Below are 130,594 nucleotides of genomic sequence, written 5' to 3'. Positions count from 1 at the left end.
TGTAAAACTGTACCTGCAGTATGTGTTTGTGACTTTTAAATAATATTTCAAAGACACTAAATTAGTTTAAAAAAAAAAGTAAACCAAGAGATTTCATGCATGGCAATGAATGTTCCTTGCAAAGAATTTCCTAGATCCTTTACTGTTCTGCTATAAGAAAAATCTGAGAATTGGGTGATATCTCAAACAGCTGAGCTGAAATTTACAGTGAAGTTCCTACCGCAAAGCACTCTCTTCTTGATGCAAATAGTACTGATTTTTTTTTTTTTGAAATAATGATAACCATATTTAACCAATATGTAGAAGTCAAAAGTTTTGTCAGTCATAAAATACCAAATACTAAACAACGGGGAAGAAATTCTTAGGGAAAAAAAAAAAATATCACATTTATGCTCTTCATATATAAATGGATCTTGATTTCAAAAAGTGTCCAGCATTTATTTCAGGATGCTCACTGTCCATATGAGCAGAGTCTTCTATCTGCATTCATGGGAAAACTGAAGCTACACCTTCTTTTAGGAGAGGAGCTGATAATACAGAACAAGCTAGTAGAATGAAAGGTTCAAGTGGAGTGCAAAAACAACCTGGGCTCTCCTCAGTTTTGACAAGATGAAGTGCAGGAACGAACAATCTTCTGGCCCAGTTTGATGCAGCCTGGGGGAAGGGGAATTCGGTTTGCCCTGACACATTGAAAGAACTGCAAACAAGTGCATACATGTTAAAACACTTGGAAAATGGTTTAATGATGTTTACAACAGAAATGAACTGTACAATTACAGTAAGTTTAATATATATAAAAAATTACAGCAGACAAATGCATCTACACAAAATCTACCTTTCCATTCTGATTTACTGTAATCTACACAATCTCTCAATGCCTACAGCTATCTGTAGGCAACCACTGGGAAAATAATAATAATTAATAATAATAATAAAGGACATCTTTAAAGAGACAGCATTTTGCCTTCCTCCTCACCCCTAGTGTGATCAGCGAGGTTTTGAAATGTGTGGGACTCTCACATTTCAGTCTCCAGAAAAGCCTGGGTTGCGTTTGGGTGCGGGTACTCCCATGTAGCCCTCGATTTCAAGTGTTCTGCTGACCTGAAGCGTACAAATGCAGTACAGGAGGAAGGGCAAGAGCAAAAACCTCCCAGCCAGTGTAAGCAGGCAGTTGCACAGAGTAGTGACACCGTTAAGACTGAAAATTTCTCCTCTTTAGAAATGAAGCAAAAAGGGACTGCCCAGACGCTACAGACATCGTTCTCTCTGAAAACTATTGCCAGATTTAGAAGAAAGGGCTTGTTTTTCAGCTCCCAATTCTTCATCCAAAGGGTTAGCTTTCAAACTAATGTGTTCAGTATTTTTTCGAAAGACAATTTAAGCTACTTCGTCTTTGGCCCATCCCTCAAAAACACTGGAAACCCCTTGATGCTGAGAAAGAACCTCAGCCCAATGGGGAAAAAAAAAGAACATGCTGTCTCTTTAAAAAGAAAGAATCCCAGTTGGGAGCGGCCATCAGTGAAAATGCGATCCAAATTGGCGGTCTGGTGGAAATTCCTCATGGAATATTATGTACAGTTTAAAAACCCTTAGTTTGTTGTGTCGTTTTTTTTTTTTCCTTTTTTCTTTTTCTTTTTTCTTTTTTTTTTTTATTTATGAACACCTAGGCAGTGAAAACTGTTATGTTAATACATACATAGACACACTCAAAACATACAAAAATACTATTATTTCAAACTACTAAGAATAGGACAAGTTCAGTTTTCTCCATGCTATGACTTTAAGAGCATTACACTGAAACAAACAAGAATTTAAACGACAATTTTTTAATATCCCAGAAATATACCAAAATATACATCTAAGCTTTGGAATTACTGAGGTTAGACTAATGCAAGTGCTGGGTAATCGTACTTAATACACAAGTCTAAGGTTCTGCAGGAAAGAAATTATCTTTGGTATCTGCATCAGGCTAATAATATTAACATTTGGATTTTGCTTTGGGATAGAGCTTGTATGACCCTAGAACCAAACACCCCCCAATCAACTGAGATTAAAAAGATCCATGTAAAAAGTTCCTCCATTTGCAACCCCCCCCCAAAAGTTAAAAAGTCACAGGCATCTACCTAGCATAAAAGGTTGAGAAATACAATGCATAGTTGCACAGTGGTGCTGCAAAAATAAAAGAAATCTAGAAAAAAGGAACTAGAGGAGAAATGAAAAGCTGCTTTTTCTTCTTTCAGGGATTCCTCACAACAGGACAGCCTCTTCCAAGCAGTGACGGGGGGAGGGGGGAAGCTCAGAAGTGCACCTCAGCGTGTATTAATCAACATCACCCAGCCCCCAGAGGGTTAAAGCACCCAGCAGAGCAGCCAATCCTGCACCCAAGTCTTCAGCTCCTCAACCCACCTGCGAAGCCCCGGCCGCCCCCTCCCAGCGCCCGCCTCCCGGATTCTGCCCCAGGGTGGCGAGTTTCTTCCAGGGGCATCGTCCCCTTGCCTGGGGCAGCCCAGGCCCCAGCCCCTCCAGGCTGGAGGGCAGAGCCCTCGGCCCCGGGGCAGGCCGGCCTCACAGATGGGCTTGGTGCTGAAGACGCCCTTTGTCTTTGGTTTGTTTGTTTGTTTTGAGTTTATACAATCATTAGGAAATCTTTGGTTTTGGCTGGAAATTTTAAAAGAACAAAACAAAACAAAGAAACCGCCCCCTCCCGACTTATAGCAGCCACCGTGACCTGACAAAGCTTCTCTTTCCCAGGGGGGTAGGGGAACTACATTCAAATAAAGATGGACCAGGTTAAGGATGCAGCTGCTGGCCAGGCTGGGGAGTGGGGAAGGAATACAGGATTGTCAAATAATAAAGAAGAAAATCAAATATTTGGAGATCTATTTTTTTTTTGGTCATGTTAAAAAGCGAGTAGCATGTACACGGCACTGGGACGAGAGTGCCTCTGGGCCCTGGAGTTCAGCACAGCCCCGGGGACGCTGCCCTGGGGTGGGGAAAGGCAGCGCAGGGCGACCCTTTTCCGTGGGGAGTGGAAGGGAGGGGGTGGATATTCACAGACTAATCAAGAGGACCCCTTGTAACCAAAGGAAATAAGATAAGATTGCAATTTGCCCTCACTTTGCAGTAGCTTTAAGCAGCGACATTCAGAGGCGTTGGGGGGTCACTCCCCAGGTTGCAGGTCACGGGGTGCTATAGGCCAGAGTTCAGTGTTAATCAAAGGAGGGAGGGCAGGACTTGGCAACTCTGTAGGGTTTGGAGAAAGTTAAAGCAAGTTACTCAGTTACGAGTTAGAAATGAGGTATACGACAGCTCCTGTACCTGTGGCGGATAAACACCCCACACCTACTCACACCTAGCCTTAGATACTACCACAGAGGAAGGAAATGGAACAACAGCACTGGCAGGGACGAAGAAGCTACTGCCCGGGTCCTTCCAACCGATCGCTGGCACACAAGGTGCCCCATGGGGACCAGCGCTGCCCCAGACCTCTTCAAACTGCCCGCGGGGGGCTCTGCAGCTGCCCCATCCCTTCTCGGTCTTGCAGGGAGGCCCAGTCCAGCTCCCCAGAACTCGTGGGGAGCAGCACTGATCTCCACATCTTTCTCATCATGTTTTCCCCTCGGACTCGCTCGGGTGCAGGGAGCACCAGGGTCACAGAGGCCGATAGAGTGAATGGGGCAAGAACTAAAGGGTTTGTCTCAACTGCCTTGTTCTCAGGACACTGTCACAGGTGCTCTTGTTCCTAAATTGTTTCTCAAGGGGGTTGTGCGATCTCCGTGATTCGCCCCTCGGCATGCCATTTCCAATATCTTAGGATTCTTTCTTAAGAATTTCAGATTTCTATAGCACCGCAACATGCCGGCTTCATCCGCACACATCACTATGACATTCAGGGAATAGGGCTTAAGTAGCTGCTGCTGCTACAAAATTCAGCAAAGGCAGTATGAATCCTGAAGTGGGGTCTACAACAGATAAGAGAATTTTGGGAGGAAAGGGGAAGCTAACTTGATAAATTAAGTATCTTATGGTTTATGTAAAGCTCTGCAGGAGCATATTCACCAGCAGACCGACACAGTTTTAAGACAGATCAGCATTTTGGTCTGAGCTACTTGACAATGTCCTGTTTGGTAGAGAGATGAAATAAGGCAGAGGGGGTATGTTCCAGTTCTGGGGCTGAGCCTCAGCAGCACTAAGGAACGCCAAAGGGTATCATCTTCCCTCGCCTCCCACAAGCTGTTTCATTTCCTTCCTCAGATTCGTTTTCCTTAAAGTACACCTTGTTTTCCACTTCTTTTGTTCCAAGTGCTCTTTTCTTTGAGAAGTCATTTCTTCAATATCCCTATTACCTATCTATAAATCTAACTAGCTCTTTGAAAAGTCACACAATATTAATACCACTTTTACATAATGTCAGAACAACAATTCTATTAGTAAAGCTTTCAGTGAAGTTCTGCAACCCGATTCGTGTCCGGAGGAAGAGTAGCTGGACAACCCACCTCTCCCCCTTCCTCCCTCCCTTTCTTCACAAGAGCTCACCAAGTTTACCGATAAAACAACTCAGCCCAATAGCACGATACATAAACATGTACAAGGCTAATTTGGGGAGCAAAGAAGGGAGGCTTCAAGGTCCCCCCCTAAAGAGAAGGACCATAAGCAAAAGCTGTTGAACAGACTCTGACCTTGGACTACACTGCTTCCACATTCGAAGGAAAGAAACAGTTTTTCCCTGACTGTATCCCAACATCAGCCTCAGACCTGCAGCACTGGGCAAGCCCCACACGTCGTTTGTCTTCACAGAGCCAAGGTAACTCTATGCAGAAAAGGTGGGAGTACCCACGAGAGGCGAGGTCCTTACGGAAGGGACACTGACCCAAAGCTCAACAAAACCCCACGCAGCTCTTCTCTTACCCACTCTGAGAACAGCAGAGCTGACAACTTATCAGTGCCTTTGGTTCCCTACAAGGCCACTGGGAATTCTCCCACCCCAGTGGAGTCGAGCTCCTTTAGAAAGCCCCCTCTCCCAACCACCATGCACAGCCAGGCGCACGTGTGTACGCTCACACACCCTTGCACACGCACCCACACACGCCCCTGCCCTCCTCCATCGGCCTTGACGGGAAATGAGAAGGGAGCCTCGGGGTCCAGACGGAGGGGGCTGCAACACTCTCCCAAGGCAACAACCACTCGCTCTTCTGCTACTCCTCCTACTGCGACACCGAGACATATGCCAGGAGGACAACCCGCTCCCTCACCAACAACCCCTCAAAGCTCCTCTCCCACGACTGTCTCACAGTACGTCGACCCTTTCAGGCAGACCAGCCAGGTGTTAGGAGTAGGTTAGCTTTCACTTCTCAGTTTGGTTTTTTTCTTTCATAGTTTTTGGTCTAGACAGGATTAGCATTGCTATTAGAAAAGGAAGTGTTTAAAAAGTTTTCCACCTATCATCAAGCACTACAAGCCCTACATTCAGTAACAAGACAAGGGGGATAAAAGGAACCTGTTTCACTTTTGCTCTCCCAGATAGATTAAGATGCGACAACCATTCTTCTCCCTCCCTGAAGTCAAACACAACGGACTCAGTTCAGCTCGGGTGCAACTCAACTAACTGACATGGATTTACACCACCCAGGCTGATGCCAACCCAGTACAGCCACCTTCTTTCCCTTGAGCCTCCCGGGTACGCGTTGCCTCATCGTTAGATCCCAGCGAAGGGCAAGGAAAGGCCAAGAGGGAGGGGAGTGTGCGCACACTCAAAAGGACCCTGAACAGCAACCCCGATCAGTAACCTGCATGCCACCACGTGCTGTGCTGCAGATTAGACCACAGATAAACCAACCAAACAACAATCCCAAACCCAGGAGCGACAAAATGTTTCCTTTGGCAAGACAGATACAAGGAAAAAAATTCATGAGCAAACATTTTCCTTCTAACACAGTCAGCCCCCTTTTCTGCCCCCAACATCCACCCACCCCCACCCAACCCTATAAAGTTGTAACCTATAAACAAGATCTCAAATACATACAGCATAATCATGTTTATCAATCATAATAAACATCAGTTCAACTAAACTCTACAGCTAGAATTATCTCCACTATTTATAAAGTTTGCTTTTCTCTTCTGATTTTTTCAGTTTAAAACCAGTTCTGCGACAATGCTAAGCTATGCTGAGGTATTTTATGAAGGTGCCAGAAGCCAGCTGCTACCCACAAGTATTGTTCTCAGAGCCATATGGTGCTACCTTTTGCTGAGGGAAACGGGAAGGAACGAGGAGGGAGAGGGGAGGAGGAAGGGGGCCCAGATTATTCCAGTTACGGACAGTTCTTAGCAGGCTATCGCAGATGGAGCTGAACGCAGCCCCAAGACAAAGCCTGGCAGTTGCTTCAGTTTTGGGAATTTGGTCAGAAAAGTAGTACCTGATACATTCTACATGCTGACCTTATCTGTCTGCTCAACTAAAGGTGTCTCTTCTCCTACAGGTAAACTATTTGTAATTCCAGTGCAATCTTCCTAACACCCTTCTATAACAGGGTCCCATGGGGGTAAAGGCTCAGAGCATGTGTCCACTACGAGTGTCCTGGGAGAAGTGGCAGTCAGATCCAATGAAGACAGATAAGCCAAAAAAATATCAAGCTCTTTTTCATGCATTCCTCTGTGTGCTTGTCTGTGAAGATATGCAAGTACAGGAATCGCTTCTTTTCATCCTTCCAAAAGCACTGAAACCACCTGTGCTGACATACAGGGAACCAGGTACCATTCAGACCACAGAGCCAAAGATGTGAGCATTTTAAAAAATTGCAAACCATGACTCAGTAAATCTATGACAAAGCTGCCTCTGTCAAAAATTGTATTTTAGTATAAAGTCTCCCTGCTGGAAAGAAGAGAAAAACAAGCAGCAACCAACGGCAGTGAGATTTAATGACTGAAAAGGGTAGAACCTCTGCAAGGTATGCATCTCGAATTCTATATTGCTATAGAATTTTGAAAAGGAGAGAGAAGTAAGAGGTATGCAAAAATATCAAGGAATTTGAGTTGGCTATGTGAGGACTGACAACCATAAACCCAGTGGGGGGCAGGGGTCTGGCTTACTCCTTTGGTAAGTCTCCATCCTAGGCAACAGTGTAGGTGTATGTCCTACAGGTACACACAGGCCCTGTGGATACACATCACTGAACCATTTCAGGCAGAACAGGAATAGGGAACAGTGATTCTAAATAAAGATATCCTGGCAATAAATAGATCCACATTTTAAACTTATGGTTTAAAACTAGCTATAACTGAAAGTTTGGATCAGATGCATTAATTTTGTCTGTCCCAAAACACTCTAATGACCATGAGAAGCTACCTGTCTAAGATGATTTTGTAAAGCGAGTTTTTATCCAAGAAAATATCAATTGATATTTAAGGTAAATTAGATGTTGTTTTAGTTTAGCATCTGTGTGGTTCCAGCTCTAACAGGTGTTCTGCTCCCATTTGTAACAAAGAAAAAGCAAATTTCTGTTCTCAAGTGTTGCTCTGCAGGAATGTGCACAGAGGGAAGGAATTAACACTTCTACCTCCTTCAGTAACTCAAGTGCAGAAACGTGTGCTAAGCCAAAGCACACTGCAAGACTTACAGAGGGGACATTTAAACACTAGAGTGAACCAAAACATTAGGTAATAGTTCCAATAAAGGTGTGGGTTTTTTTTGTTTTGGTTTGGTTTTTGGTTTTGTTTTGGTTTTTAAAGCAGCCATTTTCTGTTAAACAATCACTGGCATGGATGTACATGGAGAATTTTCTCTAACATGTTTTGGTAACAGCTATTCTCTCAACTACTCCCTGAGCAAAACTGGTTATTAAAAGAAAAAAAAAAAACCAACCTAAAATATTTTGGCAAGATACCAAAAGATCAGAAGTATAAAAATTCTGTCTTCATTTAAATGATGACTGTAAAGTATGTAAAATTAAAATAAGGGCTAAAAGTAGAGGCAGTGGATTGCTCTTGCTCAAATGAAAAGATACCATACTATGACAGAACATATTTATCTTGTGTGTTAAGATCAGCAGATAGCTTATTTGCTCAGTGTTAGCATCCTCCTGATTAACCTAAAGGGTACAAAAATCACAAGCCCTAACTCCAAATACATCAGGAACAATACTATTGCCACTGAAAGTCTCTTTGTCAGCCTGTTCATTTAAAGGTAAGATTCAAACTTGAAGCTTCCATGTCCTAAAAAGTCTCTAATTCAAGCCACCAGAAAATGTGTCTTCCTTTTCATGTTCTGGCATTTTAGTTTTGTCTGAAAAGACAACCTCACTAGCACTCAAAAAAGAATTACTGAGCAAGAGAAATAACACATGTCCACATGAAGACCCATCCAGCTTTCAAGCATGTTCTATGGAGAAATTTTTTTACACTGAGAGTGCTGAAACACTGGCAGAGGTTGCCCAGAGAGGTGTTAGATGCCCCATCCGTGAAGACATTCAAGGCCAAGCTGGACAGGGCTCTGAGCAACCTGATCTAGTTGAAGATGCCCCTGCTCATTGCAGGGGGTTGGACCAGATGACCTCCAAGGGCTCCTTCCATCTCAAAGCATTCTAAGATTCTATGTTCTCCTTGCTGGTTCAGCCAAGCACAAATTTCCCATTCACCGTAAAGTGGCTTTTTCAAATCAATTTAACTTGTGTTTCAACAACTATTTATTGAAGCAGAGGATCTTCAGAAGTAGCAGAGCAATGATGTGTCATCACAAGTCACTCAAAGAATAAAGAAAAAAAAAAAAAAGAACTGAAGTCATGTGAGACTTATAGGCTAAAAAAAAAAAAAAAAAAAAAAAAAAAAGAGAGAGAAACTCTTAAAAATCATCTTAACAATCAGGTACTTGTGCATGTAACAAGCATGGTATCTTCCCAGCAATCTTCTGAGTGCATGCACATAGACATCATCTCAGAGTAACATGATAAAAATGTACTTAGACTAACACATGCTGCACAGTAACTCAGAAACAAAATAAATCCTCTTAAGGAGATTTAAATAGACTGATGTGTCTCTTGTAAGCAGCTGTATCTATTTGCACTTTCTGTGAGCTGTTCATGAATCATTCTACAGTGCCTGTGGAGAGTATGTTCTGAGGAGATCAACTATGCTAAAGCCAAACTGGAATACATTCTTTTAACATCAGAAAAAATTTCATCACCAGCCTGCAACATCTCAACTTGAAACCATTTCCTAAATTGTTCTTGACCTTCAGTGCATATCTGTATTTGCATCTCCGTAAATCTCTTGCTTTTTGAGTTCACTGTCTTTGGCTGCAATGAGAGCTTTTCACCTTCTCTTTTCCTACATATGTCCTTTGGCATGCTTGCAACTATGAAAAGCAACCTACCCATCTTTAAATACAGAGACATGGAGCTCTGAAAAAGAGATGCTATTATCCTTTTCTAACGTGCTATGAAATTCCTGGCTCACTAATCAATATAGGAGCAAATTTGCCAGCACACAGCTAAAAGGATGTCTAGAAATGAGCATTTGCACAGAAAATCTTCCCTTAAAAAGTACAGTAAGGATTAAAGACTGTGAGCACGGAACAGAAAATCATCTCTCTACAACATATGAACCCACTGATACTGGAATCAGAATGTAAATTTGCGTCACTGGAGGAAAAAGGCAAACTTGTTTGCTAAATAAATGCCCTGGGTCTGTCAGCAAGTTTGCGATGATGCATTTCTCCATTCTCCATTTCCAATACCCATCAAGTCAGACCATGGTATTTACTAGGTCTGTATACAATTGTTATTGTCTCTTTTCAGATACATCAATTTCTGCTGCAAGCATGATTATGATTTAAAAAATGAACTTGTGCTAAATTCTAGTGCATGATCTCATATCCCTTTCATGCTCTGAAGGAGCGTATGTGCTCTAACTAGGCAGATGCACAATCACTGCCCACCTGATTTCTGTCTTTCACCTAAACATTAAGCCAGCATCCACGAGACAAACACTGCCAGGGATGAAAAGCAGGCTCCAGGAGTGACAGTCAGTCACTGGGATGTTTTAAGACAATAAATCAGAGCACGCTGGTAGAGGACACCATGGTGGGATACATGCTGTTCAGGTATTATGTCAGCTCCAGCAAGGAAAACCAAGCCCTTTCTGGATATATGGCTACTCTGAGCTTCCAGTTTCTCTCAGAAAAAGACTTGCTAAGAAATTCCCTGGAATCTGGGCCCCAGAGAGGGTGACGGGATACAGAGGAGGAGGGTAAAAGGGTATAAGGTGCTCACACCAAAGCCATGTGACCAATGCAAAGGTAGTCAGGAAAAAAAGCAGATTTTTTTTTATAATAAATAAACCATCCAAGCTGCATTAGTGTTCCAGATATGTACTCAACAAGACCCTCTCCCAACCACAAACCAGCAAGAGTGGGACATGACAACTCATCCAGACAGCTAATGGCACAGTCTCTTTTAACTGTGGAGAGAGGATTTTCTGCTGATTTAAGGCCCACCTTTCTTTGTGTTTCCTAGATATATGCAAGGACCATGTCCCCTGACCCCGCCACAAAACCTTTAGGGAATAGAGGATACAACGGAGAAAAGACTGGTTGTATCCTCACTTCAACAAAAAAAGCTTCCTGATAAATCGTATTTTTGCACAGGCATAAAATTAAGCAGGAACTTAGTTAGGAATGAACACTATAGCTGCATCCATCCTCTTACTTCACTGAACACAAGCCGCAGGGACTCGCATTCCTTTGGTAGAAACTGTGATCTGTGCTATGGCCTCCAGACCAGCATAGTGGGTACCTGCATCTCCTCTTCCCTACTCCCCTGAAACTCACCCAGCTATACCTTTTACTGCTCTGAAGCTATTACTGTGGGCCATTTCCACTTCTGCAGTATTATTCATAGCCCTAAAAGTGTCCTGCACAGCCTGAAGTCACACAGACACATCAAAAATACTTAGATTTACCCATACCGGTGGGATGAGGGTGGGACCTGTTGGATTAACAACCCCCGACATTGCCATTCTATTTACACATAAAATAAAAGAAAACAAATTAAAATCAAGTTAAGAGTCTGCCCCAAGGATAACACAAATTACCAACCAAAAAAAAAAAAAAAAAGATTAAAAACAAGCAGCAACTTTTATATAAAATTAATAAAAACAAAAGACAAATGAAAAAGAAATTGTCAGTAGCATCTATCGCCTCTCTGCATCTGAACTGCACTTATACAAACTAGTCCATTAGTACAGCAGCTTGCTAGAAATTGACTTTGGTTCAAGCTTAGTTTTAAAAAAATAAAACATAAAAAAATCAAAAACACATCAGAAACGGTGGACGGACATTTGTTAGTTTCCCTGCTTGCAGTTCACTAGTTTCGAAGTTTTAGGGATAATTGGTTTAAATATTCAGTAAAACAGGAAGGTGGAGAGTTAGAGATGAACAGAGTAAAACCATGACGGTAGGGGGAGAGATAAGGGGTTCTGCCACTTGAGTGCAAACACAAATCCCACATGCTCGGGTCACAAACCAAAGCACATGTAGGGTTTAAAGTTGCTGCCTTCTGGATCTTGGATGAGAAGCTCCAGGATCCCCCTGAATCATCAACAAAATGAACATAGCTTCATCAGCTCATCATTTTGGGACACTCCAGTGACAAAAGAAAAGGGGGTGGGGGAAAGGGACTCTTCTAATACCCTCACTAGCTAAAAGTAATTTAGTTTTATACACATGGCAGAAACCTTTAAATCCATCAAGAATGGAAAGTTCAAAGTGAACTGCATTGCAGTGATCCAGTCTTCTCTTCTTAAAAATCTTTTTTTTTTGGTTCAGATACTACACTGTATATTTAAGAATATACAGATCTAACTTCTGTACAGTTCGTTATTCTTCCTCATCCATGTAAATATCCTTTGCCACATGGATCAGAGTCAACCTTGAAAAGATGGTTACAGTGGCAGGCAAGCCCTGGCGCTCTCGTCAGAGATGCTTATTGCCGTTTTTAGATATCTAGCAGCATCACAGCTCAGAGACTACACGAGATCACCCAGCTATGTGCAAAACCCCAGAGTCAGCTCTATTGCATTGGCATAAATGATGGTAACTTCTGCTCTCCTAACTGTGGGCTTCTGTGTTTTGCCACCAGAAGCACTTTTTTACTAGAAAGTTTTTCTAAATACAATGTTGGAAGCATTAAAATTAATGGAAAAGTAATATTGCTATGAATAGGGATAATCTGGCCTTTTGAAACCCTGTACCAATTCGCCTGGTGGGAATACAGGTCTGTAAATGCTGCTTTACATACTGCCAATTAGCTTGCATAACTTTGACATTTTAAAAATATTTGTGTATGGTCTTAGCAAAATCCATTTAACAGAACAGAAGAACCATCGGTATGTCACACAATCGGGACTCAGGAGGTCAAATCCCACTCTCTGAAGTAAAAAGGAACCACGCACATGAAGCTAAGAGCAGAATTTGGCCATTTTGTCTAAACGACTGAGAGAAGGATAACTGCAGTTCGGAACGAATTCCTACCTCTGCTTAAAGAGCATAGACCAGCCTGAAAGTTTGCACACGATCTCTACTGCTACACTGAGCTTCCTGCACAAATGATGAACATAAATTCTTCTGACCCCTGCAAGTAACCATTAGACAAATTCAAGGGTGAGGAAACTGTTCAGAACGTTCCCAGAAGATTAGGACAGAAAGTCTATTTGTGCTCCATTCTTCCTCTCCACCCTCCCGCCCTCCCCCCGTGGTGTGGAAGCTCGCTGAAAATACTCCAGGAGCAAAAGACAAACGCGTCCAAACTATATATATAAAAATAATAATAATAATAATCATAATAATAATAATAGAGATACACCAGTAATACAGGCCTGCCTAAATTGTACCAGTTAAGAAAGGAACCCCCAACATGATTGATACGATTATAAACACCTTGTATGACATAATGGCCTGTACAACAGACCTATAAAATGATAATTAAAAAAGAAAGATATTTCGATATTTTGACCAAAAAGAAAGAAGAAATCCCCTTCCTATGTTTGAACTGATAACCCACCTTAACTTGTCATTGTGACTGCTGGAAATGATAAGTAGTCCTTTCACTTTTTTTTGAGTTTTTTTGTTTGTTTTGGTTTTTTTTTTTTTTTTTTTTTTTTTTACATTTTTGGTTAGAAAGTTCTCCGATCCATGAAGCGATCCTGAAAAGACAGTGTTTATTATAAAATTAGGCAAATGTCTGTCCCAGCTTTAAATCCTTCCTGTTTCGCTTTTGTTTTTTTCTATTTTTCCTTCTCTCCCTTGTCCCCAGCAACACGGTGAGAGGATGCCCATCACATTTTCAGTTTATAAACCCCGCTGGCAGCCAATCCCACCGCACAGTGAAACAGGCTGCTGGCAGCACAGCTCGGCCCGGCTCACTGTGCCTTGGAGGCAGTAGTGGTGGTGGACGTGGCCCCGCTCGCAGAGGCCACCGTGAGGAGAGAGTTCTGGATGGACTCGGCTGAGGTGGAGGTGGCGTGAAGGCTGGCGACTGGTCCAGAGGCCCCTGCGGAGGCTGCAGCTGCAGAGACCAAGCTAACCGGGTTGCTGGTGAGCAGAGAAAGGTTCTGAGGGTTCAGGAACAGAGGGGCAGTTACGATGTTAGGAGTACCTCCAGCATTGGCAAACACCAAGTTTCCAGTTGCATCCAGTGATGTTATTGGAAGAGAGCCACCAGATGCAAGAGCTAAAAAAAGGGAAAATTGAGCAGGGAGGAGAGAACATTAGCAATAATCAATAATGCAAAATGTGCCTAAAAGTAACCCGTCTCTGCGCTTCTCTTTCTCTGATATGCGTGCTCCCTACACCACTAACGACAGTCATCTCTTAAGTTGTTTTAAAAAAACCACATCTCTTTATGAAGAGTGGACAAGACCTTGCAGATACTAAAATGCCTCTGCTGTCTGCTCCTAAACTAATTCCACCATGTCTTTTCAGATCTTTAACTGGTCTATGCCTCCTGCCACAGAAAATCTGTACTGGAGAGGGTTGAGACAAGTGTTCACATGAAATGACAGCTATCACAAGAGAAGAAGCTCATTTAACCTTGAATATAACACTTTAAATGATGACATATTACCACTGCTACAACTTACTGTCACCGGTCTAGAGGGTTCAGTCTGCCTTAGATTTTGATCTCCTAAATTTATTTGTGACACTTGATGAAATGGTTCTTTCCTGTCCCCTGGAAACAAGATTTGTTAAGCTAGTTTAGCGTGTACTTGAATACATAGGTTAGCTAGCTCTTTAGGCACTTGCATTATTTTATTTTTACAGATGACAAACTATGAACAGAGAACAACTCTTGCTAAAGTCAGTGGAAACTTGCGGTTGCATGGCACTTCCAAAATAAATCTTTACTCCTCTGAATAAGGATTTATGGATTTGAAGTTCTACATAAGGACTTTAGGAGGTAGACTGTTGTGTAGTTTTTTAAAAATACACACGAATACAAGAATTCACGATCAAGTCTTGTTTTGGAACTATCCTCCTACAGACCTCGAAATAGCACAACTCTGCTCAAGCTTATGCTAGAAGAGCTATGAAAATCAAATCTCTAATCTGCTGGAAATATATACCAAGAGGGCAGGATAACAAAATAAATTCCAGATCACATTTGAGATCTTAGATGCCTCCTGTAAATCTCTATCAGATCACAGTTTTAATCTCCTTTCTGCAGCTGTACCTGCTTTAAACTCTGTGATACATTAAACGTATTTTTGCATTAAATTTTGTAAAACCTTTACTCTCATAACACTTATGGCCAGTGTTGAAGAGTCAGTGTGCTTTTTTGGTACACAAAATCAAAGCATGTAAGCTCAAGTTGTATGACAGAAACACATTAAAAGGAACACTACTGACCTTGAATAGTTGCCAGTGTACTGTTGCTCATCAGGGCTGGGCTGAGAGCACCACCTAATGTCCCTGGATTGAGACTGAGTAAGGCACCTCTGCAGGAAGCAAGATTGTGGAAGAAGGAAAAAAGGGAAGGAGCATTACTTTTAAGAAAAGGTTGCCACTGTTCAGAAGTATACCATTATATTAAAAAAAGAAAAAAAAAAGGGGGGGGGGGGAAGACCACTGATTAAGGGTTAATTTCAGTTTATTTCCATTTTTCCTTCATGATGCTCTGAGTAGACATTACCATTCAGCTGTGTGGTTAGTAACATTCCTGAAGTACAGGCACTGTAACTACATAACTTGTATTGACTGTTGCTGTAAAATATTCTTGTAATGTATTTTGGGGAAATCATCGTTCATTAGAGATACCATTATATCCCCAATTCAGATAAGAAAGATATAAATGAAGAGGAACTGAAGCAACAAAGAATCATCTCTCAGAGCAACATTTTCAAAACTAAAATTTCAACAATACATCATCATCCATCTTTTACAGTTTCTTGCTCATGATGGAGAAATGAATACAGAGATGTGAAGTGTGTCTAGGCTAGCTCTCAATTTTACAATTACTAGAACAGATTCTATGATTCATGGGTAAGTTGCAGATCTTAAGTCAAGCTCGGCAGTGGGATGGATGACATGAAATCACAACATTGTTTCAACTGTTTTTTCATCTGTTAAATGAAAAAATTTCTGTACATTGATGGAAATGGCCAATCACCATCTATAAGTAAACCTTCAAGATCTAACATGACACAAGAACCACAAAGTGAGCTATCAGAAAACAGTTATACATAAAAGCCCACACAATTTATCCCAAGAATTCTCCTTCCCTCTTCTGTCACCTCACCTAAAAGGGTGTGTAAAATCCATCCTTACCCAGCTGCAAACTGCGAGGATGCCATCAAGCCTGGGTTTAGTCCTGCTGCAGCAGCCATGGCAGCAAGACTTGCATTTGCAGGCAGTTGTGCAGCTCCTTGTAATGCGGCTGCTGCTGCCGTTTGCAACCCTGATGCCGTTACCATCACCTGGCTGGTCCCAATTGGGGAGGACAAGGGAGCAGAGGTTGTCTGTGTTGTGCTGGTCTCACTGGCACTGGATGCCTCTGAAGCTGAGGCAGAAGGGGAAGGACTCAGGGAGGGTGATGTCACTGCTGAAGAAGCTGGAGGTGCTGTTGAAATCACTGTTGCCGTGTTGTTAGAGGTGGTTTCTGTTGTGCCTAGAAGATTGATTCAGGTTAGATCAGTACAAAACACAGATATGAATGAACAGAAACCATGACCCACCTGAACTGAACTGCATATCCAACTGAAAGAAAGACAAATACACATTTCTGTAGGACCAAGAAGCACTAAGTGTCCAAATAAGAAGTACAGACTACAGTGAAATGATAATTCCCAACAAGAGGCTGAGGAGCTCTAGAAGCTAGCAATGGAATATAGGATATTTCATTTCAGCATCACTTGTGATTTTATCCCCAGAAAAGTCAACTGAATGGTCAAAAAGCCTGAAGTTTCATATCAGAGTAACGAGGAACAATGACAAGAACTCCCCAGGATATCAGTGTGACCAATATTGAATGACTGAGTTTAAAAGGGGAAAAACGGTAGAAGTTAATGTGGGGGCAAGGGAAATCTGCCCTTACCTGTGACTGGCAGACTAGTTACAGCAGGACTGGTCAGAGGGAGCACAGGATTGACAGTCAGGGTTGTAGCTGCACTGCTAGTCACAAGGCTTGGTGTGGTTGCCACCTGGAGGTCAAAAGAGAATGCAGCTGTTCAACTGTTAGGACACAAGGAGTTCTTAATAGCTACTAGACTTGGATTTCTTTCTTCCCATCCTCAGCTGAGGAAGTTACCAGGAAAAACACTGCATGTAAACTAACTGTGGTGCAATTCCACTACTTTAGCATTCAGTACACCAACAAAAGTACCTTCTCTAGTTACCCGCAATATCTTTATTCTTAATCATTCAGTATTTGAAGGGAGATATATCCATTACATCTATGCTGTCTCAGGACTACAAGTTAGCCCTCCCTCTCTGTCTCCCCCCAAAGACAGCATCTTGTTTTAACAGTCACTCTTACAGAAGGAGTTACAAAATATATTATTTCTGCATAGGTGTTTTTCTTGTTTAAAAATCTCTTCAGCTCCAAATCTTTTTCTCTGATAAAATTAGCCCCAGCATTACTAGAGGTATTTAGGGTAACGTGTTTACATGGATAAACAGAATAGAATTTCACTTCTACTCATCCAACCTACAAGCTCTACTTTGATAAATTTCCTTGTGCCAGAGGAAGAATCTCTGTATTTTAAAACATTCAAATGACATTAGCTAGTTTTACTTGTCAACAGTTTATTACAAGAAAGCTACAATAAACTGAAGACATTACAGATAAAAAACACCAAAGATTTAAGGCTGGAGGAGCTAGTTTATGAAGAAAAATGAAATATAAGGAGAGAAAGGACTTTCTATGGACAAAAAATGGTGTCCAACGGTAACATTTGGAGGCTGTTATACATCAATGAGAGAAAGGAATTCTTTAGAATTGCCCAAGAGAACACAGCCAAGGATATAGGCTAAAACCTTCTTCCTTTTCCCTCTCTTACCTTAAGTTTATTATCAGAGAAATCTCTCTCATGCTGCATATCCTATTACAGGAAGTCAAAAGCTTCATGTATTTTAAAAAAGACCAGGGCAACTGGGACAGATCTAAAAGCTTTCTGCCCATCTCAAATAGTGTATGAAATACAGAAGAGCTAGATAGCACACTTCCCACTAATGCAGCACAGACATTGTATCTGTCACCTGCCCACCGAATGAGTAAGGCCAAGGTCACAATCTATATTTTGGGGCAGTGAATGGCCTAGAATTAATATGGCTAACGCTGTGGTTACAAGGACTGACTTCAGCCCATGCAAAAGTAGGCTGCCATTGAAAGGAGCATCCCCCTCCCATCCTGCTTCAGAGCCCTAGCACTTGTACAGCCAGGCTACAAGTGAGATTGGTCATGTAGCCCTACTGAAAATTCATAATTGTTCTTCACATGGTTAATTTCAGCCAAACTAGTAAACGAAGCCAAATCATCCTATAGACACAATCTTCAGAGCTGACACAAGGAATCCAAAAAGCACAAAGCCAGTGAAGGCTGGGGGTAGCAGGACTGTAACATCTATTTGAGTGGTAGCACAGTCTTGAAAGAAGCTTACAATGATTGGAAATGCTTAGTGAAACATCACTGAAAAAATGGAGACTGTGGTTAGAACCTCAATTTTTAAAATACAACGGTAGTTTTTAATAAAAGGGAAACTTATGTAGGAAAGCTTTCTTCAGCTGCAGTCTGAGTAAACTTGCACAGTTACTAGAACACACTATCATAAATCTCGCTATGTTCTGCTTTGGCAGCAAGGTGTGCAACTTTGCTTCCCAGTTTGGGGGAGAGGAGGGAAGACTAAAAACATTTAACACATCCCTTCCCTTGAAACAAAAGGTTGCATGCACACATCCTGAGACAAGGATGACGGGAAAGAATGACATGTCATCAAAATTAATGATTTAATGAAGTACTGGAAGATATTAGCTACTACAGTGATGAGAGTGGAATCAGTACTACAAAATGACAGCTACAGGCTACATAAATTCCACCACATTCCTATTAGCATAGCTACTATGAAATCTAATAGCTACTGTTTCTATTTATGTAAACAGACCTCCATGGACATTGGTAGCAAAGGAGCTGAAGGAACCTTGATGCATGTGTTTTGTTACTCTTACTTTCATGAAGTTTTTGTTTACCTGAGGCAAATACAAGTGTGGGAAATTATTACATGAGTATTAGCTAAATTGTTCCGCTGTTCCATGTCTTTTCTAAATATAAATCATTCCTGAGTAAAAGTGACAATAACAGTATAACTGGATTTGTGTGACTTAAGTCTCCAAATGATACTGCTGCTCATTTACTTACTAGAACAATGTAAGAGGGAAGGGGTAGAGATGTTAAGCATTTTTGTATTTTACAAAGGAAGTTTTGGCAAGATAAAGTCCAGATACAAACTGGAGTTACTATCTGGAATATTTTCAAAGCAATAACCCCAACTGCAAATTTGCTAGTTAGAATATTTACTCATGAACTGACTAAATAAAACACCCAAACTGAAGGCTCAACTACTGCCTGGCTTGTAAGTATTATCTCACTTATATAGTATGCAAGTAGGATATTGATATTTAAAATGCCAGTAGAATATAACTTCGTGAGAACAAGTCTGCTGGGCAAAGGTGGTGCAGCATATACAACTTCTACAGTGAGCACAGTAGAACTGTCTCTTCCAACGATCTTTGTCAACACAGTTTCTTGATTCTTACCAGTGAGGTTGGGCAAGGGAAAATTGCTTTGATGGGCGAGCTGCTGGTTCCACCACTGCTGGGTGGGTTGATCCTTTTCTCCTTCTGGCGCCGGTTACAGAACCAAACGCGGATCACCTCCTTCTCCATGTTCAGCTGGTCAGCTATCATGGTGATCTCATCCGAGGTAGGCTTTTGGTTCTGAGAAAAGGAAACAGTACTTGAAAAAGCTGTGAAATTACCTTCTGAAGTTTTACATTATAGCTGCTTCTTCACTAGGCAGAAATCTGAATGGGACATTTATATCCAGAATCTGGTCAGTGGTACAATAGAGACAGACTATAACAGGTACGTCTGCCCTCCGTTTTCCTGGTTTTGGGAACATTTTTACAAATAATAAGCTGTGTTCCTCAGAGATAGGTGACAAAGACTAAGCTCACATGCTTCAAGACAAGGGATCTGACTGTGAGTTAATGCTTCAAGAAATTTTAGACCTCCATAGGAAATTTTTCTTTCACCATCTCTCAAAAAGGTATAGGAGAGATTAACTATAGCAGTAGTGAAATGAACTCCAAGTTGTCTAGAGCCATAGTGAAAGACAGATTGAATAGGCTACTTATAGCAGCTATCTGCTCATACAGCTGCTCAAAGTGCCTAACAAGAGTAACATAACGCCAGCTACGAACTTCACATCATGTATGTTTAGACTATCACCTCATTTATCCATTCTCAGAAAGTGTAATCTCTTTCTTCTTTTTGATGTACAGCATATCAAGCTCAGATGTATGGCTCAGTGTCATTGAATGTAAAATCACAAACTCAGCAAACTGCAAAAACCAATGAGGTTTTTTGAGGGGTTTTGTGGTTTTTTGTTTGTTTGGTTTTGGTTTTGTGTTTTATTTTTTCCTTTAAGTGGTGTTGATGCGCACTTACTCGCACAGCCTTTGCATTCACCTTGTTTAGTACAAGCACTTTCCCAAATAGGACAGTAATGGGTTCACTCCAACAGATACAATTGTTACGCAAAGTTTCTTCATTTCTTTATAGGCTGAGCAGAGCAATAGGATCACTGACCTCCAGGAAACTCTTCTCTAAGGCCACACGTATGTTGGTCTCTATGCTGGTGCGTTTCTTCCTCCTACGGTTCAAGCCTTCAATCCCCAGCCCTGGAGAATTCAGGGCACTTGGGCTGGAGAGAGTTGAATCAGATGAGAGGTTTTCTGAAAAAATAAAGTAATGCAAATCAGGAGATTTTATTTGAATGCAGTGCAGTCTAATGAGAGTATTTTTCACCTGTGCATGGTATATGAAAACTCACTCTGTATCTATTCCAGATATGTAGAGATGGCTGAAGATCACATGTATTAATCATTGTACTTTTAAGTTAAAATGTACAGTTGAAACTTAAAAGCTACAAATAAGCCCAGGGGGCGCTCTGTGCTCCTGTATGCTACCACAGTATCCCTTTCAAAGTACCTACAAAGTTGCTGTCTCCCTGATCTCACTCCACCCCACACTCATTCATTGCAAGTCACAGTTACAAAGAAAAAATCTGAGCAGCCCAAAATTTCTTACCCACTCTGCAATACACTAGAGGAAAGGAAGTTTACAGCCTGCTTCAGAGCATTCAACCTCTTCTCTCTGGACATCATAGCAGATACTCAGTGCTATGCAGTTCTACAGAGCTAGCAGCTACCCCTTACGGCTGAAGATACCTCACTGAACTGGGATTTGTGGGTGATAAGCATGTGTCAAAGTTCACAATGCCTAAGACCATTCTTAGGCTCAAATGGGAAAGTACCTTCAGCTAATAATTTTCTAGGTTTTTATTTGTTTAGGGTTTTTTTCAGTAATGGTTCAGTCATGTTCTTAAATTCCTCTCCATCCCGAAAACCCCACAGAACAAGTCGAGTTCTGTAACAATAAATTCTTCAATACTCCAATGTGATGTAATGGAAGGGATCATCAGTATGCTTCTCCTGCCTGTTTCACCTAAAAGTATCTGAATGGCCTTTAAAATCATCTGAATCTTTCCTCCAAAGATTTTCATGAAACTGAATCAGAGCCAAAGACAATGGTTTCCCACAGGCTGTGAAGGACCCTGGCACTGTTTACAGCCCTTAACTTTACAGATCCAAGTATTTCTTCAGGCTAGCAAGAAAAGCAAACTACGCCATTCCTTGCAGCACTGGACTCATCCAGTGTTGCTGAAAGATTTGGGGACCACTGGTCTGTGGACTAGAACACTCACTGTGAAGATCTTTATGTTTTCTATCACAGATAGAGATTACCTAAAGATAACCCCTGTCAGCACAACAGAATGACACTTCCTTGTTTCAACACAGGACAAATTTTCAACACTGCATCCCATTACTTTCAAAATTTCAGAGAATACTGTAGGTGTCAGCGAAAAGCTCTCTTCATTTTGCTAAAAATAGGAACACCCTGTCCCTGCCATCTGTTTAACAGATCCATCAGGTTTTATACTGTGTAGAGTTGTATACTTGGAAGAAAAAACTGTCTGACAGCACTCTTGAGCACTTTCTATCCTAACACCTAGCACCACTATCCAAACTCCTTTTGCTGTTGGGGAAAAAAACAAACACTCAAATCAACCAAAAAAACAACACTACCAATGTTGGCATTATGAATAACTTATCTCCTGGAAAAAATTCTGGAAGGAAAAACCAAAATCTAAACCAGAACAAACTCTTCCTATGGGGAGAAAGAGAGTGTTGAAAAGGACTATTGGAGACAGATGAAAAGAATGCACACAGAGGTGTGGGAGGAGATGAATGCAATAAGCTCTGCCTACTAAAACAAACAACCATGCAAGCCTGTCTCTACTATACATCTGAAAAAGAAAGCTAGAAGAGGATTAGAAGTTATATGCATTAACATACGTGAAGGAGGAAAAACATGACACATCTTGTACCTCACCCCATGCAATTATCCAGCTAGTTGCAGAACACAAGTCTAAAGGTTTGTATTAGAACAATTTCGGATGTGTATGGGCACGCGAAAAGGGAAGTATGGACACTTATTTTATTATTATGGACACCCTTTATTATTCCATGGACAGTAACAAAGATTGGTGGCTTCATAAAACCATAAGGGCACAAACGAAGCAGTTTTTCAGAGTTCTGCAGAATCCTACTGATTTTGGTAGGCTGGTGAAGAAATACACAGACTCGTTCACCTGCATCATTGAGCCACTTTTCCAGAAGTGGCTTTAACTTGCACATGTTCTTAAAGCTGAGGTTCAAGGCTTCAAAGCGAGAGATGGTAGTTTGGCTGAAGTCATTTCCATAGAGTTTGCCCATAGCGAGCCCAACATCACCCTGGACAAAGAAAGAGAAAAAAGGGATTCACTAACACAGGCACTTCCAACGCAAGGAATCCTGTCACATTCTTGTGTTCTCCTAGTGACTTCACTGCTGTGTGGGATTTCAGTTAAACTTGCTTGATGCTATCAAAATTCATGCTAAAGCAAATAATCATAAAGAAATGTCAAATCTCAGTTAGTTTAACCATGTCACTCTTTACAGAAAATCCCTGATGCTTTGTCGTCTTAGCATTATAATTGAGCAGAACATTCCACTTAACATTAACTTGCAATTTTTTTCTTAGTTCTTTAAAATAAGTAAAGGCCAACCTCTCTTTAGGAGCAGATTTGAGTATCTGCATATTTCACACCGAAGAAGAAAAGTTCAAATAAACAGAAATGCAGTGAATTCTTGTTCTCCAGTTAGCAGAAAAACACTTCTGAAAATAAGTCTACAAACATGTATCACATTTAAACAGATGCAAAAACATTCGAACTTTTAGTATCTTCTCAGGTTCAAACCAAACTTCTCCCCACAGATACACATTTCAAATGGGGAAAGAAGTTGAACTATTTCAAATAATGATTAACTGTAGTCTTTCACTACCATTACTTATCTGCCAAAAAGCTATCCAGGAGATTTACAGAGAGATGATCATCTCTTCACATCTGTCACTGCTTTTCAAAACTCAGTTTTAGCTAGCTACCAGACATTCTGCTTATCCTAATATTTATATATATATATATATATATCTACACACATACATCTCTATCTAGTTTACACTTGGAAAGCCTGTCTTAAAAAATAAAAAAATCAATCCATTCTTGATTGTGGCCATTAAAAACACCATAATGTTTTCTTGTTTTGTTTTAAAGCTGGAAGGTGCTGCTCTTTGAAAAACTGTAACTATTTTTAAGTCTGTCATTTGGGCTAAAGTAGTTTAATTTAGGTTTTTGGTTTTGTTTTTGTTTTTAACACAAAAGAAATATGAAAAGTCTAGAAGAACAGACTGCAAAGTTTGAGCATAGTTAGTGGAGTTTAATTGTAAGCAAGTTAGTTAGATGGTGCATAACATTTGCTATCTTTCCTTTTAGGTCAGATCCACAACCACAGCTTGATCAGCTTGATAAAAGGATACTAACAGCATGCAGAGTGGCCATATCCAAGCAAGGAAGAAAACAAGCTTTAGCAGGCTTAGCAAATTGTGCAGGCTGTGTAAAGAAAACAATTTCCTTTCTAGAACAGGACCAGAACAATTGGTTTGTACACCCCTCAATCAGAGGAAACATGTGGGAACTTAAATTTATACCTCTACCCATATGCCAGGATTCTGTGCATTTTAAAACTCATAAATCATTCCAAGAGAAGTAACACGGATGCTCTACTGGGTTTATGAAGAAGAAAACCTGGCTATGTAAACCATTTTAGAGGTAAGTTGATTTATGTCTTGGCAGGAAAGAGTTATGAAATTTGCTCCAGTCCTCCAACTAAATTTAATTCTGGTATTTATGTTGTTCTTACTAACATTTGCCATCTGATTCAAAATGAATAGTAAACCATTTCTTTGTCAATAGTTTTCAAGCCAAAAGGTGGCAGCATTTCAGCCGTAGGCAAAGGAATTTACATATTGGGGTGAGAATTTTATAAATTGGGACGGGCCACTGAAAGTATAGCTGGAACAGAGGATAAGGGCACTGTAACCCATCTGATCTACTCTGCATGTTGAATGAAGCTCCAGTACTGAATTGAAACTGTAAGGTACATCATTGTTGAGTGTACTGGTCTGTTAAGAAGCTTTACCTTTCATAGAGTAAAAATAACATTGTCTAAAATACTGGCTCACATAGCTTGAATCTGTACTGACCAATTAGTCACATATCTGCCATAATGCTAAGATGTGGTATACTCATTGTGTCAAACATGTCAAAGATGAAAATAATTACACAAAAGGATGTAAATCCCTCACCCACTTTTCATGGTGGAGAAGAGGCAGAACTGCTGAAATTCAAAACGTGTTATATTGCTCACAAGACAGAATGTAGTAAGAGATTAGTTTGCAATGCAAACTAAATATTTCAATTACATTTGAAAAGCAAGGGTAGTGTGAGTCTGAAAAAGCTTACAACACTACTGGAAATAAATTTCTTTTATCCTCTGAGAGGCAGTCTGTTTATCCAACTACAGGAAACCAAAGTAATAGGGGTCTCTAATTAGCGTCCAATTATGCAATTAGGTAGAAGTTATTAGAACTGCCTAATTATACACATACAAACTCAGAGTAGGATAGGAATGAACAACTGCGATTTTATCACTTTCTCAAGATTCCCTTTTTTTAAGCTCAAAAGCAAATGAATGAAATGTAAGCCTGAGCAGCTGTATTCATTTTTCCTCACCATCAAAATTCACAACAGGGTCAATACAGAAGGGTTAACCCATAACTTAAAAAGGCTACTTGAGCCTTTATAATCATCCCACAGTAGGGCAGATTAAACATTAATATCAAAGATCTACATGAACCTCCTCGGAAAGGCTATAGGGAAGCTATTGTATTTTGCTCTATTCTGTTCTGTTCTATTCGAGCTTTTGTGTGTGTCTATCACTTGTATTTCTGTGCCTCCCTCTAGTGGAAAGAAGGGAGGGAAGGAGGCACACAGGCCAGCAAAATGCACTTCATTTTACCAAGAACTCTCTTTTCTTGGGTTGTAACTAAGATGCTGCCAGAAACATTCACTATGAATCCTGATTTTTTCAAACATTTAGGACTTTTGTGCCAGAAAAATAAATCTGAATTCAGCGCATACTTTCAGCTAGAGTAGATTTACATATTCAGGGGGGACAACAATGACACCAAATTACATATGCTGGATTGACTGCTCTGAGCTCAGACTTTTAAATACCTACTTTGATTTTTGTCTGCTATTTATTCTAGCAAAAACACGTCTAAGCTTACCACAGATTCCTGCCAAACCTAACTGTTTACCTGGACAGACATTTTAAATTTCTGGGGAAAAAAAAAAAAAATTGATGTTAATAAGAAAGGATTCTTGGATCCAAGCAGCATTTCCCTTCAACAGAATAATGGAACATATAAATTCACTTTGTACTTTTAATTCAGCCATTTTCCCTATGTTCAGGACTATTTTTCTCTAGCTCTATGGGTATTTCTGAGCTTTTAAGCAAACCAAAATAAACCACAACTCCAGTTCACCTCTGTAAGGAAAGAACTTCAAAGCAACAGTCCTTTCAGGTTTTGTTTAGGAACCTTAGTAAAAGCATTAAATACAGAAATCATTGATGTTTAATAGGAAAATACGCTTGAGAGATAAAAACCCTTTGACATCCAACGCAACTCCACGGTTGTGACATACTTTTTAAACACACAGAGCAGTTAATTGTGCTGTATGATTTTTAGAACTTTGTACTTCTGAAGGCAGCTTTAAAGTGCTTTGTCCCATTCATTTTCTACCCTACAGAATGAATAGTGCACATGCAATGACATCTGGAGCTGGTAAATGCACATACCTGCTGGGAAAATGGCTATGCTTTAAAACTAACAGAGAAGTAAGATGGATGTATGGCTTTTTCTGTTATTTCTTAGAAATCCCCTACATAAAGGCCAGAGCATAACCCTATTTAAGAAGGTTGTCCTCGGAGAAGGTGGAATCGCAGTCTCTCTCCAGACTTGAAAGATGAGACCTCAGATTCCACACTGGCAGGCACTGAGGTACACAGTCTCACCTGAGTGAATCCAAGTTTGATCCGTCTTTGTTTGAAAGTCTTGGCAAACTGCTCAAGCTCCTCAAGGTCACTGGGCTCCTCCAAGCTGGGAGTGTCTATTCGCTTTGGTGTTGACTGGCTCTGTGAAAGTGGCTGAATGGGGGTCGCTGCTATTGTGCGTGTTGGGGTTGCTGGCTATTAAGATAGAGAGCAAGGAAAAGATGAAAATCAGACTTAAAAGAATAATCAGCAAAAATTAAATTCAGAAAAGGCACGTGAGGTTTCTGTGAGAAAGATCAATGAATTTGACATTTCCAGCAACCTGAAAGTTCCTTCAATTTATTTACATTCCTCTCAAGAATAAGCAATCACAATCCAGAAAGCTGTATTAGTATGACAGCCTTTTAAAGCTCTGTCAGAACCAATCAAAGAAAAGTATGAGATGTTCAATGCAACAGATAACCAACAACTTTTGTTTGCTACAGAGGCTGCTCAAAGGAAGGCTGAACACTCTTACTTGATATAGTTCTATCATTTACAGACAGCTTGGCATTCATCACCTTTTAATCATTTTAAAATTGAATTTACTGCTTGTGTGAGGTGGCAGATTGTCATGAGCCCAAAAGATTCAAGTCTCCTATTTAATCTTGGAACAGTGAGCACGTACAGGAGCAGAAAACATAGCAAACTGCCTCTAATGCCATCTCTTTCGACTGACTCAACTCTTCCAGTAAGAAAAAAATAGATCACCCTCTGTTGATACTTGCAACAGTGAGAATGAATGTACTGGTGATTTGAGAAATTAAGCAAAGGCAATATACAGAAAATAATCCCTTTTAGGTGACAGTTTTCTTCTATATAAAAGGCTAATTTTCCAATCCAGACAAGGTTCACTATTCCTGAACACTGGCATACCAGAGCATTTTGCTACACAGCAATAATAAGAACCTGAAAAAACTTAAGCAACATGGAAAAGTCACAGGTGAACAAAATCTATTAAGATCTGGTATTGCACTCTTCAGGCCTTATGCACCACAGGAACATCGGAAACATGTTTTAAGTGTGCAACTCCACCTTCTTACATGCCATAGATGAACGCAGATGCAGAGACAAATTGTCTACTCTAGTTAAATTCTATTCAGTTCAGCTGAGGCTCTTAAGTAAAGGCAACTTCATGATCATATGTCCTATGGCCAATTCTCAAATGACAGACTCCTTCAGGGCAAATAAGAACAGCCTCAAGTCTGTGCAATATTACAGTACTACGCAAAGTCTATGCAAAGGTCCAGAAACAGTTGCTCAAAAGGAAAGGGCCTACATATAGCTGAGTCTTTACATAGCTCCTTATGTTGTTTTCCTCCTGGGTTAGTGAAGTATTTCATAGTGCACAGCAGATGGTAGAGGGAGGTCAAATCTATAATTCCATTACTTGAGAAATAATGTGATCATATATGATCTTTCTAGGATTGCAGATATATGCGTCACACTATAAAGGTTTTTAGTATTTTTTAATTTACATTAAACATAGTGAGTAATCGTTGGAATACATCTTTACTGACTTCACCCCCTTTATGTAATTTATTTTCTCTTTGTAGTTTTGATACTTTTCAAAATCCAGTATAATCTTTAGTAGGGAGTCATGCTGCTGAGATATGAACTACAGAGGTGAGACAAATTCCATTTTCCACATGGTGCGTGAAAAATACTATAGGTGGTATGAGACTCTGATAGACTCAGCATCTTATTACAAACTAAAAAATTCTAATATGTAATCAAGTTGGCAGGAAGATACCATATGATATTATATGGTATCTAAGAAACAGCATGTAGCCATGTAACTAAACTGCACAGTAAAACCCAGAGTGAAGCAAAATTAAATTTGCAGGCACGTGCAACCTTAAAATTGCTTTACTTACAGTCCGAAAACTTAATCATAGAGCTTTAATATTTTAACATATATCTAAAAGAAAATTTTAATGCATTTCTAAGAACCTCTTCACTTTCACAGAAGGTAACTAGTAAGATCAGCCATGACTTAGCAATAATAGCAAAACATTTAGTCTACAATAAAGACAGATTACCACTGCAATCTTTAAAAAAAATATACTTGTCAGTCATCTTTTTGAGCTTTTTAGATAGCCCACAGCTTGCTCCTCTGAATCCACAAACTTGTAAATTGCCCAAGAAAACTTTACAACAAATCAAATGATGCTCTAGTGCCATTAACTCAAGACATGAATCATGGAAATTTCAGTTAAAAAATAAAAATTTAGAATATTAAATGCATGAAAGGAGGCACATTAGAGTGGAAATTACAAAACTGAAGCTACTAATAGTTTAAATCTACACTGAATCTATCTAGAAAGAAAACCTCACTATTATAGCTACAGTATCTATTCTAGTAACTAATGTATATGGTCCATTCACTTGCAATAGTTTAAATTCCCCCGCAAAGCAACTCATGAACTGTAGAAATAAGCCTGACCTGCGAGGCAAGGGTGATGCTTGGCTGAGACTGCAGGAGGTTGGCTTGGCTTTGCTGAGGTAGTTGCGTTAAGAGATTCTGCGCTTGCAGGAGACCTGGAGAGAGAAAAGGGTGCATTTGGTTTGTCATTTTAAAAGACTAAAACATGAAATGAGGTAGAAAAAAGACTCTTGCGAAATAATGAAATTTACAAAAAAAATGAAATGCAAGCCTTCATTTCAGTCCTACATAGGTATCTTCAGACTTTGGACTTTTCAGTCCAATATCCCCTCGCATCTTCCTGAAGTATATGCAGTGACAGAAGGGTGAAAGAGAGAAATCTGTACTTGTCCCCTCTGCAGAAAGTTTATAATGATGTAGGTGTGTGCAGGCATCATTTACTGCTGCTTTCATCTTGCAGATTTTGAATCAACCTCTTCCTGTAACCATAGGCTGACCAAGAATTAGGGAGCATATAAACATAAACAACTGAACACTAATTAGATCAAATCCAACAACTGCATACTAATCAAAACCACAAATTTGGCTCCTTGATTAACCTTCTTCCTCTCCATATCACCCCATGTCAGCTGCCTAACACGAAGGCAACTTGTTCTGGTAAACTTAAGCAGACCACATCAGGAGATGAAACTAGCCCATATAACCTCCTCCTGGCTGAAATAAAGAAGGAATCTTTTGGAAAAGTAATCAAAACTTGAAGTTTAGGTAAGATACTGAAAACCATTTACGTTGCACAAATAGCATAAACATTACATCGAATGTATGAAAACCTCTGCTATTATGAAAAGGCAACAACATTAAAGAACAGTTGGAACTGATGCAGCCAATATACACAATGTGCTGTCATTAAGAAATGAATTCTTTTACAGTCCACTATTTGTATAGTTTATTAAACCTCGGGAAATTGAGACATATGTTTGCATCTATATATTTTAACTAGAAGCTATTTTTTCTTCATTTTTAATACTAAAATTTATATGGTTTTAAGGGTAAGAATCTTGACCAAAATATGCCTACAGTTAGTCAACTCCCTCGATTTTATTGTGAAAAATATTACTGCTATTCTTTAGGCATCATCTGGCTATGATTTCTCAATTTCCCCACAATAATTTAAGAACCTGACTGATTAAACCTACACTTAGTAGGCACCAGGTTCCTAAAACCAGGGGAGAATGATGGCACGACAACAGATGAACACTCTGGCCACTCAGAGGACAGAACACCAAGTACAGCTTAAATTCTGTAATTTGAGTTTGATGTGGTCAGTTCTGGCTCATCAGCTGGTTGATCAATCAGGGCAGACTACTCATGACTTCTTAGCAGAATGTAAGTAGGGGACATAGAAATTTAGGACTTGACAAATACTGAGTGAAAAACTCAATGTTTTACGAGAGGTTAAGGCCATAGGAGACATAATTGTCTTCTGACATCGATATTACTGTTACTTTTTTTTCCCCTCACAAAGTATTGAATACCTATTTTAAATAGAACGTGCTACTATCAAAATGCTCAGGACCTACAGAATAAAGCCAGCTGCTTATGCAACATAATAGCACAGCATAGATGTCTAACTAAGTAAATTTGCTTTGCACCACATAATCAACACGTTCCAGCTGTGTTTTTGAAAAGCCACAGCGAGGGAATGGATCAGCTTAAGGAACTTCCAAGACCACCACCTACTACAGTTAGAATGCAAATATTTGTTCACTTGAAAGATTATTTCAGCTGCCCAAATCTAAATATTCATTAGTGAACAGTCACCTCTAAATGAAGAGGTTTTGACCTTCATTTAGTGACAGTAAACTTTAACCAACGACTTGAAATAGAAAGAGGGAATCCATCACACCCACATTATAGAGCAGCTGATCAACAATGAAACGAAAAATAGGCAGCTGACAGTGACCACCTTTAACCTCCAGTCTACTTGTAACATCAGTGGTCACAAATTACACTGACTTATTTATGACTCTAATTAGAGTAATTAGGACTGTCCTGTTGTTGTTTTGTTGTTATTTTCTGTTGTTGGTTTTTTTTGTTGTTGTTGTTTGTTGTTTTTTTTTTTTGGTCTTCAAAGAAATCCCTGAGGATCTCTTTCTGGTAATTAAATATGGCAGACAAATCACCTACATGATGGTCCAAAAGGATGACTGCATGGAGGTAGATAAGGATTTATGAAAAAGTATGATGCTTTTGAGTTATTTACTTTTTTTTTTTTTAATAAAGTAAATGCATCTGCCATCATCCAGGACTTTTCCTGTAATGTCTACAAGTAACACGAATAATGGTCCAAGCCAAAAAACTCTTCCCGCCAGCCAACAGTCCCCAAGGACTGATGCTGGGTTCAGTTGTTACTGTCTAAAATTAAACAGAAGATAAAACAAACATTCAAGTGCAGATTTTTTCAGCATAATTTTTAAAAAGTTGGCCCAGAAGCATAATACATAATTCATCCCTAACTGATCTCCCCAAAGAGTGAATTTTTTCATGTAACTTGACTGCTTTTTCTCTGCCAAAGCTGTTCATCTTCTTACGAGCATACCCTGCAAGTTAGCTCGCAAGACAAAGCAATATCATAATTTGAGTAACTGGGAACAACTGAAATGGAAGAAAGAAGAGTGTCATACCACTTATTACACACTGTGCCATTTGATCAACTTTGTTGATCCCTGTTGATGCAAAGAAACTTCTTCTGAGTACTTTGCTGCACCTCATTTTGTCAAATTCCAATATTTCAAAATGGGGACTTGTACTTGGAATATATTGGGATCCAATAGAGAAGAGAAAGTACTACCTTATACTTTTCTACAAATCTGTTCTACTGAGATGTCAAACTGCTGCACCTTTTGCAGTATGCAGGTACCCTTTAAGATCAGTTCAAGAATATGATACAAATGTGCTGAGGTTGGTGAGCTACAGTTTTGAAGAGTACCAATTCACTGATCCATGCAAAGATACTCCCACACTACTTCAATCAAAGTCAACATTTTTACCCACTGATGCTGTTTGGATGGTGAGAAGCAAAGACTTGATTTCAAAGAGGACAGTAAATAAATATTAAGCATTTAATTCATGTCTTGGTAATGAGTATTGGCAGCACAGAGGGAGAAGTCACTATTTAAATCACTTCTTTCAAGTTCTTCAAGCTTTCCCACCTTATTTGGGGATGAGTTTGAGTCAGCTACATTTTATCCAACTGCTGTGTCAGCAAATACACTGTTACTGAGAGTCTCTTAAAAATGAAGAGCTGGGTCTCCTCATTTGCATATTGAGGGGACCAAAGCACTTTCACCTGGTTCACATCACATATTATTAACAAAATGAGGAGGGCAGTGCAGATGCACAATCTCAGATGAGATGAACACTTGTCCAGTACAAATTTGATGCACCTCAGAAGAAACACAGGCAACTTTAGACATCTTCCTCCATCTTCACACTGGGTGAGGGAGAGGCACTCTGATTTATGGTACCAAGGTCCAGCAGGGTCAGTACCCAATGCTTAACATTCGTTATCTTTTTTTTTTTTTTTTAATGATACCAGAAGAAAACAAGGTTTCGTCTGCTGTCATTTTCCCATGTATTTTTACAATTAAAAAAAAGAAATCATAAACAAGGTCTTTAATAATAAATAGGAATAGCTTAAGAAGAGGTAGGCTCAGTTCCAATGTTTAAAGCTAATTAGTAGCTTGTTTTCCACATATGCCTTTCTGGGTAAGTATTGTTTCTAAACCAGTTCTCTCTCCTCAACAACAATGCTATCTCTTAGCAGATCTTAACAACTTCTGTTTGTAAGATTAAATTAAATGCAGCACCACTTCCCCTCTCCATTCAGATTTTTACCGATATGATTTTTATTGGCAATACCTTTCAAGTAGAAAGGCAAATGGTCATCTGATGAGGGTAATATTTTAAAGCAGCAGCTATAATTACAGTAGGGGATGTTGAATTGATTATTCTAGAGACAAATCTATTACTTAATAGAGCAGATACAAGAGGTTTTAAGACTGTACAAGGTGCTACATTCCTGCTTGTGACTTTAACAATAGTAAGAGGACAATAACTGCTCTGAATAAGAAATTGTTCAGGATTTGTTTCTGAATATGCAAATCTTCTGCATATTTGCTGAGGCTTGAAAAAAATTCCATCAGTTACAATGTTATCTATTACAAGCCATGAAAAATGGGAACTTTACAATTTGTTTCAGGCAAGCCACTGAATAACCAGAAATCAGGTGGAAAAGGAAGATGACTACATGAGGCACATGGCAGTGGGTTTACAGGGAGAATTCCACATCCACTGCTGTGATCTGTGTGTTGCAGAAGACAGCAGAATAACATTCTGATTGCTTTAATTACTGAATTTTCTAAAATTTTTCCGAAGTTGGATGTAAGCCAGACATTCAACCCCTTCTAAATATAATTGCTGATGATCGCATTACTCTGTAACCCATCACTTCTTTAGGTAAAAGATGCTTTTTTCTACCAAATGTTTACATTTTCTACAATCTGGCTTAGAGATAGTGTTCTTCACTTATTTCCCTTGAAACTATCCTCCTGTATTAAAAACAGTGTTTCTCATGTACATGACTACATGGTATGTACAAAATGTGTAGTGTAGTCTATAAAGCGATATATTTCTTCCACAACAGGAAACCTATAAATAAATCTGAATTTTCACTTTAGTGATATATAAAGCTGCATGCAATACCAGTGAAGAATCCTCAAAAATCTGAATGCTTTTGCTGTTAAAGAAAGCCCTATGCTAGTTTCTTCAGAATATTTATTATTTTATGAAGTTGACTAATGAAGCAATAAAAGAAGAACAACATGAAAAAGTCAGCTGCAACAGCAAATAACAAAATAAGAATACGCACTTTCTCAATCTTTCTCATAAATGATAACATACTGTTTGAGATCTTCCAACAATAACCACAAAATACTGCAAAAACCCATACTAAAGAATGAGATAAGGGGTATTATGACATACATGTTGCTTTATCATTGAGTGCTCATGAAGAAAATTAGATCCATTCAAGCATTTCAGTTTGGAACATTGTCACACACTAATGGTCTATGGTCAGAATACAGAATATAAATCTTCTTACATTTTTGAGCTATTCAGTTGTCCAGGCTGCACATTACTGGTAAAACGTAGTGTTTCTACAAACACTGCGTCCCTGATGACAGCAACATGCAGGTCTGAAATTGCAGTGAAGAAACAATTTTCGAATATGCCCTCGGAAAAGGTACTAGGAACACCTCTTCTACTTCCGAAGATTTTAAACAAACAAAAAGCCTTCCTTTCTTTTATAACGCAAACAAGTCATTTTAGTAGATTAATGTAATTTGCTTCTGTTAGTTTCCTTCTTCGTGAAACATCTTCAGAGATATTTTAGAAAACCAGCAGAAGGTAGCTGAAAAGTGTAGGCAGACAGCAATACCAGTGAGTTCTTCAAAACCATGTATTTGTGCTTGCTGTTTCCTATTTTTTAATTTTAAAAAAGCCTGTTTTGAAGAAACACTGAACTAAATTTTGGTGAAGTTTGATTTCTTATAGAAGAATACTTAAGCTTATAAGCTCTGCTTCATTTTAAGAAACCATTACACCACGAAATGCCTTGAAGAACAGTCTTTAGCCATTTTATACCAGTGTTGGTTAAAAAGCTCTCCTAAATCAAGTCCTATTAAAATAAAGTTAAATTTGATTAACCCTTTCTTCAAATGTGAGAGCATTCAGAAAGTGACAGAGCTTTAGCATAATGGAAAGCCAGTTCTATCCAAGTCATAGTATATAAGGAGGAATGTTGCATGAAAAAAATTGGAAAAAAATTGAAAAAAATAGGTGCAAAGAGCTGCTTTATAGGACAGCCTGGCTCTGGAGGACTCTTCAAGCACAACAGAGTTCACCTTTTGAGCAAGAATCTTTGGATTACCAGACCTGAACAACTGAGTAGAGTTCACATAGAAGACAAAGGGAGCAAGAAAGACCATATATCCATATAGCCTGGAGGAGACTCAGGGGAGACTTTATCGCTCTCTAAAACTACCTGAAAGGAGGTTGTAGCCAGGTGGGCGTCAGTCTCTTCTCCCAGGTAACAAGCCATAGGACATGAGGAAATGGCTTTAAGTTGCACCAGGGGAGGTTTAGGTTGGCTATTAAGAAAAAATTCTTCATGGAAAGGTTTGTCCGGCGTTGGAACAGGCTGCCCAGGGAAGTGGTTGAATTGCCATCCCTGGAGTTGTTGAAAAGATTTGTAGATGAGGTGCTTAAGGACACAGTTTAGAGGTGGACTTGGCACTGTTATGCTAACGGCTGGACTCAACAACCTTAAAGGTGTTTCTCAACCCAAACGATTCTATGATCAGCCTAAGAGGTCATGGCAAAATGCAGTTTTCTGTAGGCATCAATAAACAGGGTGCAACCGGTACTGTGATGCACTGCTACTTGAACATATCGGCTCTTAGAGCAAAGATCCTGTACAAGATCTCAACTGATCTAGCACACTACAGTCCACTACTGCCTTGGTTTGCATTTAACATGTAAGGCATACCCACTGTAACACCAAAATATTATTTCCAAGAGTTGTTATACAAAATCAAGCATTCTAGCTCTTTTCCAAAGGTGTAATTATTGCTTCAGCTTATGACAAAATTTATCATACCCTCTTTAGGCTTAAAGACTTTTTAGTCTCCTGCAAGGACTCCTGATTTCTTTCTTTTCCCAGCCTTAGAATTTTGTAGCCCTTTTAGCACTGACCTAATCCAGAGAGCCCACACATCATCCTGGCTTCTACCTACTACAATCCTGCCCTTGAGTTCTGGAGAGTTGTCTTCTAGAAGTTTTCTTCCCAGTAGGCTTCCTTTTTGAGAGCCTGACCCAGAAATTCAGATGCTGCAGTATTTCCCAAGATAACTTGTTGGTAACAAATGTTCCCATGCCATGATCTCTGGATTGATCCTCCCTGTGAAGCTACACAAACTTTGACAAGGCTGATGTCTAACACCCAGAAAAGGGACAACTTGTTAGAGTCTCCTAATTGCAATACTGTTATTTCTCCTAGGGAATATCAACACTTAGTGAAGGTGTATGAAGCACCTCAGTAACAGGTGAACTGTTCCTCTTAAAAGGTATGTACGATTTTCTGTTCTGGCAAGGAACACTTACCCTGCTGCCCCTGCGGTGTTTGTGAGATGATGAACTGTGCTGGCTGCAAGTTGGTTGTTGGATGCACCAACACAAACTGCTGCAGGTTGAGATTCTGCTGCTGAAGCTGCTGCAAGTGCTGCAAATCCTTAAGGAAACAGGGGAAGGGGGGGGAGGGAATAAAAAAAAAGGGGGAGAAAGGAATTTAAAAAAAAAAAAAAAGAAGGAAAAGAAAGAGCTGTACGTTAGCCATTTAAGTCAGCCATGAATCTCAAGGAAACTAGATTACCTATCAAGCAGCTACATTCTAACATTTAGGGACAGAAGTGGATGTCAAACACAGCAGTCCTACTACTGCATATCCTTTAGGCTGGCAATTTGAATTTCATTGTCCTTCATAAAACCAAACAAAAATTGTTTACCAAATAACCCAGCAAAATACTTCAAGCACTGTTACGCTTTTTTAAAAAAAACAAACAAACACAAAAACAAAAAAAAAACCAAAAAAAAAAACCACAACAAAAATCCCCAGAAGACACACCAAAAAAACCCAACCCAAAACCACCAAAACAAAAACAAAACACACAAAACAATAAAACCCCCCCACAACAAAACCAAAACAACAAACATAAAAAAACAACCCCAAACCCCCTCTTCTTCAAGTGCAGAAGATTCCAAATACTTTAGGCTTATCAGCACCCAGATTTCTCAGACTTATGTTTTGAGGATGCAACTCTGCTACAAAATTAATTGTTGACAAATCAAGCATATCAGCTGGGAGCTATTTCTGTTTATAACAACAATAATCGGCAATTAACATTCTATTCAGTAACCGGAAAGCAAAAAAAAAAAAAAAAAAAATACAGATTACTAGTCAGTACTCTGTTCAGGTCAAATTTCAGGAAATAGCTAACTCATAGTAAATAAATATATTTGATTAGTTCTGAAACAAACTGCAAAAGCTTAGTAGACATGGCTATAAATAAGGTGAAAAGGAATAAATCAAAACTCACCACTACTGTAGAACCCTACTTTTATGTATTTAAACCATTCAGAACTATTAATTTCTATAATTAAATGACTGGTCTCAATGTAAATGGTAATTTCTGAGAAACTGAATTATCAAGAAAAATGCTTAAACTTGCTGTTTAGCTGGAGAATGAAAACAGAGGGAACTGCTTAAAAATATTCTCCCCAAATTAGCCTTTTTCTTTTAATCTTCTCTAAACAGGACAATATCAAGAGTAACTGAAATTTGAAAACTGAAGTACAATGGGAAGCCAGCCAACATAGCATAGCTAATCTATGAAAATTATACAGATGTGTAGAATCTTTCCATCCTTCTGAGAAGGTGTTTCAAAATAGCTGCCAAGCCGGTGGATAAAAGATGGAAGTATCTCCCACACTTGGAACCTCCCATTAAACCCACCACACAAAAAACCTCCCAAAACACTATTTCATGTAAGTTACTCAGATACCAGAGTACCTGTGTGCAGACAGATACCCTCTTCTGAGTCCAACTGTGTCAAAACACGTTAACAATGCCACTTCACTCCTAAACCACTGCTCAATCTGGCTGCTTGAATGGAGCTGCTCATTCTAACATACTTCCTAACATACTTGAGTTAAAGTAAGACAGACTAACAAAGACGAACTTCTTAAGGTAAATAAAGTAGCCTCCATGCATTTTGATTGATGCAGGTTACTGAGCACTCTCACAAGCTGCTCAGCCAGCAGATGTGAAAGGCCATTAATTGCCAGCAATGGAGATAGCAATGGAAAGTCAAGACAGACTGACAAGGATAACTTTTTATTTACACAATACTATTTGCAGAATATAGTTATCTGCCTATCACCTTACATTATTTTAAAACTGTTAAACTCAAAAGGTGCAACTTCTGCAGAAGAGGGGTGGTGTGTGTCAGTGAGTGAAAAGGAAGACTATGGAGGAAAAGAAAAAAAGAGAGTCCATTGATTTATGAGACCGTAGACATGCATTATAAGAAAACCACTACTTATCCTGCATTACTAAGACACTGGCCATCAATCACTTAGGCAACTTAGGCATGTTAAGCCAAAAGCATGCAGTGCAATAATATGGTAGACAGACACCAGATGGATCAAACAAGCAATACTCTTTAAGAAATGGAAACTTTCATATTCTAAGAGAATGCTAAAATTTCTAAAAAGTGCCCCCCAGCACAGAGTGTTTTTAAAGTTGATAGTATTGTTTGCTTTCAAAAAATTTGAGAAGTACTGCAACCATTCCTATGAAACTGCAGGAAATTTCCTTCCTAAAAAAAGAGAGCTATAACTGCTCCAGTTTTTTATGTCATGTTTCTTCTGACTTCATATCATTAAGTTTCATTGGTCAGAACTGCTACTAAAACCCCTTACTTCTTGAGCCCAATGCAACATGGACCTCAATTCTTTCACTCTCTAATTTTCAATGCTTTACTGGTTACCTGTGCAGACTGAGCAAACCCTCCATCACAGCAGGGCTCATACTGAATTAGATGCAAGGACTAGATGCAGAGGGAAAAAATAAAAAAATAAAAAAATAAAAAATCGAAATAGAAAGAGTAGGGCAAACTGACTGAGGCTGTGAGCGGTGGGTGGGAGAAAAAGAAATGCAGAGAGGCTGAAAGATAAAAATAGAGGTGGATAAGAGAAAAAGTAGAAATACAAAAGGAAGAGTTGGGAAGAAATTTTTGAAGGAAAAAGTCCAGACAGAAAAACAGGCTGAAGATCTTCCTGGCCAAAAGCAAATGAATGAAATATCCCCAGATGACCAAGTAGATTTTGGTTGATTTGAAAAAGCACCAGAGGAGAGGAAATTACCTACAAGAAAGAATACAAAGAAACAGTGGCAGTATGTTTGTAAGATCAAAGGAGAGCTTTTTGTTTAAGACTATAGTATTCATAACACAGGGTACCTAGCTAAGACATGGCAGTTCTTATCATCATGCTCTCACACTTTAATATGAGAAAACTGCTTTTAAATTGAGGCCTCAGGGATAACTGGTATAAGCAATTTTATTCTGTGCATCTGCCTCAGTAAATGGTATCTTGGCTGAGTCTTGTTTAAATACAGAAATATAATTCTGTAATGTAGAATGGAAATGATACCTCCAAGACTAATCACTCTTAAATAGCTGTATCAGCCCCCCAAATTCATTTGAAATCCAACTTTATTTCTACCTTGGGAAAGTTTTATTATTTAGTTAATTGTAGTGCTACAATACATCTCCCACTAGCAACCATGCAAACAATCCCTGACACTGTTTTCCTATACTTATCTTTGTTTTCTCAATGGTAAAATCCATATACTAGCACAAGCACATAGAAAGACATGTAAAAACTTTTGGGGAAATATGCATGTCTTCTGATGCTGCCTAACAATTTATAGGGATCAAAACTAGTCAGCTCCTACCTCAGCAAAATAATCTGCCAAGAGAAACTATACGTCTTGACTTAAGGAAGTTTTTTGGTCTTAAAGAAAATACCTAACGTTTTAAACTCAATGCCATTAACTTTAGTTACAGCTTCACTACAAACGTAAGCATCTCTGTCATTTTGAGATTTACCTCATATAAACACTGATCATGGATCCTGAAAACAAAGCTTACAAAAAACTCCAAAACTTGCTACAACTGTTTAGTGACAATTCAGCTTCAGCGCAGCACTAACATCTTATCAGATTGCTGCGGCAGATACCTTACATTAACTGCAGCACACATTTAAAAAGTCATGCTTCTGCAATTAGTTAATTAAAATAAATATGGTAATCCCCCTGCTGCAGAGACCTGCCAGTTAATCAATTATTCAAAAATCATCAATTAAAACAAACATTCAGCTATTTGTGTAATCAGCTATATGTTTACAATAGCAATGCAAACAAAGCTGAGCACTGTTCATAAGTCATTATCAAGATGGATCAAAGAGCATGGCGTTATCCACCTACAAAACTAGGCAGTGGAAGTTTTCCATAAAGTATCTCAAATTATATCCAACAGCTGCACTTTCATCATAAGAAGCAGCTAACAAGATTAATCTATGCTACATTTATATATCAAAATAACCTATCCTAAAATAAAGTCAAAAATTTCAATAATTAGGAATGCCAGAAAACAAGTTAAACTTTAACTTGTACGCCTTGTGCTACAAATACACATTTTATGGTGGCAACTAACTACATTATCACATACTATTTTTCACAGAACCTTTGGCTCATTCACACACACATACCAGACGATGCTCACTTCAGAAGCTCCTATTTGATTACACCTGTCTGATCTTTTCCACTCTTCCCAAACACCACTTGGGAGATTTTGTAATTTCTGGAGAAAAACCCAGTACTAAATTATAACTGTAAATGCTTATCAATTTTTCACAGCTTCCCACTGAAGTGGAAGAGCCGGATTAGAAGCAGGTCACACATGTACAACAATGCCTTCAATAGTATCCACTAATTTCATGGCATATTTGACAAATGTAAAGTTCAAGGTACAGATTTTATTAATAAAATTTTATTTTATTAAGTCCTAATGCTCCACACCTCACTATCTTAAACTGCACACCTGGAAGACAAAAGGCACACACCTGTGGATCACTTACATTTAGGTTAAAAGACTCACAGAATATCATATCAGAAGTCTGTGACAGATGCATGGAGAGAAGTTAGAAGCTAACCATCAACTTCCTTGACAAGGACATTTCATTTCCCATTCTTGTCTTGAAATCTGTCTGTATTATTGGCTACAGACAAAGGCTTAAAATTAAGAGATGGTCTTAGTAGTTACAAGTTTCTCTGAATGCAACAACCTTAAGTCATTTCCAGATCATGCCAGTGAAGTGGGATCCTTTGCTAAAAGAAATACTGATTTCTGGTCACAGGACTTGTCACCAAGAAGCTCAGTGTGAGGAGTCTGTGGGCAACATCAGTTCTGGCCTTTTCACGGTGGGATAGCATCACTCTGGCCTCTGTAAGGATGGCCAGAGGGGTCGGAACTTTTAAACCAATACCATGGATGTTTGCCACTTCAGCTAATAAAACCAGTCTGTTATTCAGCTACTGGACTAGCACAATTAAGGAACAGCACATTACACCAATGGACTCCACAGATAATTGTGACAATTCCATTCTTTTATTTAATCGGCCCTCATCCTCACTTTTTAAACACTTCATCCCAGATGAATGCAAATGAAAATTGCCTGAATAGAAAGCACCAGACAGCATCAGAACCTACTCACTGCAAGACACAGCAACTTTGGAGATTACATACCCAACATACTTTGTGGAGCTAGACTAATCAAACCAAAGTATTACGTACTGAGAACCTTAATCTACGGAAAGCTGGACCTCAGAATCAGCAATACAATCACCTACTAGTAGTACTCAAGATGCCTACGCTGTACATTTGGCTACCCTTGCCCAGAAGTCTAAGGAGTTTCCACACTACAAATGCTAAGCATAGAGTCAATGGCGCTGTGTTCTCCACACTGAATTAAGCCAGTCTTGGAAGACCCGGGGGGATCTCTGAGGCTCCCAGTAAGCAGAACTTCCTTGGCAAGCAGTTCTTCAGAATGAAGAATTAATGGGTCTTTAGCAGCAGACCGTAAAACCGGACAGATTCCGACACCAGACTCACTCTGCCAGGTTTTTCTCCAGACACACAAGAGTGCCCATTCTTAGTCACTGAACTCTGAGCATTAAGCACCAAGCCGAAACAGCACATGAATGTGTCAAGTCAAACTGCCTTTCTTCAGTCTATCATTTTGCTGTTTGGATCAAACAAGTATCCTTTGTGCTAAGTACGCATCCCTTCTGATCCATACAGGTATCAACAAGTGTAATTTCTACAGGTACCTTTCTATACCTCTTCTCCTTTCTCAAGCTAACTGTAAGGAAGAAAATCCAGAAAATACTGCATCTGGGCAGATTCTGGAACAAACTCAGAAGCCCAATGGAACTGATAAGCAGCTGGTACACACTCTTTGCTAAAACTATCAGCTTCAACCTCCTCAGCTAAGGATGCATAAGGAAAGACTAACAGTACTCAAAGACTCTAGAAACTCACTGAGTAAGGAATAAAAATATTATTTGAGTGATGCAATTAGTCAAATCTCTTCATTTTCCACCCTCTCAAGCCTCAAGGCTCACCTGTGCAATCTGTATTGGCTGAGATAGAGGGATCTGCGTCATCGGCGTTGCAGCAGAGGCTGAGATGGTGGCACCAGCAGCGCTGTGCTGCTGACTGGCTGAATGCTGCACTGCAGCCGCCAGCAACTGTGCCTGCGCCTGTTGTAGCAATAACTGTTGCTGGGCTGGCGTCAACGTGAGCTATAAATAATTAGAAAACACAGCCATTAATGATGGAAAGAGCCACTTCAGCTACAAAGTCATTAGCTAGCTCATTACTAGTTATATTAACCAGGCATTCCTAACACTATTACCACAGTTCAGCCATTAACTAGCCAATGACTTCAGCCTTAAGTAAGGACAGCTGGCTACTCAACACGGTGTAGGAACCAACCTACCACAGACCTGACATAAACGAAACCGCATGGAAGCAAACATTTGCACTTACTGGAACCTACAGAACCTAACTTAAGTTTTCTTCACAACCCTACCAGGAAGTTCGGGAAATAGGTAATTAAGTAGCAAGCAAAAGAAAAGAATCAGTATTGCCAGGATTTGAAAGGAAATTTACACCCAGCAGAACAGCAAGTGATTAGTCAGATGAATGAGAAGCAGGAATGCTGGCTATGGCTACTGAACAAACTGATAACACCCCAGCTGCTTCACATTAGCAAGAATCCCTGCCATATTCCATCATTTCCATTATGCCCTAAGATATAAGTAAAGAACATGAGCTCCATTTGTTTCTCTCCAAGTCTCCCCATCTGCGTTTTTTTTCTTTTTAAATAGAATAGAGCTGGCAAGTTTACATCCCTTCTCAAACACGCATTATCTCTGTGAAACAGGTGGCAGCAGTCTCTCCTTTACATGTAAATGAATCTTGAGGCCCATATTTGCTGCAATCCATATCTGCATAGGCCTGGACTTTGGAGTGTTTCCCTACTGCAGACAGTCATAAATTAAAAAAAAAAAAAAAAAAAAAAAAAAAAGAAAACACCACAACACTTTGAGAATAAGAAAATAATAAAATATGCTGGGTTTTAATAATGTATTAAAACAGTCTCGCTTTTACAACTTTCAACTGTAATTAACCAAAAACTAAATAGGATGGTTATTTATGAGCATACGAGAAGATTTAACAACTGAACGTGAAATTAATACACTGTTTCATTCACGTATAGAGATGATCTAACCTAATACTTCAAATCATAAACGCATTGTTAGAGCAACTGCCCTAAATTCCTTATTAACATGCAAACTCTTAAAACTGAAAAGCTGATTAAGTGGAAGCAAACTCTTTAACCAAACCATCCCATTCACAAAACTTGTTCTTTTTTTTAAATGACTGAAAGCATTTACAACAATTCAGAAACACCAGTAATCCTAAAACAACAGTTATTCCACAGTTACTACCAAAGCCTTGCAATTGAAACATCTCAAAGTCAGTAGGTTAAAACAGAAGGGTTACACAGGCTTAAGGTAACCACTAATATAGTTACTTAAAAATATGTGTTGAAGAGGAAGAATTAATGCCAGCAGTTACTATCATTTTTGTTCTTCACTCAGCTATCTGATAAGATTTAGTCTCATGCTCCCATGCCTCATTTTAATCTTGGAAAAAAAAAAATTCCTCTTTATGACATCAGTAACTTTCTTATTTGTGCACACACCAGGTTTTCATTTCATTGCAGAGCCAAGACAGATACTGGGAACAGGGAGAAAGAATTTATTTTTTTTAAGCAAATACTTTGCAACAAAACCCAAAGATTAAAATCTACTTTTTTTTTTCTTGTAGGAAGATATTTTCCATCCCCTCTTTCACTCAAGCTTGTCCCTATGTTAAAGGAAATGACAATAACCTTCACTGACAGTTCTGTGGGGACTGCCGTAGATACTGCCATCATTTGCCGGACAGGAGGTTTACTGCAGTATGCTCGGGTAAATCTTACCCCAGTGATCTGTCCTCCGGCCAGCATAAGCTGGGTCTGGGGTATGGCCGCCTGCACTGAAGGCTGCTGGGAAGGCTGGCTTGGCTGCTGAGAGTCCCCAGATTCTTCATTAGATTTAGACTAGTCAGAAAAAAAATACAACTCTTTATAGTGTAAAACAGATGTTAATGTATAACACTGCTATCTCAACACACAATAAAAATCTTTCATCTGCATACAAAAAGCCCTTGGGTTTATTTTAAGAGTGTGTTTAAGCAATGGCTCTACGTGCCCATCATCTCAGCTACAACTGCTCACACATGTCTGTAAGTAATGCAGTTTAAACAAGACAAAAAGACTCTCAGCTCTTTTGTGACTCTCTGACATTATTTTCAGGTCTCATTTCACTTTATCCCATGCAACTTAAGCTGATACTACCTTTCACCATAAAGAAAGAACAGGTTGTTAAAATTATTCATTGCCTAAAATCCTAATCAATGGAATGAGGGAGATTGTGTTCCCATTTTCTGTATCTGCATCATGCACCTCTAAGTCATCACACTCTTCGTTTATACAGAACTGGTTTGAGAATCCTCACAAGTTTATCTACCTACAGCAAAACACAAAATATATACAGTGCTTTTAAACAAAGTTTAGCATTTATTTAATTGCATGATGCTTTATTTTAAAAGATTGGGGGGGTGATTTTTTCTGTGGTTTTGGGTTTTGTTTTTTATTTAAATAGAAGAAATTGTGAAGACATGAGGGAGGAAATGCAAGAGCACGAAGAGAGGGAGAGAGTTTTATGATAATTAAAACTGGTTATGCAGAACATTAAAATTCTGCATAGATTTGCATATTTTCCACCACCTGTTTTGGGGACTGCAGAGCAGGCTAATTAACATAAAGGCTCTGATTAATTCTGCCAGTCATTGAGCGATAATTACAGCGCAGGACTGTAAACATTCTGCACTGGAGATACAGCCTGTTTGCCAACATCTCTCTCAGGGATAGAAGTTTACCATGGCAACCAAGGCAATTTTCTGCCTCCTTCCTCTTAGAAAGGAAGGTCACTATACCTCGTCTTCTTTCCAAATTGTTATTATGTATAAGTGGGTCCACATTCTATTGCATTTCATGTAATGCACTACCTACATTCTTTAATAACAAGCAATACTGAAACCAGTTTTCAATAAAACTGCATCCCTTGCCCCTTAATATAATGCTGAGAAGAAGTGGCATGTTACTGACACACTGAAGTGTTCGGAATCATAAAAAAGTTTGAGACCTTTGTTGTCCCACGTACATTATTAAACAACAATTACTCTGGCTTATTTTTAAATCACTGTGTTATTTACACAAGCCACCTACACTAGGCATGTTACATAGTTAATGTTACATTATACTCCCATATTCAGCTACCAGAAGTAAGGACAAATTGAAAAGCAACACTTGCTATGTTTAAAATAAGGGAATAAATGGAAGAACATGAAATATTCCTGGAGTTTTACAGTTTTCATGATACAACCGCTGAATGAAATTCAGCATAAAATTATGATCACTGCATGTTTTAAACAACTCCAGGTTCTGAATGCTTACAATCCTGAACCTGATTCACGTTTGTAAAACTACTATTCTTTCATATCTCTCATTTGCAAGACCAATCAGAATGAAAAAATAAAGTATAATATCACAGGTTAAAAACTATCTGTAATGGGACCATAACGCTGTTTGGAATGCAAGAAGGACGAGGAGTGGGAGGCAACTGTCTTTACCTGTACATTTAAGGACTGAGCAGCAACCTGTAAACTTGTTCCAGCGAGCTGGACCTACAACACAGTGCAAAAATGGCAATGAAATAATGTAGAATCCATAGAAAACTCAAAAAACGTAAAAAGAACAACCTCCCCACCCGCACCTCAACAAAAACTCCCCCAAGAACAACACATGCCTCCCTGACACCTGAATCAGTGAAGCAGGGGTTATACTCCAGGCTGGAAAAAAAAAAAAACAAACAAAAAAAACCCAAAAAACAACCTATAAGACACTTCCACAGTGTTACTTGTCTAACTCTTGTTGAGCATATTCCTGCCTAAAGATCTAGATATTATCATGAAATTGAGTAGAAACAGAGCATTTTGGGGTGGACAGGCTAATTATTCCCATTCCTGTTAAAAAAAAAAAAACAAACAACAAAATCTAGGCTTCAGGGGAAGGTGTTAAGCTCTACTCATCATCATCCTTCCAATATTTCAGAATGGGTCTTACCCAAAGCATGTACACTGCATTCATCTGCTTCCTTATATGACAGGAGCAACCACCTGCATAGCACAAACCCCACATCATAAACACTCTTTCTCAGAGCAACCCATCAGAGTATTTGCAGTCCTCAGCCACTGAAATGATCTTGATACAGAGGACCGGAGACACTTTACAAAAGCTGTATTGATTTAGGTACACTCGAAACTTGAATTCAGTGTTTGTGATTAACATGTCCGAAGAAGTTTTTGTGGATTAGCAGTGAAGAAAAACTTATGCATCAGAAATAGAGATTTTTAAAGAGTGTTATTTTATCTCTAATAAGGATTTTCTCTGTACAACAAATGCTAAATTTTCATTTACCAAAGTCTGGTTTAATCAGTCTCGCCTTCTTTCTACCACCACTCCTATTACAAAGAAAGAATGCTATGTAATTAATTGCCAGCACTTTCAAAGGTCAGAGTTACAGCCTGTAGTGAATTCCATCTCTGGCCATGTTTGAAAACCACTGCTCATTTGAAAACCAGGCAACACATAAGGATACAATAAAGCAAAGTAAGATGTATAGCACTCTTGCCTCTACAAAAAGAAGCCCCCACATAACATATATCACAAAAGAGAGTCCACATATCTGCAAGTACAGGAAGGAGAGGTTTAATTTAAATTGCTGTACATGAATTTAATAACTGAATATTTGAACAAGCAACCTTTAAGAGTCACCTTGGAAATTTTTCCTACCACTATAGATGAAGGTACTAGACCCACTAAGCATGTTCTACATCTAAGCAAGCACTCCCAGAAAAGCTCTTCCCCATCACAAGCAAAATATAGTTAGACACAGGTGATGTAATCTGAGCTTTTAACACGAATTAACAGCAGAGAATAACCTAAATAATAATAGCCTGCCATTCAAAAAAAAACCACCCCAAAAATAATACTTTAAAAATCACATAGCAATGCAAAACAAACAAACAAAAACACATAAAAGACTACAAATGTATCTCACTCAGGTACAGCAAGTGTATTCCTGAAAATCTCTTTGAATGCAATTTGGAAATCCTTTTCCACCACACAAACATTTTTTAATTAGAAATTAAACTGTTCCTGAATGTTGCCTACAAATTAATATTTGGTATTAGTCTGGAAGAAACCGCTGCATGTTAAGGCTGAGTAACACCCCCCTAACAGCAACCACACTAGAAGAGGACACTTGGACAATAGATTCCTCACGCAACTGCAGGTGCATAAGAGAATAGCTGAGATTTTCCTTTGAACTGTTTTCAAGAAATGAATCACACTTTATCAGACATGAAGTTATAAAGATCCTGACAACTGTTTAAATAAATACATCTCCAAAGCAAGATAAAGTACTGTAGTAAATACAATTACTGTCCTGGATCATATATAATGAAATGAAGACTAAAACACACACACAAAATTCTGCAGAACAGCAGTGTTTGTCTCCATGTTAAACACACACTGACATCCCATGTAAACTAGTCAGCCTCTCTCAATGTAAAAGCAGCCTACAATAGCCTGTTGGTTCAGCAAATTCAAACATTGGCACTCCCTAAGTCCTATATAGCCCAATCTACTAGTAAAATTGTAATTATGTGACAAGACGTGTGGAATGTTCTATACAATAAAATGGCAGTTCAGAGCTCTTACAAGAGGGCATAAAAGCTTCAGTATGTCAATTATATCACAATAACTGTGCAAGCTCAGACCTCAAACATTCAAGGTCAGCCAATTAGGTACAGTATTTTAAAGTTTAAACTTGGTGCGGAGGAAGGGAAAGAAATTAGGACATTTGTTTTCATACATCAAGTACAAGCAGAAAAAAAAACTACAAAAAATGCCCCTTATAATCTCTTCACCTAGGGATGCCCCACTTTGCTTCAGCCTCCATCTGAAGTTCAGCTTTGATTCCCTAAACACAGCAGTAGCAGAACAGAGGGATAACAGTAGAAGCCTGAATATCATCTGACAAACAGGTCCTTGAAATAACTTTTAAAAAAATAAGAAACTCACAAACCATACATACTTAATAAGTACAATTGCTTTATATCTCTAGTTAATGTGTAAGACCTTGTAAGACTGAAGCACAGTGCTGACTACCATTCAACACTACTTCTTGTTTCTTAACTAGACAGTGAGAGTTTCAGAACCTTTGCAGCTATTGAGCCAATACAAATCCTTTACTGAAAAGATTACGTTTTACCTGGCCTTCAATTTGGTATCTCCATTAAGGTAAAAAACAACCAACACATCACAGACCCAAACAAACCAACCATAAAAGCAAAAAACCAACCAACCAACCAAGAAAAACCCCACCCACACAAAAAAAACCCACAGAACTTTAAGCATTTCTAAGCCCCCTAAAATGGGTTTTCCAGTTCCCCTAAATAGGTGTCACCCTATCTTGACATATTCTGCAGGTTAATGCAATGAACTGAGTGCCACAACAAGAACTTTTTTTCCATCCAAGCTACTTAAGCATGTGGTCTATCACATGACTACTCATCATTCACAGAGAGAACACAGAACATACAAGAGAAGCTGCATTTGTACCTGCCTGAGTCTCTCCTACGTTAAAATGGGTCTTCTCTTACCTGATGAAGGTGCCCAAGGAAGGCCTGGGCCGTGGAGATCGCTCCTCCGACAGGCACAGGCTGCTTTTGAAAGTCCAGGCCATTTGTTTGTGTGCCTGGAAGAAAGAGAGATATTAAGAACTATTAGTTATTACTTTTATGAACTGGAATAAGATTTAATATTCCTAAGTCTCCTGCTATTCCCTCAGTACTATGTAGTAGAAAAATTAACAAGTAACAAGAATTGAAGCTTTTCATTGAAATGGGGGTGGTGAAGGAGCCAGGGAGAAACAGTGTCACTTCCAGACTTCTATAATGTAGCATTTGTCAGCTAAGCAAAATCAACACCATGTCGTCTTTAGCTTCTACCATCTCACCTACCCTACTCTATTACACTACGACCATTCTCTGTCATGGTCTGAGAACCAAATGGGTGCATGCTGCCACAGTTAAACTGTGTTTCTGTTCTGCATGCACTCTCTATCCAGCAGTTGAAGACTATCTTTAAATTCAGAAAGTGGCAAAAACATGGTTCACGAAAAGTCACCTTTCATTATGACAGGTAAAGTACTACTTGAGGAAAACAGAAATACCAAATACATCACAGTTACTGGTCACGGTTCTCCTCTTTTCAAAAGAGATACCTCCACATTCTCAAGATAATTGTGCAGAGCTCTTGCCATGTAAGATAACTGCTAGGTCTTGCTTTTGCTCTTACCCACTTTCATATAGATATAAACTGATTATTTTCCTACATTTTTGTTGTCTTCTTCCTCAACAGCTTGGAAGACATGAAAACCCCCAAATAATTCTGGTTGCAAGAAAAAAAATTGAATTTTTTTCCACATGAAACTACCATGAAATTCTCTTCTGCCAAGAGGAACTACAAACACAAACTTTTGAGGATCTTTCTGTGGTGAGATGATAAAATCAACATTAGGGATTATTAACAACTGGTTTTGTATGTTGGGTATTACTGCCTATAGTGGGTAACAACAAGAAGGGAGACTGAGTTTATGAGGCTGCATGGAGTTTCTAGAACAGTTGATGCAATCTTAAAAATCGCATGACTGAAATGAAGTAAAACCAGTTTTTAACTTGCATGTTTACTCTTCATCATAACCAGATTTTGTTCACTGCCTACAGAGAGGTGTCCAACTAACTCCTACTCCAAAATTCCTTCCATCATGTACATTTTTTGCCACAAAAATCTCTGCTTTAGGCCAGAGTTTACAGACTTAGAGACATATGTGCAGCCAAAGATTAGACATGTTAAAACTATCCAAATTTTAAACTATGCAAAATGATTTTACTTAAGGAGTTTATAATTCCAATCCAAAGTGAATGGAAGGACTATCACTGGTCTGAATTGATTGTGAATGAACACTACTTGGTTGCACTTCTCCAAAGAAAGGTAGTAGGAAGGTATGCAGGCAAGAACTAGAAGAATCTCATCTATTGTCATTCTAATAAACTGCAGAATTCTCTCAAAGCAGAAGGTACGAAGAGAGCGAGAAGATGACTGGATAAATATATAAAAATAATTCCTGACAAAAAGCTACTGTAGTTCAAAGGAAATAATCTTACACCTCCTCATTTAAGCAGATGCTTTGTGTCAGTTTTCAATCTATGGTCAGGGACTCCCAAGTAGGCAAAAAATACAGGTAAGAAAACCTACTTTAAGGCAGATATCCTTCATTCCAGTTGGAAACTTGCAGGGGTCAAAAAAATTTATCCATTTCTGAGAGGAGTAGTTGGAAGCTGCACCTTAAATTAACAGGTGAAGATGTTCCAGACAACTCCCTTCCAAAATGAGCATCAAATCACAATACCATATTAAAAAGCACTGCTGTGCATATGTGCAGAAGAAATGCTCCAGGTAGCATGTCTGCTGACCCTTAATACAGAAATTTGAAATGAGGCTCCTAGGGTTTATAGTTTTCAACAAAGCAAGTTCTAGGACTGAGTTTAAAATCTCCATGGGTCGCAAAAAGTCATTTAGGCACATAATGACAGAACACAACATTTTCTTTAAATTCGACCTTGAAGCACTCCAACTCCTCCTCCCTATGCCTTCACAAACCAAACTCAGGAGAAAAAAAGCACCACCACCACAAACAAACCCCACCTGTTCACTCTATATTCTACTTGCATCTTAAGCTTTGATATTCACAAGTACAGTGTCCCTATCCTTTAAGAGGCAGCCTTAGTTTTGGAAGGAATGCTACCAAGGTTGCTTGCATTTATCACAGGATGCCTACATCTTTTTGAAGAACGGCAGGGAAAATGAACTTTGAGTCCAGCATATGAGAGGCCTTGCTTTTAAGGTGTTCATAAGGATGTGACACCATTCCTGTGGAATCCAGGAAATCTGATAAGGACACTAGAAAATGGAGCTGTCAGAAGCAGAAGGTCAGCACACTGTAAGGACATGAAAGGACCAGAATGCCACTTCTGCTTAAGAGTTAAAAGCAAAAAAACATGACAATTAATAGACATGGCAGATGCAACCACAAGCATTGTGATTTTAGCAATCACAAGTACTTACATATTTTCCATCTCCACCCCAGATCCTGTAACAGTTGCAGCGGATCTAGCAGCTCACCAACACCAAAAAAGCAGGAGTGGGAACTCTGCACCTCCTTTACCTTCTTGGTTCCAGGTACACTGTCTCTTGTCCCACCCCTCCTGATAGTTCATGCACACAGCAGTAAGCCAATTCACCTTTCTAACTGAATAGAAAGCTATTCATGTGAACTGTTCCATTTTTCTTTTAGCCAAGTTAGTTTTCTGTCAGATATGTGAGTATGCTGGTTTGACTGAAAATGAGTTAATTTTCTTCATACAGTTAGGAACCTTTCTTTTTTGTAGCTAGCACTTTCAGTATTTGGATTTAGTTTGAGAACAAGTAGATAACACCCCAGGATGGAGTTAATGTTTTTAACTGCTCTGGTCAAGGACATTCTGAGCACTCTGCCCACAGGTGTGAGGCATTGAGAAAGGGGCGCATGGATGGGGCAGAGCTTGACTGACATCCAGACTGAACAGAGTATTCCATCCCATTATTGCCATGCTTCAGATTTAAGGAAAGTCGGGATCTTCCAGTCTCTCTCTCACGCACGTTCTTCTTCGCTCTTTTTGTGGGAGCCCGGGAATTCGGTTCACGATGTTTAGTTCGGCCTTTTGCTGTTTTGCAGAGGCCTTTGGGCCTTTCTGCCTTTTTCCTTTTTTTCTCTTTGGGATCAGCTGTTCAGGACCAGGTGTTGTTTCTTGGGGCTGGCTGCTCAGTGCGGATGGAGTTCATGCGGAATTCCCTTCAGTATCTTTTACTTCTATTTTTTATATATTTATATTTATATCTATATATTTATATATATTTACTAGTAGTATATTAGCATTTTGTTATTTTATTCAACAGTGTTTATCTCAATCCAAGTTTCTCCCTTCCCTTTTGATTCTCTCCCGTATTTGGGGAAGGAAGGGGGTGGGGGTCAAATGGGGGTCATGGTTGCATTGTTAGCTGGGGTTAAACCATGACAGTGAGATTAATTAACTTGCTTTAGGGCACAGCAAGCAGCAGATAATGCAAAGCAGGGGAGTTGAGACATGTGGTGGTAGGGAAATAAGTCTCCCTCATCCCCAGGAAGTTGTTAAGACTGCATCAAGCCGTCAGATGATATTTCACCCTTAAAGACCAAGTCCAATGCAACTTATGCACATTTAAATTCTTGTACAAATTTAGCCATGTGGTTAGCTACTTCATGGAATTGGTTTGCATGAAGAGTAGTAGTAAGTGCAATTAATTTTCAGCCACATCAAATCTCTGAACCACCTCTCTCAGTGCCATTCCAGGGAAAGGAACAGAACACTAAGTACTAGGACACTCTGAGAGTGGATTAGTTTATGCTGCCTTGGAATTGTAGCTGCAGAGGGTAAAGGTATGACAATATGGAGCAGGCAAAGTAACATTGCACCTACAGCCAGGAGAAAAACATACTCTCAAAGTCCGAGATCACCATCATCAGACTTAGCTCTGAGTTCACGAACTGTATAAGAAAGGAAGAGGAGTGAGGAACTACAGGTCTGGGGAGATGTGGAATAAAGTGCAATAAAGAACTAAGGAAGGGAACACAATCAAGGAGAAGGAAAATTCTGAAAATAACTTGAGTGGGTGTCCACACTGTGCTCTGGGAGACACCTTCCAGCACCAGCATTATATTTCCCCATCTCTGTGTGCAGGCGTGTGTTGACAGTAAGAAATCCTCAATACCCAGAAATTTTTGATTCCTTCTCAACATTGCTAATAACAAGATTAGCACTGATATTTGCCCAGAAATTTAGCAGTTAAAGAATATTTAATGGTCCCTCTCCTGCTCTCCCAGAGACTTTCTTCTTATGGAAACTAGAAAATAAAAATCTAGAAATGAAGCAATGCAAACAAGAATCCTTAGAATCCTTCCAAATACTACACTTGCAAAAATTACTATTTTGCTGCTATGTCAATGCATGTCATAAAGCTACAGTTCCATCAACGTTAGAACCTTGGCTTTCATAGTACTGCATTCACATAGCTTTTAAAAAAATATGTATTAAACAAACAAACAAAAAAGCTGAGTTTTGGAAAAATTTCTGCTGCAACCTATGAAAATGAAACCAAAAGGGCTGTTTACTGTAAGACGCTCTTCTTATTTCTCTCTCTTTTTTCCAGTAGATACTAAGTAGACTGTCCACCCACAACTGAAGGTTGGAAAAGATTTGTGTAATTCTGCAAAACTGATGATCAGTCGATCAATTCATGTTCTTGAGAAAACAGCCAGTCAGCAACTCTTGTACTTATCAAGACTTCTTTTGTTGTTTTTAATTCATCTGAAATATAGGTTCCTTTTTCAGATGCTTAAAAGAGGAGTCCCGTTAGCACAAAAATTTGAAAGCTGCAATCTGTTTCAGGCATTTCATTGTGACCAATGTACTCAAGAGACTTTACTTACGTTCCCTAAATAGTCACAGTTAGAAATACAAAAATGCTAATTTGTTAACTTCCATGAAACTTAGGTGTTATCTCATAGAAATACTGATGTTAAGTCATCTTTACCAGTGGCAACTGTTTTTTTTTTTCTTAAGAACACTAGCTCTGCCAAATGTAAATTCCATGCCCTACTGTAATTTCTCTTATAATTTTCAAGTTGTATCAGCTTACTACAGTTTAAAACAGGATTGACCCAAACAAATATTCATTGAGGTTCAAAAGACAGATAAGTAGTGCTTACACAGCAGACTGAAGTGATCTACAAATGCCAGTGGAAAACAGACAGTCACAAAAAGTTTCAAAGATAATATCTCTTGAGTGTTTATAAAAATAAGCTTCACATATTTTGCTTCAGAGTCTTTGCTCCCCAGACAATCAGTGGCACTTCCAGTTCCTTAGTATCCAAGCTGAAAGCTGACTTATTTTCATTAAGTAGGCACAGAACCCTAATCTATGTACCCTGATCAGAAGCATAAAATTACATTCCATGGGTATTCCTTTCAGGGTTTAACATCTGCCAGTTGCCTAATGCAACTGGTGCTAGAGCCCCCAAAGAATGTCACAAATACCATTAAACACTACCTCCAGTGGTTTTTATGAGCACTTTATTTAAAAAACAATGGCTGCAGAACAAATGTTCCTCAAAAATTCTATATTATTTTAGCTAGCATCATTTTAAAAGTCAGGAAACAAAACAAAGGAATGACTGGGAACATTTAAATTACGGAAGCGATGTTTGCAAAACGTCCAAATGCCAGTAAGAGTCAAACTTCTGTAAAAAATAACCTTAGTTAGCAGAGTATCCACTTTTATGATCGAAGTACCTACATGCAGCTTTACAGTCCATCAGTGTCTTTATACCATGACCACCAAACTTTACACTGATGAAGTATTTGTCCAGGAGAGCATAGCAAGGGTTCTGCTTAAGCAGATGTTCTGTGATAACGGACTACCTTTGAAAAAGCCAAACCCTCTCTTTAACAGTTCAGTTTAGGTTGAACTGCTAGTTAAAGCTGCATTTTAAGAAGCACATCAGGAGTATACTCTTTGGACAAAGCATACACAGGGAACTGTGGTCATACAGAGCAGGAAGCCTGAATCTTCTCAGAACTTCACAAATACCCTCCAGCTACAAGGATTCTATAGGGGTATTTAAAACCATTGTCCTCTTGATACTGTTTATGATAAGGAAGTATTTATGGTTCACATGTTTTTTGAAATAATGTTTTAAATCACCCTCAATCAGCATTAAATACGTAATAAATCAGGTTTGTACATAAAAAGAATTGATACTTCCCCTATTACAACAGAAATCATAAAAACTGAGATGCCAGTAACAAAACATACATTGATAAGTGAGCTGAATTCCTTTTGACTGACTCCATGGACAGGCAGAAAAGATCCAGCCTCTTAGATGAGTATCAGGAACATTCAGTCACTCTTAACTGTATTAAAGCCTCACGCACGGAATGTGGAGACAGCAGGATGAAATGAATAAATTGTTCATTTCATCACAATTTCAGAGCTTAAAATAAAACTCTTATTATTGAACCAAGAGGAGGCAAATTTTCTTCATACAAGGTAACTAGACTTCTCTCAAAGCAGTAAGAACAAGTTCCTTCTCATCAAAAGTTTCTCTTCCCAAATGCTATCCTGAACTTAGGGAAAATTCTGAGTTAGGTTAAACTATTTACTGTCCATTCAGAGTTGTCATTTCTCTTATTTGCAAAATGAACATTAAATTACCTCCAGAAAGGATTAAAGCATGAGACAGCATGACTGAGTTACAGTGGCTTAACAAGCTTCTTCAATGGCTTAGAACTTGGCCACATCTTAAGGATGTGTCAAAAGAGATGTTGGCCCTGACACAAAAGCTATCCTTCCCCAAATTTTACAGTTCTGTTCTAACACACAACAAAATTACAGAAAAGCCATTTTCTTTTAATGTTAAGAAGTCATGCTTTTTCTCTTTGCGTTTTTCTTGTGAATTGTTGTGAAAGCTTGAATGAAGCCTAAAACGGAAACAAGATCAGCAGTGGCCCACATCTGCTAGGGAAAATTTCAATCCAAAAATAAATGACAAAGCATGCCAAAGATACATTCTGCCAGGAAAAAATGAAACTACCTATGGTGCCGCCAGAGCTTCTGTAATACCAGAAACATCACAGACAGAGGAAGAGTGGAAGGGGAATCTTGTATACATATAGATAAAGTGCAAGTAGTGCTCTGATACAGTAGATGTGAATAGTGCCCTGTGGACAGTAGGGTTAATGACAAGGCAAAACTATTCCCAAGTCTCTACGAACAGTAGATGTGGGTTGGGGTTAGGGTTGTGGGATTTTTTTAATTTGTTGTTTTTTGTTGTTGTTTGCCTTCTTTGTTTCTGGTTGGTTGGTTGGTTGGGTTGGTTTGTTTGGTGATTACAGTGTTTGTGTTTGGTTCAGTTTCTTTCTTTTGTTGTTGTTCTTTCATTTTTCAATTCTTGTAAACTGCTTAGTTTTGCTTTAAATATCCATTCAGTTCCACCAGAAAATATCTGTGTAGCAATTCATAATTTCTTACCTGTGTTCCCATCTCCACTCTCCATTGATGGTTTACTGGTTTCTGACGGATTGTTCATTCTTGAGTCTGCATTAAAACAGAAATAAAGATAAACCAATACAGCAAAAAAGCCCTAGTTCATACTTTGTCTAAGGGAAGTAAAGAACATCAGAAATTTGATATGTACTCTACCCTGATTCAGATTATAATGCAAAACGAACAATGAGAAGCAGAACATAATATTGAATCTTCCAGATAAATATAGTTTCAAAATTTTATATGTCATTATTGGCATATGCGAAAACATGGTGTTAAGGGAATAAAAGACAGCATGCTGGAGGGCAAAGATAGGTAGGAACTTAGTTTTCAGTACAATGGAAGTCATAGAGGCAAAAATGGGGGCTGGGGGGAAGGAAGCAACTACTACATCAAGATTCAAAAACATTAAGTCTGACCACCAAGGCCTCCATTATTCTTGCTGTCGTTGGTGTTTGGTTGGTTGGTTTGCTTTGTTTTTCACCTCCCCATAAGAGAAGGAAATTCAGTCATTATAATTAAGTAGATGCCGTTTTTCTGATACTGCATTTTTTATTTTACAAGAATGTCACTGTTATTAAGATATTTATATTTCCTATAAATTCATGCAAAATCATACAAATATACATACAAATATAAAATTTATCCTTCTCATTCTGCAGTCTATTGAAAAGTCTGCACTTGGTTTCAAAGCTTGTCAGCTGAATGTAGTGCAACACAGAGGGCCTCTCCAGATGGCAGACAGAGAATATAGTCTCCTTATACAGATGTTCTGCATACAGCATCAGTTCTCCAGCTTACTACCTCCACATTCCTTGCTACCAACCTCAGCGTGCCACATTATCACAAACCAAAACTACAAAAAGAATCTCAAGACAGACCTGTTCATGAAATGAAGCATAAGAATGTGCTGAAGGATTTGCTTCTTTCCATTCCCATAACTAGTTAAATGCAAGTTAAATGAGCTCAAAATGAACCCTTTACTCCAGGATATTCTCTTGCTAGGTACCTGCTTAAAAAGGTTACCTCTGTCACGTACTTCCATCAAAGCAGTGATTTCCAAAATACTAATGGGCTGCAGAATACAGTAAGAGCATCAACTGTCACATCTTTCCCTCAGGTATTTCCAAGAATTCCCAGATGCTTCCCTGCTTGGCAGTGTGTGATAGTTGGAAATGAGAAGCTGGACTATTGCCATGTACTACCACCAGCTACTGCCCAGAGGGACCAGTGTCACCCTTGAGCTATCAGAACCAGGGGCCACAGCAGCAGATGAACCCAAGCACAAGCCAGGGGGAATGAAGCACATGGGCAGGGCCTGAAGGAAGTCACAATGAAGCCTGACTGGGAGTGTGGGGTAGGAAGAGGAGGGAAATATAATAGTTAGAAATGCAGCATGTGTACAAGAAAAGAGACATCATCCCGGCAATTACTGGCCTATCAGCCTCACCTCTGTGTCTGGGAAAATCATGGAACAGATCCTCCTAGAAGCTGTGCTAAGGCACATGGAGGACAGCGAGGTGATTTGGGACAGCCAGCAAGGCTTTACCAAGGGCAAGTCCTGCCTGCTCAACCTAGTGGCTTTCTGTGGTGGAGTAACTGCATCACTGGACAATGGAAGGGCTACTACGGCTTTTGTCTATCTGGACTTCTGTAAAGCCTTTGACACGGTCCCCCACAACACCCTTCTCTCTGAACTGGAGAGAGATGGATTTGATGGGTGGACTGGTAGACAAGGAACTGGCTCGATGGTCACACCCAGAGAGTGGTGGTCAATGACAATGTTTGGATGGACAAAATGAACCTGAATGACACCTGAATCCCTCAGCTGTCCATACTGGGACCAGTACTGTTTAATATCTTCACCAATGACATAGTGGGATTGAGTGCACCCTCAGCCAGTCTGTGAAGACATCAAGCTGAGAGGTGCAGTTGACACACCTGAGGGTCAGTAAGACACCCAGAGGGACCTGGACAAGCTTGAGAAGTGGGCCCAGGCAAACCTCATGTGGTTCAGCAAAGTCAAATGTAAAGTCCTGCACCTGGGCCATGGCAACTCCCAGTATCAATATAGGCTGGGGAATAAAGGGATTGAGAGCAGCCCTGCAGAGAAGGACATGGGGTATTGGTGGATGAAAGATTGGACATGAGGTACAAATGTGCGCTTGCAGCCCAGAAATGCAGTCATATCTTGGGCTGCATCACCAGTAGTGTGGCCAGCAGGTCTAGGGAGGTGATTCTGCCTCTTTGCTCTGCTCTGGTGAGACCCCACCTGGAGTCCTGTGTCCAGCTCTGGAACCCTCAGTACAGGAAAGACATGGACCTGTTGGAGAGGGGCCAGAGGAGGCCACAAACATGATCAGAGGGCTGGAACAGCTCTGCTGTGAGGACAGACAGAGAGAGTTGGGGTTGTTCAGCCTGGAGAAGAGAAGGCTCCAGGGACAGCTTACTGTGATCTTTCAGTGCTTAAAAGGAGCCTGTAAGAAAGATGGGGACAGACTTTTTAGCAGGATCTGTTGCAAGAGGACAAAGGGATAACCATTTTAAACTAAAAGAGGAGAGATTCAGGCTAGACACGAGGAAAAAATATTTTACAATGATGGCGGTGAAACGCTGGCCCAGGTTGCCCAGAGAGGTGGTGGATCTCCCATCCCTGGAGACATTCCAGGCCAGGTTGGACAGGGCTCTGAGCAACCTGATCTAGTTGGAGATGTCCCTGCTCATTGCAGGGGGATTGGACTAGATGACCTTTGAAGGTCCCTTCCAACCCAAACTATTCTATGAACCTTGGAAAAACTACAGTAAGCAGTTAGGAAACGCAACTGAAGATGCGTCAATGTTTTTAAAACTCATATAATTTTCCAGGTAAACAACTGTCCTTGAACCCAGTAGGTCCTAGAAAGCCCAGAGGGCTGTAACAGGAATCTTCCCCCCAACAAGTAAACAGAACTTCTCCAGAGTCTCAGCTTTCTGCAAAAGTTCCTATGATTAAATATTTCAAATGTCACCCACCCCTGAAAGAGATCTAAACTATTAACATCACTCTTAGTATAACGGCAGTCATGTTTTTTGAGAGAGACCAAGCAACAAGAAACTTTTCCAGCTGAGCACTGCTGGCCCACACTTCAGCAAAATGCTGCAAGTTTTGCCTCACTTTTCAGAACCTCTGCCAAGCAGATTCAAGCTACAAGTTCACAGTCTTGAAAGACAGAGGTCTGCTAAGGAGGCAGGTACAGAACCTATTGCTTCCTGGCTCCATATTTTGTTATTTTCCACATTTGGGTAGTATGATCCACACTCTAGAAACAGGATGCCGTTCCACTGACTACACAGAAATGTTTGGTTTTGATGTGCCCCTCCCTGATGATAAATCTGTGTGCAAACCAAATACAAGCATGTTCCTATCTAGAAGTTGCCTGTAACTTTAAATTGAGTTTATTGTTGGGGCAACAGCACATTTATTTAAAGTTATTATAGGCAACATTAATTCGATAACCAGTATTAGTTCCTTCCTTTACACACAGCTGGCTACTGAAATCCGTTTAGGTTCTGAGAACGCTGAATGGGAGAACACAAACATGAAGTGTCCTCATCCAACAGGAAAACAAGACAAGGCGGCTTAGAAGTCCAATACATTTTTATGTGGAAACTAGGCTAACTCATGGGGCTCCTGGACATAGGATGTATTTCTTAAGGCCAGAACACAAGGATGGACTGAGCTCATGATAGGACTGACCACAGAAGGGAAAATCACAGGTTGTAATGATTGTCTCTCATTAACATAGGATCCATTCACTGAACCACTTCAGAAAGCCCTTGCAAGAAAAACACTGGGTCTCCTGTACTAGTTTGTTGCAAAACTGAAGTATTAGAGCCACCCTGCAGGATACTAATGGTAGAATAGACAAACTAAACCCAGAGAGGGAACACAACTGTCCTGTGCACATAATTCCAAGCAACACAGTAACTGTTCCTTCTGTATGGGGATGCGCATACAACAAATCTTCTTGCATGACCAGAAAGTTTGTTAACAACCAAGTTACAACTGCACAGTTCACTTTTCATAAAACAGCCAAGACCTGTTTTTCTTTCAGCCTATGCCACAAAATAAATTCTTTCTTAAGAGGTTTTCCGTGTTTCCTAGTACTAGACATACACAAAGTTTACTCAACTACCAAAAGCATGTCTAAATGAAGACTGTTTTACTGTAAAGATTCATCCTTAACAAAGACCTCAAACATGGCTATTGCAAAAAAGCAGCAAGCTGGATGAAGAAACATCTTTTTGGTACAGCTCAGGTTCAAATGAAGGATAGCATCCATTATTTCACCAGCTGACAACTTCTTGTTCAATCTGTGGGCCTTCTGCATGTAAAGCATTAAGAACAATGGCGCTATTTCCATTGCAAATGGTATGACATACATCTGAAACACAAAACCGCTACCAGCAAAACAGACATATCCGCAGGATACTAAACCTACGGATTCATTATACGTCAAATAAAGAGATTATTTGGTTTATACATGCTCATACAATTTCTGCTTCAAAGTTAAAAGAATAAACAAATGAAGTGGGCTAAAAGCCCAAACCATAATGCCCTCACCTTTTCTTTTTCCTTTAGATCTTACTTGGGTTTTAAATAAAGGCCCTGGGCTACAACTTCTGCCAACATTATCTAAAAACAAACTCCACAGAAGGAAGGATCGAAAGCAGCAGGTGCATGATTGAAATCAAACTCTCAGGAGTGAATATATTCAGAACCACTACTCTGCTAGCAGGGCTGCAGGCGCCGCAAGGCAGTGCTGTGCCAGGCTTTCACACACGCCCAGTCACATTTCAAAAGGTATTCAGAAGACAGAAGCAGACATTGGATCAACCTGGAGTATGAGGGACTGTACACAGCTATTAAAACATACATTTCATCTTAAGATTTTGTACCATTAACTACTTCCTTTCACCCATTAAAGTGAAACTGCCTAATACTTCATCACCACTAGCAAAAATGATTCACTGACGCATACGGAAAAACTGAAGTTGAATGTGAGTGAAAACGGGTCAAGAATTCATTAGAAATTAATTTTCAAAAAAACCCCTTCATGTTCTGAAACAAATATTCAGATGTCTGCTTTAAAATTTACCATCCAAAAATAAATTCCCTTACTTTGACATATAAATTCTTACATGAGCTTATATAATGGAATCAAAATAATAATAATAATAATAATAATAATAATAATAATAATAATACTACATTGAGCTTTGGGGAAAGATCCTTGGAAAGAAATAAAACCTATTTTAAAACTGGGATGTTCAATTATAAATAATTTTAAAAGACATAAAAAGAAGAAATTATGGCATGTCTGTTCTGAAGACCTGATGGAATCTCAGCACAGGAAATACATTATCCCGGTAACCTTAGGCACAGCTTGCAACGGTATCAATGGCAACCACTGTGGACTCCACATTATTTTCTCTCACGCATGAAGAACCTTGCTTTACACTAAAAATACATAGACATAATATACATTCTGCTAGGGACTGGCTCAATACAGCTACTAAATTCTTTGACACTGGGACTTTAATTCATTTCAATGCTTTAAAATTCATAACATACAGATATGCAAGTGAAGCCCAGTATTTGTTAGAAGCCCGATGTTTCTCAGATTGAAATCCCGAAAGCAAAAAGTCTGTATTAATATAATCCAAGCCTAGCAGCAAATCTAGCAGCAGTGCAGAGGAAACAAATTCTGTTGGAGCGATAGAAAGAAGAAAACAAAAAATATCACACAACAAACCCTGTATTTCTCTGGCATAGACCTATCTATCTACCTACCAGGCAGCTACTTGCTGCCGATTCACTGGTGAGCTTCAGCCTTACAAATACCTTCTCTAGCCTCTGCATATGTGATTAAGCTTTATGCATAGTCAACCTCACAGCCTATATTTCCATATTAAACGCTTATAAGAAAGAGCTGAGCTGGTACCCACCTAGAACGTAGTCGCTGCAGTCCAGCATTGCTGTGGTATCCTCTACAGGTTCAGATAGTCCAAGGAAAGGGAGAATGGCAATTTCTATCAAATCTACACTACTGCTCTCGACTGAACAAGAAAGGGAGTGGGGAGGTGGGGGAAGAAATACAACTTCAGTTACACCATAGCAATCTTCAACTGAACAAGGAAACTTCAGTTGCTCTGTGGAGTTTTAGTCTCTCCTACTAGCTGTGTCTGACATTGTCAAGGCGACTGAAGCGTGAAAAGTTCCCCTTTTTGTAATAAAATAGAAACAAAGATTGCAGCTGGCAGTTTCCATAATGAAGCTTAATCAGTATGCGCCTGATTAGGGCCTTATGCAAATCTCCCCTCGTTAGCACAGCAGCCAGCACTTTGAAGTCCATGAACAATTCATTTGCAGAGTACACTGAAAGCGCTCCCTGCATAATTTAAATCATGGTATAAATATTTATCAGCTCATTTGCATATTAATTGGCAGTGCATGAAGGGAAAAATTATCTCCCAAGTGCCAGCATAATAATTAGGGAACAAAATGAATTTTCTTCCAATAGCTTGGCTTCTCAGCCCTAACTCAAGCACAGTACCACAGGGGAGCAGGGAGGGGAAGAGACTGAGTTCTGTTCAAATGCCACTGAAATGACACGTACAAATTAGAAACAACTCTACAGACTTAAGCACCTTTAATCTTATTCCTGCTGGCAACAATAACTCCAGTAATAAAGGAGATTTGGGAAAAGCTTTCTACATAATCCAAATAATCTCACGAAAACAATTAGCAAGGTAGAAGCTGAACACAAAGCCGTCAAACTGGTGCTTGCACATCTGCATGGAGTTTTCCACATGCAAACATGAACTGTCACAAGAAGGTCCTGGCCAGGAAAGAGAGTATCACCAGGGCAAGGAAGTGGCACAATTCCCTTTAAATAGCTAAAGAGCTTGGCAATTCATTATTGGGTAATCCCTTTGCCACGACCAACTTAACAGCAGTGGATATGTCAAGTATTGTGTAACATTTGACACCCACTAATCTATCCTGAGTAAAATCAAAATAGATTCAGTCTATTGCTTTCCAGTGACTGCCAAGAAAGAAAAACAAAAATCTATTACTAATCCCTTCCACAAGCATACACAATATAGCTAAACAAAGATTACTGCAGACCTATGGCTTTTGAAAGGGACACTTTACACCCAGGTTGCATCTTTGAACTGCTCAATGATAACCAGAGCACACTTGCTGCTGTGGCCATGAAGTACGCTGATGGACAGAACTGGGAAGAGGATCTGGCCCATGGAGGAATAAATTTTCTTTGCCAGAAGTGATCCACAGAACTAAGTGTACTGACAAACCATGAGGCTAGATTAAATAATTTCAAATAGTTTGTTCACCACTCAAAATACCAGTGTCCTAAACAGCAAGAACACTTACATAAAAATTCAAGTGTAATGTGGACATCACAACATTTAACGTTCCATATTCTGATCCGAAAAAGACAATGTGACAACATAGGTGACTACAGGGTTGAACTGCCCCCTTCCACATGTTAATGAGAATTTAAAGAGTATGTTTCCTTTTTTATTTCTTTTTTCTTTAAAAAGAACCTTGCTGTACTTTTTTTCTCCTCATTTCTGAAGTGAATTCAAGCACCGCCTCTCCAAACAAGAGGGAGAGAGAGCAAAGGGACTTCTCAATCACCCAGTACTGACTGGAATTTATTTCCACGCTTGACCTCTTCTTCTGTTCAGGTTCATATCTCTACTTAACACAAGATGTTCCCTGCTATATATTTAACATGAGTGATCTACACTTGAAAAAGATTGCAAGAGGGAAGGTGCTCCCAACTGCAGGGAAACAACTGCGTGTACTGAATAGGTTTTCCTAATACCTTGTTTTCAACTTGTTTTTCTACTCATTCACGTGTCCCATTGAGACCTCTGAGGCACATCTCCATGGTTTGCAGACCTTCCGTAAACTTCACTCTTCCATACATGCTTTTAGTGTGCACTGGGAGATAATCCGTTTGCTTCATTGGAAATGTCTGGACGCAAACAAGTATAACAAGCCAAGCACTTCTCAAAGCAAGTGCCAGTTTAAGTTATGACTGAGCTGAGGCAGCCAGTAGCACAGTAAGAGGAAAGCAGTGTTATCCTTTCCAAATGAGAATCTGTGTTGAGCTGGTATAACACAGGTGCAGCATTAAAGCACACGACCGCAGGAAGTGACCGTTAAAAGCAGGCATGTGTGTAGTGATGGATGACTTGTACCAAACAACAGGACAAGTAAACAGCAAATAAGGGACAGGGAAGAACATGCCTGAAGCAGTGTTAGCACTTGTGCTGGTGGTACCACAGTGCTACTCATTGTCCATACCATCAACACTGCATTGACAGCTAACAAGGACAAAGCAGAAGTTTTCTCCCACTCCTGACTGTGCCAACCCATCTGCCTTAGAAACTCTAACCCCTACACATATGTTCATGTGAACTGTAACTTCCACCAACCTGCTAACTGAAATAAAACCTTATACATTAACTTTCCAATCTAAGAATGGGGGCGTGGCACCGAGAGAAGAATAGCCTTCTTCCAGTGACCACTTCATTCTTTGACAATATGATTACCTTCCCTTTCATGTAAGTTCTTAACTTTTGCCCAAAGGAAAACTACTGTTTCACTTAGGCCACACTACTGCAACTATTTATCCAGTAGGTTCTTGAAGGAGGCCTGAAAACAAAAGTAGGAAAAGGCATGAGGAAGAACAGTGCATGCCATCCTGCTTCAAAAACAACTGTGGAATAGGCTAGCTTAATTTTCTGTTCAGTTCTGCCATGTCATTGGCCATTCTTTTCTTTCTTGATTCTATGAGTAAGTTACTCAACAATGTGAACCGAAGTCTTATCTCTTATTAAGCAAAATACCACTCTGGGCTTTGCATACAAAGTTTCACATTTCTTCCTAAAGCACCTCTAAGAAGAGAAAGTGTTACACCTTGTGATCATCAGTGCAAAAAACTCTCTGCATCCCACACAACTACAGACATCAAGCTACTAACATGGAGCCAAGTATGACACAGGTAGATGTCCTTCGAACACTTCAGAGTCTGCAGACGAAGCTTCAGAAGACTTTTTCTACTCCATTCTGTTTCTTCTCTTCACTCCTTATCTATCTTTCATACCTTCTCATTTCAATGAATGCTTTTGCTTTGCTCTTTGTTCCGCCAATATGCCACCTCATTTATTCAGTTCTAATGATTATCCTTGATATTTTATACCTTACTTTTTGGAAAAGAAACCTCATTTTCCCCTGCAGGTTACGCAACTCTCAGTGGACCTCCTTTTGCACCTTCTCTTTTATCTTTCCTCCTGTTTTTTTTTTCCCCTCTATTATGTCAAATTGACAGACCATAAACATCACAAAATTATTCCCTAATGACATCTATTGTAAATATTATAGATAGGGAAAGTTGTTACAAACTCAGGGGAAACAATGTTTAAATCATTGTCTTCAGCTGGCCAGTCAGAATCTTTTTTTTCTTTTAAACTACACAAATGAGGCAGAATTAAAGGGACAATGGGCAAAGTTATTATCAACATTATTCTATTCAACACCTTTAGGGGGGAAAGAATCTTGGTTTTTATACAGACATGTTTCCTTATATCAGTAAAACGTCATTTACTACCTGTCCTCAATGACAGCTGGGAAATTTCTACCACTAGGCAGCTCTGTGACAAGTATGACCTTTATAAACTTCACGGGCATTATTTCTGATACAACATGGGAAGATTACCCAATAAGTCAACACCACATTATTTCCCTTTTGAATGGTGTACTTGGAACGATAGAAGGAAAGGAAATATGGTATTAATGGTCACATCTTTGCACACCACTTTCATTAGTGTACCAGTGTCTAGTATATTTTATCTTGAAGAACCACTGAAGACTGGTCACCAAAAGCTTTGAAAACAGTGTATGACTAAGCACAACATCAACGAACACTGGCAACTCTTGCAATAAGGCTGCTTTCTGTATGCCACGCCAGCCAAGACCATAGATAGAGCTGCCCCTAAACTGACACTCTACAGAGCTACTACATTGTAACTCGGGACATTTCCAGGTCTCCATGCCACAAGCTGAATGAAACCTAATAAAAATTTCATCAAACAGAACTCCAATATGCTATTAAAGAAAAAAAAAAAAAAAAAATCACATACTTCAACAAAATAATCTGTTATTAAAGTTGGCACAATCCTCTTAGAGTAATTATGGACAGACAGACAGCTGCCTGTTCGTAGTTAGGGCTGCAAAATAAGCTCTAATTTTAGCCACCACCTTTGACATTGGCTAACAAAATTGATTTTATCTGAAAATTGCTAAGTTTGTTCTGAAAGCCAAAGAGCAGTTGTCTGGAAAAGTCAAATAAAATTGGCCTGTTTTAGAATTACCAGTCATTACGCAATTGCTATGAATTGGAATTTTAGTCTACCTCTAATTTTACTTCTCTCTCATAAACTCAAATCATAACTATCCTTTCAAACTTTCCACTGCACAAAATATCTTTCAAAATTATTTCATGTACCTTATTTGGAAGAAAATTAAGTATGCAGACAGTTAAGCAGGAATGCTAATTCGTCTTATCGGTGCAGGACAGCAGATACTCATAAGCACCTGACACATTAATATGAAGAGTTTGTTTGTGGGTTTGTTTTTTTAAGTCTTTTTTTTTTTTTTTTTTTCCACAGAAGGTAGCAACTATAATGGTTTAAGTAATTTTTTTTTTTTTTTTTTTTTTTAATAGTAAGAATACTCTGGTACCGTACTATGAGTTTGTCATGACGACCATATGAGCAGGGAAAAAAAGGAGGAGAGGGAGTGACAGGGTTGTGGAGAAGAGAAAAGAAAAATACCTTATTCAAAAATTACAGCATTATAGCTTTCACAAGCAAACTGAGCCTTATTTGAAATTCATGACTAATACTACCATTCCGGTGCATCATATGAACAGTTTTGCCCTCCCCTTACCGTCTACAAACCACACCGTTTAAGAAAGGACCCATATTATATTTAAGCAGAAATTTTTATTTCCTTCCATTAAGTGTTTTCTTCTCAAAAACAAAGGACACAAATCCAGTCCAGTCAACACTTGGTGTTCAAAACCACAACTTTGATCCATTAAATCATCATACACACTTACTTGGAAATCATGGGATACTTTGAAGAGTAGCAGACAGTCGATCTTTACATCTTGTGATTTAAGAACTCATGTTTCATTCATATTATGTTTTCAAGGTTTTCATCACTATTACATAATGGCTTGAGACTTTTAAAATTTATTTCCACGCACCAAACATCGTATCATAAGCACCGACTCCAATAAATTAATTCAGAAAGCAACCCAAAGTGTCACAGATTTGAAAAAAAAAAAAAAAAAAGTTTTGTTTAAATAGCACGTTGCATCTGCCATAGAGCTGCTACACAGTGGCGCTTTTTAGTATTTGCAGGAGAGCTCTCACCTCCTTGCAATTTAACTAGAAGTTAGCATAGAAAATGAGCATATCATGTTTTGATTCCACCATACATGAGGTATGGTTCTATGACACTACATATTCATTGCTCTAGTAAAATGGCACAGGAAAAGTAGTTCCCAAAGTTATGCAGCATTTTTCATAAAACACACTCAAATCATTTTTAAAATGCAAATATTTCAAGTGAGGCACCCGTTTGGGATTTTATCTACATTTATCTACATATATGTGGCTTTTATCTTCCTCTAACATTATTGGTTTGTCAAATCTGAAATATTTCACACTGATAAATATTGAACACTTGGAACAGATGCATACTGTTTTATTAGTAAACACCTCTTATTGTTTTATTACTTTTACAAGATTTGCATGTCCTAATCGCTTTTCAAAAAAGTACTGCAGGCAATAAAGACTGAAATGAAGACAGATGTGAAGTTACATGAACGAAACACAAGGGAGAGCTGAAGAACACAATCAGTAAAACTTCAAAATCTATCAGAATAAGGGGAAAAAAAAAAAAAAAGGCAATCTAAGGACACAGGTCTATGTAATAGCAGTACGGAAATAACAACAACAACAAAAACACCACCACCTTGAAAGCTTGCAGGTTTTTATGGGATTCTGCAGCTTGGGGCAACTGGAGAACCTGGAGCACAGCCAGATGCCAGCCAGCACATGGAGCAGGGCAACCCTGAACTTCTACTGGGCAGGAACTCCAGTCCCTGCTCATGTTATCCTCTGGACCTAAAGTGGTCATCTCTTACTAGTCATATGCTGGGATGACATTTATGGGAACACATCTTCCACACGCACAGTGCCTGCTGAAACTCTGCACACATTTGGAAATGTAAACACAGTTCATACTACCAGAAGCCCAGACAATGAAGATTACATAAATATTGCTAGTTTCAAATTGTTACTACTACTATACACATTAAAAATATCAAGTATTAGAATAAATATTCTCTAATAGGTGACTCACAATACAACTGATCTGACAACATATGAAGGCCACTTATGCCAAGCTCAATTATTGAATGGCAGTATTTGTTTCAGTAGTTGTAAGACCTATTGTATTTAAAAAACACCACTTTATGTGCTTTCCAAAAGCATTAGATTCGCCTCTCCATGTCTACCTACATAAAAGGGACAGGTCCTCAGAACTTAAATGCATTATTTTTAAACTCACCTGTAAATCAAAACATAATGCCTTATGCAAACATGCTGTTTCACTGTACTCCACTTTGACGAAGTAGCAATTACTAGTCTAGCCTGACAAATAGGGGCTCTACAAAGAACCATCTAATCCAGTACATAACTGTGCAATTCAGTTCAATTCAAATCCCAGGGTCTCCACACCACTTCGCATTAAATACCCTACAGGTCACTCTCAAAATACAGAAATCAAAATCAAAGATTTAAGTGTATTGTTTTTTCCACTAGAGGCAACTGGATTCATCAAGATCATAGGTAGTATTTAGCTCTACTTTGCATTGCAGAGTTTGGCAATTTAATAGAAAAAGGCACATGCAAAACCTCTACAGTTCACGGTAAGAACTGAAGTTGCATTACTGTTATCACCATCCTGTGCAGAAATGGATTTTGCTCTCTCTTCCTCAATAACTACCTCAAATCTGAAGGAAGATATTGCTTTAATGCCCTCAGCACACCGATGCAGACACTACTAACCCCTGTAGGAACCACAAGACATGTCATGAGCATGCTTCTTTCTGAAGCTTAAATTATTTGATCTCAAAGAGGAAAGGGCCAAATTCCAGACAAGCTGCTTTGTATGTTACAAATTGAACAAAAAAAATCACCAGATGCAAGATCTTAAGAAAGAAACAGAGTTATTCACGCTGCAGATATGGATTCCATCCATCAGCACACCTAACCAAGTATCTATCATTTTGGATGGCCGGAGCTAATAAGACTACATTTGATACAAATCAGGAAAAAAAAAAAAAAAAAAAAAAGTAAAGTTCCCAGGTACCTGAGTCTTCAATTTACGATAATTTAGGAAGAGTAGAAAGTGAAAACCACAGTGTAACTACACATATGAAGTATTACCTACATGGCTTTTCCAGGAAATGTTCATAATACAGTTTTGCCCACTTTAGCAGCTATGGGGTGCTGAAGCCGAAAAGGTATTGATTGGCTTTTCCAGGATATAACCCCAAGAACTTCAGCAGCCACGCTGATGTGCATATGCAGTGTGACTACCACCCATGGCTGTGTTTGCAGAGGATTTGCTGGGAAGATATGCACGCTTTATTCACAGACCCATGGACACACACCATTGAAGACAGGAATACTGTGTTTACTTCTCCAACAAATTGGAGCAGACAAACTTTTCTGCAATGTCCCACTTACCATAACTAATTTTGATTGGAAGTGTTAGGTTGACAGACACAGAATCCTCTCAAAATAGATTAATGATCTAATCACAAATTACAGTGTAGAAGTAGTAAACTGAAATAAACAGGTCAAAAACCTAACACAAAAATGTTTAAAGTGAGAGCCAGAACATTTTAATTCTTAGTTGCCAACTTCTCAATAAAACACAAGTTTCATATATGCATACCTCACCTTTTTCACATAGAAATGAAAAGATAAAACCAGGACACTACATTTAGGACCTTAACTAAATGCCTGTCAATACTACAACTACGGGCCACGAACACTGAGCCAGCAAAAAGCCAGCAGGAGCACCAGTACCTGCAGCCCTGTTTACCCCCACCTCCATACTGCCTTCTCCCTGGTGCTGCCACCGACAGAACTAGCCCAAAGAAAAGATCTGTGTTAGAACTACTCCAATCACAAGGAGAAAATACTAACCCAAATCTGCTTCTTCATCCAAGGGGAGAAATATTTACCCTGTTGAAGCACAAAGACACCAAGGAGGCAAGAACAAATGGGCAAGAATTTACAACAGCAGTATTTCCTTAAAACTTTTACTGTCTACAGCTTAAATTCACTCCTAAATTACATATTCATCTTATGAACCCTATTAATGCATCTTATGTGACAAATAGAAGAAAATAAAATCTCACAACAACCATTTATTTTCTCTTTGAGACACCGACTCTCAGACCTAATGTTGACAGCTCTTATCAGTTAGTATACTTACATATGCATATACCCCTCCAATTCTACTCTTGAGAATACTCCTTTTGATTTCTGGTCTCCCTGCACACACCATTTCCATGCTCAAAATTGGAGATGTGATTCCTACACTGTAAGACTTAAAATCACTTACTTTCATCAGATGTGGTAAAAAGGCATTACAAGGGGTGTTGACAATAAATTAACAGAAGCAGCAGCAGAGCAACAGCTAAAATTACATTGGTAAGCAGTTTAGCATAGACCTGGCTGAGTTTAGCATAGGCCTGAATGCTAACCTCCAAATTCAAGGAATTCTTCACAGAAGAATTTAAAAATAACTACTAATAAACATAGTAGACCAAGCGGTATCAAATAAACAAAAAAGTACACCTTATAAATGTCTGAAGCACCTATAGAAAAAACCTGTATGTTGGTCTACAGCATCACTACAGGCTGAATATTTTAATCTTTAAGGGACACCAAGGCTCTGGCGACATTACAACAGATGAGAACAGAAAACATTTACAGGTAAATAACCACTCATTAACCCTCAGAATTATTATATATATATATATATTTTATATATATATATACACATACACACAAACATGAACTTTATACGTTTTATATATAAACACATATACTTTCTATATATTCAGACATACTTTGTGTTTTATATAAAACACATATACTACAGTATATACAGTATATTATACATACTATACAGATAGTAAAAATACATCTAAAAAGTAATGAGGTAATCCCAGATTTCTCAAAGCTTCTAAGCTTCCTGTTCTGAAAACAGTTTACATGTTCCTGTAAGACATTCCTACAGAAATGTACCGAGGCAGTTTGTTAATTTGGCATCCAGTGCTGTTTTAATCCATTTTGTCCAGTCTTGGTCAAAAGGCAAACGGACATAGTGAGAATGAGCAAGCAAGAAACGAAACACTTAGTGTCAGATCACCATCTTCCACAAATATCCAGCCACAAACAGCCTGAGAGCTGTGGCTGACCACTGCTGTGCTGACTTGAATTATAGTTTTTCCACAGCCTTTTTAGGAAGTCAGTCACTGACGAAAAAGCTGGGGGGGGGGAGGGAAATCAAACTAAGCTCTCCAGCAACACTCTCTATTGCACAGAGTCAAATTAACATGCCATTTAAAAAGAATGACTGTATTCCATACTGCCTTCACAATCCCTCACCATCACACAGAGACTACTCATTAAAAATGCAGAGAAAGTTAACAAATTCTCTGGGATTTAACTAAGTTAGAGGCAACAATACAAAAAAAAAAAAAAAAAAAAAAAGAAGTCCCTTGTGACATCACGTTTCCAACAAGCCTCACAACACTGGGAAAATGCATGAAAAAGGCTACAAAATTCAGAACCCTGCATGAGTCTGCAAGAACCATGAATACGAGCAGCTTTTCCAGCCAATGTGACAGCCTCAAAATGACAAACCCTTTTCTGCCTGCCTACTGGCTAGTCTCCACTCCTCTTTTCTTCTTTTGAATTTTCCCCAACTTAAATTGAATGCAAATAAGCCAGGTGTGGTCCCCAGAGCAGAAATCTGCAGATAGTCCCCACCGAGTTCCCATAGCAACTTGCACAGCTGGCCATGAGAAAGAGGTTGTATCTGCTTCATATTGGCTACAGAGTTTAAACACTCAGTGAGCAAAATACCAATTACGGCATCTTGTAAAGGAAACATCTACTAAAAAGCACATCCATTTTTCCTTGATTAATACAGGAAAATAAAACTCTGGATAAGCTCGTAGTTCAGCAACTGCTCAGCATGTAAGGCGGGTATCTGTTATTTACAAGAGATGATGCCTGCGAAGGAAATGGCTTCTCCTGCTGCAGAATACTGAAGTATAAGGAATACTACACCATTTAGAAAATCCCTGTCATTCTGCACATTGCTATGAAGAATAAACAGCTCAAAGAGAGAAGTCAAACCCAAATACAAATCCTTCTGGTCAAATTAGACTTCCACAAGACAGTAGCTCTCTGATAAGGGCTTTGTAATATTTCCAATTTTAATTGTACTCTTTCTGTATCGGCTTTCTAAGTCTCATTCTAAAAATCTGAAGTTACCCTGTGACTAACAAAAAATAGTCCATCATGTACAAATGCTATCCTTGTTCCTTACCTACAGACACGTATCTCACCTTCTATTCATTCCACTCCTTTCTGTGTCCTGCACATGTAGCTAGCTGCTTTCACCCACATCCAAGCCTGCAACTCTTCTCCTTTAAGCTGCACCCCAGGCTTCTCACTGTGTCCCCTTCCATATCTGCTGGCTGAACAACAGGTGGAAGGCACTGAGGCTCATTTGGAACCATGGGTGTACTGACTGGTCATGGGCATGTACTTATTGGTCAACCGACAAGATAAGGGCAACACTTTCTCTGCTTTTCATTTAACATAGCCACGAATGGAACATCTCTCCTCATACTGTGGTTGCAAGTAAGAACAACCTCACAGGCTTAGAGAAAAGGGCCCATGTATTCCAGCTAATAACCTATAGCTAGATGGGAAGCAGAAACCAAATCCTGATGTTTACGTAGAGTGAGGGAACATAGAAGGTATATAAGATACTTCCTCTCCAAATTTTCTTCCTCCCACAAATTACAACTCAAAGACTTCTCGGGGCAGAGGATGTTAATAAACACTAAGCAACCCTCAAAGGATTTTTCTTTCCAATGAATCTGTATCAACAGGAGCCCCTGTAAACTTTCAGGAGCCAGCCTGCAGCAAGGAATCCCACAGCTTAAGTACACATTGAAGAACTTTTTATTTGTTTTGAATCAATCTTTTTCTGTAGCATGACTTGCACAAAAAGAGACTGCGAACTGTAAGCCTCTCTTCACCCCTCCATGACACCTAACTGACTTCTGCCATATCCCCCCCTTAGCTCTATCTTTTCTAGGATGAAAATCTCTAACCTATACAGTTGTTCATAAAGGGCATCAATGGCTTCCTTACAATGCTGCGTAATGCTGTTTTTCTACATCTTTTTCATGTAGGGGGAGAAGAGCTGCAGAGTACAGTACCCAGGAGAAAGCAGCAGTAATTGATTGTGGTACAATGCTATTTTTTTCTTGTATTGCTTTGCACTCTGCTCTTTTCCTGGTAAATTCTAGCATTTGATTTGCTTTTTGACTACTTGTTGAGCACGAAAACGCAGGAGTTATTTCCATGAAAAAGCATAACATTAAAAAGATCTCATATCTGGGATGTTAAGAGTGCCTATACTACTGCATATAAAGTCAGGATCTTATCTCTAACTTAATCACCTCTTCCAGGAAAACTACAGGAGCTTAGTGTCACTGAAATATCATTTGTTCAGTTTGGTCAAAATTGGCCAACTGTTTATAAGGAAGAGGGGAAAGGAAAAGTCTTCTTCCTTATGAAATCTGACTAACAAAATAACATGATGCTTATCTGTTTCCAAAAAAAAAAGCATGCAGCTGATAAGAAATAGTATCAGTCAGTTCTGTTTGTGCCGACTTTACAAAATGCCTGTTTTTGTACCTGTACATCTCCCTGCAAGCAATTCCTATTTTTCAAGGAGGGCAAGGCAAGCTTACCCAGGAACATTCAGCTTCTAACTACACAAGAGGTCACCATTAGGCTAGCTGTCTATTAATTTATGTATGAAAGGGGAAATACAAGCAAACAAGAGCAGTCTGTGCATATTGGGAGTTAGCAATAATTTTTATTCATCCATCAACATATGTAAGACTTTGCACACCTGTGAGCTTTATCCATTATCCCATCTTAGTCTACCACTAACTTGAAAACTGCTCATTTGCTCAAGCAATTTTAGTTTTCTTCTCTACCCTTTCTGCATTCCCTTCCAAATTTCTTTTCAGACAAATCAGCAGTACTTCAATGAAACAGCTGAGCTGGTGGCATTAAAATGACCAGGGAAACACACAAAGCTTTAACAGGGTACAACCACCAAGCAAGTGAAACATGCCATTTAGTGTTAAAAATTATGACTGTGAAGTCCACTCAACTGGGGGGGGAAAAAAAAAAAAAAAAAAAATCACAATTCATTAGAGGGAAAAAGAAGCAGTATTTCTTCACAGGCCTGGCATAGTATAAGCTTTAAGAAGCATATATATGAACATGAACAGACCAGCATATGTTAACAAAAGCTGAAGAATTAAAACCCAAAGGCTCTTGGTCTGTATTGCAAGCAATAGGTTCACACAATTTACAGAAATAAATGAAACAGATGTACAGACGACAGAGTCTGAAATCTGAGAAGCTGAAAAATGAAGAGATTTTACACTGGATGTGAACATGTCATTTTGAAAGAATTTCAAGTGTAGTACCAGCTAATACTGGTCTGACAAATAAATATGTAATGTCAGGTGTTAAAGAGGAGATACTTCAAATTCAAACATGGATGTGCACACACACATATGTCTTCTATACCAAAGAGGCAAGCTTTGTACATCTTAAAAATACAGAAGATTTAAGCACACATTGATTCTGTCCTCTACAGCTCTTACCTCTGCTATAGCTTCTATTCATGGCAGCTGATGCATGCTGAGGACAAAGTTACCCTGAAATTGCCCACAGATAATTAGAATGTCATTTGGACAGATCAGCACTAACCCTACACATGGTACTTACTTCCAAACAACTTAAATTGGGGGTGGAGGGGAAGGGAAAAGGTAACAGGGAAGAGGTTACAACACAGGTAATAGTTTTGACTTCTGAAGAGACCTGGAGGTGAGCATAGCATTTTTTAATAACAGGAGACTACTAAGCTCTTCTGTGTAATTTAGGCCTCAATTTCCACGTGATGGATTAGATGAAAAACACTGTATTCTGATTAACACACTCCAAGAGATGGAGCTATACCATTTTCTCAGCATTAGCTGTTAACTTGAAGTCCCTTTTTTATAAGTATAAGGCATGCTTTAAGACTGAACTCACCTAGGATCAGTTTCCAGCAACTGGAACTTGTTATGCACCTTCGGCTGGTTAAAGAGGCTTCCTCAAACAGAAGTTCCCTTATGTACTGCGAGCAAGTCCACATGCACTCAGCCCAGCTTGGTTTAACCAAAGATTCTTAATTTAAATTCAGTTTGGCAGGGCTTGCATACTCTGAATCCATCACGACTGTTCTCAGAAACAACTTCGGTTTTGTTAGCAACTCTTCTGATGTTACAATTTCCTAGCAGCACCATGAGATTAGTCCCAACTATATTTATAATTCAGGTATTGTAATTGTTATCATAGGTACAGTCTCACTCTAAAAGCCACTCACTCCAGATTGCAATTCATCACAATTTAATTCATTTTTAGAGTCTGTATTTCAAAGTACAGGCTCCTCTTCCAAAAGTGGAGTCTACATTTCTTTTGCTAGATGTTTAGCAGACACTGTATTTGGCTAAATTAAATACATGGTTCATTTCACAGAAAAATCAGCAAATCTTAGATCACTTTGTAGTAACTAATCTGATAGTTGCCACTCCAATCTTTGCATCCTCTGAAAACTTTGCCAAAGTTTCTACATTCCTTCTTTAGCACTGGCAGATAGAGAAGAGTACTTCCTGAAGAAAAAGACACAGCTAGTAGGTTTTGACTTTCCATTAACAGCTATATTGAGATTTTTCAGTTATCCCATCCTTAATCCTTTTAGTAGGTGTTACTATTGATTTTGTAACACTTTAATTTGATAATCAATGAAGTAAGCCATTCTAAATCAGATACATTATAAAAGAGTGCATTTTATCAATACAATTACACAACAAAGCTTTAATCTTAACAAGAACTGAGAAAGCTTACAGCAAATTCATCTGAAAAGACTTTCTCTCCTATCCCAGAAAATCATATAAATTGACATTAGATTATTTTTATTGACCAAAAATTGTCTATGAGCAAATAAAATTACCTAGTCACTCACATAAGTGCAACTGGCCTCTAGCTTTTGAAATAGACCTGCCCCATTTTTTCACATTATTGACTCACTCATTTTTCCACCCCTTCCCCGCAGCTTCCTTGGCCACTTTAAGATTTACTGAATGACATCAACAAATACGTAACATCAACAAATAGAGAAAATCCTTTCCAGTCACTGTATATTACTAAATGCAAGCTGCCTCATGCTGCAGATTTTAGAAGTTCAACTCAAAACAAACCCAAGCACTCCTCTCTTCCCCCATTCCTGTTTACTTTGAGAACAGCATTTTTTCTCTGTTTTTAGGAAACACTTAAGGTCACTCAAAGGAAGGTAAGTATCCAACCAGGTTCAAAGAATGCATTCTCACTTGTGACCCTGATGTTACGGAGTTAAGAACATGTATGACCCTTTCCTGATGAGCAAACAAGGGAATTTTCAGTCATGCCAGCTCAACTCAGTAAACTTGTGGGGGAGGGATGGAGGATCTCTTAGAACAAATTAAGAAGTATGAAAACTTGTGAGTGATCCATGTCAGAATGTAAGGTCTCACCTTTGCATGTTTCAAAAAGTGCCTGTGGACTACAGCTCCAGGGGCTGGTCAGCCCACCTAAGAGCAAGTTCTCACCAAAGGCCAGGGCTGGAGAATCTCACTGTTTCCTCTTTTTTGGAGTTGGTCGGGTGTTTTGGCACTGCTTCATCAGGCCATAGAAATGTTTAACTAGTGTAAGAACTTGCTAAGACAGAAGCAAGGGGTAGCTGGAGAGCAGAGGAGGAGGAGGTGCTGCTTCTTTTGACAGCAAGCTGCTATGGTGGTTCACTTTGCCTCATGAAATCCTATCTGCATAAATACTCATCCTGTATCTTACAACCGTAATTATGTGTGTTATATGTAAATTTTGCAGCAGAGGAATTTATTGGCACTGCTTTAGCTTTATCAGCTGCTAAATATCAGTTGGAAAAATAAGGTAGGGTATTGTTCCAAACAATTCCTTGTGTACTTGTACTCCCAATAGCCTGAGAAAGGTAGATACTGTAATTTCACATGACTACATCAGACAATGCTTCCCAAACCATGCTACTGTCTGTGTTTCTTATTTGCTAACCAGGACATAACCATCTTGGAGAGAAAACACAGACTGCTATTTCAGAAGGAGAGTACAGTGAGCAAACTGACTAAGCTGAAGCTGTAGCTAGGACTCCTAGTCTCCCAAGCCAGCAGAAAGTTATTGAGGACCAGACCTCCCAGCTGGACTCCTCTCTGACTCGTCTGGGTGGGCTGGAGGTGGGGGGGAAGCCATGTAAAGAATTTACTATGTTCATCGTACAATAAACTTTTATAATCTACAGCATCCTTTTAAATAGCAGAGTTTGGACAGTTACTTGTCTGTCAAGTAGCTTTTGTTGATGGAAAATAGATACCAGGTAGCAGAGGTATAATTTAAATGAGTCATCATCACTGAGCTTATTCTTTGATTTCCCTCATTTTTATATTATTTAACAAGTATCAGCCATCAGTATTTGTGCATTTCATTGAGATCTGTTCTCTTATGTATTTGGCTGCAACAGTCAACAGGTACACTCCAACATCAGGAAGGCCCTTCCAAACAGTGTTCCTCACAATTCCCCTTTCAATCTGCAAGCTGGGAATCTTAGAGCATTACTTCAGCTTACATCTAATCTATCCTACCTGCAGAATGAATCATCAGTTTGACTATTAAATTAACAGTCACAGTATCACAGTATGTTTGGGATTGGAATGGACCTCAAAAGATCACCTAGTCCAATCCCCCTGCTGGAGCAGGAAGGCCTAGGTGAGGTTGCACAGGAACATGTCCAGGCGGGTTTTGAATGTCTCCAGAGTAGGAGACTCCACAACCTCCCTGGGCAGCCTGTTCCAGTGCTCTGTCACCCACACTGAGAAGAAGTTTTTTCTCAAATTTAAGTGGAACCTCTTGTGTTCCAGTTTGATCCCATTACCCCTTGTCCTATCATTGTTTGCCACCAAGAAGAGCCTGGCTCCGTCCTCGTGGCACTCCCCTTTATATATTTATAAGCATTAATAAGGTCATCCCTCAGTCTCCTCTTCTCCAAACTAAAGAGACCCAGCTCCCTCAGCCTTTCCTCATAAGGGAGGTGCTCCACTCCCTTAATCATCTTTGTTGCCTTACGCTGGACCCTCTCCAGCAGTTCCCTGTCCTTCTTGAACTGAGGGGCCCAGAACTGGACACAATATTCCAGATGGGGTCTCACCAGGGCAGAGCAGAGGGGAAGGAGGACCTCTCTCGATCTACTAACCACCCCCCTTGTAATACACCCCAGGATGCTATTGGCCTTCCTGGCCACAAGGGCACAGTGCTGGCTGATGGTCATCCTGCTGTCCACCAGGACTCCCAGGTCCCTTTCCCCTACACTGCTCTCTAATATGTTATTTCCCAACCTATACAGGAACCTGGACAAAGTCACATTAATAATTTATTTCTTTTTGTCCTGCCTCATTACAGAAACATACAATATCATAGTATGGCCCCTTTTACTGCTGTTGAGCTCACCTTGTTTTTAACACCAATTTTTACTAATAGATTTTTATTATCACACTTAAAACTGGAGATTATGTTCAGTTCTAAATCATGCGCCCACTATTTTAGCTGTTAAAATTCTCTAAGTGGTAATATTAATACCACTGGCCTCCTCAGCACAGATTTCACATTCCAAAATCTCACCTACAATTTTCATCATACACTCCTATTACAAATAACCATCCTTGCTACTGTTTCTTTGTCAAGTTTCTGGTTCTGCTTTGATTATGGTAGACCCTATCCTTTCCCCAAAGGCTCTCTCTTTTGGAAAGAGATCTTGTGCATAACTAAATTCAAGCTTTGCTTCCCTAAACAGTCTTTTCATCTACACATTTCTACTCAAATCAACAGATAGCATCTGTTTAAGTGGTCATAAGAACTGCTTCAAAGGGATGAATTGCCTAGCCTAAAACTTGCCTGTGATTAATACCAGGTACAAGAAACCTCACAGTGGACACCCATGGAATAGCCTACTTATGAGAGAAGTTTCTTCCTAATCCCCTTTGGTTAGCACTTTATTTGTTCCCTGTTGTATAATGGTTTTTCAATTCTATACAAAGGCTTTACAAAGCTTTCATTTAACCTAACATAATGTACTGTAAATGAATAATCCCTTTTCTTTCCTGATCCTGTTAATCTTTTGGCCTCAGTTACATCTCACAGCAGTGAGATGCAAATGTTAATTATGCAAGAAGTATAAGATCTGTATTTTGATTTCCATCTGTCCAATACGAGTCCAGCACAAGAGGCGGATAACTGAGTGCTTTCCAATCACCATGGGAACATGATTGCCTGGAACATACCAAGAACAACATTTCATATTGACTCCCAGAAACCCCAGTCAAGTACCTTCTACCTGTTAGAGCCTCCTTTATCTCCTTTGTTGATGCATATTTTTTCACAAACTCCTGATTATTCTCACTGTAACTCCATCTTCCTCAGCAGTGAAGAAACATTGTCTTAGTCTAACTCATGTAACATCTCCTTTTTAGCATTATGTATGTTGTGCTGGTTTGACTGAAAACAAGTTAATTTTCTTAATGCATTTAGAAACCTACCTTTTTTGTAGCTAGCAAAGTTGTCATTTGAATTCAGTTTGAGAACAAGACGATAACACACAGAGTTAATGTTTTAATTGCTCTGGTTTGAGAGCCAAGGACATTCTGAGCGCTCTGCCCACAGGCATGAGGTGGCTAGTAAGGGGGACATAGTTTGGGCAGACCTTGACTAACATCCAGACTGATCAAAAAGAATATTCCATGCCATCAGTGTCATGCTTCATATTTAAGGAGAGTCGGGTTCTTCTGCTTTATCTCTGCTGGAGCCAAGACAGAGACCTATTGGGGGGGAGTTCTGTTTGGGACTTTCTTTAGTTTGGCCTTTTGCCATCCTGCTGTTTTGCAGAGGCCTCCGAGCCTGTCTTTTTACTCTTTTCTGTCTTTGGAATTGGCTGTTCAGGACCAGGTCCTGCTTCCTGGGAGTGGTTGCTTGATGTGGACAGAGTTCGTGAGGAATTGCATTGAGTATCTTGTATTTTATTTTCTATTATATATATATATATATATATATATATATATATATATATTTACTAGTAGCATATTAGTACTTGTTTATTTTATTAAACTGCATTTATCTAAATCCAGCTTTCTTCCTTTCAATTCTCTCCCCTATTTGGAGGGTGGGGAGGAGAGCAAGTGAATGGCTATTGTGGTCATATTGCTAGCTCAGGTTAAACCACGACAATGTCAATTATCTCATCTACGTAATTTATATGGCTGTGGCAGTAGTTGAAACATTTTATAAACGTGACAGTGAGAACAACCAAAATTGTAAGCCGACTCCTTTTTCCCTGGCCATATCTCCCATAGGGCCATACCAGCATTAGACCAACCCCACAGCTGGTCAGTTTAGTGAGTTCAAAGAACTGGGTGGGATAAAATTAACCCTTCTGAGAAATAATTTCTGCAGCTCAGCTCCCCAAACTGGATGACTATGGGGTCAGATGAGTGCAACTGAGTAAATGCTGATGAGGGTGGACCTGAACAGAATCAATCTAATTTGGTTTAAACTGTTTAAACCATAGCCTCACAATACAAGTAGATTTTATAACCAAACCAATATAATGACTGTCTACTACTGAAACAGAAAGTCCTCATTTTCCTTCCTTCCCCTAGTCACAACAAGACAGCTCTACCTCTTCCCTCATGCTGGCCCTGATGCTCACCTAGCGGGAGGGAGAAGCAGCTTGACTTGGCAATCCAGAAGAAAATTAACTTGATAAAAAGCTAACAGAAAATTATTTTCCTATCAAGTTAAATCAGCTATGTATGAAAGACAAAGACTGAAAACAGACACAAGGACACGGGCTGAATCATGAAGCAGTGTGAGACAGGCAGGAAATGGTGTGTCCTTCCAGTGGCACGAAACTTTAAAAGGTTTGTGTTATAATTTCAGCGTGAGGGTGAAGAGATGGGTACAGCAATGTGATGGCTCACCTCTGTTAAAAGAAGGCCACATTCCCCACCTGATTTCCCACCATTACTGGCTATGTCACACTGGCTTTGTCACTAGTGAGCCCCTTCCAGAAGGGTATATAACTTGCCAGAATGGTAGAAGACTTTCCAAGGGAAGAGGAGTAGGCAAAATGAAGAGGCTGAGGGTAAGGAGTAAGGGTAGTACCATTTCAGCTACACAGAGCTGTTACATTGGCTTGGCTGTGCTTGGAACCATAACTTAAGCATATACACTTTCAGAAACAGCAGTGTATTATTATACTATTAAAGTGCCTAAAAAATAATTTTGTAATCAGATGCACATATATAGGACTCACTCGACTCACCACCGCTGCTATTGGTAGCAAATAAAGGATTGGATGACTACAATAAAGCACTAGACTGTGACCATCCAGAAGTCTTGCACTGCAAAACACACTTGTGCTCCTTTATGTTTTCAGCTTCTTTCAAAGAGAAGGCAATGTGCAAAATCCAGTGCATCAAACCATGCCAAGAGAAAGCAACAGAAGACACTGCCATAGTATCAAGACATGCTTTGTCAATACTGACACAAGACAGCTGAAGTAATGCTCATCTCTTTAAACTACTCATTAGGTTTTACTGATCAACAGCTGATAAGCATGTTACAAATCGGTTGATATATTGCCCTGACTGCAAAATAACACAAGGCTGAGTTCTAGCAACTCTCTTACCAGCAATGGAGAATGAAAAGGCATCCATTAACTTTTTGGTTTTTTCTAGGATGGTTGTACTGTTTACCAAGATAGCGAAGAATACGATAGGGCCCACCATATTACAAACACATTTATTTTGGGTTGAACTAGAATCTTATACAATATTCTAATAGAGGAAGTTCACAGAAAAATGCTGGCACAGCACTGCTCAACTTCAGAGTTTTCCTTTATCTATTTACATACTATCTACTTTCTCAGATCAAAAGCTTCCAAGAAAATTTGATGGATAAATATTATTTTCACATTTTGGTAAAAACTTTTTTCCCTTGAAAGGACACGAGATAGAAATGTTCTTAAAAATACAGGCAGTGGCAATGTAATTCAATGGACAACAAAACGAGAAAAGTTTATTTTCCCAAGTATTTGTATTTTGCAGTTGTTGATTTTTTTTTTTAAACCAGATTATGATTAAAGCAAGAGTTTGACCATTTTGATACACCAGAGACTCCACCTACAAAAAAGCTGTTCTGCATGTCCTAATTTCCAGAAAAGCTTAAAATCTGTGTTACCTCAGAACAAGAATCCATGTGGCAGAGAAGCCATCTTTTCAGCAAGCATTTCTTTTGGCAACCATGTCTTCTGAATCAAATTCCCTGCCCCTGCATTTGTTTCCACCCCTGCTCCACTCCCTCAGTTCTACCAGTCTGATAATTTGTACAGTCTCCCAGGAATAGGATTAAAGAACTGACTGATATTAAAAAAGTAACTGTACAGCTCACTATACAAAAGATTTTCCTACCTTAAGGGCACATTATGTATGCACACGACAGATTAAGGATGAGATTCTCTGATTTATTGAACTTCTCCTGTGATAAGTTTGTTTATAAAGGTCTCTTCTTTGCATTAATTTTCCAATAAGTGATTAGTCATATTCTTTCTGAGTTCTTTCCTTGTATGAGAACAGTAACAGAATTTCTTCTACTTGGCCATCCACTGGGGAATACATAGAACCCAGTCTCCTTGAGGCTTCCCCACTCCTGACAAATGTGACCAACTAGACAGCAGATCGAAAAATTTCAAGAGGTGGGATTAACAATCAGCATAATCAATCTCAACTTTCTTTGGAAAGCAGGCTTAAACATCCCCTCGCCCAAAAAATCCTGCCAACCTATGAGGTTTAATAAAGCTCATAGGCTTTTAGTCTAAAATCTATGTTAGAGCTAGTAAACAGTTTAACAAACAACAAAAATATATTCCCAAAGAAAGAAAATATGACCTTTTGTCAATATGTCATCTGTTTCCCTGCCACCTAGAAACCAGGTAAAGGCACATTTATCCTCCTCTTAAATATTTCTTTCTGTTCTCTCCCATTCTATAATATGCTGTGAGTTTATTTCATAGCCTCTCACACTCAACTCGAGGGACAGGCCATTCTCTTAAATCTATCTTATTAGCTTCACAAATGCATGGTACACCAAGGTCAAGGTATATGGAAAAAATTCCTAGGGCTCAAAGCAGGTACAAAGAATGGAAATGCTTGAGACAAAGGCTGAAACAGTATGTGCTCTAGGAAGGCATGACTCGAAGAACTAGATTCGCACAAAGGGGAAAAGAAAACGTTGCACTCCAATTTAATCAAAATCCACTGGACACAACAGCTGACTCCACAACCCTGGTGACCTGAGGAGTAATTTTATTAGTTATACGGAAATAACCACTTTCAAGTTCCAGCTTCCATTCCTTCCTACTTCCCTACCTTGCCCATGAAGAGGAAGACGTTTATACAAGCAATATTATTACAGTTTCCTCCTCAATAAATTCTCTCAAAATGAATAAGAAAGTTCCCTTCCTTTACTTGGAGCAACACACTTTTTAAAATACTGCATGCTGAAGTACAAAAATAATCATTTTAATTTTAAAGCAGCACTGGTACTTGGAACTTCAACACACATCAGACAAACTCAAAACACATCTGAAGAAACAATATTGGAAGCTTCATCACACACATTTCCACAAAATTTAGATTTCAGTACAGTTTACATAAATTTAGCAGGAGTGGAGTAGGCAAAGCTGTCTCAGTAATGCATTCAGTATCTGCTGCACAACACTTTGGCTGTGTTCAGTTTTCACCTGAAAAAATATAGCTACCTGTGAAGGCAAACTACAATACATTACACAGTATATTTTACGCACCAGTAAACAGTAGGAAATGTTTCTATTATTTTAATAGTATTTTGCCCATTTTTATACAGCATACTTTCAACTTGTGCCTTATGAGCAAAGAGAGAGCATAAAAGTGATGCTACTTTTGTTTAATACACAAATAGGTTCTGACTACCTGCAAGTTCTATTAACTTTGCCACTGACTAGCAAAACTTTTGAGCAGCACAAGCATTTAAGCAGCTTACTATAGGCAAAGCAATACAAACACTATATAATACACATCTGGTTTGTATTTGGAAGATTGTTTACCATTACGAGTTGGTTTTTATATTATGAAGAACGTCAGTTTTAGAGGTATGAATAGCATAAATTACTATCCCAGCCCAGAAAACCTTCATTTCTATAAAATAAAACAAGAAAGTGAAAACTTAAAGCTGTCCCCTTATTAATATCAGAATACTTCAACAGAAAACAATACAGTAACTTAGCACAGAATACAACCACATATGCTCATGTTCTCCATGAAACACAAGGTAACTGAGCTCTGCAGTCTTCACCGGATTAATTATTTCTCTACCCTTGCCCTGTGCAAACTCCAGCTTCCTTTGAACCAAAGACCTTTATGGTTCGAGTCCCAGGAGATGCTGGGAAGGTGTTCTCAGTGGAGCAAACATTTCCAGAGAAATCACACTCTGATTCGAGAGAATTCATTTCTTTTGGCCTTTGGGGGAACACTGCAAGTCCCATGTATTTGTTCAAGTCTTTACCTAGCAAGAGCTGAATCCCTTCTAGGCTCTGTCAGGTTCATGCTGATCTTGCAACATCTAGCTGCGTACAGACACATTGTTCACGTATTTTTAATTTTGTACATCAAGTAATCGTAACCCAATCTTTTAAAGAACACTGGTTTTCAGTCCTTTAAGAAATGAATTTAAGACAACCTTCAAGTAATATTGAGTCAATTCTACAGAGTTAAAATATAATATTTTGAGCAGCACAGAAACAGCTGACTAATATTAAACAAAAAATATACATCTAGAAAGTCAAGGTGAGGTAAAGCTTAAAAGACTGGAGCTGAATGCTGCATTGGCATGTGAACCCCTTCTAATATTGACAATCACAAAAGGCATTAACAAATAGGAAAGGCGTACCAAGTGGCACAGAAACAATTTCTGTAAGTTTGAAATATTAAATCTTTTGTTCAGGAAAATGTAAAAAAAAGTTAAAAAAAACCAACCAACCAACCAAAAAACAACAACAACAGGATGCAGAGGAAGAGAAAGAAATTCACTTCAGAGCAACTCTTCCATTTTGAACAGCCACAAACATTTCGAGCACCTGCATCATAACTGCTCACATAATTAATCCAGCGTAGCAGTCGGACACAGCAATACTAAGACAGCCACAGTTGAGCAGTCTACAGTCTGGTATAAGGAAATTTTTCCTGAAGACAGATGCCACCCGGAGGAACAAAACCAGAAAAACAATCGGCTGCCTGACCAGAGGCAAGGCAAGGAGAGATGAGAACTGCAAGTCTCTCCCTCTCCTCCCAAGACTCCCAGGCTGTGTTTGCAGAACAAACCTGCACAGCAGACAGTGGCAGCGATTTTCCAAAGGAAGACAAAGCAAGCCGCACTCCGGCTATGAGACAAGTAAAAGAAAAAAACGACTGGCCTCTCAGAAAGGTCTGCAAGAAGAAAGCATGTGTATTTCTACTAACAGAAAGCACATCAGTAAATGCTACTTTTTGGTCACCTAGGATCACATCAGCATTCAGTGTGCACTAGTAAGCTAGAATACAGTGAGTTTTGCTCACTGTTGTGGTTTTTTGTTTTTTTTGTTTTTTTTTTTTTAAGGGGATTGTCAGCACTGATTCTCTGTTTAGGAAACCTATGTTCTCTCAGCTGAGAAAATTATGCCTTCTGGGGAAAAGAACTGTTTGGGCCATGCCCATAACTCCAACAGAAAGCTGAGTATTTAGACTTAACTGATAAGCGGCCACAAACAGAGAGCTTCATTTCTTTTCTACTTTCTTAAATCGTACATTAATACACACCGGGAAACGTAAATCAGTCTGGAACAGTAATTAGTTCTGTTAATTAAGGTCTCCAAGTATGGATATGGAAGATATCCGTGAGACTTAGATGTGCAATTGCATACTGCAGGACTACTCTGTTCCAGTGTGGGCACTATGTCCAGAAACAGAATCCAGGACCACAGTGCTGAATCCTAGACAGCAAATACCATGACGCAGCTATGAAGTGCAAAAGTTATTTATACACCTCTCTAGACCTCACCAAGAATACTGAGAGTTACTTCAACACAATGTTACAATATCTGCTCATACAAATACATTAGCAACTCAGAAAAAAATCAGGAGCAGAACAGCCAAGAATAGACACCTCACATCTCTCAAGGTAACAGCTTAGGGCTACATTTTAAGAAGTGTTCCGCATTTGAAACCTTGCCTGAGAACATATTTTCCTGAATTCTAACACTAAAAACACATATCCAAAAAATAACACAATAGACTCCTGGTCTGAAAATAAGAGCATAGGCAGGGAGATACATACAGAACGAAGGATCCAGCTCAAAGGAATTCAGCATATGGCATTAGTTCTGTCTTATCTGGAAAGACTATTTCATGACTCTTTGCTACTGTTGTTGCTTTCAGCATGAAATTCCAATGGAAGGGTTTAATACTCCTATAAGATGAAAATCCTGATCTATCAAGAAAGAAGAAACAAACAAACAAACAAAAAAAACCACAAAACTATAATGCTCACTGTTAATAAAATTAACAATAAAATTAATAATCAACTTCAGGCAGAGGAGACCTGGTTTCAGACTTCCCCACTTTAACATATGGGCATGCCATGAGAAAATCCACAAGAGATAATCAGGCACCCATCTGAGCCTGATGGTACCTTTAACAAGATAATTCAACAAGAGAGAAGTACTATATCTGAATATCTTTATAGACTTGCCCTTAGTGTCTCAGTTTATTATCTGCAAAAATCCTTCCTGCCTCACAGGATATTGTGAGGAAAGATCATGGGGCTCTCAGATACTGCAGCTGCAGTGACAGTGATCTAAACCAGGGACATGTGGGTTGATTCCAGTCCCAGAACAAAGATCAGCTAGAAATAGTTTTGAATGCAAGATAAGTCTTTAGAAATCTCTACATTCAGATGTGCAGCACCAAAACCACAGAAGGGTGGTAAAACCAAGCAGGGTGTAATGAGGAAGAATAACTTAAGACTGTGTCAGTGAGAACTGATAAGAAAAATAACCAAAGATGAAGAATTATGGTCAGTAGACTGTTTTGGTATAGCAGTTTTTTGTTTCTGTTGTTTGAAGGTTTTTGTTCGGTTGGTTTGGTTAGTGGATTAGATTGGAGTGGGATTTTTTTTTTTTTTTTTTTTGAAGAAACAACTACATGTTTCACTTTCTAACAAAGTACACAGTCTTCAGAATAGCTCACTGGATTTGACACAAGTAATCTGAATTGGGATGTCTGATAGTGCATTGCTGTAATTTTTAGAGACCACTCAGACCTGAAAAACATGGACAAGTACTGTTGAGATCAGATAGTCAAGTGACTAGAGACAAAAGAATCCAAAATGACAAGACTAAATCAAGACTAATTTTAACAATTATGTCCAAAAGCTCCAGAACTGGCTGCCACTGTCTCTATCTCAAGCAATAGAGAAGTGTGGGGAAAAGGAAGAAGGGATGCTATAATCAGACAGCTTGATGAAGGTCACACCAGGAAGAAAAAAAACCAAAACCAAACACACACACAAAAAACAAACCACACAAAACAACAACAAAAACCCACACACCACACCACAAACAAAACCATCCCCAAAAACCCACAACAGAGCTGGAGGCAGAAGCCAGCACTCCTGTGCCCAGTCAGGGCAATGAACCTGTCTTCACATTCCTGATGACTCTAGAAACAGAAGCACATGGAAAACAATGATTCTTTTGTTCTAATCCAGGGGATGGTATGCAAAAAAAGGCAAGTCTCCAGCACCACAAGTTACTGTGTGTCAACAACCTGTGTCAAACAGCTGTGTGCTTGCAGCTCTACAAAATAAATCACATTAGCTTTATCCTTTAATAAAGGCAGATTACAGTCAAAAAGGTCTTGACCATTCTTATACATGGACAGTACTGTATGCCCTTCAAAATAAGTGGTTACCAGAAGGTAATTTATTTGTATGTGAAGTCCTGTCGTCTTTTTTCTAATGCCCAGTCAGAACAGACCACGCTGTCATGGCAAAACAGACAGGCAGTCATTTCCTAAACCACTATAGCCTGAAAAATCCACCCACCAAAGAGGACTCTACTGAATGTGGTTGAATGAATTTTGCTACACCAATTTCTAATTAATTTCACTTTTTGTTTTGCCCTCAAAAACAAAAACCTTGTCAGTAGACAAAACCACCTCTTCACAAGCTTGATAAGAGATAGATTTAATACACAGCAGAATAGTAAGAAACTTTGAAACTTTTACTCAGTGTTCAAAACCCAACATGCAACACTGGATCTTTTTGCCAAAGTTCCCATTTTATGCTGCTGCCTGAAAAAATGCTAAATACAGCAAACGAGTAACTTGAACATAAAAGGAATAATCTCCATGTCATAACTTAAAGCAAGCTGGTGAAAAAGAGCCCATTTCAGTGGCAGAGAACTCAGAATGCTTGCTACAGTGCATGGAGTCTTGCTTATTGTTGTCTGCAAACCGAAGAAAGAACTAAAGGCAGAAAATTGTATTTGTTTTAACTCAAATTTTTTATTTTGTGTGATGAGGAGGAAAGTAGTTATACAGCTTCAAAGCTCTACTAGGAATCTAATATGAAATATTAGTCCTTTGGCAAGAAGTAAATGATGTAATAGACCACTTTATCCTGGACCGATCCCACGAAAAGCTCAATGACTAGAATAATCAACCTAGCATTTCAGAGCCTTTCCTGAACGACTGAGAGTTCAAAATGAAGACAAACCCAAGAAACTTTTGGTGGCATCAGTGCAAAAGAAATTCCACTTCACACTACAGAATAGAGTTTTAGTTACAGAAAACCCTTTTAATCAAAGTATCAAATATTCAATCTGTAGGGTTCAGTCACATATGGTATCTTAACACTCAGGAGCATTCAGGATATCACAAACATGCTATGATGTCGAAACTGTAATAGCAAAGTGACAATCTTCACAAGAGCTATGCTCAAATTACAAAGCTTGAAAACTAAAACCTTCTTAGAAAAATCTCTTCTACAGAGTCACAGGAGTTTACGCAAAAAAACTGGCATGGAAGCTAGAGAGGTATTTGGCAACAGCATAACCATCTGCTGATGGCACCTGTGACCCTCATCACAGGCTCAGCAGTGGGGGCTGCCATTTGAATATCTGACCCTCTCCCTCCTCCATCTCAACATTTCCCAATCAAGTTCAGGGACTGTGTTGTCATGAGGAGGGCCAGATTATCTTGCTCTGTATTCCAGGTATATTTCAACTGTTTTGAAGATCAGTGTATCTGCAAGAAACGTTCAGCACTTTCTGAAGCTAGGGCATGGTTCTCAACTGAAATGTGTTTGTGCAAGTGCCACCACGGTGGTGTAAAAGCATTCTGCAGACATCACCACTTCTTAAAAATGTTCAGCTTATTTCAAGAGTAGCAATGTAAGCCTTTTCCATTGTGGGGCTCCACCTCAAGACCTTATGGTTGAAAATCCACAGTACCCATACAAGTAAGGAACATTGTTCCAAATAATTACAACTAAGCCTCTTGCTAAGATGGTCTTTCAACATTTATTTCAAGAAGTCTTCAAGGGAAGCCAAGTCTGTACTTTCTACTATGCATCACTTATCTTTTTACAGAAATTACCAAATAAAACTCAAAATTCGGGCCCTAAGACTGTTTTGTGCAGACATTAAGATCAACAATTCACAGTGGTCCCTTCTGGGTGTACATTATGTTAGCTTAAAGAAAAAAGATGAGGAAGAATATAATCTGATGGAATTTAAAACAAGTTATCTACAAGATGTGCCCGGGGCGGGGGAGGAAAAAAAAAAGGAAAAAAAAAAAAAAAAAATCATTCTCCCATTACGTTCTCCCATTAGTGTTAGAAGGAATACTCAGAAGCTGCCACTCCATTTATTGTGTTGTGAAATGTATTTCTATAAAAACTTCCTTTTCATCTTAACAAAAATTCCAAATAGTATTTGATCGTATTACAAAATTGCATTATACAGCCCCACTTACCCCACAAGCTCTTATTCTATCTAATGTGGAACCTTTTAGTCCAGTGGTTCACAGACTTGGCAGTGGTGGTATGTGCATTATACTAAGGATACAGCACAGCTCCCAACAAACACATCTCCATGCTCATGACTGGTAGTTAACACTAACCAACATCTGCTGTAAACTATACCCTGGATGTGGCAGCTGCATCTCTTCACCCACTGCTCTACTTCCAGCAGCTGCTGTAACCATCCTGGCATGGTCAAGACCTGAATTTGCTGCTCAGCATCAGGGTGAAGATCTGCTCTCCGTGTCAGCCAAAGATCACTCTGATCAGTGAACAGAACATCCCTGCAGACAGATGGGGAGGGAAGGTTTGGCTCAGATTTGTGAGGCTGAGCAAGATGACTACAAGTACATCTCCACTATGGAGTACGAGGACTCAGGTTAAATGACAATAGGAGAGGCTACCATGACAAATGGTGCATGGTAAGGGGGAGGGGAAGACAGAACAAAGGTTCATCTTCTGTACTCAGGCAGCTGTAGCCACTGCCATTAATCACCACATCCAAATCTACCACAAGTAGATGTACTACTGCTGCCTACACAGTGTTCTACCAGAGCACCTGAAGTTACAGATTCCATGTTACACAATCCATTCTCACATAAAATACGGATCATAATAAGCCAATTATATATGGAAAGTTCATTAAATGCCAGCATCACCTCCCTCCTCACACAGCAGGAAGCTAAGTAGGCTAATTACGAGTAGATGGGGAAGCAAGTTTGATTCCTTTGCAGGGAAGGGAGTATGCAAAACATTGCTCACATACAGAGTGAAGAAAACACTGGTTGATTATATTCAATAACATTTATTGCAAAATTTCTTATGCAACATGATCAAGAGGGGGTGGAAATAAAACTTTCCATGAAAAGTCAGATTTCAAGGTGGATTTTCCTTGCCTTGTAATCCACAAAATACATCAATAAGAGTCCCTGTTATTTCTTTAAGTAGCCTAGTCGACATTTTCTCTGGAATTATTGTGTTCATAACAGTATACACTCATAAAAGCGTATACTCCAGGACGTGAGATGGTAGAATTAAGAAGCAGTGCCAAAAATAAAAACAGTGGGGCATTTTTCTGTTAATCATTACATATTTAACTGTGTTACACAAGCTAATAAGAATACTTCATGTCAGTGAAAATGCAGAAGATGAAAGCAAGGACAAATACCAAACAAAATACATATCCTTGAAAGTAAATTCTTTGGAAAGAAGTAGAAGTTGGGAGAAATTCCAAATCCCAAGAAATACTTGTATGCTTCACAATTTCCAGACAACTTAGGCAGGAATTATGCTACCCCACATCAATTATTTCAATTTGGTAAAACTCTGCCATAAAAAATTAAAAAAAAAAAAAGTCAACTCCACAAAAGATGCCCTTTAAACCATTAGCAAATTTTGTCATTTAATTACTAAGAAGTTTAGTTGTAATTTTAGGTTTACGATGCAGTGCTTAACACTAGGTTTAGCTTTTTGTGTATGCATGCATACATTTCAGTGCTATTTTTAAACTTCTCAAAGGGCCTGACTAATTTCTTTTTAAAAGGTAAGCACTACAAAGTTCACATTTTAAACCCACCCAGGTCTGAACCTTAGCTGATACTTTTCACAACTCTGGAACACATAGCTGTCCAAACCAAAGAAAAATAAATAATCAAGAAGGGTTAAGAGGTTTCTTTAAATTCTTGTGGCATGCATTTCCTTATAACTCTGATTTAGCCCTATTTCCTTGTTCGATTTTTGAAACAAACAGGAAGAAATTATGGACTTCCCTGAGATACATAAGTGTAGCTGGGGCACAGAGGCAACATGTTGAGAATAAAAGAAAACATCTGTATTTCCTTCCCATTCTCTTCCACCTGAAATAAATTCTTTGGCTGCAGTTTGTCTCCTTTTCTGGAAGCATTTACACAGTATCTAATGCTATCCACCACCATGACTACCCCTGGGGCTTTTATGAGGGTGGGAACAATCAGTATAAGAATTACTAGGGACATCAAAGAGACAAAACATTTATTGAAGAGGGAAGAGGAAGAGAGAGTGTGAGGTAACGAGGGTCCTACTGTATTTACCTTATGTGCCAAGCATGTGGACAGCAATAAAAACCATGTAGGGAGCAATTTTGGTCAGAGAAAGAACACGGCAGCCTAATGGGAGGCCTTTGTTCTTCAAAAGGGTCTCCTTTTCCCCTTTTGTGCTTCACTTAATTCATGGCATCTGAGCTGCTCTTGAACTTGACAGACAGAGAGAAGGAGGGGGGGAGATGGAGAAATGGGGAGACAGAGACACAAAGAAAGAAAAAAGAAAAAAGGACTTCAAAGAGTTTTCCTTTGAAAATTCAGTTGTGCTGTATGAGTTGCTCAAGGTTTTAGATTCAAAAAAGGACAGAAAACATTTCATATAATTTCATCATGGGGATAAATTGTCCAATGTTTCTTCTAGCTTAAGAAAGCTAGAAGAAAGAAACAGAACAAAAAAAAATTTTAAAATAAATCTACCTGAGCTAAGGAATATAAATAAAATAGAATTACTCCCCTGGGTCATTTTTATTTATTTTCATGTTAAATCTTATTCTCAGTGGATCCCAATACATTTATCAAAATCTTATCAAAAACATCTGGTTTCCAGTAGTCACCTGAAAGGCATACATTTTCCATATAGCCCCAACAGAATTCCCAGCACAGTGATTCCAGAAGAGCCAGCGCCATCTGGGGGGCCAGCTCTCAGCTGAACAAGCACCCACAGCATCTCTCAAGCCCAACGTGATGCTGCTCTCTGCAAACTGCTCCACATCCACAATTTTCTGAAAAATCCTTTACCATTACTTCAATAAGAACCAACACATATTAATTCTTCAAAAGACAAAGTGGCTTGAGCTCGGTTTTCTAAAGAAAAAACATTAGGGTGTATCTGAGACAGGCTTCCAAGTTCAGTCCTCTCCTTTTTGAATTGCTTGAGCATGCTGCAATAGCTCACAAGCGGCAGTTAATATTAGCTCTCATAATATATTCGGCTTTTCACCTTCTTTAAATATCCATGCCATAGGCAATATTTATATGAAATAATTCATAACTGCAGACTGCACTTTTCTCAAGCATCTTTTTTTTTTGTCTGCCAGACCACCTCCTCCCCTCAATACTGTGCATCAACTACATCCACATAATTTATATGCTCCTTTGTGGATTTTTATCTAAGATGTGTATACTGGAACTGTTTGCCAATAGTATTTATAATAAAACATGACATTGCAAAATGTAGAGAGATTTATGTGTCAATATCATAATAAATTATTAATAATTGGTTTAAGTGAATTCAATAAAAGATTTTTAACTCATAAGGATTTTAAATTGTCCCTTATCGACAATTAACCCATCTCCTTCCTGATTTACATATTCTGACAACATAAGCATCTACCTATTGCACACTATTTCCAGAGCGCAGAAAGTAACGGTAAATCCATAATGCAGCTTTCCTACTTGATAACACTCTTTTCACTACTTGACTATTCTAATTTGAGAACAGATCCTTTCTGCATTTGAACAAAAATCAACACTTTAAAATTCATTACATAACTTAAAACACTTCTTCCTTTCTCAGTTAGGACTATAAAGTACACCCATTTTAAGGATATGTATTTTAATGAGCCTGCAAAAGGTTAATTTAAATTAAAAGTCCACAGGCATAATTAGACTATGCAAATCATACAAAAAATCATGTCTATAAACTGACAAGCAAATAAGTCTCCATCTGACTGTCAGTGTAGCCATTAACAGCAGAGGCTGGTTGCCATTGTGCTTTATAGAGAGGTTTCTGTCTCACATTGTCAGCATATTTATTACCTATTATGCTACCTGCAGGGTAACCTGGGAAAAAGCATGAAATAGAAATGGTAGAAATTATTCTTTATCACAAGCTTGTTTTCCATGATTAAAAATTCTGTTTTCTGAAGTAATTATGGTAGTTTGGTTTGGTTTGTTTTTTAAATGGGGGAATTCCACTGGAGAGAATTGCAGAATCCATACCTATTACTATACATAAACTTTACAAGCTAGACTGAATGTATTTCAGATTATAGATACTGAGTAGAAGAAAAAAGCTAGAAGTAAAGAGCTTACAAAAATATTTATGTAATTGGAGCTAAAAATTCAATCCGTTTTGTGCACCAAGAGTGTCTTTGAGTATTAATTAAATTCATAAAACACTTTGAATACTGACAGTGTTATAGCCATATAAAACAGACAGCACTGGAACACTTCTGATGTACTAATTATAGAAATGTAAAGTATTTGAGACCATTACTAACGTAAGTTTGGGTAAGAGCAGAAGACTTGAATCCAAAGAATGTGCTGCCTTCCCTTGGAACTTGTTTGTCCCCACACTTGTTTCATTGCAAGAGGAAGTTTACTTTTGCCACCCCAAAAATCTCACACATACCTGAAGAGAACTGCAGTCACAAGTATCTGGTGATGCTGGACAGCATTAAGCTCCTACAGCTGGCAAAGCAAATAAGTTAATGACTACAAAGACTTCTGGCTGTTTCTGAGAATTCTCATATATTTAAAAAATAAACACACACACATATACATTAAAATTACTTTTATTCTGCCCAGAATTAAACCCAGGGTTTCAACCATCTTAAATATGCCATTCTGTGAACACTGGCTTGTCTGCTAAGTTTTCATATAATTATGTTTGACTGAAACATTTCTTATGTTCAGGACATTTTAAAGGATGGATTTATTTATATTAACTCCTTAATGCCTGTAGCATGAGTCCATCTTATTGTTGTCTTCTCAGAGCATTCCTAGGATCCCTCTCCTCCCCTGCCTTAGTTTCACAGAACTTGCAGAAAAAATTCTGTGTACATCTGTCTTTCTGTCAAATTGTCCAAAATCAACCAGAACATTAGAAAGTTAACCAGGGAAGTGGAAACAAAGACACATCACTACTTATGAAACAAGTTAAAAATTAATGATTTCCTTCAATAACAGATTCAGTTCACATAAAACCTTTCTTCTGGTTTAAGCCAAATAGTTCCAACAAGCAACTTCTAATAATTATCAGCCAAAAGAAAGATGAAAAACTAGCTTTACACAGCAGAACATTTCAAGTATATGATACAAAATATCAAATATTAGACAACCAATACCTATCATGATGGTATTGACTGACAGATCCAAGCTATTATTTCGGTAAACTGGTCCTGAATCATTTAATCACATGCACACTGGAAAACAAGGTGTTAAGCACAGCTTCTGAAAAAAAAAAAGACACTTCTAGAGTGCAGCTATCACTTAATATTTGGGACAACAGGCAAAGTATAGTCATATACCGCACTTGAACGAGACATCGAGAAATAGTTTATAAAGGAACCCAAATAAAATATATTGCATTAATCCAGCACACAGATCACAAAAGAGAAGTCATTCAACATGACACTGACTAGAGGCAGTAGTTATATTATTTTAAAGTTAAAAAGAAATCTCAGCTGTTTATTTTGTTAGTGCAGCTTCCAGGCATATGCTCACTTAGCTTTCAGAGAGCGAATATGTATATTGTGTAAATAGCTTTCATACAGTCTCCCTTCTCCTGTGATGTGGACAGCAGTCACCTGTCTACTTAGGGGCTTTCTATTCTAGAAGTCACTATGTAGATTACATATTCTATCTTAACTTACATCCCTTAATCGTGCATGTCCACTGAGAATACTTCAGAGAACACATCCAGAAATACTTCAGTGCTACCAAAACCAGGTAATTGCTCTGATTATTTTACTTCACTTTAAGATACATCAGATTTCAGGGCTACACTAGACCCACAGTAAGAAGTAAAAAAAACCAAACCCTACCAATAATACTCATAATCATAACAATCATCATCATCCTTCCACATTCTCATCCTCTTTTTACTTTTCTGATATTCTTTCCTAATCAAACCACAGCCCCCAAAAGGTGAACGAGTATGAACTCAAGGCTTCCTAGTGGTGTCTGCAGAAAACACAAAACTACAAAATCAAACCAGAACTGGAAGCAATCAGGCAAAACATTTCTTCATTCCAAAGATACTTTACTAATATTAGATTGCTTCTTCAGGAAGAACCTCAAGCAGACCAGAAACAGCAGCTATGAACGGAAGTAAATAATAGGTTACTACTCGAAGTTCTTCATGTTCCATCCTCTCCTGATGTCTGTACACTTGAGATTACCATTGCACTTCCCTAGTAAGTGGCAGCAAGAATCAGTCCAGCAGAAGCTTGGTGATGGGCAAGGGGCAGCACATTGGATGGGCATGGAAACATGAGATCCTGCCTTTTCAGCAGCAATCCACACTTGTGTTAGTTTAAAACAAACAAAACCACAGAACTAAGGGCATCATACTGATACCACAGCTCCCCAAAACAGATTAAGCTGCACAGAGATGATGTGAAGGGACAAGATTTCCCCAAAGAGCAAATGCTCCCACTGCTTTCCTCTGTCAGTTACATGGCATCAGGAAAATTGGTTCCCCTAGCTGATATGGAAGAAAATCAACCCTGAAAAGAATTGATTTCCACTCAATCAGCAAATTAAACCACCTATATTTTAATTGTTCAATTACAAAACAGAACGCTTGGAGAGGAAAGGTGTAAAAACTAACAGTCAAAGGCAAGGGGATCCCCTTCAGCAGGGGCCAGATGTCCGACAAACATGAAACTGCACTAGAGGTAACACTTCTGCAGGATTTAAGAGCCAGTGTACTTATAGTACAGATAAAACCCATCCAAAACAAACAAACAAAACAAAACACAAACAAACAAAAAAACAACAAAACAAAACAAAAAAACAAAGAGAAGAAAAAAGTGATTTCATCAAATTACAAAATACAAACCCCTCAACTTAGCTGGTACAAGACACTGTAATACAACAAATTTTATCACTGCTTACCTTTAGTACCCCATGATATTTACATGCACGCCTCTGTTAAACTGAGTTTTACCTGATAGACGGCATATATGCATGTCTTTTCCTCTCACTCCCATTACACTTGTATAAAACAGTATGTTCCATGGAGGCAGATTTGGGGGGTATAATCTGCCCTTTTCTGCAGTTAAACAGAAGCATATTTACACTTGCTCTACCTGCTTCCATTCCCTGGCAGTTTGTTAATTGGCAAGTCCTGAACAATCATGAGATTCTGCAGAAATATTAAGCCAGTTTGATTATTTCTTCTTCCAATATTTGTCTGTTTTAAAGTCAATATAAAAATAGTGTGGTCAAGCAAGTTGCCAGTGGCTGTTCCCATCCTTGCAACTTTTTCCATAAGGTAAGAGCATCTCAAAGAAGGAAACACTGCCTAGGCACTTCAGATTTTCTTATATGCATATTCGTATCCAGAAACAGATTTGCTACTGACACTAAGGAAGTGGAAGTACACAGGGCAGTTGCTTTATCAGTTCTCCCTAAGGCAACAGTGCCACCCACCTCCTGGTTTGTGAGCTACCAGCACTCCCTTTTTTTTTCCCCCTGCCCCCCCATCCTTCTCTCACAGCAGCTGCTGCTCTTGGAAAAAGAGTAGCTATTGTTTCATGATAGAGATACACTACTGCTTACACAAACACAGGATTCGATAGCACTTCTGTACCCCAAATAAGGTAAGGTTTGGTCCCTATAGAGTACAACTCGTTGTGTAGTCTCAAACTCTGCTGAGGAGTTCATGTAAGCTTCCCAAATCTGGTAAGGCAGAAAAACAAGGAACCATGTCCTTATCCGAAGGAGTCAGATGAAGCTTATGAAAACAGTAGCCTTGAGACCTATGGCTTCAGAGTAATCCAAAAGCTTCAGTTAAATGGTGCTATAAAAACTATATATTGTTTTACCGCATCTTGATAACAACACATTCTATTTTTTGTACTGGAAGAACACTATCTCGCTGAAACCTCCTTTAAAATTACCAGAAGCGTCTACCTCTTGTATTGGCACAACACAACTTCCATGGCAACTAAAAACACCCTTCATGCTTATTTTAGAGAAGCTCAGAGACTCATAAAGGAAACTAGAGTAGAGGGAACAACCTCCCTCATGACAAGCCTTTGTGCATCATGCACAAATGGGTATTTAAACAAAGACTGACTCATATCCTCTCAATTTATTCAATCTTATTTTACTATACTGAAATGGCAATAGCAAACATTTGACATCACCTTCATTTTAATGGCAACTGATTAAGATATCATGGATACATGATTATTGCTTCACAAAAGCAGCGGCTCATACCAGGCAGTTTACAAATACCACCTAGGAAGAGTGTTCCTTAAGTCCTTCTGACAATTGTTTACCTTTTGCAATGCACTATTGGTGACTCCTCAACTCAGCTGTCACCCTGTATTAGTAACCGATTTGGGTTAATAACGAAGGATGCTTTTAAGAGCATTCACTGTTAATTCAGTCAGAAAAGCATTCTGCTACAATAGCTTTTTTTATCTGTATGGCATTTCTTTTTCAAGAATCTGACATTGTTGAAGCCAAAGCCTTCTTGGTAGCCATACTTTTCTAGTCTTACTAATTCTTATTTTGGGGAATTCAAAACAATAAGATTCCTGTCATCTGTGCTAGATTAATACATCTGCAATCTTGAAGTGCTGGTGAACTCTAAAATATCCAAGAGAACTATTCAAAGCTAGCTGAATAGCACAAGGCAGATACTTGAAAGCCAGAGAGAAGATTCAAGCCTGAACAGACAGTGCAGTAAAAGCCAATGGCTGCAAAGGGTTATTGCAGCTCGAATAATGCTCTGTGAAAACTGCAAATAGAATATTGAATAATATAAACCAGACTGTGGATTCTGGAAAAAAATAAATCCGAATCTAAAAATTAAATTCAAGACACTTGCTATCCCTTGGGCAGGAAAAGTAAAGGAATATAACTTTGTGTACCCCATCAGAAATATATTTTATCAGTGGGACAACAATAGGGATTACTCAAGGAATACCTAATTGCAGAATTAGGGAGAGAAAGGAAAAATTAATTACTGTACATGTATCCAGTATATTTTATCTAATGATCACAAAATCCACCCCAAACATTAAAACCTTAAGCACTCAACAAGGCATGGAAGTTTCTGACTGTCTGGGATTTTGGGGTGTTTTGATTGGTGGTGGTTTTGTTTGGTTTTGTTGTTGTTGTATAGGGTTTTCTGTGTGTCTGATTTTTTTTTTTTTACTTTACAGAACTGAAAGCAAATCAAAACCCTGCAGCTTGAGAAACTCAGGAACATGTACACTAGGAAACTTACTTAAGATACCATCTGGATCCAGTATAAACCAGTGAAAGATCTCTGAAATCCTAAACTCAGTCCCCTGAATTTACTCACACTGACATTTTTAAAAGCAGCATCCTAATATTCTACTTGGTAATCAATTCTTATTTTAAGGATGCTATTTCATTTTATGTTTTGTTACAGAAGGTAATATCTCAAAAGTTTCCCTTGCTCTGTCAAACACTCCAATTTGTTGACAAAACAATATTGCAAACCTTTTATTTGAATATGTACTCTGTATCTTATTTCTTTACTTCCCAGCTAACAGCGTATTTATTCCATTGAATATGTTTTCTTGCTATCTCGCAATACCCAAAATCTTAAACGGCAAGTACATTATGTATAAGAAATATCTTCAGATGAATATGCGCAAGGAAGACACATGCAACCTTAACATAGGGAGGAAATCACACCACCTCAGGGTAGAATTTTGTTCAAGGGAAAAGGGCAGAATCTGCTAATACTTATGAAACAAACTCCCTCAAGCAATCTCAATTGAGACATAAGAATCCCTCACCAACAATAAAATTAAAATTTGGTGATGGCGTCTAGATGCCAAGAGTTGCAATGTTCCTGCAACAAGCAGTGTCTCTTTGTTGCTGGTTCCAAGATCAAAGCTCAGAGAGACCTGGAAGCTTCTGACTTGGAAAGCAGAAAGACAATGGCTTTTACCAAATTTCCATAAGCACACCAAACTTCTGATTTGGAAAAGCTAACATCCAGCCTCTTTTCATGGCTAGTAGTGTTGTACAGTGCTACAAAGGAATCTTTATCCCTATTCATCTCCCATACCAGCTTTTATTCTTTCATTCACATAGATCAATCTTCAAGTTTCACCAGAATCCCGATGAACAGGTATGCTGGTCCCCAAGATCTACATGCAAAAATAAGCTTTTAACTATGAATTAAGTAAGAGCATCACCAGGCCCTCTGTTACTGCCACAATGACATTAAACTAATTTGAAATATTACAGCTAAAAATACATTCTCCTTTCAGGTGAAGAGCAACCGTGTACTTAATATTGTCACTAGATTAGACCCATTCATTTCACAGTGCTGAAGGAAGTCAAAGCTGTCTTTAAGTTTTATAATGACAAATTCCTCATTCTGAAATGAAACAAAGTAATTAGAACTATGGCTACTGCATAAAAGGACAATTCTTTACCTTGTGATATAACTTCCCCTCAGTTGCTGTTAAATAGCGCATTAAATATTTGTTGTAGAAGGGCATGCAGTCTTTCCACAGAGCAGCTGACACTCCACCAAACAGAGAAATAATTCAGAAAGAGTACTCTTCTCCTTTGCACATGAGGACTGCTGATTATGGGAGCCTTGAGAGAGAACAGAAGGCACCAAGAGATGGGTTCTCAGAAGGAAAGTTAGGAAGTGCCGTATCATTTCTCAATATTTGTTCATTCAGTTTTACACTGAATTAAAGCATGTTAATGCTGATAAGACACCTCTAACAAGCAGAATGCATTCTTCCAGCATTAGCTTCACATTCAAGACTTCAGCAAGGTAGAGGGTACCTTTGCAATTGCTACTGAAAGATAATCTAACTGCCATCACCTGAAAACCCAGGGAAGGGCATTTCAAAATTACTGGTTTAAATATGAGAATGCCTCATTTTGCAGCAAAACTCTAAGAAAAATCTGTTTCTACTACTACTAAATGTAAGTTCTGGGACTCACCTGCAGCTTTGCACTGCTGCTGACAGTTTACAGTACCAACTTGTAATGCATTCCTGTAACTATTCCTGCAGAGACTGAGGGCAAAAAACTTCCTTGCTAGAACACTATAAATACAAAATAGGCTTTTATGACTGTAAACTTGGACTAACTTTTCAAGTCAAACAGTCATAAGACTCTGCATCCAAACATTTGTTTCTGCTCACTGGAAGCACAACCAGCCTCGCTAGCACGGTTCTACCCTGTGCTTGAGTCTCTGTAATAGTACCATCCATCCTTATCAGACCAACCTGTGTCTGGAGAACTTTCACATGCCCACAAGTGTCAGTCCAACTACCCTTTCAGAACACTATTTACTCAGTTATAAGTAGACAACACATCAATGTTGCTGCTCAAGGTTATTTAAAAATACAGTTTTTATGAAAAGAAATTATATACACAAAGGCAATCATCTGCCTTAACCACTCAATGACTCACTACGTAAAAGCTAGAGTTTCCTAGCACAGGCACTATGTCCCAGTGTTGTCCAAGTGGATCTCATTAAAGCCTACAAAGTCAAGTCACTCCAAACGGGACACAATTATCCTGCAGTTGGAAACAAGCTCTCAAGCTACTTTTTAGATAAAACAATGTATTTCAAGCCAAGAATTTATGCAGGTATTCTGATCTAGCACCAGTTCCACTGTCTTCAAGATCACAGGTGAAAGAGACAATGGCTCTTACGACCAATAAGCAAGGTCAGGAGCCAGTCACTTTGGTCACAAAGTTTTTCATTCATGATCCTGCAAGCCTGGTTGGTTAAGGACTTCCTCATTGCTGTCTTGTGGGTTTGATGAAGGAGAAAGAGAGAAAACAAACATTACTGACACTCCTGATAGAAACATTTTCACAAAAAAAAGTAGTCCACACCAAAATATTCAAACCATTACTTAACTGTAACTAGCCCCATCCCCAACCCCCCAATTGCCAAAAGAGAACAATAACTGAAGCCTAACAATACAAATCTCAAGCTTCTTGTTTACAGGGTGGGCTGGGGTGCTCTCTGCAAGCACTTTGCTGTCTTAAGCACCCTGCATCCACTTGGCATGTTTTTATTTTTGCATTCAATTTACTTGGGACTCAGGACAAAAAATAATTAACTAGAAATAAAGCGAGACAGAGGGGAGGGGAAGAGCAAAATTGAAAAGAAGAGATTGTGTCAACCAAACTAAGCTTGCGTCACAGAGGACAAACCTCAGAGAAAAGTCATCAGAAGACAAATCACATATTACATTTTTATTATAAAGATGAGGGGTGAACATAAGAGAAAAATGGTAGTAAAGCTGTGTAAGGTTTCACTCATACAACCCAAAAAAAAAAAAAAAAAATCTTTATTCTTTCCCTTCTGAAAGACCATAAAGAATAAAATACTCCAGCTGTTAATTTTAAGACGGCTTCACTTTCTTTTTTGACCTTAAAAAGTGATTTCAAACCAGTTGTTACAGTTTCCCTCCCCTCATTAGAAAATTCTGATCACACAAATAAAAGCACTGACACGTGGATGAACTGAATTGCTTGCCAGTGTTACAGCAGGAAGAAAAGAGGAGAATTCATCAATTACTACTACTGAATACAAGTTCCATTTATACAGAAAAAATGCGCATCTTATTGAGTGAAAGCAATATGAAAGGAAAACATCTCTGCAGTGGTACATCATACTAGTATCTATACAGTCAAGTCTTCAGGATTTTTTTTTAAATATAAAAAGGAAGTAAATCCAATACAGCTTCTCAAGCAAAGATTCTAGAACAGAAAATACGAGGCATCCATGTTCTTTGTACAAAGTCCGTATGTCTTCTCCCTGTTGTAGGCACTGCACAAATTAAAATACAAACCCACCAACTGAGCTCAACCAGTTGAGTTGTATAGTTTCTCAATTTTAATTTCATTCTGGATCAAACAACAGAACTGTTATATGTGCATTTAGTAAAAAATGATGGTAAAGGGAATTTTTTTATCTTAAGAAAAGATGTGTCAGGTACAATGCTCTGCATGCTCTCAGAACTGAAAACATCCCTAGAAATCACATATAGAACCTTCTGACCCCCTCAGAGCCCAATAAATGCCGTTTTTCTCTGCTGTAGGGACTGCGGAGAACAGTTTTAAAGAGAACATTTCAAGGACACTTTTCTCCAGTCTGACTAGATATCAACCTTCTATGTTCATCAGCTCCACTCTATAATTAATTATTGCTGTCTACATATGAAAGACAAAGTTTATTGTAAACAACATCACTTTCTTCTACTCAATCAATGCTATCTGAGAAGCAGAAGCCAATGCAAACACGGTAAATTTTGGGACACAGATGAAATGCCAATCTCTGCCTAAAATCTTGAGGCTGCATTACTCGAATTCTGCTCTTAATCCAACTGTTCTTTTTTAATTACATACATTAAATGATAACTGAATGACAAAAGAGGAAGTCCACTGATACTAAGATTCCCTCTCCACAGTTCATGACTTTGGTCTCAAGCATTTACTTCCGCAATACTTTGCAATTACAATCAGGCAAGTATCTCCCTATATACACCACACCATAGACATAGATGTGAAGTTCACTCACAAGATGCACTATTTATAAAGAATAAAGAATATGAGAGGTCTTAATTTCTTACAGAGCTGTTCTTTTCTGTTATATCTTTCTCCAAACACTTTTTGATGACTTATTCCCCTGCCTTTGTGTTTCCTCTCCCTTTCCCCAAAATCTCTTCTCTATCACAGCCCTGCAACAGAAGCAAGCAAGAAGTTTGGTAAGCAAGAGATCAAAAAGAAAAGGGTGTAAAAATATCTCCTTTTCCAAGCCACGCAAAACCAAATTTATCTAGAGTAGGGGTGTCAAACTCATTTTTGCCGGGGGCCACGTCAGCCTCAAGGTTGCCTTCAAAGGGCCGAATGTAATTTTACAGTCCTAAAATTACATTCGGCCCTTTGAAGGCAACAACGAGGCTGACGTGATCCCCAGTGAAAAAGAGTCTGACACCCTGGATCTAGAGTAAGCAAAACAAGAACCAAAAAAGTTTCATCATAAAAGCTGTTAGGTTACTGAAATCAACCTTTCCTTCTCTCCATTTACTACAGAGGCATCCCAAATTTTCCTGCAAATACAGTATCCTACAAAACTGGATCATCTAACATCTGTAAGTGGGACCATATTATACAAAGCTATCACCAGTGGTTTTGATACACAATACAGACTAATCTTTGAAAGTTCATTAAGCTGTGCTCATTATGCATGGTAATCTGGATACACAAGCAGCACAGCTTCATGCCTACTATTTGGAACAAAAGTCAAACTTGATTACCTCAGTCATCACCTACACTGAGAGCAGATGATGCCTCAATAAGTTAAAATTAGTTAGGGATACATTCATAAAGCTCTTGGTGGGCAGGGGAGAAGAGACAGACACACACACACTTAACCTGCTTTTATTTTTTTATTTATACAGGCAACTTTATCAAAGGTTTTCTTGTTAAACACATGTATATTTTACTTTTAAAATATCATTCGTATGCGTTAATGGAAAAGTTATTTCCCAACATTTACATTTGTTTTTAAAGAGAAATCAGGGACTCAGGTGTTTATCCTAACACCCTTCACATAACAGCCTTGAAAATTCCAAAGCATATAGCAAACCTTCACCTTTTCTTTCTATTCAAGTGGGATATTGGGACAGTTTGTTTCTTCAAGTCTGTGCCTTAAGCACAGTACCTTCTATTGTCCTTTGGGACAAAATATATTATTTTGTACCATACATATTGTATGGTATCACAGTACTTCAGCTGCTAATGGTGTGCTTCTGTTTTAGTAAAATCGCAACTTAGTGCCAAAAGAAGGACAGGGAAGTTCTTTATCAAGGAACTGCTGAAAAAGAATCCCCATTTAAAAGAAATATATATACTGTATTTCTAGATTTCTGTGTGCAAGGTAATGTTTCACTATTAAAGGAGGCATACTCATTTCCCAAACTGATGATTCAATGTCTGTAACTTAATGATTACTGTTGAAACATTATTCATTTTATTAATGATTCCTTTTATTATCAATTCATTTAACACCAATATAGCAAGCAGGAAGAAACAATAGTTGAAGTCACCATGAAAAAAACCTCATGTAGTATGGATGCTGGCAGTTAATAGTGAGCTGAAAAGTGATATGCCTAAGTACAACCAGGGTATCGCATCTGATGATTAAACTCAAAGAATGTCAGAGAACACTCTGGCAGTAATACATGAAATGAGGAAGTGTCAGGTTTTTTGCTTTCCCAACAAGAGAGGAAAAAAAAAGGCATTTTTATTGTCCTAGTACTTCCAGCAAGTTGATATTAAAAAGGAGATTTCATGCCAAAGTCGGCTGTTTAATCAGATAAAGAAGGCTTTCCTATTTCCCATTGTATAGATCAAGTTGGCTACAGGAGCCACACAGAGCTTTGAGTAGCACATTTTTCTGTGAGGGCTGTATCGTTTGATCATGGCAAAGGACAAGGACTGCTGGGTAATCTGAATCAGAGCGGCAGAAAAAGGGAGCCAGGCAGCCTGCTGAGGCCAAGATAACCATGTCACCCCAGCATCCCACAACACTCCCAATTGTGGACCAGGCAGGGGGAGGGGATAAAATAAAAACATCACTCATTTCCTTTTACAAATTTGTCATGGAAACTTTCACATGCAGTGTTTCTCCAAAGCTCATTTATAAGTATTCTAATGTATGCTTGTTAAGGCCAGCCTCCCCGTACTGATGAAGATTCTCCTGATTGCTTTCAAAAACATTCCATTTCAAATCCTTACTGCTTTGAAAGGTGATACATAGGATTTTCTATACAGGTCTTTGCAAGCGACATAGCAATTTATGAAGCCAATAAAAACCTGTTCTCTAAAACCAGAGCTTTTATTAGAGGACTATGCACATTTAAAGCTGTGTCTCTCTACCTATGATGCTGTTCATAGCCTCCCCAGCAGACTGGAAGCAGTAAAGGACAGGCAGGTTAAGTCACCTGATATTCAGAATGATGACATGAACCATTGATAGGTTAATAGGTCAGAAAGAAACCTCAAGGAGGACCAAGTTTAGAAGCCCAGCTTTTCACCAGGTACTGTCCCTGAAACACCTCCCTGGTATTTCAAGCCTCCTAACCTTTCTACAGACACAAGCAGCCCTTCAAACCTCCACCTTCTTCTATTAACTCCTCTTTCACACACTCCAATTCCAAACCAAATTTGGTTCTGGGCTGTGAAGCAGGCACTGCAAAGTGTCCCATCCAAGCATTTTAACTCTTTTCCTTGAAATTCTGTTGAAGCTGCTGACCTGGGGACACCGTCTTCAAAGCTGCAGCCAAAAGAGTACCAAAACACCACTATTAGTCCTAGCCCCTGAACAGACACAAACTCAAGCCACTACCTGTCACAATATCCTGAAATGCAAGCTAATTACTTTGCTGTACTTCCACTAATATTGCCATTCTTTCATGCACCACCAGTACAAGTAATAACTTAAAAGATAGGTTCTAGTCTCTTTGTATAAACAAAGCATGTAGAAGCCTGTAATGTGAACTAGGCACTAATGTACTACCTTGTGTTTATGATGTATTTTTAAGTAGAAGCAACAGCACTAACTCAGGCAATTCCAATTAGCTTATTTATTTTCCAGGTCCCAGAAGGCAAGAACGTAACTAGTTTTCATAGGAGAATTTGGAGTGGAATAAAAGAGCACTAAAAGCTTTGAATTTAGTAATTCTAAAAGAAAACAGGGGGAGGTGAAGTGTTTTTCTGTTGTTGCTGCCCACCCCCACACTATCATCCCATTCTCTTAAATGTTAAGTTTGAAGAAAGTACAGTAGATTCCTTTCTGATCTGTATCCTGCAGATAGGCCATATGCCCCATCCATTCACAAAAGAGAATAATAGACTTAGGCAGTTAAATTTATTTTTGCTTTCTCCATTCCCAGTTTCCTTTCATTTTCATATACTCAAGTTTTGTAGAGGTGATCACTTTTCCTAAGCTTTCAAAAAAAAATTCAAATCTCTCACTTCTTCAGAAGAATTTGCACTGCCAAGATACCTGCCATCCAGAGCTTTAAATTCCATATATATTTAGTCTGGTATTAACTGCCAGAGTACTATTTCTAAATGCAACACTTGTTCATATAAACACTGCTGGGAACTGAATTATCTAATCTCCATGTGACTAAAAGTTAGAGTTCACAATTTTTCATGCACAGTTATGTCAGTATGCCATTAAGAGAGCTGTTAGTTCATCCAACAATAACTTAATCCTAGAGTCCCGGACTAGCCCAGGCTGGAAGAGACCTTGAAAGATCACCTGGCCCAATCTTTTGTGGAAAAGGGAGCCTAGATGAGACTTTCTAGCACCCTGCCCAAACACATTGAAAATCTTCAAGTTTAAGAAAACCTTAATGCTTAGAGATTAACATAAACAACAAAAACACCACATGAATTACAAAAGGCTGCTCCAAGGATCACATAAACCTAGTCTAAAGACCAAAAGCTTTAGCAATCAAATCGTATCAGTACTCTTAAATTAATAAAACCTTCCACATGCACAGACATTACTGTAAGATAATATCTACAGTTTTGAAAGAGCATTTAGAAAACTTTAACAAAAGCTACCCCATCAATAGCACATGTATGCTGACTAAAGAAAACAGCTACTAATTCTAAGCACAACTGTTACCAACATAAATTAGCCAATATTCAAGCACAGGACCTCTTTACTTAAGTACCTGCAACAGGATTTTGCAGTTTTCTCCTAGGTAGTAGCTCATTAACAAAAGCATCTCTCATCTATTCTTAACTCCAGTTGCAGCATGCCAGAATTCAACTTCCACGATATGCTTATCATAACTGACAGGCTACACAGGGCATTTTTCATTTTCTGCAGAAAGACAACCGCAACTTTGATTCTCCTGTTATGTTTTTCATCCTCCTTACATGCCATCTATGACATCCTCCCACTTGCTAGTGCAGGCTTTTCACATCTCCATCTCTCTTTAGAGCAAGAAAAATGTGAAGAGGTCATTTAATTCTAACCTCACCTAAATGGATATATGCTCAATACAATTTAATGCAAATTATCAACTCCAGCAGTAAGCCATAGGAAGAAATCAGCACATCCTACATTTTCTCCCCTTATTAGGAAGGCTTTCATCACATTTAACATACTTACGCCCTACTTATACACAGAAACTACCTTTGTCAAAGGTGAATGACCTTTTACCTGCAAGGCCAAAAAAAGCCTTACAAAAAATACCTGGCGTACCACTTTAACACACTTTGTGCTATTCATTGACAACATTGTCAGATGGCCCAGAAGTCTGAGGCAACCTATGAGTTAAGCCAATCAGACACACAGTTGTATCAGGAAAAGAAATGCAGGGTAGTTAAACTCAATGTTTCTACTGGCACTCATTTTGGAAATCATATCACTTTAAAAATACAGGAAAAAATGCTAAATACTTCTCTTTGACTATCAGAAGTCAACAGAGAACAGGGCAAGAGTAAGCACCGAACAGTCAGCTCTGCTGCCTATGAAATGGAGGTGCACAAGCCAGTGATAAATGGAAGTGCTCAGAGAGCAGAAAACAGCTGACCATTTTTGAAGACTGATGAGCAGGAAGCTTCCTGGTACAATTTGCAGGCCAACAGACCCTTGAAAAGAGACTAAGAAAACATTTCACCTGCTTCAGAAAAAAACAGGACTAAGGAAGGCAAGCCAGAATTGAACAAATTATTCTGGGAGAAGAGATGTAACAGGACACTGCTACTCTCACATTCTCAACTTTAAAAGTACATACATTCCTCTCAGCTGGAAAGAAGCACACCTGAGTGATTGGGGTTTTTTTAAAAGTATTTTCCTATTCATTCCTATCAGCAAACTTTTGGGACTAGTATAGCTGAAACAGGTCCAGATAAATAAAAAAAGCAAGGTCACACTTTCGCAGACTCTAAGGTGATTTTAAACGTAAGCAGCAATTAGGTTTACTTTGAGAGAGGGATCTGGATCATATTAGTCATTGTTATCACATCATAAACAAGCCATAGTATCACGCATAGATGCTTTTTGGTTTGCTAGCAACATCTGAAGAAAACTGAAAATAAAGATAAAATACACTGCAGTGAAGTCACTGTACTGAATTCATGACATCATAATTGTTGCCATGGCAACTGGGCTAGTATCAAGCACAGAATACTGCCTTCACTGCAGAATCAAGGAGCACCTGTGCTGCCACAAAAGAAATGCTCTTATTCAAATACAAATCTAGTCAACAACCCAGGAAATAAGACACTAAGTAAATTGCCTTGCAAATACCTCTTATTTCGTTCACCTGGTGTGAGACTTTTTAAACACTCAGGCACACATAAAGAGGTCTGATCAAGTATACATATGATAAGGAGTCTAATTGAAAAAATGATGGTTTTCTTCCACAGTGTTCCTCAGTTTTCCCAGTACAGAGTAATTCTCTTTACACTTTCCTCTCCTATGCATATGACTGCAGTCATATACAACAAATCTTTGTTCAGACACAAAATAGAGGTTTAAAAACTCCAAAGGAAAAAAAAAGTTTTCTAGTTCTCATTTCAACAAGCCAGAGCGATAGTCAAATTGGAACTGTCACACAGGAGAAGAACTAAGTGATAAAGAACATATTTCACATTTAAAGTCCACCACTCCTTTTGCTTAAAGACTGCCCCAACAGGGCCTTCAAATGCCAGTCATGCGTTTTTCATGCACTTGCTAAATGCAATGCTTCAAATCTGCAGGGCTTCGAGAACAGTCCAAGAATAGCTTTCTTGTAAATAAAAATGGCATCCCTTTTTCTCTGAAGAGTTCTCTTTTATATGAGGAATATCTGTTATTCCCAGCTCTTCACCATTCACAAACATAAAAGTTGCAGAAATTAAATCCTAAAAAAAAACAAAAAAAAACAAAAAAACCCACCAAAACAAAACACAAAACAAAACAAAAAAAAACCACACACACACAAAAAAAACACACACAAAAAAGAAAAAAACTCCACAACTAAGCAGTTGACAACTTATCGGGTAACAATTAGGTTTGTTGTCACTAATGGCTAATTATTAAATGCACAAATGCTACATCTGACATCGCAATTTCAAATATTTGTTGAAATAAATCACTCAGTATTACGAAGGCATATGAAGGAAAACACACCTGAAAATTAACTTCAAATTAACTTGCTGAATAAAAAAATAAAGCTATAGGTCAGAAGTACCAGACAGTGCTTCACAGCTCAACCTTAGAGTTGATTAGGCCCAAGGAAATTGGTTCAGAACAGATTTTAACAACTAGACCACAAATTTTAACAAATAGACCACACTATATAGTAAAGTATAAAGTATACTTATTTGCTATCTCAATGGTTCTTTAAGAGTAATCCATAAATTATTGCCGGACAACAGTTCCACACAACCATATGTAATTAGTCAATCTGTCTAAACAGTTTCAGAATGCATTGTTGGGTTTTTCAGCTTATAAGAAAACAAAATCGTCCTAGTTATAAATTAAACAACAGCACCATATTTCTGTATTGCCTTCACGCCTTTGTCAGACACTGTCGCTACTGCTATCTAGTACACTGATTACACCAAAACCAAAGGACAGAAGTACTGAAGTAAGCTGCCACTCCAGCCCCTGCTCTTAATAAAGACTGTCTCAACAAAACAGTATTAGACAAAGTAGAGAACACAAACAACAAAATGGGGAGTTTCAGATATAGATGATTAGTAGACAGCTGCATCCCATGTGTTTCTGTCTTCAATGTTCTCCTAATATTATTTTGCACAACGAAGAATGATGACGCCACGAAAATCCCCAGTTTAACTAACCTTCTGCAATATGAAGCATAATCAAGAAACTACTATAGTTGACAACACATTCTAAGGGAATTGTTGAGTGTGTCAATCTACTCTCTGCCACTGAAACGTAAAGAAATGAACAATCTTCTGCATGTTTTAAAAAAAAAACTTAGGAACAGATGCTGCCTTTGGTGATAACAACTTGTGCATACAAGCATACATCCTAATACACCAAATACAGTTAATAGAACTGCCCTGAACTCAGAAAATGGAAAGAAGCAAGTTGATAAAACCTCAAGTAAGTTATGCATCAGAAATGCAGAGTTCTCAATTTCTCTACAATTCTGAGCATAAATTTCTTGAAGTGCCTGGATTACACAATTCACAGACTTGTATGTGATGTAAATACAGGACAAATGGCAATGACATTCCCTTTATCATTAGTAAACATAACTTTCCTAGCTCTAACCCACACAATATGAAATCACTACTTAATAAGTAATGAAAAAAAATACCACTGTACTTGCAGTAAATTTTGATTTTTGAAAGACTGACATATTAACTGATCCTGTAAGTACCTAATGTGCCTTCTCTACGTGCACACAGAAAGTTATGGATTATCTCAAGGCTTTAGAGATACTTTTATATAGCTTTAAAATGAACTTGTTGAATTCGTTTTTCCCCAACAGTCCTTCTGCTAACTCTAACTTTTTATTATGTTAACACTAGACAGAAGAGTGAGGAGATGTAAGTGCTGGCCCAGCTTTGTACATGGTAGTTTTTTCTTATATTATTAATTTATCATTATAACAGAAGCAACAACTGAAAATTTTCAGCTAGGATCTTCACAGTTGCCCACGACACTTCCAAACCTGACTAGAGACACCACAACACAAAGGAGCACTACCTGTTACTCATCTCTCCCCCAGCAAACCAAAGTGAGATAGGCTAGGGGTGTTAAGATGCCGAACAACTATTCTAACTCTTTATGCCTTTATTCAAACTTCCATATAGCAAATCCTTTCCACAGTTGCAGAGTTCATCATACACATATAGAGAATACTTAAGTGTACAGCACTTAAATACAATGATATATCCTTTAAATTTAGCTGTTATTTTATAACTAGTTATGTTTACTATAGATATTATGAAAATGTGTTACCAGACTTGTCTGGATGCATTTTCAATTTTAACTATGTTGAGAACTATATTAATGAAATGGATTTTCCCAACACAGGCATGGCTGAAGGGTGTTCTTGGGAAGTTTTAAGGCATTGATTGGGCTTCAGTCAGTCCTTAGTATATTTGGAACAAGTCCCTTCTACACCACTGAACTGAACCACATAAAGTACAATCATATTGCAACTAGGTTCCAAACCAAATTATATCACAATACAGCATTTTTGTCTCTGAGAAAGGAGAGGAGATATTCTTTGCAATGCCATTGTCTCACACTGTAATGAGAAAAGAAATAATCTTAAAAGAAACTAAAAAATTACACAGATTTCTGCAGTTCCTGACTGTAGTATCATTCTCAAACATGCTCACAACCCTCAGTGTGTCTCAAGGAGTTGAGAATCAGCTCAGTTGTGGATCTTTTTCATCAAGTAGGATCAGATGCTCAATTTTTAACAGCCATTCTCTTATCCTCCCTACACCTTCACAAAGAGAGCCAAAGCAGCTTCTGGTTCTCTAGTTCCCTGTTTGGGAACTAGAAATTATTAAGAAAGCCCTTGGAGCAACCTCTCTGTTGTTTTCCAGAGCTAGAAATGTGCAGAGCAGACAAGGAACATAATCTTTCCTGAACTCTTTCATGGTGCTCCTCAGCACTTTAGGATAGGAAAAGAACCACGTACAAAATTCAAGACGGACTGAGAAATAAGTGGGAAGGTGTTTACTTTTTGCTTGAAAGAGAATACTAAAATCACCATACCGGCTCAGACCAAGGATTTACCTGACCCTACTCCAATAGCAGTCATCAGCAGACACCTAGGAAAGACAATGCCAAGAATTTGCAGCTCAGCACTTGCCTGAGCCAGAGGTGAAGAACAACATGCAACACTCTGCTTAGTCCTTCTTTGTACAACCTTGCACACACTGAAAAAATAAAAAAGGTAATCAGCAAAGTTTAGTTTAAAACCAGATACACCAACATTTTCTGAAACTTTAGAATATCCGAGTTGGTTTTTTTTTTTTTGCAAAACTGAGTAAAATCAACTTTGGAAAACAAGTGGGTTTCTAGTTTACATTTTCCCCATTTAGACGTGCTCATTTGAAAGCTCTGACAAAAAGTCTGCCCTACAGCTGCTGGTACTTCAGCACATCTTTCCAGAGCACTGGCTGGCAAAATTTGAGAGGCAGTGGTGCGGCCTGGGAGCTGATGCCTTCTTCCTTACTTTGATACACCCATCCTAACCAAAGAGAAACTAATGCTGGCAGTAAAATAATAGTTGGATAAAGTTTGGCAATTATGCAATTCAAACAACTCACCACGTGAGACAGTGTGACTGCTTTAAAGGCAGAAGCTACTAGAACTCAGACTAAATAAATATACAGAAGTGTAAGTTCTCAACTGTTCTGAAAGATACTCCTAAATTCCTAAGTTTAGCTAGCTTTGTTGCCACAAGCAGTCTAAAGTAACTATATTATGACTGAAATGGAACAGCAAGTAAAGATAACCTCATGATAAAGCCCATTTAAGGGCAGTGACTTGTAAATCACATGCTTTACTTGAGATAGGGGACATACTCCTAACAATTTAAATTGTCTAACTCAAATCAAAATAAATTCAATAAAAACAGAAAAGTACCACTGGAAAGTTCAATAAAGCCTGAAAAGTGCCATGTCTTTCTAACACTAAGAACAGACACTCTCACCCAGAAACAAACATTACAAGTAGAAAGTTACTGCTCCCTTTGCCCTTCTAGCTTCAGTTTCTCCACACAACCCCAACCCATTTCTGCCAGAAGCTAGAACACAGTTTTACAAAGGCTTTGTCAAAGCAGACAATAGTCCAGAAAGTGACCACCCGATACTCTTCCTACTTCTTTCTGGCAGCAGCCCACCCTTAAATTGGATTAAGTGTAACATGAACTGGACCTCAGGTATGATGACAAAGCAACTCAGACAATCCCTCACTCACAGATTTCAATCAGAATTATCTGGACTACTTTAGGCAGCTTAGATCACAGTCTTTACTAACCCAGCTAATTTTAACTGAAATGGCTTAGACAGTACCCAAATGGGCAGACCCACCAATAGATACAGGGAAACAGAAAAATCCAACAGTCAGAAGCAGTAATGTCTTCTACATTCAGAGCTAAAAGAAACTGTCCCCAGCCCAAGCTTTCTGGTACTTTTTACAAAGTATGTGTGCATGCAAGTGTGCGTATATGCATTGGAGGATGGGGTGGGAAACACTCACAGAGGAGCTGGTAGGGAAGGGAGGAGGCATTTGCTGGCATATCCATTTCTCTGCAGCCTTAGAAATAAGCAAATTCAAATATGTATTTAAACCTACATTTGAAAATTCAAATCAAAGTGATAACCTACTAAAGATCAGCAGGCAAGAAACAAAATTATTAATCATCAGAAAGGTATCTTTGCAACAGGACTGCTGGAAGAAACTTTAATCTCCTTTCTCATTCAGAGGATGGTATTAACTAATAATGTAGAAATTAGTGATTCATGAAACATCTGAGTCATTTCTACCCATATTCATAGAATCATAGATCCATAGAATGGTTTGGGTTGGAAGGGACCTTAAAGACCACCTAGTTCCAGCCCCCTGCCATGGGCAGAGACACCTTCCAGTAGACCCGGTTGCTCAAAATCCCCACTGTATACTTCTCCCCCTCAGCTACACCCAAGTAGTATAAAGCTACACCTTCACACTGGTATGGTTGGGCACAAATTACTAAGTCACATAGTATTTTTCAAAAAAACCTGAATCATCGAAAGGACAACGAGAACAAACAGCAAAGGAGCTCACTGCAAAAAGGATGGTGGCTTCCTAACAGCTCTTAACAAAAAGAAGGGGAAAGAAGAAGCAAGTTACATCTCCAGTCTGATTCAATAGGTTTTTCTACACTCATTTTTAAGTCTTCAACTGTATTTACTGTTTTAGTAACCTAGATGTTCGTATCTTCGTTTTCCAAAACTTCAAGCCCTGTCATACAGTGTCAAACACACTATATGTGCTACTTCATTTCTATACAGCCAAATCTGATTTCTGAGAAGAAGGAAAAAAAAAAAAAAAAGGAGGAATGATGAGCAAAAGGTTCCTTGTCACAATAACACAATTTATAGAAAAGATAAATCTGTCTCAGAGTGATCGTGTTAAATGGCTGAAGCAGTTACACTTGGCTTTTTCTTGTAGTTTGTTTTGTTAGTTTTTTTAAAGGTTGCTTTACAGGGATATCAGTCCAAAATTTACCAGAAGTACCAGTGTCTGTAACTTCCCAAGTACTTTTGCTAATATGTCCTTTAAGCCACATCCCTCTTTAGAGAGGTGTCTCACTGTACACAGCACTAAAATAATAGGAGCCACTTAAAGGTCTCATTCACAGTTTCTATTTAAGAGTTTCTGCCGTGGCTGTCATACCTATGACTGCATAAACCACACCAAATTTTCAGCATCTATTGGTTTCTTCTAAGCTACTCCTTTATTTAGGTGCAGTTTCACCACTGGCTTCAGTGGTCTATGTACAGCCTGCTGCTGGAATAAGAGGTCCAGCATAGTGCCTGTGGTTATACACATTCCCATCACTTCCTTTGGGCCAGTACCATTTTAGATCAACAGGAGTTCATCAACTCAATCAACTGTGGTTCACGGTGGTTTATGTCAATCTAAAAGCAAAGCTATACAATACAACTAAGCTAACCAGAATGCTTGCTGCTGCTTTTGAAAACAGGAAACTTCATTTCTCTTCCTTCTTTCCCCTTCCTCCACTTTCACTCATATGGTTCTACCCTCTCTCTTGCACTTGAAGGCCTTCATTGAGCCAATTTCAACTCTGAAAATCAAAGATCTAAAATTATCTGGGGCTAGTTTTCCACCAGGTTAACAAATTAAGCTAGAGCATCCCGGAAGCCCATAAATGCTAGAACAGGTGCCAAGTAAGTGGTAGGATCACATGGCTGAGAGCATGACTCCTCATTTATGCCAACACGTAAGTCATCAGAGAGAATGAAATTATGAGAAGACTTGGGTCAACACACGTGCGTCTTGTTCCCTTCTTTGATTGGTACTGCTATTTGTCTAATCTCATTGTAAGCCAGTTCAGAGAGCTAAACGAACAAAAAACCTATTCATTATTTTTGGCAAGACTTGTTTTCTGCCAATTTAATTCCTTGAGCTAGGTCAGCAAAGGAATCAGGCAAGCATCTGCACCAGTGCAGAGAAGGAGGCAGGAACACACAGGGAGATGAGGACAGGCTTGGGCTGATTTAAACTGTCATTGAACGGCATACCCTACAGCAGATCTGCATCACACTGTAGTTAGAACTGACAGTAATCTGCGCCTTTACAACAGGAGGCCTTCATTGCTGATGAGAGCACATGAACAGTACCAGCACTGAAACATCCTAAGCAAAGTTTAACCTGGGCACAAGCTTAGGTGATTACATGTAAAAGCAGAAGACTCACAGTTCTCTTACCTTCAGAAATACTGCAAAACATTAGCCAATTATTTCTCCAGCAACATCTATGTGAAAATGTGCTCTGTAATTCCCATTACACAGATTTAGCCCAGAACAGTGAAGCAAGCAAAACTGGTGACCAACTCAGGATTGGAACCCAGTAAATCCTCTATATAAAACCAACACTTCGTCACAGTTTAACTGTGTTTTTTATTAACCCTAGAGTAATTCAATTAGCCAGTAAGAGTATATAAAAAAATGCTTTTGCAAAGACTTTGTGATGCACTATAGAGCCCATAATTTATAGTAGTTAAGAAACGTGGATATTTCCTAGCTAGTTGTGAGACAAGAAACTAGGGAAAGGAATAATACTGAGATCCTGAGTAATTACTTCCTTTTCTACAGAGAAAGGTGTGCACAAAGCAGCATGAGGGTCTACTCCCACAATTCAATAAATTTAAAGCAAAGAATTATAGAAAGGAAAATACATCTATGTACATGTTTTTTCTCAGATTAGCAACTCACAGTTGAGTGAAATACAAGCAATTACTTAACACACACTAATCAAAAACAGTATCTTCACTTAAATTAATCTCTTGCACTCAGTCCAACAAATCCCATGCTTAGCTTGCCCTGGTATAACAACGCTGCACAATAGGAAAAGGGGTGGGAAAATTTGCAAACACAGAAGCAAATCTCTGCAGTAGTAAACACCCAGCACTGTAAGTCTATCCAGCAACACAAAATAGTCTTTCGTGCACGTACTAGCGTAAACATCCAAAGCAAGTATATCACATTTGGGGCACTCAAGTCATATTTAATTTTGTTCAACACCTTCTTTTGACAATACCTTTGTCACAGAGACTGAAAATACATATGTCATAAAAGACAGTCATTTGCCAAGATTGTCACAGATTCTCTCAAGATAAAAATAATAAAGCTGTAAGTGCAAGTAGCAGAGGTTGCCTAATTGTCAGCTGTGTAAAACATCAGTATCAAGATTATTGTCCTACAAGCAACAGTTTGAGGGGAATAGAAAATAATGCTGGAAGAAAGGCAAGAAAATTTACTGACTAGTTTTGCACATTAAAAATGCTCTAATCTGTTTTGAAGTCTTGAACTGCGCCAAAATCTGAGGAAAACAAAATAAAACTTACTGCATGCTACAAAAAAACTACTGCAAATTTACCAGAGAACCAGGAGAGAAAACCAACATGTCTCTGGGGGAGATGAACCTATTTAACAGAAAGAAGCTGAACGAAAGATATACCAAATAAAAACATTCTCGACAGCATGGGCAAAACATTTAGCCCAAATTTTTTTGCATCCTCAGACATCTGAATGTAAAGAACAGCAAAAATGCACCACTCTAAATGTGGAATATACCATTTGAAATTTGACAAAGATTATTCAAGTTGCAATGGTGTTCAAAGTATCGTTTTTCTGTACAATACACTTTTATGATCAAGCAAATGTAGGAATAACACTTCATCACACTGCATAAGAGACTCCTAACACAGAATATACTGGTGCTTCCTATGTTTAACAGACAGACTGATTTGAAGGCTACCTCACTGATTCCATCAAGTGAATTGGCTCCAGACATCATCACCATTACTTGCTAAAACAAGCATTCAGAAGTTATCTACATTCAGCATCAGGAAGTCAGTATTAACACTTACTTGCTTGAATTATTACTGCAGGCTAATCTTTGAGAAATTGTTAGTGACAACAAACCTGAGACTTTTGTTTTCCTCTTAAAATGACAGGGTGAGAAGCTCAGATTCTTCCCCCTTCCTTCTAAGAAGCGAAGAATAAGCTCCAACTCCTCTAGTGAAATCCCCATACCACACACCTTCCCAATTCTGCTCCACATATGGCAGCATAGCTACTGACACAGCCTTTCTTCCAGCCAGCTGTTAGGCTCGTAAGTTCTGGTCAGTTTTGGAAAGGGGAAAAAAAACAAAAAACAAACAACAAACAAACACACACCACAACAAACTCACACATGCAAAAACCACACCACAAAATCCACAAAAGAAAGAACACCATAAAAAAACCCACAGCCATCACACACTGGAAAAAAGGTAGAGCCACCTTGATAACTGAGCAGAAAAACTATTTCATGGGGAGGACAACCCTTCTTCCTTCTGGCCCTAATAACATAAAAGCTATAAGGACAGCCAAAATAGTAGAACATATTCCCCTGGTAAGAATTAGTAAGCACTGCAACAGTAGCACAACCCTTTACTCTCACCACAGCCAAGCAGATGATAGGGAAGAAAAAAAAAAAGTTTCTTTTACTAACCCACCCACCACTGACAGAAGAAGGTGCAAGAATCAGCTTAAAATCTGACATTCACCAGTAATAAACTAGCACAGAATCATGTAATTGTTTTGGTTGGAAAAGACCTTTAAGATTATTGAGTCCAACCATTAAGCTAGCTCTATCAAGTCCATCACTAAACCATGTCCCTGAGAACCTCATCTACGCACCTTCCAAACACTTCCAGGGATGGCAATTCAACCACTTCCCTGGGCGGTCTATACCAATGCCTGACAACCCTTTCCATGAAGAAGCTTTTCCTAATATCCAATCTAAACCTCCCCTGGCACAACTTGAGGCCATTTCTTCTCTTCCTAACACTTGTTACCTGGGACAAGAGACCAACACCCTCCATGATACAACCTCCTTTCAGATAGTTGTAGAGAGTAATAAGGTCTCTTCCTCAACCTCCTCTTCTCCAGGCTAAACAGCCCCAGTTCCCTCAGCTGTTCCTCACCAGACTTGTGCTCCAGACCCCTCACCAGCTTTGTTGCCCTTCTCTGAACTCTCTCCAGCACCTCAATGTGTTTCCTGTAGCAAAGGGCTCAAACCTGAACACAGGATTTGAGGTGGGGCCCCACTAGCCCTGTGTACAGGGAGATGACCACTGCCCTAGTCCTGCTGGCCACACTATTTCTGATACAAGCCAGGATGCTGTTGGCTTTCTTGGCCACCTGGGCACACCACTGGCTCATGTTCAGCCACTGTCCCATCAACACCCCAAGATCCTTTTCCTCCTGGCAGCTTTCAAGCCACTCTTCCTCAAGCCTGTGGCATTGCCTGGGATTGTTGTGACTCAAGTGCAGGACACTTGGCTTTGTTGAACCTCATACAACTGGTCTCAGCCCAAAGATCCAGCCAGTCCAGATCCCTCTGTATGGCCCTCCTACCCTCCAGCAAATCAACACTCCCACCCAACTTTGTGTGTTCTGCAAACTTACTGAGTCCGTACTCAAGACTGCAGAGTAATATCCATGCACTAGTCTCGGCACCTTCCAACAAGTGAAGATGATGCTACAGTCTGGGAAAAGGAGCTTCCCACAAACATGTTGCCTAGAGGCTTCACTGGTGAAGGCACATTTCTATCCACATCACGTTCAAGTAAAATTTTAAGCTACAACACAGGCAAACAAATATATGTTTGAGATAAATACATCTGTATTTTGGCATGTAAATACCTGAATTCAGAGTTATAAACCCCAGCTTGGCCATAAAATTGCACAAAGCCACTGTCCAGTATTCCATTCTATAAAAATTACTAAAATGTCAGTGACAAAGAAATCTTGTTTGCAAGATGCAATGTACATTTTTATCATGCTGGATAAAATATCTACAGTCTCAGCAGTGGTTAAATTGCTGCTATAAAGGAAATTGTCCTCAGATAAATGGTTTCCCTATGAGAAGGTTTCAGTGCTACACCTCACCCCAGGTCAATAAATCAAATTAACTGCACCTTGTCCTCTGGCCAATGACATCATCGGCTTGACCACTTCTTGTGAAGCGAGTGCAAAAACATATGCTATTTAAGGCATGAAATCATATTACTGTTTTTTGTCCAGCCAGCCTTGTGCTGTTGGTCTGTGAAACAGTCAGTCACCTGAATAGTCTCATTACTGCTTCTACAGATTTTTTCTTCTAGTATTCAAGGCCTGTCTTCACCAAGGGTGAAGAAAAAGGATAAATAATCTGAGCCATTATTTTTTAAATCAAAATGTTTTTCATTAGTCACAGTATAGTATTTTGTGACAAATTAAATCTAGAACCAAACTACAAAATACCTTGCCTGGATTTGTATGTGAACTCTCTTCCTAGTCATGCTTCTAAAAATGTTTACATGCTAATCTGGCACAGCTACTTTGAAGTACCCTGATGTTAGGTCCTTTTTCTCCACAGGGTGAAAACAATGGTCACTAATGAAAACCTACAGAATTTTATCTGAAACCCATCCCTGCATAAATATTATTTTAATTACTGCCTCTTTCTAATGTAGTAGTCCATTTGTTTTCTTTCTAAGTAGGCAAATATCTGGTTTAAAACTGAATTATTCCAGACAATTTAAGAGGATTAATTTCAATTTTCACTTGGTTTTCTTATGACACAAGCATAGAAAACTTATCTTCCTTTCTAGATCCTGTATTACCTAGTAGTATCTTCTGTCTTGAAAGCCAAATCTAAATGAAAGAGAAAGAAAAAACCTAACCCAGAACAGTCAAAATACAAGCAGTGACAAAACCATCTGACACACTGCACTGTTAAACTGCATCCACACTAAGCAAAAGGAAGGTGAATAAGATTATCTTCAATGTATTCAATTCTGTTTGTGTTCAGAGGGAGGAGGAAAGCTGTTCAGATTTTTGAGTGTGTCTTCTATAGCTCTCAGTGCCAGGAAACGTAAATTAGAAGCAACTCTCCTTTAAGGAAAAGAACCAAGGACAAAGGGACCAAAAATGCCCAAGCCTCTGAAAAGCAGATATGAAAGGAACAGCTTTACAGTCTTGAGTTGCTATAAATTAAAAATAAGCTCCTTATTTAAAAGACATGAGTGTTTGAGAATCTATGAGAAGATGTGATGCTGCTCAAGCCCCAGGAGGGTTTTGTTTTTGCTGGCAGGGGTGGAGTGGAGATGGGGGGGTCATTTGGTTATTAGTAAATAAATCAAGCAGCAGAGAGAGAGGCCTAGGCGCCTGCCAGAGGAGCCAGGGCCTAGCTCTTCCCCCTCCTCTCCTCACACAGCCTGGGTTTGATCTCGGGGCTCTGTGGGTTGCCAAGAAAATTTTTAAAAAGCAAGAGAGCGAGAGAGAAGAATCATATTGAACCACAAAAGCACATGGGGCGAATGTAAAATATAAACACGGCGTTGGGCTCTGAGTGGCTGTTATTAAAGGTCTGAATTACTAAACATGAGAGGCGGGGAAAGCCAGGCGGCCGTTTCAATAATATAAACCTCCCCGAATTAGACATTATTCAAATGAGAAGGAGATGGAGAGAGAGCTAGCGAGGGAGAGGGACGGGACCCGCACCCCCAGTGCCAGCCCACTGAGGCTGCCGGCACCACCACCTGCCCCGATACCCATGGCGAGTGGGGCGCGGGGGGCGGAAGAGGACGCGGGTCCGGTGCCCCGCACCCAGGGGGCATGTCCAGGGGCCGCAGCACCCTGCTGCCCCCGAGCCCTCGGGGTTGCAGAAACAAGAGGGCAGAGGGGGAGGAGGACAAACACCACCGGGGCAAATCCAGCTTTGGGGGGTGCAAACACGCGGCCTTTCACGTCGGAGAGGGGCACGGAGAAACTCTGCCCGCGCACCCCCCAAGTCACCCCACACCGAACCTGCTCTTTACTGGGGGGGGGAAAGGGGGAGGAGGGGGAGCTTTAAATAAAAATGCAAACCACGCTGTCGTCCTACCCCTCCCCGGGGCCATCCGCACCCATACACTCTATGCCTGCAGGCCCCAGGCTCTGGGAAAATAACCCTTGTTGGGGGGGGGGGGGGGGGATGCGGGGGGGGGTAATGAGAGGAGAGATGAGGAAACCAAGTGTTTCTCCCTCACCCGGCCCCACTGAGGGGCCAGCACCCCCGTCCCCCTTCGTCCTGCCGCCGCCGCGCCGGCGGGGGAACCCTGCCCCACTCGGGGGGCCACCCGCCTCCCCCAGCCCGGCGGGCCGTACCCCTCCCGCGGTCCCCGCCGGGACATCTCCAGCAGCATCCCCCCCACCATGAATATGTAAAGCGGCTTTTACTGTGGGCGTGCGGGCCAGGGGAGCGGGGCGGGGGGGGAGCCCAGCCGGGTGGCGGCTAACCACCTCCGACCGCTTTTGGGTGCGCGGAGACCTCCCCCCTCCCGGCTTCCCCCCATCCCCCCGCCGACTCCCCACCCTGACCCCACCGCCTGGCCGCTGCGCCGCCGCCGCCGCCCGCGCCGCCGCCCCCCATCGCCCCACTGCCTGCCCCGGCGCCGGTGCCCCGGCGTGCGAGCGGGTGCAAGTGCGGCTTCGTGTGAGGGAGCGGGCAGGCGAGGGAGGGAGCGTGTGTGTGTGTGTCTGTCTCCCCGCACGGGGAGGCTGCTTTCCTTCTCTTCCCCCCCCCTCCCCGCTCCCTCCTGTGCCGTTAATTATAATAATCCTGAGTACTAATAAATTATGCTAAGCGGGGCGGGCGGGCGGCGGGGGGGCCGCGTGTGCGAGTATGAATATGAATATGTAAAATGCAGTAATGATTACCTGCCGCTGCCGCCACCGCCGCCGCCGAACTCTCATCTTGACTCGCTGCTCCTCCGTCCGCCATTTTGAATATTTTAACCAAAATCGGCCGCCCGATAAACCCTCCCTCGCTCCCGGCCCCCCTCCTTCCTCCCCTCCTCCTCCCCTCCCCCCGCAGCGCACCCCCCCCCCCTCCCCCCGCCGACCTTCTGCGCAGCCGCCAACCGACCTCGCCGCGGCCTCGCTCTGCGCCTGCGCAAACTCCCCTCGCCTCTCCCCGCCCCCCCCCCCCCCCACACCCCGGCCGCTCTCCCATCGAGCGTGCGCTGCGCCGCCGCGCATGCTCCGAGGGAGGGGACGCGCTCCCTCGCCCCCCCCAACCCCCCGCCCCGGGGCAGGTTTCTCGCGGCACTGCGCACGCGCGCAACTGCCTTCGCTTCACCTCTGGCTGGGGGCTCGTTAACGTGTTAACCGTCGCGCCGCGCGAGCCAGCGTTTCAGTTGACCCCCCCCCCCACTTCCCCCGCGCGCCTGTGTGCCGGGGGGAGTAGAGGACGAGGCGCTTGCGCACTGGGGCCCCCGACGGGAGCGGGAGGGGGCGCGGGCCGGGTTGTGTCGCCCCCCCGGGCTGTGGCCTGAGAGGGAGGATAGCGCAAGGCGCGGGGGTACGGGGCGTCTCGGCCTCCCCCGCCGCGGTGGCGGGCTGCCCGCCGGTGGCCGAGCGGGGCTCGGGGGAAGGGGGGGCCCTGCGGCGCCAGAGGCTTCTTCGCGGAGCTGAAGGCTACTGCGGGTTAACGGCGGCAGGGCAGGCGCAAGCGGCAGGGAGGAGCAGCAAAGGGTGCGTTTTTAGCTCTGCCTCATACAGCCTGCATTAACCGTTCAGCCGCCGGGCCGACACGGTAGTAGCGCAAATAGTTAATTGTGGTATTAAGAGAGACAACTGCATGGCAATAACTTCAAATGCAACCATCAGGCTGAAAGGGCATTTTGAAAAGAGTCGTGTCTGCAAGGGGTTGCGTGAAAATAGCTACCGTAACTGCATCTGCACGACAGGTACTCCCCAAGCTCCACGCAAAATGAATCCCCTATGAATAAAAAAATTGCATACAGAGAAAATGAAATAACAACTTGCCGTTGTGCGTGCAGGGTGGTGTGTGAGTCGTGGTCTGGTGTTCGTTCAGAAAAGAGCAATTACAAGGTAGCGATTGTCTTCATAAGAAACGCAGTGTAACATGCTCCTCGGTCTGGGCAGTACAGTGCTCTTAGGGTGTCTTTCTCAATCAAATATGTTATTCTCTTCCAATTACCACATCAAATTTGACTAACCTGGAAGGAAGAGGGAGTCAGGCTTCATGCCCCGCTCATTAAAAGAGAGTGCAGTAAATAGTAAGAGGCTAGAGGGACATAAAAATTAGCTTTGCATTCAAAACTTCCAAATGAGGACAAGCAATCAGCTAAACAGGCAGAGAAGCAAAACTTTGCTGATTCTTGACAAGCTTGCAGAGTAAAAATAAAACTTGCTTATGTTCTTAATATTGCATAAATATATGTTATCCCTGAGCTTTGTAATGTATATCCATAAAAAGAAGAAACAGAAGGTGGTATAGAATAACGTTCATTAAGGACTCAGTCTTAACGTTTTCTACGAGTCATTAACTTCAGTGGGTCAGAGTCCAAGACGGACTTTCTTCTGGGGCTCAAAACCTTGTGGAATAAGAGAAACTGGCAGGGATCCGTTCTTGCATGCTGTTGCTGAAGAAATTGTGAGTCGTATTAGAGGTAGTCGCTGGATTTTTTTCCCTGGTAGGGAAGAGCCGAAAAGGAAAGGCTGAGGGAGGGAGACAGCAGGGTTTCTCTCCAAGGGCTGAATCAGAAAGGTAATTTTGCCATGTTTATTTAAAAATAAGTTCATCTGGTAATGGGATTTTTTTTCTTACTAAAAAATAACCTTTAGATACTGCAGAAAACACTAGAAATAGACTGCACTAAGAGCAAAAACCTTCCCCTAACACTAATTCTACTTTTGTGCATTCAATTGATGGTATTGCATACCAGCAATTAAGCCCTTTACTAGCAAAGATCTGTGTTTAACTCGCAGAAGTGAACATGTAAACAAAGGCATATTGTCGTGCTCCTCTTCTGTTCAGCCATGATCCTCGCAGGCCAGTTAATCCAGTTTTATGGCCAGGTTATACCAGCACTGCAGCACACAGTGGCTGCACCATGACAGATAAAGGTGTAGAGAAAGGGCTGCCTAGATTAAGAGTCTGCACAGCTCTAATCCTGCCCATGCTGAATATTCTCTCCCATATCTTTGTATCTCACCCGTAGACTCTTCTCACTCCTGCATGCTACTTCCTAGTAACCTCCTCCCTGATAGTAGCAGCTTCTCGCCAGGGAGAATTTGCTCCCATTACCACACCTGATTTAGCCTTTGCTCCTGCTCAGCTTCTGAACAGTTAGCAGGAACTCATGGCTGCCAAAGAAAAGCTGTCTGAAAATAAATAGTTGGTTTTGCTTTTCATGTTTTGTTTTTCCCTGGTAGTTAACTAACCTGCTCTGTGTTTTCTAATGGACTGGCTATAAAGAAAACTTCATTCTGTTTGGCCACATAGCTGCTCTCACTCTCTCTTTAAAGACTGCTCTGGACCTATGTCTGCATCCTCTTCTCTAGTTTACTTCAAATGCATCTCTATCTGATGCCTTCCCCAAGGTGTCATACATCCCTGTGGCTATATATTCAGGAAAGCTGGCCAAATCATTAGTGATGAATAATTTATCAGATAAATTTTACCTCTATTTCAGTTGTGAGTTGTCTGCAAACAGCTTGTGATTTCTGCAAACTACTTACTTGATGTTACTTGGCACATAGTGCCTGGCTGGTGTCTTACTCATGAGCAACTTGCTGGAAATACTTGAAATTTGAAATAATTGGACACAGAGATGCTACAAAGCTTAGTCCTATGAGAAGCTGAGCACTCTAGGCTCATTTTGCATAAGGACTTGTGTGAGAAACTGAGTTCAGCTGCAGTCAGTGGGACTGGGCTCATGCTGGTGGTTAAGAACACGCTTACATCCTTTACTGAAACAAAGCTCAAATCAGCCAGTGCCTTGCAGGACACTGTTTCTGTTCTCTGACTGGACTTGTCAGCCTCGTAGAATCACCTATCACAGGGATTTTGCTTTAAAAATATTTTCTGACAGTGAAAAACAATACAGTGTTCAAAATCAACACACCTATAAAGCAAAAAAATAATATTTCAGGATCTTTTAAAGCTCTGCAGTGTATTTGTGTCTGTTGTTTCAATTTTGATACAGATGCTTCCTCATTACTAGACCTCCTTGGCGTGCTCTATTTGAGCACAGAACCCCAGATTTTCTATGATAACTATATTACCTTCTGAATTTTCTAGTTCCTGATAGTATTAATTCAGTAGTGTTTCAGAGACAATATTTTTTTGTTTTTTAAGGTGGGGAGGCAGGGAACAAAAGAGACACAAATCACAATATCTAAGCAAAAAGCACATTGGGAAGGAAATTATAATTTTCCCCACACAGCTCTAGTGTATAGAGAAATTAAGAGAAATCTGCTCTGCTCCAATTCCACTCTGCCACTCAGATGTGAACCCCAGATGCTGCTTTTCTCACACGATGTCCCTTCTTTCTATCACATTTTCTTCCCATCAGATTTCTGCCCTCAAGGAGGCCCTGTTTCTAGAGCCATGTTTGCTTCAGCTTTCCCTTTTGTCCTCCAGGTACTGCAATGGAGGCTTCTGCCTCAAAACAGTCGTTCTTTGCCCCTTACGCATTCATGTGTACCTCCCCAAAACCTCTCCCTTCCTTTCAGACTGCTCAGTTCATCTCACCTTTAATTAAATTCACCTTTTTGTCTCTGTCTGTTTACTGTTTTTTCATGTGTAATACACACCCTTACAGAGAGACAGATAGTCTCACTGTTACAGTCTCTGTAATAGTTACAGAGGTTACAGTCTCATTTTTTTTAGCGGGCTACAGATATGAGCAGCAAAAGACAGTCCGTGTCTCAAAAAGCATGCAATTTAGAGAGATGGCAGGCAAAGAACAAGGGAAAAATAGGATTAGTATCTCCTTGATCGAGGAACAGAAGTGAAGAAAAGCAACATAAAGATCATGCGTAGTTCCCCCAGTTCCACAGCAGAGACATTTGCAGGACTCGGACCAGGGCCTGGGTATTCTGAGGCTGTGCAGTTTGATACTTAAACCACAAAGCTGTTTTTCCTTTCTCTCATGTTTCACTCCCCACCCTTCCCCTGTTCACAGGTGTGGAGGAGACAGCCCACGTCCTGGTACCCACCAGTACCTTCTCTTTCCAGTATTACGTTCTGCCCCCTTTCAGAGCTCCTTCCTACGCTGTCCAATGCATATATATGAAGAGAAACTGCTTAATTAATGTACACTGTGGTTAAGTTATAAAAGACATACCCATCATTAACCAATCAAAATGATGAATGCTTTCTGACCACCTGCAAAACAAGGGGCTATTTTTCAAGTTTTAGATCCTTCTGCATGACAAGAGGGAGACAGAAGATTAACAATACATTGTTTAGAAGCAGAGTGCTTAGCTTATATTTTACTAGTAATTAATAGATGGATTGTAAGTAAGAAACTGATCAATTATACCTAACTTCATACTAATGTTATGATTATGCAATTATTTCTTAGTATAGATGTATGTTAAAAATTTCCAAAAGTTGTAATCACTATGCAATAATTGTGTGAATATAAGCAGCGGAGGAGTGTCCAGTCATTGGAGCACTTATGGAGGGTGATCCCCTAGTGTTCCCCAGTGCTTGTTCCCCAGAGCTGTTAATAAAAAATGCCTGCTTAACAGTATAATTTACTTTGCTGTTAAGTTTATTTTTTTGTTTCATATAGGCTGTTATTTTCCCCTGCACACTCCTCTGGCTGCTTTCACCAGATTGCTTTCTAGCTCTTGTTTCTGTCGCTCTTTTGTTGCCTCTGGATTGGAAAAAGGATGACCCTGCATCTCTTATTTCTGAGAGTTGTCACAGATCCTCTGCATCTCCCAGCTAATGAAGCAGTAGCAGGAAAGCTGTACTATCATTCTGTAATACTCTGCCCCTCCCAGGTGCAGCTAACTGCTTTTTTGGAGATAAGAAATGGAGCACAGACAAAAAGAAACATGGTTTTCATTTTCATATTTTAAAAAACCCCTGTAATTCAGAACCTTCACACATCCTCAGAAAGGAAGAGGTAATCATTAAGAGGACACTTATCTTTTCAGGTGGGTTTTTCAATCTATTTCTCACTCTCTGCTGCTGTGGGTATGTTACTTTTTCCAGCTCAATTTTTTGAATGCATTTTAATGGTTATCATCAATGCAGCTTCTGAGCGCCTTCCAGTTTTAATGAATTACCTCTTACAAATCACCCATTGATAAGATTCAGGAAATTATCACTGTTCTTTTTTAACAGTAGTAAACTAAGGCTGAGGAATTAAGTATCTTGTCTTTAGTTGTATATGTGGCTGGGCAGCCTGAGAAGAGGAGCTGATTCTCTCTATTGTGCCGTGACTAAGAGGCTCTGTTTGGGTTGTCATCAGTCCTCTCTTGGAGACCCACAAGGCTGGCTCCATCTTCACCTGTGTCTGTTCTCCAAGAGAGACAACAAGGGCACCCTGAAACTTGATTCAGATCTCTTGGGGAGTGGGATTTGCAAGTGCCTGATTCAAGTTGCCACTCAAAACTCCCACAGATCTATTTTCACTGGTTTTCTCTGGCTCTCCTTACTACAAGGGAACGCTTGAAAATACATAATGTTTTTTATTCTGAATATTATTAGCTAAGAGTTGGGAGATGCTCAGATATTACAGCGAGAGTGGCTGCAGCATGGGCAGACCCCACATAGAAGGACAAACTCTGCTTTGCACCTACATGAGAAAGAGGACTGGATTCCTTTTTTCGACCAAATGTACAGCATGCTTTCTGGTGTAGACCTTGGGAATGCTTTGCTGCTGCTTACACGAGGAGCCAAATTGTTTTTGACCTCAGTGAAGAGGGGGCCAAGAGGGACACGTCTGACACCTTCTAGCAACTGCAAGGTTTTTTGTAGCATAGACATAGCCTATGAAACACACAGCTGGAGTTAGGGTGCTTTTGAAAACATTGTCTTTATTCTCTACCTCCCTTTCTTCCAGGACAGGCTCTTTGCTTATTCCCTCTTCAGAAAGGGACTTTCTGGCACACAGCCTAGCCTAGCTGGAGATTAGGGATTCTCTCTGCCCCTTCATCCTTGAATATTTCCTTTTAATTTCAC

The 130,594-nt window shown here is 39.5% G+C and overlaps 1 protein-coding gene across 5 annotated transcripts; it reads right to left on the bottom strand.

Annotated features, from left to right (window-relative positions):
- Positions 1–12,761: 12,761 nt before the first annotated feature.
- Positions 12,762–124,366, bottom strand: POU2F1 (POU class 2 homeobox 1; the record flags this gene model as incomplete). Of its 5 annotated transcripts, none has more annotated exons than XM_080362966.1 (16): positions 12,762–13,567; positions 13,644–13,718; positions 14,894–14,982; positions 15,812–16,151; positions 16,578–16,683; positions 19,295–19,474; positions 20,348–20,493; positions 22,473–22,614; positions 26,338–26,511; positions 28,802–28,896; positions 35,963–36,080; positions 42,105–42,284; positions 45,787–45,840; positions 48,883–48,977; positions 56,450–56,515; positions 124,303–124,366. In XM_080362966.1, 16 exons carry the CDS (start codon positions 124,364–124,366, stop codon positions 13,332–13,334), a joined length of 2,160 nt encoding a protein of 719 aa, XP_080219092.1. In that variant the 3' UTR covers positions 12,762–13,331. The 5 variants fall into 5 exon arrangements, with proteins under 5 accessions (XP_080219092.1, XP_080219091.1, XP_080219093.1 ...); XM_080362969.1 differs by adding an exon at positions 14,128–14,216 and having other exon boundaries at positions 13,549–13,718; XM_080362965.1 differs by having other exon boundaries at positions 12,762–13,718.
- Positions 124,367–130,594: the final 6,228 nt, after the last annotated feature.

This window comes from Nesoenas mayeri (genome assembly GCF_963082525.1).
Source record: "Nesoenas mayeri genome assembly, chromosome: 1".
Lineage (NCBI taxonomy): Eukaryota > Metazoa > Chordata > Aves > Columbiformes > Columbidae > Nesoenas > Nesoenas mayeri.
Note: the sequence above shows the minus strand (reverse complement) of the source record. Positions and strands in the feature narration are given on the sequence as shown.